This window comes from Oreochromis niloticus, linkage group LG8 (genome assembly GCF_001858045.2).
Source record: "Oreochromis niloticus isolate F11D_XX linkage group LG8, O_niloticus_UMD_NMBU, whole genome shotgun sequence".
Classification (NCBI taxonomy): domain Eukaryota; kingdom Metazoa; phylum Chordata; class Actinopteri; order Cichliformes; family Cichlidae; genus Oreochromis; species Oreochromis niloticus.
The window spans coordinates 5399004-5541085 of NC_031973.2; the positions used below are offsets into that span (position 1 = coordinate 5399004).

At 40.3% G+C, this 142082-nt stretch overlaps 8 protein-coding genes and 2 long non-coding RNA genes across 24 annotated transcripts; 5 read left to right on the forward strand and 5 right to left on the reverse strand.

The window, feature by feature from the left end:
* Positions 1-217: 217 nt before the first annotated feature.
* On the forward strand, positions 218-7186 carry cbx1b (chromobox homolog 1b (HP1 beta homolog Drosophila)). 4 transcript variants are annotated; one of them, XM_003448652.5, is made up of 6 exons: positions 218-366; positions 2373-2454; positions 2710-2866; positions 4987-5140; positions 6328-6422; positions 6521-7186. In XM_003448652.5, exons 2-6 carry the CDS (start codon positions 2400-2402, stop codon positions 6660-6662), a joined length of 603 nt encoding a protein of 200 aa, XP_003448700.1. In that variant the 5' UTR covers positions 218-366; positions 2373-2399; the 3' UTR covers positions 6663-7186. The 4 variants fall into 4 exon arrangements, with proteins under 4 accessions (XP_003448700.1, XP_025765615.1, XP_005453815.1 ...); XM_005453758.4 differs by having other exon boundaries at positions 258-483; XM_005453757.4 differs by having other exon boundaries at positions 259-494.
* A 1607-nt stretch (positions 7187-8793) lies between these two features.
* nfe2l1b (nfe2 like bZIP transcription factor 1b) lies at positions 8794-19578 on the reverse strand. 5 transcript variants are annotated; one of them, XM_003448654.5, is made up of 6 exons: positions 19424-19578; positions 17617-18446; positions 16334-16555; positions 13757-13846; positions 13166-13324; positions 8794-13028 (listed from the first exon to the last, which is right to left on the reverse strand). In XM_003448654.5, exons 2-6 carry the CDS (start codon positions 18172-18174, stop codon positions 11649-11651), a joined length of 2409 nt encoding a protein of 802 aa, XP_003448702.1. In that variant the 5' UTR covers positions 18175-18446; positions 19424-19578; the 3' UTR covers positions 8794-11648. The 5 variants fall into 5 exon arrangements, with proteins under 5 accessions (XP_003448702.1, XP_005453816.1, XP_005453818.1 ...); XM_005453759.4 differs by lacking the exon at positions 19424-19578 and adding an exon at positions 18958-19089; XM_005453761.1 differs by lacking the exon at positions 19424-19578 and adding an exon at positions 18809-18950.
* Positions 19579-19632: 54 nt separating this feature from the next.
* On the forward strand, positions 19633-30973 carry LOC102081066 (uncharacterized). Its single transcript, XR_266396.2, has 4 exons — positions 19633-19719; positions 23198-23284; positions 27316-27497; positions 29707-30973. It is a non-coding gene; the product is annotated as an uncharacterized LOC102081066 (long non-coding RNA).
* Positions 21645-32613, reverse strand: cdk5rap3 (CDK5 regulatory subunit associated protein 3). The gene is made up of 14 exons (XM_003448723.5): positions 32448-32613; positions 32110-32158; positions 31825-31956; positions 31136-31236; positions 30981-31029; positions 29013-29191; positions 28615-28751; positions 27685-27829; positions 27354-27461; positions 26130-26211; positions 25935-26023; positions 23240-23445; positions 22024-22195; positions 21645-21785 (listed from the first exon to the last, which is right to left on the reverse strand). Exons 1-14 carry the CDS (start codon positions 32451-32453, stop codon positions 21720-21722), a joined length of 1521 nt encoding a protein of 506 aa, XP_003448771.1. The 5' UTR covers positions 32454-32613; the 3' UTR covers positions 21645-21719.
* Positions 32614-34758: 2145 nt separating this feature from the next.
* Positions 34759-43627, forward strand: prr15lb (proline rich 15 like b). Its single transcript, XM_003448655.5, has 2 exons — positions 34759-35011; positions 41579-43627. The coding sequence occupies exon 2, from the start codon at positions 41606-41608 to the stop codon at positions 41936-41938; it is 333 nt and encodes a 110-aa protein (XP_003448703.1). The 5' UTR covers positions 34759-35011; positions 41579-41605; the 3' UTR covers positions 41939-43627.
* A 481-nt stretch (positions 43628-44108) lies between these two features.
* Positions 44109-48894, reverse strand: pnpo (pyridoxamine 5'-phosphate oxidase). The gene is made up of 7 exons (XM_003448724.5): positions 48577-48894; positions 47091-47215; positions 46911-47010; positions 45978-46031; positions 45757-45885; positions 45605-45675; positions 44109-45500 (listed from the first exon to the last, which is right to left on the reverse strand). Exons 1-7 carry the CDS (start codon positions 48748-48750, stop codon positions 45335-45337), a joined length of 819 nt encoding a protein of 272 aa, XP_003448772.1. The 5' UTR covers positions 48751-48894; the 3' UTR covers positions 44109-45334.
* Positions 48895-48977: 83 nt separating this feature from the next.
* On the forward strand, positions 48978-52583 carry mrpl10 (mitochondrial ribosomal protein L10). The gene is made up of 5 exons (XM_003448656.5): positions 48978-49286; positions 49493-49662; positions 50703-50867; positions 51372-51516; positions 52072-52583. Exons 1-5 carry the CDS (start codon positions 49247-49249, stop codon positions 52308-52310), a joined length of 759 nt encoding a protein of 252 aa, XP_003448704.1. The 5' UTR covers positions 48978-49246; the 3' UTR covers positions 52311-52583.
* Positions 52584-54980: 2397 nt separating this feature from the next.
* Positions 54981-72257, forward strand: osbpl7 (oxysterol binding protein-like 7). 8 transcript variants are annotated; one of them, XM_005453763.4, is made up of 22 exons: positions 54981-55366; positions 59770-59970; positions 60402-60545; positions 60637-60690; positions 61320-61586; positions 61683-61806; positions 62872-62990; positions 63082-63180; positions 63370-63393; positions 65170-65320; positions 65473-65579; positions 65690-65903; positions 66165-66311; positions 66410-66546; positions 67119-67256; positions 67997-68060; positions 68202-68280; positions 69020-69164; positions 69237-69387; positions 69606-69732; positions 71217-71339; positions 71749-72257. In XM_005453763.4, exons 2-22 carry the CDS (start codon positions 59839-59841, stop codon positions 71855-71857), a joined length of 2655 nt encoding a protein of 884 aa, XP_005453820.1. In that variant the 5' UTR covers positions 54981-55366; positions 59770-59838; the 3' UTR covers positions 71858-72257. The 8 variants fall into 8 exon arrangements, with proteins under 8 accessions (XP_005453820.1, XP_005453821.1, XP_005453823.1 ...); XM_005453764.4 differs by having other exon boundaries at positions 54981-55271; XM_005453766.4 differs by having other exon boundaries at positions 54983-55366; positions 63082-63171.
* LOC112847650 (uncharacterized) lies at positions 59849-80323 on the reverse strand. Its single transcript, XR_003221307.1, has 3 exons — positions 80247-80323; positions 63068-63162; positions 59849-59985 (listed from the first exon to the last, which is right to left on the reverse strand). It is a non-coding gene; the product is annotated as an uncharacterized LOC112847650 (long non-coding RNA).
* Positions 80324-83239: 2916 nt separating this feature from the next.
* tbx21 (T-box transcription factor 21) lies at positions 83240-105378 on the reverse strand. Its single transcript, XM_003448658.5, is given in 8 exon segments — positions 83240-88902; positions 88905-88949; positions 88952-88986; positions 89306-89367; positions 90000-90158; positions 90506-90627; positions 93251-93405; positions 104520-105378. Coding segments are annotated over 8 exon segments (1860 nt in total). The 5' UTR covers positions 105068-105378; the 3' UTR covers positions 83240-88168.
* Positions 105379-142082: the final 36704 nt, after the last annotated feature.

Below are 142082 nucleotides of genomic sequence, written 5' to 3' on the forward strand. Positions count from 1 at the left end.
GCCCAGGCCGCCCGCTGCCTCCCTGGGACCCCGGCAGTCCCGCTTGGTAGTCCTCCCCGCCTTGGTATTTATCCAGCTGTGCAGATTTATAAAGCACCTCGAGCATCTATAACCTGTGTTTATAACGCAGGGAGGTCCGCTTCGTTCATCTCCAACCCGCCGTTTGCGCGCATGCTGCTTCCGTAGATCTGTATATCGTCCGCACTGAGCGCGAGCGGCGCGTGCTGGCGCTGAGTGTTCCATCCGCGTGCTTCGCGGTCTGCGGAGGGGCTCCTCCTCGCGCTCCAGCGGGCGTTCCCCCCTCCTTCTTCTGCTCCCTTCATACCAGACGAAGGGGCGGAAACGACACATTTCGCCGTGGAGAAGGTAGCGGCTCTGTGTTTCGACAACAAACCGACACAAACGTTATTACCGTAAATCTGCGATAGCCGTAGCTGTTTCATTTCGGCTCGGGCGGAAGTTTTAAAACAAACCGATTACACTGTAAGTCATCGGTGAGTTCCATTTTTTCCCCCTCCTCCTTCCAAACGTGCTCTAACGCTGGATTGTGCATGAGGCTAACGTTAGCTAGCTGGAAGGTTTATTTTAAGTCAGTATTAAAAAGACACCTGCTCAGGAGACTAGCTCCGTATACTGTGCGGTTATTCGCTGTGTTTACATCCGCCAGGCATCCCTGAGCCGTTACATTAGTTGCTACCACGAATGCAATATGGAGGAATCGCCAGCTAGTTGCACACTGTGGGTCCCTGCAAGGCTTTTGTCGTGCGCTCTTTTCTTCTGCCTCTCGCTCTCTGCTAACGTTAAAAATAATCCCTTCTACACTCAGCACAGAGGAGTATTTTACATCCCGACGACGCCCCTTTTCCCCCAAAGTAGTCCGGTTTCTTTTTTAATTAGTCCCTCCACGCTGCTGCTCAGCCGCCGCCAGGTGTTGCAAATCTCACGTTGTTGATGCTGGCTGCTACATGCACGGCCATAGATGCCTCCCTGCTCTGTCTCCGCTTTATTATTAATCAACTAAATTATGAATAAAGCCAGAAATGTTGGAATCGACATACTGGGAGGATGCACACTCATTTTTTTGTTGAACCTAGAATAAAATGAATAACACATATGGTCAAATCTATTGTTCTTTAATAGCTGGGCAGCCTGTTCTCATGAAGCACACATGAAACAAATTCAATGGGATTATTTTAATCAATGGGAAATGAAAAATGTGGAACCAATAACAAAAACATCACAATTTTAGTACTCTGAATTCTTTGAGGCATGAGTAAGATCTGACAGATCAGCTTTGCAGAATGAACCGTTACTTTCTTAGTTTCCACCATAAATTTGATGTACCTCATCCCTGAGGTGAAAAACCTTTAACACTCTTTGCTCAGTGGCAGGTTGCACACGTTATCATTACCAAAACCTTTCATCATGGATTAAGAAGAAGTCCCAAATCTGAGCATACACCTGTGCAATTACTGTTGAGTCAATGACTGCCACCTCCTCTTGTTCTCCACCTGTCCTGCAACCCCCATACCATGAATGAGTGGGGATATTTGCTTGTTTTCTTCAGGCAAAGGTTCCAGCATCACCTTCTCGACCAGCCCAGATTCATCCCTGAACATCACTTTCATCCAATAATCCACCACCCATGATTGTTTTTTTTTTTATTAGCCCACTCTGAGCTTGTTTTATTTTCCTGTATGGAAATCCCATTTCAATCAGTCCCTCTCTTCCACTTCTGTCACAAACATTAAATACTTTTTCTCCTTTTTTTGCTTTTTGCTGTGCATTTCTATCATGAGTTTTCTGTTTGAATGATCCAAATTGTAGAGACAACTGAGAACAACCAATTTAGTCAGACTCCCTCTTTAAGCTTATTAGGGTCACACTTCACCATCAACAGCTTTTGCAGACTTTTGCATATGTACATTTATTATGGTTATGGTACTTGAGCTGGAAAAAAAAATGCAATTTATTAAGGTAATGAAGCCCAAATATCAGAGATTTGTTTATTTGCTGCAAAGTGAGAAAAGGGGGGAAAAAAAGCTGAATGAACATCCTCCAAGTGTGGTGATTCCATCATTTTTGCCGGGGCTTCTATATGCAATTGTCTTAGTTTGCACTCGGCAGAAGCACATGGAAATACCATTCTGTGAGCTTATATCATGTCATATAAGGTTATAAATCATGGGTAACATGAGGCAATGTAGATTAGACAATCACTTCTTTGACAGAAAAGCTCTTAAACCTTTAAAAAAATACCACAATCATAGGCTGATTGTAATAATCAGCATTGCCTCTCATGCTTCTCGTCATTGAATCCCATTCTCCAATGCTGTTTTTTTCCAACATGCAACAATCTTGGCGTTGACCAGGCACCTGCGGGTCCCCAGGTCTACCTGATGAGTATGAGCCTGACTACAGAACCCTCTAACGATGGTCCCACTGTTACAGAAGGTTTTAAACATCATTATTTCCTAACATAAATTTCTCTGTTTCGCTTGTCGTTGTGCGATTAAGGTGTGTGTCAAGAAATGAATTGTGTACGTGACTCGATAAGTGTTTGTGGTGCCATTTGAACTCGGCAGACACATGTCACAATCAAATGTCAGCGTCTTTAACTCTGCGTGCAGTAAGAGTTCTCAGTTTCAAGCCACTGAGGCATCTGGGGCCACAGATGTGTTCACATTTCCCCTGTTTGTAAACCGACAGAGAGCAAAATGACTTCGGCTGAGAAGAAGGACAAGAAGGCAGATGAAGTGGCCGAGGAAGAAGAAGAGGAGGAAGAATATGTGGTGGAAAAGGTTCTGAATCGACGGGTGGTGAAAGGCAGAGTAGAGTACCTTCTTAAGTGGAAAGGCTTCTCTGAGTAAGTGTTTAAAAAATTAATTCATGGGTCACTGGTTGGCTCATGTCAGCTCATTCACACTTTTATCTTCACCTGACATCCCAGATTTGCCTAACAAGCGCCCAGTGAAAGATGCACTTCTAAACATGAGCTATGCAAAAATTAAGGTTCCTCCTGTTGGTTTTCTGTAAAAGGTTTTTAATGTTTTTCTAGCATCATTAAAGGTTTCGAGTATCTGGTACTATGGCAGCTCGGTCTGCTGCTTTTCTGCTTGTTTTATTTTTTGCTTCATTTTTGCTCCAGCTGTGTCTGTGCTGCACTTAAACCTCAGGTGGGGCTCAAGAAGCTCCACCCACACACAGTGACAGGGAACCAGGTGAGGCAAAGATAATATTCAGATCTAACAGGTGTTTTTAATGGAGGTAGAGTCATATGTGCCTCAAAGTTTGAATGAATATATTTGTTTCAAAGATTCGTCTGTGGTGTGGGAACGTGAACTCTAAGGAGCCAGATGTTGACTTTGAAAACAGCTGCTATAAGAGTTAGATGTCATTACACGCAGCTTAAAATCAAATCATTCTGAGTCACCCTTCATTTTTTAAATATTTTTCTTCCAAGTCTTCAGCGGCAGTTCTCCAGGCTGCCTGAAGGTTTCCTCAAAGTTTTTCTTTGGACATTGGCTGCTTTTTCACTCATTTTCAGTCCAGTCCTTGTAGCTGACTGTTATCAGAGGAATGCTTGTTTTGTAAGATACTTAACACTCACCTTTGAATCATTTAAGCAAAAAAAACCAAACAAACAAAAAAAAAAGGCACCTAACTCAATGAATGAATCATTATATTTACACATAGCAGATGATTTAGCAAAGATCTTATAAACCAATTTTAAATTGTATGTTGATGCACTTTTTTATTAGAAGCCTGTCAAATCATTTGTTCCAATTTCTTTAGTTAAATCTAAAATAAAAAAAATAAATTAAAAAATAAAAAAAAGCCAAAGAAAACACAGTTTGATTCGCATTAGTGTTTTTGCACCAACAAAGAGATTTCCAAAGAACTATTAGCCAGAAAATTGGCATATCTGGGTGGGTCCTTAAAAAAAGTCTGATCTGATCGGTCGGCTGTTCTCTGATGCCTCCTATGAAATAGTCCCAGTCAAGAAACCATTCTTAAGGAAGGGAAGCAGGCTGACATACCAAAATACTCTAAAACTGGACTGAAAATCAGTGGTAACAGGTGTTGTGGAGTGATGAATCCAAAAATTGAAATTTTTGGTTCCAATTGATGTCAGTATGAACGGATAAGTCTCTACAGCCATCTGTAAAACACGGTGGAGGCTCAGTCATGGTGTAAGGCTGCATTTGAGTCACTGATGTTGGGAGTTTTGTCAAAATATCTGGAATCAATATCTGCCCCCCCAAAAAAACAATGATGCCAAAAACACAGAAAATACCTGGATTAAAAATGGACTGGCCTCCCCAGAGCCAGTGTGTAAGGGAAAGTTATTGTATAGCTTGCGGTCATCTCAACAGAGAAAGAAAGAAAAGGCAGCCAACATCCAAAGAAGAGCTTTGAACGTCCCTCAAGAAGCCAGAAAACTATTCCTGAAGACTACTTAAAGAAATTATAAGATTAAGTGAGTTCAGGCTGTGCGGGAAGAATATAGGAATCATACACATTCTGTTTCTGCCTTATAAACTATTTCCATATATGTCCATTCATGCTTCACTAAGTCACTGCAACCATTTTCATATCAAAATACAGATAACTAAGGGGGTGATATGGTACTGTATTTTATTAAGTTATTTAGTTACTGTTATTTTACCAGGAGGTCCCACTCAGCTCAAAATCTCTCAGGGGTACCACAGGAATGAAGGAAAAACATATCACTACTATTTATAGGCAGCTCAATGTTGTGATTCCACTAAACTTTTATACAGAGACAGGAAAAAGAAAGTATCTTTGCAAAAAGTGAGAAAAACCTCATGACTCAATGTGTTGATGTTACCTGACTCCAGTGATACTCAGCTGTACTCTGGAAGCAGTTTTCCCATGATGATAGTGGAGAATATTGTGACTGTAAACATCACAAGCAACTAAAATTAGGAGTTAAATCATATTTTTGTGTATTTAAATCTACAGTGAAGATAACACGTGGGAACCAGAAGAAAACCTGGACTGTCCAGATTTGATTGCAGAGTTCCTGCAGTCCCAGAAATCAGCACATGATGGAAAAAGGAAGGCAGCCGGAGAAGCAGAAGGAGACGACAGTAAATCAAAGAAGAAGAAAGATGATGTGAGTCCCAATTTTTCCATGAGTCTCATTTAATGCTAAGTTACCTGAAGAATACACTTCACTGTTAAGAAAAAATGAAAGGAATACTTAATCTGATATACCAAAAAAGTCAGGATGTTGTGTAAAATGTAAATAAAAACTCAATGCTGCCATAAAATTCAAAACAAGCTAATTGTTTTTTGTCTTTTGTGTTCTGTTGTCAATAAAATACAGGTTTGTGAGATTTGAAAATTAATGTGTTCCGTTTTTATTTACATTTTACACAACATACCAACTTTTTAGGAATTTGTTTCTAATTTCTTGAGAACAAAATGATACGAAAACAGTGTAAACTAAAATCACCAGTCCTTTGATGACTGGATTCGTTCCTGTATGCATTCCCAACGACATCTGGGTATTCTTCTTCACCTCCTCCTAGACCTGAATCATCAGTCTGTGGTGCTGTTTGGCCCCATCTGATGTACCAATAGTATCCCAGAGGTTCTCTGTTGGATTCAGGTCAGAACACGAGGGGCTTTCCGTAGCTTCAATGCCTTCAATGTTTAGGACCATGAGGCTGGGCAGGAAAAACCCAGGGCTCCCTGCACCAGCTTAAGGTCTGAAATCAGATGTGAGGATTTCATTCCGGTACCTTTAACCCAGAAGTCCCCCCCTATGATCATCACTGACCCACTTCTCAAGGCTCTCACGTCTATCACACATGCTCAGTGTGAACCTCTTCATTTTATCTGTGAAGAGAGCAGAGTGCCAGTTGTGGACCTGCCAGTTCTAATGTGTTTTACTTGTGAAAACCAGTCGAGCTGCAGAGTGCTGGGCTGTGAGTTAGGTCAGAGCCGTGTACATGAGTAACCAGCTGGAGGTTGTTTTGTAGGGCTCTGGCAGTGTTCCCCCTGTTCCTCCTCGACCAAAGGAGCAGATACCCGTCTTGCTGCTGGATTGACAACCTTCGTGTAGCGGCTCATCTGCTGGTATCTCCTCCACACTGATGAGAGACTGTGCTGGGAGACACAGCAAACCTATCAGAACCATTTGCTGTATTATCAGCAGACGACGCACACTCGGTAGAGAAGAGCTGTAGTTAGAACCCAGGACCTACCAGAAATGTCTTTGTCTCCGATTTGAGGGTTTTTCTGTGGGCATCCTGTATTAGGATGGATTTAAGTTTTATTTTGTTTCTTGATCCTCAGACAGAGAAGTTAAGGGGCTTTGCTCGAGGTCTGGATCCAGAAAGGATTATTGGGGCCACAGATTCCACAGGAGAACTCATGTTCCTCATGAAATGGTGTGTAAGCGCTGCCCCACACGTTGGGGAATTCAAATGTGCCATTAAATGCGTTTCTGTGGTAGGCTAAATGACTTTTTCCTTTGCCCTTTTTAAAGGAAAAATTCAGATGAGGCGGACCTTGTGCCGGCGAAAGAGGCCAACGTCAAGTGTCCGCAAGTGGTCATCTCTTTCTACGAAGAACGGCTCACCTGGCACTCGTACCCCTCCGAAGACGAGAAGAAGGATGAGAAAAACTAGCACAGGGCGAAGGGGCAGGGGGAGAAGAAATGTAGTTTTGAACTTCAGTGTACTTTCCATGAGGGAGGGGAGGGGAGGCGAAGAAGGGGGATGGGCCAGAGACAAGCAAGACATCCTGGACTCATTAGTCTTCTTGGCGTAGTATCACTCATTCGATTCTACTTTTATCCAGATCAAATCTCCGTGTAAATATCCTTCAGATTTGCTTGACAAAAACCAGCTCAAACAAAGCAGTGTTAATTTTCCCTTCACCAGGCTTTCGATGTCCTTTCCACATCTGGCTCATCTTGCTATGACATCGTATCAGTGAGGTGATGTTTTCATTTCTTTCGCGTGCCATTGTTTTTACTCTGTTCATCAGCGCTCTCCAGGGCCAAAACTGTGTTCATCTTAGGCGTTTCCTTAGCATCCGTATTGATGTACGGTTATGAACAACTTCTGTAATATTTTATTCTTTGGTAATCTTTGTAGTGTTTGTCACGTCTTGCTTGTCGCTTTTGGAGAATAAACCACTTTTTGTTACAGTGGTGTCGTGTCACTTTCAATTTTAAGATAATTATCATCTTCATATTCTGGTTAATTTATCAGACTGACTAAAAATGTGGTTGTAGTTCAAGGTAACATGTCTGTCTGTAGTTTAGATGCCTCAATTTTTCTGATTTTCTTTATCACATGCAGGTTAAAAGTCACTGTAGAGACAAAAAGTTGGATTTCATTTCAATAAATGCCATGATGTAATACTGAGACCATCAGAACAGAGCAGGAAGTCAAACAGTGTTTCTGCTGTCTGGATAGCCTGGTTACTCCAACATAAACTTGTCAGTGCGCCCCAGGGTGGCTGTGGCTACAATGTAGCTTGCCATCACCAGTGTGTGAATGTGTGTGTGAATGGGTGAATGACTAAATGTAGTGTAAAGCGCTTTGGGGTCCTTGGGGACTAAGTGCTATACAAATACAGGCCATTTACCATTTACCATAAACTATTGTTCGAGGTATAATAACTGACTTAAAGGGGACCGATTAGGGTTTTCCTTATTTTCTGGCATATATATTTGCATGACAAGCATAAAATTGCTGGTTTGATTTCAGCCGGAGACACAAATCCCCTTTGGGGTTGAATAAGGAAGGGCATCCGGTGTAAAACATGCTGTGGCGACCCCTTGTGACGAGGAAGCAGCTGAAAGTAAACATTGACCGACTTTTAAACAAGTGTGAGATCTCAAAGGTAAGCGTGTGCACGAAACTCAGCACCATTTCAGGCAGTTTAGTTTTATGATGTCAAAGAGTAAATATTTCTAATCTGATCATCTCAGGCACATTAGCAGTCCCACCCAGCTGCTGTTCGAACAGGGCACGTTAAGATACAAAACCAAACTTGTAATACAAGTACATGGAAATGTTGAGGTAATCTGTCAGCTCTACAGAAGCATAAAGAAAGAACAATTGCACAGTTATTTATAAGATCTTAGGCAAGGCAAAGTAGGTGATTTACATTCCTACCTCACCTATTGCTCTGGGTAGTACCCGAAAGAATGAGATTGCAGATACAAGGAGCCAAAATGAGTTTCGTCTGGAGGGTGTCTGGGCTCAGCATTACACATCAGGAGAGGGGCTCAGAGCAGAGCCAGTGCTCGACACTAAAGGAGCCAGCTGGAGTGGTTCGAGTATCTGACCATGCCTCTTGGATGCATCCCAGGTGAGGTGTTTCAGGCATGCCCTACAGGGAGGACACGCTGGTGAATGATATCTCTCAAGAACACCTCGGTATCTCCCCCCAGAAGAGCTGCAGGAGTTGCCTGAATTATTGATGTTTTGACATGCCACAAAACTTGTTTGCAAGCAGCTGCCAGTCAGTAAAAAAACAAGGTGGCTTAAAGGGAGGGGATGACCTGAGGGGCCGGTCAGTATTAGATAAATAGGGATTATTTTGAGCTGTGGATCAAGCAAAGTTACTCTAAAAGAAACCAAAAATAATAGAAAAAAAAGGAAGCTGGAAATAAACCTGAGCGGTCCACTTTAAGTGTAGAACTGCCCCCTTGTTATATTGTCAGGTTGTTCACGGTCAAGGTATCTAGTGCCTTCGCTGACTGGAAGCCTGAAACATGGACAACTAGAACACAAGAGTCACAGGTGAAAATAAAAACACTTTATTAATCAATAAAAACAATTCTTGATTGCCAGCAAATACCTCAAAACGGAGGGAACTACATCCAAACTCAAAGCAGAGGGTGTGACCGTTAATGGAGACGTTTTTAAACAGACTACATAAAATCATAACAAACACAAACATGAAAATATTTACAGAACAAGACAGACAAAAAAAGTGCACTAAGTAGTAGCAGTACTAAGTAGTTGGTGTTACACTGAAGTGAATGTTAACCAGAGGTTCATGCCTGAATATCACATTTAATGAGGACATTTCTCCGTTCAAAATTGTTTTTTTTGGACATCATCTTAATGTTGCGAGTTCTGTTCAGCCTCTTGGAAAAAGATCTAGCCTATCTCCTATCTCAGCTGGCACAACGGACCTATTTTATTTTATTTTTTTAAGAAGGTGATATAACACATGTACTGACAAACTTCATTCAAATAGACAAGTAATAGCACTTCTACTTTGAGAACATTTTTTTTTTAATCCCACCTCTCTTCGGTTCTCAAAACCCATAAAAGTGACAGAAACGTTAAATAAAGGCATTCAGATCAAAGTGGCCACGGCACGCGTTGTCATTTCACACATTCGAGTTGCTTTTGCGTTATCACTCGCATGGCTCGCTCTGTTATAAACACAAAAACTTGATTGAAGCCAACACTTTGGCCTTACAGCAGTTTATTAAAAAAAATCCTCAAGTGGTTTTTCGTACAGTCACAACGGCGTACCAGGGTCATTCAAAGTAAAACAAAATCTACAGGGCGAGGAGAATCAGGCAACTCGATTTAAACTGCAATTTTATAGAGAACCCTAAAAAATTTCCAAGAAAAAAAATTGGCAAATATGAGTAGAAACTGAATAGAAATTCGCAGGGTTTTTTTTGTTTTGTTTTTTAGTCAAGCAACCATATCTAACCAAAAAAAATTTGTTTTCTTGTTACAACTTTATGTTTTTGAATTGATCTTTTTTTTTTGTTACACAATTTCCTTTTTTCTTTGTGAATTTACGTATTCTTTTCTCATTCATTTGCAACTAGTTTTCTTTGAAATTTGCACTTTTTTTCTTGTAAATTGTCCGTTTTTTCTCATAAATGTGTCTTTTTTACAACAGACTTTTTAGTTATTTATTTTTTTTTAACTGTGAATTTACATTTAATTTTCTTGATAATTTTCCACCAATTTTCTGCAATTTGTAGTATTTTAATGTAAATTTCCATTTTTTTCCTCATGAATTTGCCCGTTTTGTTTTCCTAAAATATCTCTTTCGATTGTAAATTTTCTCCTAATTCTTTTTCTCTTAAATTTTTCAGGTCTTCTTTCCATAAATTTGCCAGATTGTTTCTTGTTTCTGGTTTCGAAATAATAAACAGGTTTTTTTCTCCTCAATTTGAGATTAAAGCAAAACAATTCTGAGAAAATAAACAAACAAATGAACAACAACAACAAAATCTCAATTTTTTTGTCTCAGGCCTTCACCCCAGCTTCGCCAAGCTTTTTAAATTGTTTTCTCCCTTGACTGGCCCTAATACACTGTTGTATTTAACATTTGGCGCGTATGTTACTTGAAAGGGAAGTTGCTACACCCCAGCGTCAACTGAGCCTGCCTTCTGTTAATGCTAAAAATGGGGCATCCAAGAAAACTGAATGACTCAAGACTGCCTGGAGTTGGTTTTAATAATGCACTACTCTCCGGAGCTCCTGGCCCATCACGGTTATCTTGAATTCTTCCTTCAATTACAGGCTCAGAATTTAGAATTCAACAAAAAGGGTGTAGGCGTCTATGTAAAGCTGATGTGGCTAGACCTATAACCTTGCTTATACTACAGATTATGAACAGTTAATAAGAGCCTTCCTAAACGCAGCTCCCGTATTTAAACCTGCAGCGAAGGAATAGCGACAGACACGGCAAAATGCATATAGCCAAGCCTTTTAAAGACAAATTACAGTGCTATGTATAATTTATAAGGAAGTCGATACATTTTGCAATGCAGCGTGCCTCCTCCCTAAATCTGCTCCTCTTCAAAGACTTCACTTCCAGGCCTCTTTCACCAGTGGCCAGCATGAGAACGCTCTCAGCCTCCCACTCTTCTCATCTCAACATCCACCTTCCACACATCAAACCCGATCTATTTATGGCCTTCTAAACTTAGATGCCACCTGACTCGAAAACTGGAACCTACAGAATTAGAGTGCAGTGTTGGAGCATTTAAGATGTATACAGATCACGTGATGTGCACCAAATACAACCTTTGGTTAGTATAGGTGTTAATTGGCATCCTAAAATAATGGACTTCCTTTTGGCCTTTGGTATCTAAACTCACAAGCATCGATGCATTTCTTTGCAACTTAAAAGCCTCAGTGACTATGAAAAATCACCAAAAGTCTCCAGGGTGGGATGTGATCTGATAGTCCTTTAAAACCTTCGGTGCATAGGTATTCCAAACATGGTGTTCTTGTACTCCCACCAGTCCCTTCTTTCACCCTGCGAAACTCCTCCATCCTCAGTGGTTTGGTGCAAAAGGATCAAGAGCAGCTAATTTTTTTTCTTCTTCCTAATAGCTCGTTTTATGTCCTTTTATATCCCTCTTCTCCTCGTCTAAATAATTAAATCTCAGTACTCAAACGAAGAGCTACTTCTGCGTCAAAGTTGTTTCCAGGAACAAAAATCGTAGGAACAGAATGAAACGGGAGAAACTAATGCAGGAAGAGTAGTCAACAATGCCATTTTTCTACTCACCACAATCTTCTTAAAGGAAATAAGGACATCTCTCTCGTGTCTGCAGAAATCTTTCTTACTGACTTAGCAAAGTTATAGAATAAACAGCAGTTTGTGCTCCCTCACTTCTTTTTGTCCTTCTGTTTTTTCTCTGGCTTTCGGTTCTGCTCAGCGGTCGTCACGCCGCGGGGCATGATGAGCACGCTGCCGTCGGCGCTGTACTGCAGCGAGTACTCGCTGGGAGGATAGGGCCGGCCCTCCTCGTCCCGCAGCTGAGTGAACACCTCTTGGTACAGGCTTTGCATCTTCTGCTTCATTTGCCGAATGGAGCGAATGAATTCCATCTTCTCCTTCAGCAGGCGGGCCTTGTCGCGCCTCAGATCTTGGACGCCCTGCTCCAGCTTTATGATGGTGTCCAGCTTGCGTTTGCGGCAGTTCTGGGCTGCCATCTTGTTCTTCCCGCGCCTGCGGATGTCACGGATGAGGGCCAGCTGGGCTTCGCTCAGGTGGTGCTTGGCTAGCAGCTCGTTGAACTCTTCCACAGGCAGGTTGATGATCTTGTCGTTGGAGAAGGGGATTTTCATGGCCCGGGCTCTGCGCTCGTCGCGGCTTGAGTGCTTGTCGAGCAGGTCCTGAGGAGGCTGAGGCTTTGAGTTCTGTTTGTCACGGACAGTCTTCTTCCCGACCGAAATGGGAAGCTCTGGGTGCTCGGAGAAGGCAGAGGAAAGCGGAAGGTTGTAGGTATGATTATGGCTGATGCTGTCAAGTTGAGGGAGAGTGTGGAACTGGGAGGGGTCCTGATAGCTCATACGGCAGAGCTTGCTATATTCAGGCTGGTAACCTCCAACAGCTCCTTCCTCCGTCTCTACAGTGGCCACCTCAGAGTCAGTGCTGTAGCCCACAGCTCCTTCCTCCGAGAAAGTGGCAGACGTTGAAGAGGAGGAAGCTGCAGACGAGCAGGAGGTTTCTGAGCTGCTTGGGGAGGCAGGGCTATGGCTGGAGTCCAGGGAAAGACCAGAATCTGAGTCAAGCTCATCCTCCAACTGGGAGGCCTGGGCCTGACTGAAGCCCTCCTCCATGGCAAGGTCCAACAGGCTGATTTCGTCAAGCATCGACTCCTCCAGCAGGGTGCTGAAAGGATCGGGGAGGACAGGGGTGGAAGTAACGTTGTTACTGGAACTGTTCACGTGTGGAGGGAGAAAGATCCCAGTTAGGTTGGTGGCTCCGAATGTGGAGTTGATGTTAGTGGAGTTGCTGGAGGAGGGTCTGAGTGTGACGGTTCTTGGGGCAATGCTTGCCGAGTCCAGCTGAGGGTTAAAAATCTGGGGGAAGTCTTGGCTGCAGCTGGGGAGGGAAGCCTGATGAAGGCTGACATCCTGGTTTATTGGCGTCGAGCGAGTAGACAGTTCAAAGTTTCCCGCAGTGTTTGACTCAGTTGTCCCACTTATGGCGCTTACGCTGCTTGAATTGGTGTGGAGAGAAGTGTTGTTCACTTCCATTGCCTTAAAAAAAGAGAAAAACGCATTATTTTAAAATCATGTTAAATAATTTCAGTATTTTGAATTTAATGTAGATCTTAAAGTGTCTGGTCTTACAAAACTTCACAAGCAATCATGAGGACAAAACAAAACCATCTTACTTGTAGCTCCATGATGGCCATGATGTCTTGCCACTGCTGCTCTAGGTCTAACTGTGGTTCTGCTGAGGGCAGCTGTAGCACCAGTGGGAGGCCCTGAGATGTAGAAGGAACTTCCTCATTGGAAATGGCAATTTCTGGGCTGACAACCGGGGCTGGAAACTGATTAAAAATATCACATAAACTTGATTTTACATTATATGTAGCTTATTGTGCCATTTTCTCCAACTTAAAATATGAGATTGTAGGTCTGATTTATCTTTCTGATCTATGCACTAAAGTAAGAACTGCTCAACTTTTGAGAAAGATGGAGTGCATCTTATCTCACCAGTCAAATCCAAAGCATCCTATTTGGGAAGCTCTAGCCTGCCTTGAATTGCTGCTTCCTCCACCCCAACTCCTCACACTTGTCAATATCATATTTCCTTTTCCTGATGGCTGGTCTGTTCTGTTCCCTAGTTAGTGGTTTCTGGTGCTGCTCTCACTGTCTTAGGCTTTCCGCACATGTATGTGGGAGGGAGGGGAAGGAGCGATACCACCAAAAAATAAAATATGTGGCCATGACAATTTCAACAGCAGATTTTTCTTTGTTACCTCAGTTTCTTCTCCAAAAGGGAATGTGGCCTCCAACAGCCTCAAGCATTCTTGTAGAGACAGTGAAGTCTGTGTGCCGAGACCTGGGAGCTGGTAACACCGAAAAAAAAAAGAAAGGTAATAATCTTAAAGTGTTTTCACAAGAGAAGCTCTTATATTTTATTTGTCCAGACAAAGTGGCTTTTTTTGTACACACATGAAGAAGTTCATATATATGAATTGGTATGGGGGATTGGTGCCTAAAATGGAATAACTATCCAGGGTATAAAGCAGGGCTTCCCTCACCAAAGACATTCCTAGTTGACAAGTAGTTGCCATTTTAGGCCAGCAGTTCTTAAACTGTGGGGCACACAACCAGGAAAAAAAAATATGGAGTAAAACTTAGTTAATTGAAGGTCGGCTTTTTACTGCATATTCAAAACTCTGGTGCTCACCAAAGTGGCTGCGGCCATCAGAGGAAAATCACCAGGACGATATAAAAAAATATCTGATAAAAATATTTTTAACCAGCTTTTTTTTACATCGGTTTTAACTGGGGCTTCTGAAATGCCGGAAAAAAAAAAGTTTGAGAACCACTGTTTTAGGTAATTTGTTAACTCTTTGTTACATCTTTTTAATTCACTTACATATATGCTTTTTGGGGGGGGGCATCAAAAAATGATTTTTTAAAATTAATTAATTAATTAATTGATTTTTTACTTCCAGGTAGGAGAAGAAAATCTAATCAACACTTACATTACACAGAAATACAGCAGCGAAGTTTAAAAGAAAAATATACATTTTACAAAAACACGTGCACCCAGCCGGGAGAGCTCCTAATCTAAGAGTGGTCCATTGTGGCTAACATTAGGCTACATGCACGTTTAAACTGTAAATCGGTGCTTGAGATTAACAACTGATTTACATGAGAGGTTTCCAGGCACATTCTTGAGGTCATCCTTTACCGTCTTTAAATGATATCACACTTTGGATTTATAGCCCAAAAACTATGCAAATGATTCTGTCAGTTTGTGAGCGAGTCACCATTTCCTGTAGAGTTTAAAGGTTTTATTTTTTTATGCAGCCAATCAACCAACTCAAACCCGATCATGTCTTCTAAGTCACTAACTTTGCTAATAGAAATCAAGACATTGCTTTCTTAATAGTGCACGACCAGTGCTTGTGATTGTTTCACATCACAAGCAAACTCCAGCAGATTCTGCTTGGAAGCAGACCGAGACCCTCCTTTTTAGAGGGCTCTTCGTCTTTGGGCTTTCACACCCTGCCCATACTAGCGCAAACAATTGAAGGCTGAAAGCATCAGTCGTTCTGTCAATGCAGCTCAGGGGTGTCCAACAAAAATGTCTCATTAAAAACCCCAATGTGGGGGTTTAAATTATTATTATTATTTTGTTGTTGTTGAAAAGACAGAAATTTGTGACTTTTCACTGTATTTTTCTCTTTAAGGAAACATCACCTCATTAAAGTCTGAACTGTTAACCTGAGGCAGAGGTCTGAGTAATCGTAATTTTTACAACCTTCTTACTAACAAAGAAATCACCCATAGCATACAATACTAAACCCCCCAAAAAGTACTGGATAAACAAAAACAAAAAAACAAAAAACCAACCCAACAGGTGGTTTTTTTTGGTTTTGTTTTACTATTACTTTCATTATATATCAGAGTGTGTGTGTGTGTGTGTGTGTGTGTGTTTGGGGGTGGGGGGGATTTCTGTGAATTAACAGAAAATTTCTGTTTTATTTTACAGGAGTCCAGGAAACGAGCTGTCAATACTTTTTCTGTAATTTTACCATGCTGCCAGTTTCCTTTGATTTACTGCAGCAGCATTTCTTTGTAATGTGGAAAAACAGACAGAGTCAGAAATGCACTTACTTTTCTAAATACATCTCGATCTGCTCATAATTGGTTTAAAAAAATCCCCAACCCCTTCTTTTAAGTCTAGCTGCTGAAATTTTAAGGCCTAAACAGACAAATTCCTGTAATCTCTCATTTGTTTCGTGGACTATTAATGCAGTTAGTTAATACTCTGTGTATTTGTCAAGTCAATCCACAGATAATGTATCTAATTAATATTTAACACATATTTCTTTTGTTTTTGATTTCGTTATGGGTTCATATAAACCCCGTGCTTGACATTATGTGTGTCTATGCACTTGTACTTTTATGATGGGTAACATGAGCTTGTGATTCTGAACTGCCTCTGGTTCGCTGGAAAATTCTCTTGGATGTGAAGCCTTAAAATAAATGCAACACAGTCATGTGCGTCTCTGTGAAATGAACTTCTACCTTAATCTAACTGCAACGGCTTGATGTGCTTTATATTACCAGCAAGTGTGACTCAACAACGAGATGATGCTATTACATACATGCTGAGCAATTTTGATTGTGAGCACAAATTTTTAAACTTGCTATATCTTGGTCAAATGCAGCAAACTAGGTGGAAAGTCTGAGCAGAGAAAATTATCTTTTTATCACCAGTGTACAGCTCCTATTTTTAAGTTTCCTTTTTATGTCTTAAAAGGCAGGCGTCCGACTAAAAACAACAGCATATAATGAAAGGCTTGGTGTTAACAAACCTGCTCAGGAATGCTCTCTCCAGTCTCTCCGTCCACTGGTGGAGCCCCTTGTAAGTTCACGCCATTTCTCCAGCTTTCTTGTTCCTCATTCCTGTCTTTGTTCTCCTGTGGGCTGGGCTTCTCCTCCTCGTTTTCCTTCTGACGGTTGCTGTAGTTAAAAACTTCTCTTCCTGCACCAAGATCAATGTCCTGTCGCCATAGGATGTCAATCAAGTCAATGTCCTGAAAAAACACAGAGCAACCATTGAAAAATGGCCCTGTATAGAGAGGAAAGGTACTTTAATAGCCACATACTGACTAGCAACATATTTGGAATGTGCATGGCTAAAAATATGACCTAATATATGATAAATTGTCACTTTTTATTAAACCTTTTATATAGGCCGTTTTCATTTGAGAGTGGATGTAACACAAATCAGATGATGTAACCGTGACATAAACACTTGGGCACGGTAGTTATCATGTGATCAGAAAGAAGTCTTGCTTTATTGCAATCCAATAATGACTGTGAACTCGATCTCCACAGTGTCAATATGGCCATTGTGTGTCTGGGATACTTCACATAATAGTTAATGTGAGAAATAACAACACATAATCAAAAAACGTAAAACAGACAAACCAAAAAATTGTATAGTTATCATGTCTTTCGTTCCATTTTAAGGTAAGGAAGTAAACTTCGGGGGGGGGGGGGGGGGGGGGGGGGTCGCCACGCATTTCAAAGTTGGAGAATGTTAAATGTGGCCAGAACCACAGCTGTATTAAATGTGACTCAACTGGTTGGACTAAAAATATCTCACACTGATAAAAGTCCTAGGGTGGAGGCTGTTTATTATTAGTCACCATAAAGCTATGTTTTTTGAAACAGAATTTACTTTTTTGTATTTATTTTTAGTGAAAACAGATACTAAATACTGGATTTATTAATAAATACATATATACAATGTTTTCAGGCAACAAAAAAGCATTTTTTTCCTCTCTTCTTTCTTCTTCTATAGTTTTTTTTTTTTACTTTGCTAGGTTAGACTACTCTTAAATCTGCTATTCACAACATAAACACACATTCACACCATATATATATGATTTCATATGGCCTATATGTATCATAGTTACTTTAATTATTTAAACTATTTTGCTATATGCTGTGTTTAATTTTTGGCTTCCGTAACAAACAAATTTTCTCATTTGCTGAGAAAATTGTATCTTTTAACATAACTCAAATCCATAAATTCTGCTAAATGGAGAGCGTCTACGTTCTGATTGATGCTCTCCCGGTGGAAACATACCTCTTTTGTGAGATCATCATTGCCATCCCTGTTGCCCTGCTCCTGGTTGCACTCGGGGGCCACAGCTCCCAGGCTGCTGTCCGCTGTGTTCAGACTGTATGTGGATTCAGGCGCTCCACTTCCTCCCCTCATGGCCGGGGTAGCGTCAGGGTTGTTAACGTCCTCTAGGCCGGCCCCATTGTCCAGGGTGATGCTGGGGCTGGACTGGCTGCTGGCGGACACCACAGTATCAGAGTCACGATGCACTAGCCAGGTGTTGAGCTCGGTACTGGGCACGAAGAGGCGATCCAGCTGGCGCACCTGGTTTAGCAGCCGTCTAGTGGTGAAGAAATGATCGAGGTCCACACTTTTTGGATGGATGCCATAGCCGTCCAGCGTGTTGCGCAGGTTGTGAAACTGTGTCTGGGTGTAGGCTGAGCTAGGCCCCAGGATGATCTCTCTCAGTGGGGGCAGCTGATTGTTTAGGTAGGTGTCAACGTCCACCCGCACCCCAAAGAGACTCAGAAGGATGGTGAACTGAATCAGGCCCTCTGTGAAGTACTTTTTCAGGTAAAGCATTTCTTTACAAAGGAACAAAAGGTGAAAGTAAAAAACAAAAACAAAAAGGGGGCCAACTTTCTTGGATCAATAGTTCTCCACTACCACTAAAAGACTGAGATAGATACATGAACATAAAAACCGGTTAAATACAGCAAAAGGGGGGAGGGTTGTCAACAGGATTATCTAAGTCAAAAAGCTGTACAGGATCCAAGATGAGGTTTTCACTTTTTTTAGAGAGTCCAGTTTAAAGTCAAAGCTCTGCTCTTCAAAAGAGTGTCATCTTCCCATTCCTGGCAAAAGTGAGAAATAAATATGTGTTAATGCTCATTTGCAATAAAGTTAAACATTACAATACATTCAGCCCTGAAGCACGCCAAGCCTTACCCACCTACCTACATTTGCATTAGGCACATGTTAATGAAAACAGGACTTGCGAGCCCATTGCAACCACTCCATCCTCTAAAGACTAAATAAGTGATGTCGGTTCGCAACGCGCAATGCCTCCTCATTGCCGGACATTCAGCAGGCAAGAAATGGTGAAGACAGAGCTCCAGGCATCACCCCACCCTTGACAGGACAACTACTTCGTGTGGGTGCTGCTGAAGGTGAATGAGGGAGTCCAGAAAGCTCGCTGGGCTGCTAGCATACGCACCAATGTTAGGTGGATGGCACGGTCCCTCCCTCCTTTCGTCCTTACGACGTTAGCTGTTAGCTGCCCTGTCTCTTAAAATCCGGCTATCGCTACTACGCATTACCTTATTACACAAGACAAAGTAGCTGTGATGTGTTTTATCCACTTACCCTTAAAAAATGACAGCTTTCTCTGTTTATATTTTAATTTTAGGACTGCCTACTTCCGCTGTAGCTAGCATCAACAATCTCCCTAGCAACAAGTGGTGAAAAGATGATTGACAGAAAGTACAGCCATTCACATGCTTTGGGCGCAGCGACGACACATGACTCCAGTAACTCCCGACCAACAAGAATAGGGCAAGGGCGGGGTTGACAGAAAATGCCCAACTACTATTGGAACTCAAAACGTACACTGTGCTAGCCTTATGAGCTAGTTTTCTGCTAACTACCTAAACAATTCAGTTAGTTTTAAAAGTAACGTAAACAAGATACACCACTATATTCATTGCCCTCCCATAAACATCACTTTTATTAATTTACGTGTCTGCTAACGTTAGCTTGCGCCGTAAGTCAATGCGGTTTCGCCGCACAGTATTAGTTATTTAATTTAAAACCTTTTGATTGTAATACTTACGCATGAAGATTTTGCAAGTGTGCCTTCATGCCTCAAAGTCAGCTTAGAACAGTAACAAGTCCTTTTTCATTAAAATTTCCACAGTGATGCCAGATACAGCACTCTCCAGCCTTTCCTCATTGAATGGCCCACCATGACTTGCAAAATTGCTAGCTGGCCCGGCTAGCCTAGCAGCGTCGCTTGACACCAAAACACGCTTTCACACAGAGCATGCGTAGAACATTCTAGTGGCAAGCTTTCATCAGCCGACTGAAATTTCCCCCGCTGGTAATCTTCCACAAGTGTACGACGGCAAAGTAAGGATGATAATAATAATGATGATGATGATAAAAAAAAAAAAAGGTAAAGGGTGAGGACGTGCATGTAAAATTTCGAAATAAAAAAAGTATGTTTTGTAATTTTTTTGATTTACGATAAATAAAAGTAAATATTACGGGAAAAACACGCAAAATTACGTGAAAAGGGGGGAAGTTAGTTTACTTAAAATTAAATTGGCATATGTAGCAAATCTTGGATTTCCTTTCTTTTTCCTTTTTTGAGTCAATTACCGGCAGCTTTACTTTTCAAGGTTCAAGCTGGGAAGTAATTCAGTGCATTCTACAATTGCAGGCCATTTTCTGGCCCAACCATGAATTTGAAAACAATATGCACAAAACATAAAAATAAAAATATTCACGTTTTTGTTTTCGTCTCTTGGAACTTTTAAACCATTTTAATTTTTTTGTTTTCTAATTGTCCATAGGAGGTTGTGTCTCACAACATATGTGCAACCCTGTTACTGAAACTTTTTTAGCCTGGAAACGAAGAACGAGTGGTAACACTGTGTCGTCATTCATATGCTTTGTATTTTTCCGACCCTTTCTTTAATTGGGACAGTCTAAAAAGTGCAGAATGGAAAAGCACATTACACGCATATTAAGTAATAACTTTACAGCCACAGTGTCTTTTTCTTAAAACACAGCGACCCTTCATTCTGCTGTCATATGGCATTGTTGGAAATATTGAGGGAATCACTTCGTTACAGTTGGCTACAGCACTTTTCAGCTAAACATTACCGCTTTTCAAGTGTACCATATTGTTTTTATGACTAATGACACTGACTAATTTTCATTTTCTGTTTTCCCCTCATATATTTATGAGGACTTTTGTTTAGGTAAAAATATTCATTCTTATTTAGCTAAGTTTTGACATAAATTTGACCTTTTTCTTAGTTAGTGTTTTCTTGTAAATTTACAACTTAAATATTGTAAATTCTTGATTTACAAGAATTTGTAAATCAAAAATGATGAGTTAGGGGTGATTTAATCACCTTCACCCAGTCTTTTAAATGTCAAATATTTAGTTTTTTTAATTATAGTGAGTCTTGAAAGCAATGACAATGCTTTTCAATGATAATAAAATAAAAATGTATTTATATTATAAAATATATTTAAAGAGGTTTGTAAGGTCCCTTTGCAGTCATAATAACATATAGAAGTCAAAGTATCACGTTCATATTATGGACGCACAGTCTAAAAAAACCAAAACACACACACACACGGAAAAACAAAATAAACCAGAAGGTTCTGGCAAACATCAACAACAAAGAAGATCTTGTTCTTCAGCCAGTGGTCATAAACAGTTTTCATCATATCAGACACGGCTTCAGTGAACAGTAGATGGCTCAGCTGAAGGTCCAGATGCATCTCTCAGGTCCCGTCTCAGGAGTTTGCTGGATTTATTCCTATTTCTTAACGGGAAAGAAATAGCTGTTTTTCAAAAATGTTTTCAAGTCTGTCGCTCTTTTTGCCCCCAACTTGTCCAGTTTCCTCAAATTTCTTAAGGTCACACTGCAAATCAGTGTTGTCTTTGGCATTTTTCAAGCATTCCTCTCAAAATGTTTAGGTACAAGGACTGGGAAAAAGCAGTCACTATCCAAAGAAAAACTTCAGAGGTCCACTTTAGAAAAATGACAAGAAAATCTGGTTCTTTGGAAACAAAATATAAAGAATTGAGGGGTGGCTCAAGACTTTTGGACTGTAATATATTTTGTTTTAATACACGGACATCAAAACTTGAAACCGGCTTACGATCCATTTTTATTCCCTGGTTTTAAACCAAGACTCAATCCTAACAATACACAAGTTATTTTTATCATGTTTTAGTATTTTCAACATTGTTCGTTTCTTTATCTCAACAGCAGTAATACAAAAACGTAAAGAACACAAAAACCCAACAAAAGTTTACATTAAATATCACTTTTTTAATTTCTGTTGTAGATCATGACAAAATATTTTCAGTGACTGTCTGAAGTTCACTAAATATTAACCCCCATCAGGTTCACAGGCCTGTTGTGGTATCGCTTTGAAATGTCTGCCTCGATCTGTGAAAACAAACATAACAATCATCAGTCACTTCTGAGGACATCGTCGGCATAACAGTTAGAATTTGTACCGTTTCCACGTCACATAGAATATGAAGACCTTTACGTGTCTGCTAATATTTAAACACAGATCTCACAATGACAGTTTTCAGTATTGCTTCCTGCAGCCTCCTCATTTGACATAGCTAGGAAATTATCCACTGTGCCAACAGAAACAAATACAAACATAATGCTGTACCAGCTTCTGGAGTTCCCGGGTGCATCCTGCCAGCAGGTCAACACGAGGCTCCAGCCTGGACTGCTCCTGCAGGGCTTCCTGCCTCTTCTCTGCCATTGTGGCTCCTTTCAGCACCAGAATGTCAGCCTGCTTCATTTTCTGTCTCAGCATCTCCGACACGCGCTCAACATACCTGAACACGCACATCACATTAAAAATAATGAAGGAAAGGTGCAACATTTCTGATGCACACAAAGGGGTTTTTCCACTTTATTTAAATACTGATGCACAAGACAGAAATTATTTATGTCATTTATACTGAATAAGTGGCCCTGTATTGTAGCGGTTAACTCATTTGCCTAACAAGCAAAAGAGCCCGTTTGAGCCCAGGAGTCACACAGGGGTTTGTGTCAGGGAGGGCATCTGGTGTAAAAATCTGCCAAATCAAATATGCAGAGCTACCCACTGTGAATAAGTGAGCAGCTCAAAGTAGCTTATATTATTTATACAGAATAAAATTTATTGTCAGTGTACTTTACATAAAAAAGGACCTGCTACAAGGCAATTAATTAAACATTCTGTACTTTAATTTCCCTTCTACAGAAGAGAGACGGAATAATAAAAGTCAACTGTTTCTTAAATCACAGCCAGTTATGGTAGAAATGAATCACAGAACTAATCACACTAACCACAGACATGAATGTCAAGGTAATATCAGGCTTGCAATTTTTTATCTGCAATGGGGTTTTTTCTGGGCCTGATTGGTGAAAGGGGATCTTTAAGAGTGCAGAAACTCCAGATTTTGTGGCACAAATTCTAACTTTCACTTTCTGAAATAAGCACAGGGATGGGGAACTCCAGGTTTCAAGTGCCGGTGTCCTGCAGGTTTTAGATGCGTCCTTGATCCAACACAGCTGATTTAAATGGTTAAATCACCTCCTCAACATGTCTTGAAGTTCTCATGAACTAATCATTTGATTCAGATGTGTTGACCCAGGGTGATATCTAAAACCTGCAGGACACCAGCCCTTGAAGCCTGGAGTTCCCCACCCTTGTTCTAAACTATAAACTTGTTGAGCTATTATAAACAAAAGTCACAATAAAGTGCTAAAAGACAAGTTTGAATGAGAGTTCTTCATCTTAAGTCTGTTATTCTTACAACAAGGTTATGTATTCACATTGTTTCCTGAAATAGAGCTCAGTGGTGATCATGCTGATATTCTGGCGACCATCATACCGTGGAGAGGCGTGAATCATGAACAGGTGCTGCATCCGGAGAGAGGTGAGCCTCCCCAGAAGGTCCTGCACCTCAGACAGCATTGCCTGGATGTGTTCGCAGGTTTGGCCTTGGATGACCGAGGGGGCCTGCTGGAACTGGCTCATAGCTACCACATCGCCCTCTTCTCTCATCTCACTCAGACGCTGAGTCAGGAACACCTCCAGCTGCACCAACAAATGTAGCCAGAGTCATGCGTTAGTGACAGAAAACCAAATCTGGCATTCAAGCACTTATATATAAATATCACAGTGAAAAAATGCAATTACACCTCAACAGTGGGAGTATTTCTTTAGGTGAAACATTGTTAAACTGAGATCCTAATCTTCTGTTATGTCTGAATGCATAAGACCATATCAGCTAAACATTTATCAGGACCAGATTTTTCTGTTTGATCCACATAAAATCACACCATCTGCCTTTATTGTCTCTTTCCTGAATTTCTGCAGTTCTCTCTGTGCAGAGGTCTTCCTTATCTCACTGGCAGCTGGTTCACCAGGCAGCAGACACACCTCTTTACTAGTACCAAACAGAGAAACCATGACCCAATTCCAGTCTGGGCTCTATACCTTTTCACTTCATCTGGAGTGTAAAGTGGCCACCTCTGCATTTCACTGTTGCTTTGCATTTATCTTCATTCAGTGGTACAACTAGAAACTGACCTCAATCTTGGAGTTCTTTTTTCACCATTTTAACTTCCTTCTTGCAGCTTTGTGGCCATGTCTTTTGAGCTTATCTAAAACTTTATAATGACATGTAGCCGCTGTGGTCACAGGAACATCAGGCTGCTTGGCAGTGGTCCTATAGCCTTCACCTTGATCACAGTCTGCAGCTATTTTATTCAGCTTTCTTGTTTTCTTTCTTCTTGGTTCACTCCGTCCTGACTGGACTACTTAACTGCCAACATATGTAAGTTTCTACAGTCTGAAATAACCTTCTTAAAGGCATTTGAATTACATACTCCAGCAATTTTCAGTTGCAGCTGTGTCTTTATTCTTACCCAGCCACTGCTATAGAGAAGAGACACACAAGGAGATTCTTCAAATCAGAAGTTATACTGTGAATGCTACATTATACTTTACTGCACTATTATTTGTGTTCAGTAGTATCTAATACATGTGAATTGGTGTGCTCTGCCTCCAGACCAAAATCAAATGAGGCAGGCTTCAGACACCCCCTGTACCCACTTAATTAAAAGTACAGATAGATGTGTGCTACTCTGATGGCCCTGGAAATAAAACTTTTTGATTTGAATTAAATAATAAGTATGGTGCACACAACTACATGGATTGACTGCTAAAAAACTGAGTCAACTCTTGAGTTTGGCTGTTGTTAATGCAAACCTTGGACATTTTACCTTTTGTTCCACAACATGAAACACATGTAAATAGCTCACTCGTTAATCTATTATGTGTACTAGAGAAGATGCTTACTGGCAAATAAGACTGCAGATGAATCGTCATCACAGCGAATGCAGGAGGTGATGGTGAAGTCATAAGACTATGGTGTACTTTATTTGTAGCCTAATGGCAGAAATACCTTTGGTGGCTACAGTCATCTTTCGGACAACAGGATTTTTCTTGCGTCGTCCCTACATTTACAGTCCCTCCTCTCACCCTCCACACTCCCTGCCTTTCCTTCTCTCTCGCTGCCTCCTAACATGCCTTCCCCCTTTACTCTTCCTTTGGCTTCGCCAACAGTAGCAAAGCTTTCACCAGCACTCTGACGAACATTCAGCACTGACGGTGGTCTTCGGTAACCCGGGCTCTGACTGATCCAGTATGGAAATCTCATTCTTCATGATCCACATGTTTGATTTGGCCAAGATTTTATGCCAGATTCTCTTTCTGAGACAACCCTTCCCATTTATCTGGGCTTGGGACCAGCATTACACGTACACTGGCTTGTGAACCCCCTCACAGCTAGGTTCTAACAAAACCTGTAGAAGACATAAGCTTTAACCTTCCAGGACCAGGGTGCTCCTAACTTTTTGGGTGGCCAAGAAAAAAACCCCAAAACATTTTTCTGGAACTTCTATCTGACACTAAGCAGTTCATTTAGACCTTTTTCCTTCTTTTAAATAGGTTTAATGGCTAAGTGAGACCCGAGCGACTAAACGGTATTTACAAATATTCATCATCAATAATTTTGTCCAGAACATTTTACAATCCTCACACAACCTCAAGTTAAAATGCAAATCTTCACCCTAAATGAACTCAACCTAAATAACTGTGCAACACTCCTTTTGTCCTTCAGATTTTAGTTTTTGATAATTGAAATAAATATAAACACTAGACCCCCCCCCATAACAACAAAGGACTAAAACCATACAAATAAAAGTCACAAAATGTCCTTAGTGTCAGTCTGTGGAATTGTTACCTTACACGTTTTTGTCTGAGAGTTAAAACAGATGCTGTTAAATCCTTTTCACTATCATTTGCAATGCAAACCTTCAGCAAACCTGGTGTGTTTGGAGTAAAACAAAAAGTTTTTAACAACACAGCCACACTGTAACTTTATAATGTCATAACTCTTCCTCTAAGCTGCTTAATGCTCCACTTGTGTGTTCTGCCTATAGCTTTATATCATTAGGCTATATACAAATATCTGTGGGTCTTGCAGAAGTAATTTGAGATCAAATGACTGTAGTCTTTACCTCCATCAACTCGTCAATGAACCGGCTGCGTGACTGAGGGTTTTCCAGTATAGTCAGAGCATCTTCACCCCTCGCCACTCCCTCAGGGCCTTCAAAATAAAATGAGTCTTTTTAACTAACGGACATTTCAGCAGCTGAGCATGTGACAGCTGCAAGCATAAAAAGGATTAGAAGGAAAAAAGAAAAGTTTCTCACAGTCTGTGCCCACATCTACAATTTCAATTTCAATGGGAGCTTCTGCGTTGTCACCCCAGTCGATACCGCCTGCCCCGGGGTCCTGATGAGGGAGATGGAGAGAGAATAGTTCAGCCTTTTACCTACCATTACTCAACTGACTACCTTCTCCCAAAAAGTAATCAACACTGTGGTTTATTACAGCTTTTTCTGCCTGGCATAACTGTACAGTACTTTTAGCAGTTTCCACCCAATATATTCTGTACTTCCACAATCATGTAACCATATACTTTTACTTTATCCAGTGGTTCTCAAACCTTTTCTGGCATACGCCCTTCAGAAGCTGAGCGATCGCATCAAACAGAACAAAATTTATTATCAAGCATTAACAATTATAATGAAAGAACAAAAAAAACAAACCAAATTTAATTTTACTTTATTAAAAGTATTAAAAAACGCCATACAAGGGTTTTTCAATATTTTATGGTGCAACATTTTTGACCATTTATCCATTAATTTGAGGTTATGCTTGACTCAATGGCCACTTCATACCCACACACACTGATGTCGCAACACAATACATCGCCACAACATTGTATACGTCACTCACTGCAGTCCCCTGAAAAGAATTGTTTCCCTGCAGGGAAAAATACACCTGGTAGTGCGTCATTCAAACCCAAACACAAAAAAAGTGTGTTTTATTTTCAATTTTTTTTCTCATTTTCTTGAACACCCCCCAACACACACACAAACGTCTCTACTGATTCTGTTCACTTGCAGGACACTGCACTGATAGACTGTGGAGATGCAATTTTCCACACCATCGGTTGTGCCAAAGAGCTGGAGTTGCATGCCAGCAGTAATGGCACAAATTATGTTGCAAATTGCTGCGCATAAGGGGGACAATAGTGAGCAAGCAACTAGTGGAACCTACACAATGAAAAAAAGTTGTCATTATTATTATTATTGTTGTTATTATTTTACCAGGCTTAATATTTACGATTTATCTTGTAGTTTTAGCCAGCTAATTTTGACCATTTGTATGTTAACTTGTGACCTATTTGGTGTTAATCAGCTTGCTAACATGTTTTCACACACACACTGAATTTCTGCTGCAAAATTCAGGCACTGCAGCTGGTTTAAGATGAGGATGTACCTTTAAAAAAAAAAAAAAAAATCACTATATTGCACTCTATCACTGTTTTAGAGGAAAGGATGCAACGCAGACGTGTTCAGACGCCCTACCTCAGAGTTCGGCTCCAGGCTGATTCCCCAGTCTATTCCATCCTCAACTGTGATGCCTGAACTCACACCCAGGGAATCTGATACTTTGCCAAAGTCACCCCAGTCGATCTAAAACAGATTTTAGAAGACGAAGCAGAAACTGCGGTAAGAAAGAACTCCTGCTGTGAGTGGACATTTGGAATCACTTTGAAACATGCAGGCATTTACTGATAATTTCAATTATGGGCCGGTTTACATAAGTGAACTGCATTAAGACAGAATAATTAATGCTTCTTACTAGTTTTAATTATATGAGCACAATGAACAAGAATATACATGCAGTAAAACTAACCGTGTCCTCTGTGACTGTATCAGGTGGCGATTCATCCACAACTGGCCTTTCAACAACTGTGGGGACTTTCCCCGTTCTCCGCTCATAAAATGTTGCGTTCCCTCTTTTTTGGGCAAACGTCAGCATAGGGAGGACTGGCTCAGACCTACAAATGACAACATGTGAGCTCATGTGACCCAGCACAAACATTATCTATGGTTTATGTAGTTAAACAGAACAGAAAGTGTTTCTTTCAAGTTTACTTTCATAGTTTTTTGTGAACTGCTCTGATGGATATACACCGATGTTTGAGCTGTATCTGCAAAAATATACATTTGAGAGAAACTGCGACAAAACAAAACATAATATTTTAAGGCTGGATGATAAATTGGATCTCAGTTTCAACTGAAAATAATTTAGCTTCCAATATTATGAAAACACAAAGCTTTTACACTGAAAGCTGCAGTTGCCCAGTCACAGATGCATTTATAAAGTCCTTTCAAGTATTTTTAGCCCAAGCACACATCAACACGTGGACTGGAGAAGCCGGGGAGTCAACCACTGAACCTCTGATTAGCAAAGGAGCTGCTTTAACTCATAAGTGAGCCTTTGACAACCTGGTCTATCTAGAACAAGTTAGGATCATGAAACCTAAAGGATCATTAACAGTTGCCTGCAGCCACCTTTGTCTTTTTAACTCAGATTGTCTCTCATCCCATTTGTTTTTGGCTCACTCTTCACAGAATGACCTACCTTTTATAACTCATTTATTCACTTGTTTTCAGTTTGAACGACATTTAAAGTTCAAGGAGATTCCCCTTGAAAGGTTAAACCGTTTGTTAAGTTTGTAACTAACCAATTTTAAATATTTAAGATTACAATATTGCCCAAAATAACAGTAATTATGTTTTTTCCCCATAACATGGCATCTCTACTGTATCCCGTACTCACCAGTCACAGACAAAGTTTGTAAAGGCAGCGTAAAGTTGGATTTGCTCTTCTAGCTTTGCAGCATCCTTCCCGACTTCGTCAAGAACCGCTGGTAAGTCCTTCACCAGAGCCTGAAGCTCTCGAGGAACATTTTCACCCTGTAAGAAGCAAATAAGTCAATCAAAGGCTCAGAAATCCTCACATAGCACACGATTGTTAAAGCCTATCCACCAGCTTCCTGTTAAGTTTAGATTTTAGTTTAAAAGCTTTGTTCTTACATTTATGGCCTTACGGGTTGAGGCCCCCGCCTAAGGTTACTGCTTTCTCTTCACATTTGCATTAATCAGTTAATAAAATGCATAACTCTGAGTGTTTGTGTCTGTGTATTCTCCTAGAGGTGTGCACGTTCTTGCACTTACTGTGATGCCATACTGTTTGCAGGCAGCGTAGTAGCGTTCCCTCAGGTCTGCGGCTGAGCTCTGGCACTCCACCTCCCGCCTGCTCAGCTCCTGCTGCATCTGCTGAGCTTTGGCCAGCTGCCTCCTCAGAGCCGGGCCTTCGTAGCTCACGTTGCGGCTCAGCAAGCTGGCCAACTCCACTGGGACGCACAAACACAGTTTTTTATCATTCAGCACATGCAATTATTTCGTTTCTTCAGCTGGATTTTGTGGTCGATATCCTAAGCTACACAAATGCAGCAAAAAAATTAACGCTTCATAACCTTCCTGCTTTAAAAGAGGGAGCCTACAGGTGTAAGTAAGTTAAATCTAAGACTTCAGGAACTTTAACATATCTTAGACAAAATGTAAGGGCTGGAAAAATACACCAAAAACCACAGACTGTATAACAAATATAGCATATCTTCAAGATCTGAAAAACTGAAGGAAATGCTTTAATGCTGCATTCTTTCCATCCAGCAGGGGGCGACTTCTCTACAGCTACCATTTACATACAATCTATGGTGAAAATACACTCTTTTAAAGTAAAGTTAAAAATAATCACCAAGAAAAATATAAGTACATGGTGCTGTTGAAGAATATTGTCCAAATATATAATTGTTTTTCTGAACACTATGTCATGGTGCTAAATCTGAAACACGTTCCATATTTCCAGGTACTAGCTCCAACCAGCACGAAGCCATTTATCGTTAAACTTGCATCTTTACATCTTGTACCCCGGAAGTTCTCAGTGTTCTGATGCTGGAGCAGAATCAAGGACATGACTGAAGCCCAAGTGGAACCAATACTAACATTTGGCAACATGAACCACCTTCCTCTGAGGAGATGTCAGTTTTAGCTGCTAATTTAAAGTTTTCTAACCATAGTGAAGTGACTTCTATACTCCTCTACATTAGCTGTATTTGATATGCACATGTTAGACTTTGTACATCCACAAGGCCCTACTTGGGAAATGTGATAATTAGAGGGCGTACATAGAGCTCTAAAATTTACTGTGACATGCAAACGTCACAAAGAAGTTCTCTTGGACTTGCTTTGTGCTGCTATATCAGCAATCTTTATATGGAAAGTTTTACATTTTAGTCCACAACACTGGATGATTAAACTGTTTTTCTGTTAAGGCAGCAGAGTTGTGAAATTTCTAACCACAGAACATCAGAAAACGTGGCTGAAAGAGTCGCAGTTCTGCAGACAGCAAGCTGTGTGAAAATGAACTTTGGTTAACATGGTTTAAATTTATTTGCACTAAAGAATGCTTTTATATTTACTGACTCGGTTCATCTGTCTAAAAACTACAGATGAAAATGAGCTTTCGGGTCTTGTTTATTGTCTCTGCAAAATAAACAAGCTAATTAAATAAATATAGACAATATGACATAAACTGAAAACAAACAGTCTCATAGGCACTTTGTGTAAACAAGTAGACTGGTCTGCTTTGCCTTCTCCACCAGTGTGTTGAAAGGCCAACATCCAATTAGGCCTAAACCAATTTCCTGCCTGGGCCCAAGTACAGGGGTCCTTATATTTAAGACATTCTTTTAGGCACAAGCTACAATAATTAGGTTAACCAGTATACATTATCTCATTACTAATTGGTTTTACGCATGTTAAACAGCATGAAAGTCTTAGCTGAACTACAAAGAATTAACACATATTTGTACACAGTCACATTTCATGACCTAAATGGGACAAAAATAGCAGCACTGAGAGATGGAAATTTGCACATTAACAAGACCAAAAACACTTAAAACTCATCCATACTGTCAGTAAATATGTATTAAAAATATTTTAAGATTTATTTTTAAAGGAGCCAGAGACACCCTGTATAAAATACAGAGCAAAAACACACGTAGCTGCGTTCACAGGTGTTTTTATACTATAAAGAAGACATTGTGATATGTCTTTCCCTTATTTTCCTAACACACTTACCCAAATAGACATTATCTGCTTCATAAAGAGACACAATCTCCTGCCAGTCCTGTGAAAACAAAACAACAAGGGAGAAGGTTTTACAGCAGAAATCCCAAATAAAAAAAATCCCCTTAACATGTGACACTGACAGGCCAGTGTATGAATCCTCTCACCTTCATCCTCTGTGACGAGTATCTGCCAAAGATGTTCTTGGAGGAAGCCTCAGTTCCCTTCAGGATCTCCACGATCCTCAAGCAGTGAAAGTAGTGAATGTCTGTCAGTGAAAACAAACAAAGCACAGATATGGATGAAGATTTAAAAGCAGTGCATATTAACAGCTGCTTAAAATACAATAAACACCAAAGCCATGCTCCTCTGCAACCCCTGCTGGTGTTGCAGTAGCAGTGCAAGAGTCTTTGGGAGTTGCCTGAGGTTAACTGCTAGTTGTCCACAAGTTGTGCAAAAGCATGCCTGAGGTTGGTTTGGGAGTGACAGCACTTATTGCTAAACCTTGTCATGCTCTCCTGAATGCCATTATTAGCTTAGATTGGACAGTATTTTAAAATAAAACCATTAAAAAAACTCCAGTGTTAGTCTCCACTTTGTTGCAGTCATTAGCAGGGTTGTAACACCACCTTAAAATAAGAATAATGATAACAAGAAAAAAACATTAATAAAGTTGTGAAGTGGGGTTTAAGCCTTCATTGATGATTATAAAGTAACCCTAAACCTATGTCTGGTTGGAAAGGAGAGTCCCTGAGAATAGTAGAAATGGTGCTAAATAGCCTGCTGGGTCCATAATAGATTCATCTCTCAGAGAAGTCGATGGCTGGGTGGGTGTATTGAGTTGTAGGGGACCTACATGAGCCGGAGAGGAGCGCCTTGATCTCCTCGTTCTCCGGCATGTCCTGGATGGCAGCATTGATCTTCTCCCTGATCACCTTCACTGCACTTTGCCATTTCAGGTTACAGTGCCTCCGATCCACCAGCCAGTCTGCAACCACACAGAGCGAGTTTACATCTGTAACATCTGTTTCAGCCAGCATGCTAGAGGACTACAGGGCTGTATTAGCTGCTAGTAGCCCAGCTACAGAGGAACACATAGAGAAACTAGTGCTTGCTTTAAATGTGCGTGTTTTTGTCTTACCTAAAAGTTTGCTGGTCTGTATGTCGATGGGAAGGTTCTGAATGTTCCGCTGCAGTGAGACAGTTAATACATTTTGTTATTTACACCTTTTACTTCCTCTTTACCTCTCTTATTTAACTTACGGAAAGGACAATATCACATTAAACCGTTAGGAAGACATTGTGAATAAATATCTTAAAAAATGTCATAGGACAGATTGTTTTCTCTGCTAACTTAAACTCAGTGTAAAGTGTTCATTTCTCTGTCACTTAAGTGGACTTTTGACTGTCAGATAGCTAGCGTTAGCTCGCAGGCTAGTTTTTAAAGCCAGCTCAGATAAAAACTAAGTTTAATCTCACCTCCATAATTTCCCTTTCTTTTTAAAAACGTTTCCGATAATTCAGAGCTTCATTATACGATTATATTCCGGTTTATATGCAGGATTATCATCACCATCCGGAGCTTTCCTGTTTATGACACGTTAGGAGAAGCAGAGCCAATAGGAAGAGGGGATGTTGGCATGTCGATGGCTGCATTTGGATTGGTGAATCGTCGTGGCCCCTGATTGGTGCAACTAATGAGACTGTCGCTAGAGGGCGATAGTGTCACTTTACTTAAGGTCAGTTATTCCCAAACTAAGAGTAGCCCATGGAAAATGTGGAAGAATACTTGGAAAATGTTAGCTATTTCTTGTTATGGGTCAGTCATTTGTTTTTAAAAAGGTCTGATGATATTTCTTGCACAGTTAAATAAACATAAATGTAGTTTCCCCTCAGAAAAGGAAATCTACATCTATCTATCTATCTAGACAGTTATTACCTGTAAGCCTGTTAAAATAAAAACATTTGACATAGTTGTGACAAATGTGCTCTAATTTCTTTAAACATGTATTTAAATGATTCTGGTTATGTGTCTACATCTCATTTATATCTCTCTTTATTTGTTTATTTCATGCTTTCCTATATACATATTTCTCTATTATCCAAGCACACTATTGTAAGTATGCTATTTCTTTGCACTTAATGCTTTGCATGTTTAAATTCATGTACAAAATTGAGGGGAAAAGAATCAGAACACTAATCCAAAGTTTTATATCCATAAATAGGAAATTTTGAATTCTAAACTTAATTTTATTGTTTAAAAAACTAAAAAAATGAAATTTGTTGAAATGAGATGATGAAATGATGAGAAATGGACTAGTGGAACAAGAAGCTCAGACGTGGACAAGGGATGAGAACACGGTGCTGTTGGAATGCTACTATGCAATTAACCCCAACAGAAAGGGTTACGTAGCTCAGTGTTCCAGCATGCGGAAGAAGCAACTGCTATCACAACTGGAGATTGATGAAGTACAACACAAATGCTACAGCAAGGGGGGGCCAGGATGTCAGGTCAAGGGGGAGATATCATCACCCCCACCCGAGATTGGGTACCAAGTACAACTGGTGTGTTGAAGGCATTGAGCGAGGCCTCAGTGGCTAGTAGATCTAAGACCACAGCAACCTTCCTGAACAGGGTTTAGTACCATTACAGTGGCAGACATCCAAGAAACGGTCTCCAGTATGAAGAGTTGGATAGCACCAGGCCCCAACATGATTCACTCCTACTAGCTGAAGACACTAACTGCACAAAGGAACCAACTGCAAATAAAAGAGGCACACCCAGCATGACTAACCGAAGACTGGGCCGTCCAGATCCCAGAGGATCCCCAGAAGGGACCAGCCCCATCCAACTATTGGCCAATAACCTGCCTCAGTACCACATGGAAGCTCTTGTCGGGCATTATAACGGCTAAGATCAACAGGCATGTGGCTCAATACATGAGCGGGGTACAGAAAGGAACTGGCAGAAACACCATAGGGGCAAAACATCATACTGGTAGACAGAGGAGAAAAATAACATTAATTAATTAATTAAATATCAATTAACCCTACATTTTATGTTCATCTGTTATATTTTATACATTTGATGAGACATCATTATTAATATTTATTTATTTATGTTTGATTTTGGCCATTCAGTGATTAATAACGAAACATTAAACTTTGTTATGTAAATTATTTAAAAAAACATTTATTTACTAAAAACTTTTTTAAAAAGTTAAATGTGTCATTACAGTTTTATTTTGTTCATTACGTCACATAATCTTAAATCTGAGCAAACAGAGACTGACACAGTGTATTCTTGTTATTGAAAAAAGGGATATGGGTGAAAAACAACAGCAATAATTCAACAATTTGGCTTCTTGTGAACTCCAGACTGGACAAACATGAAAACACAAGCGTTAAATCCCTGCAGCAACAGAGTCTCTGTAGTGGCCTAATTTCAGTTCATTTGAATGGTGACCAAACTTGCAAATTAAGCGTCTATTCACTGTCTGTGATTTTAAACAAGCCATGCAAAGCAGCTCGATTGCTCTCGTTCTCTCCCTCCAGCTTAAAGCCATCACAAAGACTTATGTAAGAGAAAATGCTCAGTGAAAGGTGACTTTATTCTGACTCCAAAGTCCACATTAAAACAATACTTGGATTTAAAGTGAGACTGATAACGGGGGTTTTATTTACAGTTTGGAAAGCCGCTCACCTCTCAGGTTCACATTAGCCCTGATGTCAGAGATCTTGATATGGGACTGAGCTGAAAATCACATGGCTGCAACATTTCCTCAGTCATGCACTCAGCTGGGCGGGCTCTAGGTGTGTGTGTATGTGTGTGTTTGAGGAGGGTGTGTGCTAAAGAGGAGTGCAGAGGGACAAGGTAAGAGGGAGAGGCAGAGGGAGAGAGATGCTGCACCTGTGCACGCTCACCTGAGGAGAGGAAAAAGAATCAACTGAAAAACAAAGAGCGGAGACAGAAAGTTTGTAAGCATGCCGAGACAGTGTCGCATGTGAGAGAGTCCCCTTTCAGCCAGCACACTGTGAACAAGGTAAGAGAACGAGCGCACCTGAAAGCCTCCGATGAACTGCACTGGAAACTAGACTTTTATCTGTGCAAGAAATACACATTTAACTCTAATTACAAAAATCAACATGCTACTTCCATCTTTTTCGCTGGTATTTCCACAGCTCAACAACCCTGATCAACATATTAGAACTGCAGTACTGTATTTGTATAGCCAAACAACAGCTAAAGTCAAATTTCCAAGTGAAAATGTCAAAAGTTTTTTGTTTCTAGCTCCTTAAGTTGGAGAATTGACTTTATTTTTTCACAGTATGTGGATGCAAACTGGATATTTTTTAGTTTTTCAGGGACAAAAACAATAAATATGGAGACATTAGCTTGGGTAACTTGAGGTGAGTGCTGTGTTTTAACAGTCAAATTATGGCTGAAGTAAAATCTCCTGGAAAAGAGGTCTGACATTCGATGATTTCAGCCTCTAAAAAGTGAGAACTTGGGATTTTTACTCATCTTATATTAAACAAATGCACAGTTTGAGAGCTTTTGATTTACAGAAGAAAACATTTGAAGAAATCAGCTTGAGATGGACAAAACTGTGACACATTTTGACCTTTGCCGCTGTTTTAAAGACAGTTAATTGAATAATTAAAAAGGGTAGAAGCCTGAAGGAGACACTAATGCATTGTCTGACATCAGAAAGTATTAGGAGGCCAACAGGGTTACTATGCATGCTAAATAACATAGTGCAGATATGTTTTAACATGATTTTATTTGTCATGTTTGAGCTGGTTAGAATAACACTAAGTCATAAAAGAGTTACAGTCACAAATTAACCTTTTTGGACTTTGCACCTGTGTGAAGTTTACAATTTAATCAGTCTGTGGATTTTTGTGACCTTTGAGAAGGCAGGAAGACCTCTGGAACAAATGACTAAAAGACATTTTTATTAATGGAAATAATCAGACGAGCTAAAAAACTTTGCTGCTAGGGGTCAACAGCAAGTCTGGTACAAGGAATGAAACCCGAGAATCTAGTGAACCTTCAGTTTAAGTTACAAAGGCAGCAAAGCCCTCGGTGCCCTTGGAGGCTCCTCTCTGTCTTTCTGCGTCTCAAACGTTATTCTTTTCAAAGACTTTGCAGGTTGTTAGTGATTTCCGATTGTGCGCCACAGTTCCTGCTGTGATCTCTGAGGCTTTGCTTGGGCGGCTCACCCACACATAACAGAATACATGGTAACTTATTAAAATGGAGGGCCTCCTTTGTGTCAACAGGAGTTTTTGTCTCAAAGGTCACATCTAAGTCAAACACAGCATTCTTTTGGAAATATGTGTGCATATTGACAAGCTCTCTTACTTAACATGGTGTGAAAGTGCCGAGAAGGTATTTTGTCTTGTAGAAACCGTTTTGATGGAGAGTCAACAAAATTATGCAAATGCTCTGTAAATGTTTGCTATGAAGAAACCTGTCCTTTTTGTGTAGGAATAAACAAACAGATGATGAAACAGAGAGAAAAAAAATGCTAAAATCTAAGGAATGTGACATAAAAGAAGCTGTGGAAACACAAGTAAACACTTTGAAGTGTTTCAGTCACTTGTAAAAGTTCTTCTTGGTGAGCAACTATTACCCTAGTGTCTGTGAAAACCACAAACCCAGGTTATTAAGCAAAGAGCAAGACCGGGTCCAGAGGAATAAATGTAAAAGGTGCCTGCATTGCTGTTTCCAAAACTTTAAATCAAAGAACCTTTGCACTCTTCGTTCGTGCCAGGTGCCAAACATCACATGGGTCAGATAAGAGTAGGATGAGTGTTTCTGCAAAGGGCATGGACTCTTTATTTGCATAGGTGCTACATGATAAAATAACCACACCAAAGGGCCTGGCTTCCTGTCAGCCCTCATAAAAGAGAGCGATATGGTTGTGTTTGTGAAAGTCATAAAATTTGGTTTATGAGCCACGCTTTTATCTAAACACTTTTTAAAGTTTCATCCAAAGCTTCAAGTTTAAATTTTAAATATTGCAGAGAGAGGTGGGGTTAATCTAAACTACTTAATACGCTCCCTGAACAAGATCATACAATTTATGTGTCTATCGCACGTTTATGTTTTCATTGAATCTATCTGGTCCCCGCTTTGGTAAAGTAACTCAACAAAATTCCTCTAAATTCTGGTAAAACTAAATTAAAAAGACCTCAGAGCTGGACTTACCATAATAGTCTCACTGATTGTGCTTACAGCTACAGTAAAAATGCTATTTTGTGGTTTTGAGGACATGATGCACTGTTGTAAACGTGAAACTTACAAAATTCAGTTTAAAATATGTAATTTCTGACTTTTTGTATTTTGGCAGTTCTACTTGGAAATAAACCATCAGAACAGTTGCAGGTTAGCTTTCTGTCGAGCTAAGGATCAATTTGAAAACTGTAAAGCCAAGCAAACACGCCCGGAGTTAAATGCAGTAAAAACAGCTTAAAAGAATTAGAGCTTGAATTACAGCCTTAGTTTGCAGAAACGTCAGAAAAAATCATAATAAAAATTAAAAACTGCTCTGAATATCAATCCCTATAAAATTTGAAAATGAAATGGCGAGCAGAAATGCCTCACCCATTTTAGTCACAGGTGTACCGGGAAGCCTCCATCATAGAATGCTCATGCGCTGCAGGTTGCAAGAAATGGAAACAGGCTGTGTTAGTAACTGAGAGGTTAACTAGTAAAGTTTTTTTTGTCACTGTATTAAGCATTAAGGGGACAATATATGCAGAATATGAAGAATATGAGAAAGTTACGGCTTGATTAATTATTCTGCTTTAATTATTCATGACACAGAATCGACAAGTTGCTGGAAATATTCCTCAGAGATTTTGGTTCATATTGACATGACAGCATCACACAGTTGCTGCACATTTGTTGGCTGCACATCCATGATGTGAATCTCCTGCACCATTGCATCTCAAAGATGCTCTAATAGATTAAGATCTGGTGCCTGGAGGCCTGGAGGAATTCAGTGAACTCATTGTGATGTTCAAGAAACAAGCTTTGTGACATGGTGCGTTATCATTTTCCAACAACCAGCAGCAATATTCAGGGAGGCTGTGGCGTTTTAAATAATGCTCAGTTGTTACCAAGAAGCCCAAAATATGCCAAGAAAATATTACCCACACTATTACACCTCCAGCAGCCCGAGCCACTGATAGACTAACTTTGCTGCAGAAATTAAGACTCATCGGGCCAGGCAATGATTTTCCAGTCTTCTGCTTTGCAGTTTTGGTGATCCCTTGTTAACTGTAGCCTCAGTTTCCTGTTCTTAGCTGACAGCAGCGGTACCCCGTGTGGTCTTCTGCTGCTGTATCCTAACTGCTTCAAGGTTTAACACGTTACATAATCAGAGATACTCTTCTGCATACTTTGGCTGTAGGAAGTGGCTAATTGAGTTTCTGTTTCCTTCCTATCAGCTCAAAGCAGTCTGGTCATCCTTTGCCCTCTGGCATCATAAGGAATTTTAATTATGTGGGAAAATCCCAGCTGATCAGCAGTTTCTGAGAAACTCAGATCAGCCCATCTGGCACCAGCAACCATTCCACGTTCAATGTCACTTGAATCACCTTTCCTTCCAATTCTGATTATGGTCATCGTAACCAAGTCTAAATGCTACCATGTGATTGGCTGATTAGATACCGAGGTTTAGGAGAAGCTGAGCAGGTGTACCTAATAAAGTGGCTGTAAGTGTATATTCTTTACAGACATAAGAATATATTAAAAGAAGGTGGAAGAAATAGAAAAATAAAGGAACAAAACATATTTTCTGTGAGTATTCAAGATGATTTATGTAAGGCATGATCCGACCCATGAACTTGTTTATGACCTCTTTGATACGATAAAAGAGTCAGCATGAAAGAGTCAACGATTGCTCCATAAGGAAGTTATTTGACCTGTTTGGTTACCAGGTGACCGAGGACCACAGAGACCTGGGTGTATTATTCTGTTATCGTTACCTGTGTATGTATCCATACACCTGAAATAATACAGATGATATCACTTGAAGAGAAAACCCAGAGGCTTTTGGTTATGTTGTGATTCTTAAGTGAACAACAGAAAGACACCCTTTGTCATTATGTAACACATTTCCAAACTCCTAGTTCAGCATTGGGACGACAGCTTGCTTCCCCAGTATTTGCTTTCCTGACTTTATATCAGATCACATGCGAGCGACAGAGGATCCTGTGCAGATAATCATTAATTTATCAGCTGAGAGCAGAGTGTCAGGTGTTGCTCTCCCATTAGGTTACACCTCGTAATCACGGAGATGTGCACTGGATGAAGTAAGCCAGCCGTAGTAACGTCTGCTTTCTACGAACCAGTCCTGCATAGAGCAGCAGAGTAAACAGTGCTGTTTGTCTTTTTGAACTGGTTCACCAACAATGAGAGAATGATATAACATTAAAGGCATGATGTTCAGTGCAGACTGAGATTAATTTGAATGCAAATCTGCAGCAGAAAATTTGTACAAGTGAAAAATTTGCATCTAATTTTTGACATTACATGTACGTATTTGGAGCAATAGTTATTGTAAGTTAGCAGAACTTAAAATATTAATGCATTTTCCATTTAAAAAAACCTGATGAATGAATTTCAGAATTTAAATCTTTTGATTACATGCTATATGTATAATTTAACTTCAGATCAATTAAAGTTCTTATTACAGAACTTCAGTCACGGTTTTACAGCTTTGTTATTCTCGCATGAATGTAAACAAATGACATCCTGAACAAATGAACTAAAACACAGAGGAACAAATATTAAACAATGAAGTGTGGCAGAGCATGTATAAATTTAACTAACGTCCATAAATTGCTGTTGCAAACCTCTGGGTTTTCCTACACTGGGCACTGTAATATCATTGCTTTAATCTTTATTAAACCCGGAAGCGAAACTGCTGAGATTAAAAGAGAATGCCCCGGGGCAATAGAGGTGGTTCTAATTTAGCATGTTTTTCAATAGCAGGAGAAACCAGAGCTACCTGGGGAAACCAACGCAGCAGCACAGACAACACGCAAAATTCACACAGAAGCAGCTGCTTGGGGGCCCCCACATCAGCACAGGGCCCCAAAATAATTTGATAAATATGCTAACTTACCGGTTTAATCATTCACTGTGGAGCGCTGAGCTTTTGCAAGTTATTTATTATTAACTTTCACTAACAATAACAACAATAACAGAAATGTCAAGGGGTGGTGAGCTCAGGGGATATTGTATGGAAACAGCAATTACAGTGTTAACCTGTTTTTACTCTCTAGACAGTTAGTTTCCATTTAATTTATATAACACTGTTTTTAAATTTGCATCGTTACATAAAAATAATATTTCGGTCTGTGGTAAATTCTTTGTGACTCTGCTGCCCTGTGACTGTGCACAGTTTAAAAAAAAATTAAAACAGTGAACTTTTAAAAAAAAAATCATCAGCTGTTGGTTTATTGTATTTCTTTCCAGCACAGAATAACTAAGCCATTATAATGGTTGTGTTAGATGAGTAATGCAGAAATTGTTAGGCAAGGGCAATATAGGTAATAGTGGCTTTGCTGACGTGGGTGGCTGGGGGCCTTTCATCAAATTCTGCTTAAGGCCTTGTAAAACTTTAGCACACCTGTGTGTACGGGGCTTTGCTATTTACCACATAAAATCACGTTTAAATAATTTTAATCAATTCAAAATGAAAAAAAAATTAAGTAAGTGGACCTGGGGTTTATTTTATACAAACTAGTGAACTACTTATTAAAGTATATTTTGAGTTATGATAATCTAATTCAATGGCTTTGTATTTTTATATTAAACTTGAATTTTATTAACATTAGCAAAAACAATTTGACAGAAAAAACATGGCTGATAATGGCGTCTCTCAGGGATCAACACCGGGCCCACTGTTAATGACTTTCAACGTGCATGTATTTAGTGTAATTTCCCACTCAGAAGCGTAATGTACATTTTTATGCTGATGATTCTGTCTTGTGTGCCACTAACAAACTTTCTCCTGCTTAGCTATTCATGACTGCAGACCTTTAAATTAAAACTGTTTCTAAGTGATACAGTAAAATTTCATAAATGCTTGGCTATGCAGTCGATTTGTAACACTGCAAAACTCTTATTTATATTGTTGACCAGGTATGAATAAATGTAAATGTTTGACTGGTTTCAAATCTTACTCTAGTCAAATGATAGTGATAAAGAGACTCGGTATATTTCAAAATTCTACCAAGTGTTGATATAGCTGTAAATACTGTAGTTTTTTGTGGCCTAGACCCTTTCCTGACTAAATTTAGATATGCATTTCTAGATGGAAATAAAAAACCAGACTGGGAATTAATCTTTACAAGCTTATATTTCTAAAAAACACAAGGTGTGTGATCTTGTGTATGAAACTGAAAATACAAAACAAAACACAGATTAGACTTTTTGTATAGATAAAGCCTGACTAACATGTCTGCATTAAAACTGACAGAATAAATACTGTTTTGAAGTGTACAAAGTAATGCTAAAACACTTTATTTACCTAGAATTCTTTGCTGTTGCTCACCACACGCTTATCTAAGATCTCTGAACTTTACAGGTCGATCCTCCAGTCTCTGTTGGTGCCATGGCTGACTCAAGCTGGTGGAGGCTGACCTTCTCACGCAAGAAGAAGTCTGAATCCAAGGTTCTGTATGAAATCCCAGCTGAGCATGGCAGTAACACTGGGAACAAAGACCACCCGAGTAGTAACGGCTCTCCAGAACTGGACAGCCAGTTGAATGCCAAACTGGAGAAAATCGTCGATAAATCTGCCACCAAAGGACGCCACGTCAAGGTCTCCAACTCTGGCCGCTACAAGGAGAAGAAGAGGGTCCGCGCCACGCTGGCTGAGAACCCGAATCTGTTTGCAGACAACAACCTCAGTCAAGAGAATCATAAAAAGAAGACTGAGAAATAGCACAGAAAATGCACATACTTGATCTGTAATGTGTCATATATCAGTGTCACATAAGAAGCTTCAAAGATGGCTTGAATGTATGCAAACACCACCATGTTGTACTACATGTGCTACTATTCACCAAACCCAGGTAAACACAAGAAAAAAAGACACTTAAATAAACAACGAGGTGTCAAAATTTAAACATCCACCCGGCAGAGGGGAACTAAACACAATCCTGGACACACTTTTCTCCAGATTTTCTGTCTTTTAACTTTTATATTTACTTCCTTGTGCTCACTCTGTTGTTTTATATTTTAAAAAATGACATGAAGGAAAATTTGGGGAATTCTCGCCTCATGATTCAAATGTAACATTGCTGTCATTTAAGTTGTTATTTTTTAATGTTGTAGGTGTAGTGTTATGTTTCAGGTTTTTATGTTTTGTCAAATGTCAAAGGGAATTTTTATTACATTTTTATGACCAAAGACTTGACGTCACTGATTACATCTGAAACATTATGGTGGATGCTTTAAAATATAAAAGCCCCCAAAAGTATCAAGTCATCATTGAAAAGACTTGAATTTCTCAGCTTTAAGAAACAAAATGTTAAAGTAAATTATATGTATTTATTTATATATCTATAAACACTTGTCAAGTAAAATATCCCCAAACAGGGAAGGGCAAACATCTTTCATCCATCCTTGTTTCCACATGTTCTTAAATGAAAATATATATTGTATATAAAAGATAAATGTAACCATTAACGATCATCATGTTGATCGTGTCATCCAAACATGCAAAAATGTAAACTTTTACTAGAGGCAACAATCAGTTTGACAACATATTTTGCAGCCACAAATATTAAAGGTTTACTCATGAGGAATACATATGCAAATTACAGCGCTCGTTGTCATGAATTCTAAGTTGACACTCTGAAAAACGCTCTCATGTTTCACATATAAAAACATCTAAATTCATGTTGGTTTCCTTGGATGTAGAAGTTGGATAAGAGGGTGGAGTTCTAAATTATCAGCCAGCCCTAGAAAGCCTGATTAGATAGGTGCAGTCATAAACCGTAGAGTTTCGATAATGTTCAGTATCGGTCAGTACAGCTGATCACACAGGAAGAAAAGTGTCAGAAATTCCTTTAAAATGCTCTAAAAGACACAAGCATGGTTTACATGTTTTGAAATGTACATGGCAAGCTACAGTTGCCTATATTAATGTCTGTCACTCCAGCCACAACCGTAATAATGCAAGCTTTAAGCCTTATTATGCTTTAAAAAAAAGTCAGTTCTTTAAAAGAAAATCATCCCCTCATAGTTGCTGTTAAGGGGGAAATTAGCTACAGGGAAAAAAATTCAAGTTGTAAATTCAGACTGACTCATTTCTGGAGCCAGGCTTTTAGAGGAACTGCAGGTTTTGGCTTCGTTTTTCGAGCCTGGAGGTTGCCCCAGGTGACCGCGGTACAGTTTATGGATACAATCATATCAGAAAACATGACTTGGGTATGCTAATTGTGCTTTTGTATGAATCAAATATCTGTTTATGTTATTGTGAATTAACTTCATGCTGTTTTGTTGGTTTTACTGTCCAAATAACTCCTGCAGCCATTGCATATGACACATCAACAAGAAATGCTGTTTGTAATTTTTTTCCTGAGATGCTTTTTTGTTTTTAATAAATAAAAAAGTTGTTAACATGTAAGATTTTTTTGTGTTTGTGCTGTAGTCTACAGCGAGGAGAGTTGTTAACACGCAGACGGTGGCCTGTTTAAGTGCGATGATCTTGGTGAGGTCGTTCTTTGGGGTTAGTGAGCCGTTTGGCCTGTTTTGTTGACATGGTGATAGTAAGCAGGGTGATATTTGACACCCTGTGGTCTGCTTCTGCATTTTATAGTAGAGCTGCCCTGCTGTTAGCTGAGAAAATGACAGATATCATCGAGTGATTCACAGAAATCCACAAGTCAACAGTTAATCCATGAGAATATTGCATGTTTCTAGTGATTCTGCGTGATCGTGTTTCGCTGAATCTTGGAGTTTGTGTTAGCTGTGCTACTGACATCTGCTGGTCAAATGCACACTCAGTCCTCAGTTACAAATTAAAACTTTATTAATAGCTATTTTCCCACACTTACTTCAAACTATATACCACAATTTCATCCTCAAACAATACAGGACACACAACAGTTGGCACAAATGACATCACGTGCTCTTTTAATCTCACTATTAAAAGGCAGTCACTGCAGAGACACTGCCATAGATTTAAGACTGATACAATCAATTTAAATTAAGTTAACCGCCAGCACAGGTCACATATTTTCCATTTGTAAGTGTAAAATCACATTTGTCACCAATTAGAAGAAAAATATACTTTAGTTGTTCAGTTAACAGACTTGTGATTTTTTCATGAATTGTTAACACGACTGAGACAGTGAACTCTGTCTAGGGACAACAATGAATTTGAAACATAGTTTCCAGTCACAAATATTAAAGGTTGTCTCATGAGGAACAAGCTCTCTTTGTCATAAATTCTAAGATGACACATTGAGCATGCTCTCATATTCCCTATATAAAAGCCTCTAAATTCAGTTTTATATTTATTGTTCAGGTTATGGCCAAAGATGGTGTTCTGAATGCATAATTAGCAAAAGCATCACACTTTTCTTCCATTAACAATGCATTTCATGACCACCAACAACTATGAAGTCAGTGCCGATAGATTTGTGGTAATGTCCATGAAAAAACCTCCAAACCTTTAGACAGCCTAAAAGTATTTGTTTTGGCAACAGTCGCATTGGATTGGATATGACGGTTTAGCTGTACCTAATGAAGTGGCCACCATGCATAATTTGGGGGGATTTGAATCTTTTCTCTCAAAGAAACCAAGAAACTTAACGCAATGAGCTAAACTCAAACAATTGTCTCAATTTTCCATATTTTCTTTAGAAAACTAGACCTGTAAAGAAATAATCACACCAATGGAGAAAAACTGCAGCTAAGTGTTGATGAGTAGAACAGATTGTGCTTTTTAAGAAATAAGAAACAGTCTTCATGTCCTAGAAGGTCAACGACTGCACTGTTAAACAACCACAGCCATACTGTTAATCATTATTTTGAGTGGGTAAAGTTTGCTCCACTTTTTCAGGCCAGTGTCCTTTTTCCATTACAAAGCACGGAAAACTCAAAAGTTGCACAGTCAGGTTGCGCCACGCTGCTCCACTTATCCACTTAGCACACATGGTTCACCTCAAAGACAGCACAGTGACATTTGGCTTGTTGATAAACCGCACACAAATGCACCTATTACTAATGCGAGGTTATTAATGTGAGGTAAAGATGGTGGTCTTTTTAAATCAGTGATAGTCGAGATGAAAAATGCCCTCTCCTTTATTTCACAGTCTGCCGATGCTCCTCATGGGGACAGTCGCTGGTACACCCAGCCTCCCTCTGCAGCGTGCTGAAACTCTCCCAGCTCAGACTCTCCGTCCTTCAGCTTGGTGAAGACGATGCGGTCGTGAAGTCTGTTTGTCTGTCCCTGCCAGAACTCGATTGAAACAGGCTTTATGATGTAGCCGCCCCTGTTGGAAAAGCACATCATGGGACAGTTAAAGGTAACGAACCGAAAAAGCTTTAAGAAGCCGTACCAACATGTTATTAACGTTAATTAAGAGCAAAGGTTTACCAGTAATCAGGCATAGGCACTTCTGTGTCCTTGTACTTCTCCTCCAGTTCTGCATTTTTCTGCCTCAGATACTGAAAGAAATTGTGATAACTGAGACTTTAACATTGTACGCATCACCTACAGCGTGCAGGTGGAGCAGTTTCAGCGCTTACATCTCTGTTAGGCACAATAGTGCTTTGTCGGCTCACGACAGCTCCGATCTGGCTGCTCTTTGGTCGGGAGTGGAAGTAATCGCAGGAGCTCTGGTAGGGGATCCGCTCCACGGTGCCTTCAATGCGAATCTGAAAATCAAAATTAAAATAAAAATACATTTACTATGAAAACAAAAAGTTTAAAGAAGAGAAAATGTAATTTAAAATTAAGGTTTCTGCACCTGTCTGTTCAGTGGTTCCCAGTAGAAGACCAGGCATGCATGCGGATTGCTCTCCTGTGGAGAAGAAAGTGATCAGAGGACCCGACAACACAGAAGAAGCCTTAAAGATTCATGGATAACGTGAAGGAGGACATGCAGAGGGTTGTTGTGACAGTGGCGGATGCTGGAGACAGGGTGAGATGGAGGCAGACTTTATTACAGACAAGGGGCGACAAGTGTCAGTATTTGAATTAAGACAAAAAGGAGACAATGCTATCAAAATTCATGCAAAACATTTGAAACCTGATAAATAAAAAATTCATGCGATATAATTTTGATTTAGAATAATGAAAACAAAATCTTCAGAAAGCAATCAGTACTTAGTCTGGTTTAAAAGCCAAAGAATAAAAATGCATTTTCAAATGTTTTTTAAACATGTCTAAAATCAGTGGATCACCTGCTTCCATCTCACCCTATAACTAGCATCTAACATGAACCTTCTGTGTGGTCTTGTTCTCTTCTTCCTGCCTGGCAGCTCCATAGTCATTATATTTTGTCCATTATATCCACTATCCCTCGTCTGTGCGCGCTAAAACCATCTCAGCCTTGGCTCATGAAGGCATCGAAAACCCTTTGAAACTCTAAAGCAAAGAAACAGCTTGATAAAGTGTTCTGTCTAAATTATGGGCAAAAATCCAAAGATAAAGAGTTCATTATCCCCAAAGTCATAGAAATGTATTTGCAAAGCTCAAGCCAGTGAATTGGTGCCATTTTTGTTTGTATGACTGATACAGATGTTGATTTGTAATTTTTTGTGCCTGCTAACTACTCGCTTAGGTGGTTTTGAATGAATGCATAATTCTTCCTTCTCCTGTTGTCTTTCTTAAGGGCAAAAGAAGCATAGCATGGACGTAGACGGTTGCTGACAGAGTCAGTGATAAAGATGCTTCTTACCAGCTCGCAGCCCTTTCTGCTCTCATAGTTGGTGAAGAAACGGAAACCTTCACTGCTGTAACCTTTCAGGAGGACCATGCGAGCGGATGGACGTCCGTCACTGAGTACACAACAGATACGATTAATTGTACAAAACTGTGAAAAGAAATCAGCGCCAGTTCAGGTGGCAGCGTTTCCTACTTGGTGGCAGTGGCGAGGCACATAGCATTGGGCTCTCCTATTTCAGGACACTTGGTGGCTTCATCGAACCAGTTTCCAAACTGCTTGATGGGGTCGAGAGACACGAGCTGACTCTCCTCAAAGCACTGGAAACAAAACAACCGATACAGATGTAAAAAACACAGGAAAACAGCCACTTTTACATAATGCGGGATTTAAATGATTCACTGATGCTTTTGGATTATAGTGAGTAGAGGCTGTAGGCAGTATAATTACGATTTAATTAATTATTCAATTGTGTTTATCACTTTTAAACATGCCAGAGAAATACGTCCTATTTAGAAGTCAAAGTTGAGGTTTTGAAACATCTGGGGAACACCTGCTTTCTCCAGCTGTATACAGCGTGACCAGACGCAAACTACATAACAATAAATTTGTGTGGAACAAAGTTGGACACTTTAGTCAAAGTTTTTGTATTTAGCAAGATAATTACACAGCCTTTTATCTGAATGCAACTTTCCAAACAATAAGAATAAAAGGAAGATAATTGCTTGATAGTATTCTTAAACCCATATTATTTCACAGGCTTGACCCACTTCTCGGTAGTTTTTCCTTCTCTTTTTGGTAGTTTCTATACATCATATCCTGCAGAAATCTGCAGAGCTCATGACTTTGTAGTGACCTCCCTTGCACTTTTCCCTGTTGAGCATGGCATAAGCAAAAAAAACCTGTTAACCGGCACTTTATCCGGGGAGATAAAAGCCAGATTTTATGGGTAATGGTTTTAAATACTAGAGCCAACCAATATGTGGGATATCATCTGAATACGTGGGATGAGGGACAAAGGATAAAATTGTATGGCACTATCTACAGCTAGGATGTCCCATTTTAATGGTGGTGACAGCACACCAGTCATCATTTTTTGTTGTTGTTGTGGTCATTTTTCATTTTTGCACAGGGGCGTGTGTTGCATTAAATAATATCAGTACATATGAATCTCACAAGAAACGTGCTTAAAAACAAAAACAAAGATAGCAGTGTCCCTCACAGCAATAACTTCCCTGTTTTGAACCTCCTGGGCCCTTTCTGTGTTAAGTCTCAATGATCTCAATGTGCCTGCGTGGCTTTTTATCCAGGTACTCCGGCTCCCAGCCCAAGCACATGCATGTGTAGGTTAACTGCTGAAAGCTAAAGATGATAACCAGATTTTTAAGCTGCTGAAATAATAGTTAATTACTGTATTCATTTAGCAATGTAGATGAGAAAGTAATCCACTGTAGTAAGATGCACTCCATACTGAAACATTTAGCGCAGTGGGATCTGGTCACAGACTGTATCCATGGCAGCCAGATTAGATTAAAGCTGTGCACACTCACTGTACTATTTGCACATCTAATTCAGGGTTCATATCATCGTGACCTTGCATTTGCACAGCACCGACAGAGTGGGTTCAGTTACATGACTCAATACATTGTATCCCAACGCAGGTAACTCAGTAGTTTCTCACCTCCAGATCTCCTCTGTACCTCTTTCTCATGTTACTCAGGTCCATGCTGGTTCCGCTGCAGTATTTCGAGGTAAAAACGCGCGGCAGCCCTACTATCCGAGTGGCACGACAGGGCAGATTTCCTCCAATAAAGCAAATATGCCTCAATACAATCGTACTGAGTATGCGCCTCATGCCTGTAAAACACACGCTGACGTAACGCTCCCTTACGTAAAATATTACGCAAAAATAATCCTGTAAGAAAAGCAGCGATTTTTACATCACATTATACTTTACTCATTTAGAAACGAGGCAATCTACGGTTTTATGTTCGTAAGAACTAAAAAAGCAAAAATAAATAAACAAAAAAATGAACGTAAGTAATGGTACGTCATTACGCTATGATGCGTTCACGTACAAGCACACTCGGAGTCTCTTCTTCGGCATTGCAGTAATTTGCTCATAATTTTAGCAAAATTATTTAGATAATACGTATATGGATACAGGTTATCAGTTTTTAAATGTTTTCCGACGTGCTTACCATAAAGCACAGCTTTATTTAGGTTATTTTTTTCTTTTGACACGTAAAGTTTGTTAAATATGAGGAAGGTATTCTTTTTGCCGACGTGTCAGTAAATGCAGCACGCATGCCGTCGTCACTTTCCTGACTCACGGCGGTTTCCTGTGAAAGATGGCGGCGACCTTGTGTTCAAAATTGCTGCCGAAACAGGGTAAAGTATTACACTTGTACCAATACTTGATTTTTTTAAAACATTGCGGTTCTGGTTAGTGATTCGCTGTCTAATTTTCAGCAACTAGCTACTGTTAGTAACGTTAGCGGGGACTCCGTTATTAGGCTCAGTTTGCCGATGTTAGCTCCGCAGCGCTCACTGACTGGTTGTACAGCAGACATTTACCTGACATTTGTGACTTTCAGGATGGGTTCCTCTCACACAGAGTGTCCGACACGGCTCCAAGGCTGTGACCCGCCACAGGAAGCCTCTGCACATCCAGAAACAGAAGCTGCTAGCTGTTACTCAATACATCCCCCCTGCACGGGAGTTTCCTCCAGGCGCTTACCCGTCCCACACCAAGCACGTCCAGGAGGTAACACACCAGCATGTTCAGCCTTTTACTGAAAGCCTGCACGATCGGAAAAAGTCTCACTTCATATAGGACTGCTCATCATTGTCTGCTTATTTCTTGGATTGGCTTAGGTTTACAAAACCTTTGAAATATGTTGCTTAAAAACAGGCATTTGGCATTGCATCCCAAACAACTTTACCAGACAGTCAGCAGCTGATGGAGCAGTTTAATAACTGTTGCAAAAGAATTGGGAATATGCAACAGTCTTTGTACACATGCTTAAGAACATGATAAATTTTATCTTCCACATCTGCATCTTATATTTACTTTGCAAGGTAATTGGGAAAGTTGGATTCATTTAAATATTTGCAATATTGTCATATTTATTTTTCACTTTGTCATTATGAAACCTTTAACTTGCACAGTTACCCTACCCTATCCCTAGCATTCTCCTCTGTCACATCAACCCTCTGCATGTCCTCCTTAATTGTCTCTGTGGTCTCCCTCTTTTCTTTTTGCCTGGCAGCTCCATCTTCACGATCCTTTGTTCAGTATATCCACTCTTGCACCTCTAAACGTGTCCAAACCTTCTTCTACCATCTTGTAAATCTTACCTTTTACTTGTACTGCTATGCTTCTGTCACCCCGACACATGTCGCCACCCTGCCTGCACTCTTGTGTACTGTCTGTTGCTTTGGATGTGTGTTTTAAAAAGTAGCATAACAACTGTGTATAAAACTCTGATAGATGTAAAGCTTATTCAAAACTTTAGCTACTGTTCCCACTTGCAAAGATGAGGTTATTTTAACCTGAAAGCTTCATCTTTTACAGTAAAATACGATATATTTTCTGCTGCTCAGTAGGTAAATGATAAAAACATTTTTTGGAACCAGAATTTTACACATTACAGAATTAATTGGGCTTTTATTTTGGTACTTCAATCAGATTTTGAAAGTATGTACTCATGTCCTTTTGTCCAAGTAGTAGTCTTTATTTTCCTGGTTTGGTCTGCAGGTCTTGTGCTTTACTGAGTGTCAATCTCTTCTGTCTTATTCCTTCAGGATAATGATTTGACTTTACTAATGAAGAGGGAGTTGAAGAAGTTGTTTGAGGATTGTAAAATGATCGCCGTGGTCCAGAACAGCAGCAGCAGTGCTGAAGACATGATGACTCTCAGGCACAGACTTTATAAACACAACATCACAGTCAAGTTCTTCCCCAACAAGGTAAGACTGATGTTGGTGATTCTGTGAGAGTATCAAATTTACCAGAACCACATCGTTTTCTTCCAAATTTCAAATGATGTTAACACTTTCTTCAGGTATCTCTTTCTCTCTCTCTCTCTCTCTCACACACACACACACACACACACACACACACACACACACACACACACACACACACACACACATTTACCTTCCATTTACATTTAACCTTCCACGTAACCTGATGTGCACCTTCTGAGAAGTGTAACCAATGTCAAGTCGACGCCCAGTGTAACGACTGAGTTTGCTCACTGTCTGATGGCACCCGGGACCATCCCTTATACTTTACAGAAACTATAACAGCAACTATAAATCATTTTCTGATGATAGATAAGACGATAAACTTTGAGTTGTTGTTTTCTGCAGCGTTTTAGCTCACAGTGTCCTTCATATAGAAGAACATTCTGCTGCACAATTTCACATCAAGGATCATTAATCTTCTAATTCACAGTTGTTTGTTTTCAGGTCGTGCGGTCGTTCCTGAGTGACTCCATTTACTGCAACATGGGTCCTCTGTTCGTCGGCCCAACGGTTATGTTTGTTAGCAAAGAGCCGAAGGTGAAAGAGATGCTGACGACTCTGAGGGGCAGCCCACAGATGACACTCCTGGGTACGTTTATCGTCCACGTGCGAGGAATAATTAGCATTGGATATTGTTATGATGCCCCGGGAACCATGAAATGAGTTCAGAAAAGTTGAGCTAAATTGTTTTTTAAATGAACTCGTCAATCTTCTGCTGGTGACAGTTTGGGGCTGGCATCTGTGGGTTGAGATTAAGTTCGACATCCTGCTTGCGTCTAACCTTCGAGCACAATCGATTTATAGATGAAGTTAGGGATCCAGTTAGATGGGATAAGCAGTTACTGCCTCTCATCTAGAAAATGCCAAGTGTACTGTGAGTGTCCGCAAGGATACTGTGGCCCAAATTCAGTCTGTCCTCTACAGACATTCGCTGTGTGTTTTTAAACCCTCCAACACTGAATCTGCACCAAATCAGGTTTATTAACCCAAGTTTGTGAACAGGTGTTAAAAACTGTTTGTAAAATTAAACAGATATTATTTTGCCAGCTGAAGCCTGTCTCAGTACAGCAGATTTCAGAACAGTCCAGAAATGGAAGGAATCCATTGCAAGTATCTGTAATGATCTCTGCTCTTCTTTCATCAGGAGCCTGCGTAGACAACACGCTGCTGAGTGCACAGGGCATCGTGAGCTACTCCAAACTGCCATCGATGACTGTCATCCAGGGCGAGGTGGTGAGCGGGCTCTCCATGCTGACTTCCCACACAGCTTACCTGCTGCAGCGCCACCCGGCCCACCTGTCACAGCTGCTCCAGCAGTATATCAAACAGCAGAGCTCGGATGGAAGCGCAGAGGCAGCTCCTAAAGCAGAGGAGGCCACGTAGAGCTACAGAGGACATTACTGGGACTGGTGACTTTCAGATCGAGAGCCATGGAGCAGCAAACGACTGTAAATGGACTGAATGCAGTCTTTGTTTTAATTTGGCATCAATCAGACTTTAAAGATTGAAACGAAAGTCTTGAGTGAAAGAGATAAATTGGTGACACAGTGAGCGTCCACCTTTCGGACACCTCAGCCTGGAGGTGTCTGGAGTTATTGGATAAGTAATGCTTCAAATGGCTTTATTTAAGTGTTTAATAAATGACATCAGCGCTTACTTTGGCTCATATTGTTTATACGAAGACTTTCTGTTACTGAGGGATTTTTTGCTAAAAAAAACAACAAAGAACAGTGCAAGACTGCATACTTCTGCCACGGCTAAAAGCACACTCCACACCATACATGATATTCTTCCTATTTCAGTGTGACAGGCATTTGTGATGATATGGTGGAAAATGTCCAGTTTAATGGGCAAAATCTTGGATCCAGATATATTTTTGGGTTATTCACCTCTGCTCACACTTTCATGCAAATCTGGGCAGAATTTTTTCACAGACAAACACTACCAATCGTATATTCCCATTGGTTGGGGTTATAATGCTTCTGTTTACATTTCAGGAGATTATGTTTAGTGCAGTGCCAGATGGAGTTGTGACCAAGTGGCATAATAAAAACAGCTCCAGCCAAAATAAACACAACTGGTCACAGATCCGATGAGTTAATCTGCAGATTACAGCATGCTAATCTGGGTCAAATACAGTGGGATGCAAAAGTTTGGGCAACCTTGTTAATAGTCATTATTTCCCTGTATAAATCGTTGGTTGTTACAATAAAAAATGTCAGTTAAATATATCATATGAGACACACACAGTGATGTTTGAGAAGTGAAATGAAGTTTATTGGATTTACAGAAAGTGTGCAATAATTATTTAAACAAAATCAGGCAGGTGCATAAATTTGGGCACCACAAAAAAAAGAAATGAAATCAATATTTAGTAGATCCGCCTTTTGCAGAAATAACAGCCTCTAAACGCTTCCTGTAGGTTCCAATGAGAGTCTGGATTGTGGTTGAAGGTATTTTGGACCATTCCACTTTACAAAACATCTCTAGTTCATTCAGGTTTGATGGCCTCCGAGCATGGACAGCTCTCTTTAACTCACACCACAGATTTTCAATAATATTCAGGTCTGGGGACTGAGATGGCCGTTCCAGAACGTTGTACTTGTTCCTCTGCATGAATCCCTTAGTGGATTTTGAGCAGCGTTTCGGGTCGTTGTCTTGTTGAAAGATCCAGCCCCGGCACAGCTTCAGCTTTGTCACTGATTCCTGGACATTGGTCTCCAGAATCTGCTGATACTGAGTGGAATCCATGTGTCCCTCAACTTTGACAAGATTCCCAGTCCCTGCACTGGCCACACAGCCCCACAGCATGGTGGGACCACCACCATAGGTAGCAGGTGTTTTTCTTGGAATGCTGTGTTCTTTTTCCTCCATGCATAACGCCCCTTGTTATGCCCAAATAACTCAATTTTAGTTTCATCAGTCCACAGCACCTTATTCCAGAATGAAGCTGGCTTGTCCAAATGTGCTTTAGCAAACCTCAAGCGGCTCTGTTTGTGCTGTGAGCGGAGAAAAGGCTTCATCACTCTCGCATACAGCATCTCCTTGTGTAAAGTGCGCCGAATGCTTGAACGATGCACAGTGACTCAATCTGCTGCAAGATGATGTTGTAGGTCTTTGGTGCTGGTCTGTGGGTTGACTCTGACTGTTCTCACCATTCGTCGCTTCTGTCTATCCAAGGTTTTTCTTGGTCTGCCACTTCGAGCCTTAACTTGAATTGAGCCTGTGGTCTTCCATTTTCTCAATATGTTCCTAACTGTGGAAACAGACAGCTTAAATCTGTGAGACAGCTTCCTGTATCCTTCCCCTAAACCATGATGGTGAACAATCTTTGTCTTCAAGTCATTTGAGAGTTGTTTTGAGACCCCCGTGTTGCTACTCTTCAGAAAAAATTAAAAGAGGAGGGAAACTTACAATTGACCCCCTTAAATACTCTTTCTCATTATTGGATTCACCTGTGTATGTAGGTCAGGGGTCATTGAGCTTACCAAGCCAATTTGAGATCCAATAATTAGTTCTAAAGGTTTTGGAATCAATAAAATGACAACAGTGCCCAAATTTATTCACCTGCCTGATTTTGTTTAGACAATTATTGCACACTTTCTGTAAATCCGATAAACTTCATTTCACTTCTCAAATATCACTGTGTGTGTCTCCTATATGATATATTTAACTGACATTTTTTATTGTAACAACCAACGATTTATACAGGGAAATAATGACTATTAACAAGGTTGCCCAAACTTTTGCATCCCACTGTATTCTATTATGGCTTGCATTTCTTACTCATTTTCACTTCAACAGTATGCACCTCTGCACAAGAGCAGGCAAACAGTAGTACAACAATGTTATTTAGAGTGCAGAGAGAAAGGAACTGTATTAAAAATTTTAAGGTTTCATTAACAAAACGACAGAAGCTGCAGAACTGAATCTACTAAAAATAAGATATAATGTTAAACAGTAATAGTAAGTTATGGTTTATTGTGAATTATTAAGGTCATCAATGTCCCCTAAAATACTGAATTAATAAGTTTGTCAATTTAATCTCTGCTTCAACCTAAAAATGAGTAAATCGAGTGTTCAGAGAGAGGAGGCTGCTTAGATTCACTCTCTACTACAGCCCTGCTAGACTCAGTGTAATTCCAGCTAATGCGGATAATGCGCAGGACACATTGCGCACGGTGCGCGCCGCCTGCGACGCACGGCCCTCCTTGGATTTGAGGGAACTGCTGTCACCCGCCGGCAGAGAGGGCACGGCGGGTGAGATTATGTGATTGTCTCTGGATAAAGCAAGCATCTGACTTCTTTTGTGTCAACGTTTGTCGCTATTTTTTCATCGAAATGGTGAGTTTTCACAGATTATTAAACGCCAAATGAGACTTTTGTCGGATTAATCAAACGCGGAAGGACAGACGATGAGAGTCGGAGGTGGATTTCAGGTGGGATTTTTAAAAAATTGCTTTTCCAAAATAGATTTCAAAATACCAAACAAGCAATGTGAAAGTTTGGGCTAAATCTTGATGGAAAACACCGAATATAACCACCAGTAATTCTGTGTAATTCAGCAGTTATGTGTGTTGTAATCTGGAGAGCGAATGCGTCATGGGAATATGTTAATGTATATATAATTAAAACAACCCTAGAAGCATTTGATTAAAATGAAAGTCACTTCTACTTGTCGTTGTGCTGAGGCACTAGTATAATAATCCAGATTAGACCCTATGCAGACTTCAGTAGTTTACAGGTGAAACAAAGGACTTGTTAACCAAGGATGTGAAGTGGTTGATCAGGACAAGAAATTACCTTTAAAACTGTTTCACTGCCCTTTGTAATGTTTTGTTTTTTAAAATAATTTCCTCTGAGTTTGGAGTCCAAAAAGCGCTCAGCATTTAGTCATTTTGATGTAAGTTGCACGTTTTTGTGTATACTAGCTTTTCTGAACACTATTGGTAAGAGTATTTTATTCCACAGAAGAGATTATAACAGTCATAATCTGTGCATCTTAACTCCACCCTCAGGCATGATGCATGAAGTCTCCACCTTGGCTGACTTGTTGTGTTGGCCACCATTCCCCCCCCCAGCTCATTACATCACTCATCCATCTGCTTTCACATTGTCTTATCTAGGTTTTCTGGGTCAAATGAGGTCAAACAGTAGTCCAGCAATTAACAATTCATCATCTTTGAGTTATTTAATGTTTTATTGCAGTTTGGAAGTTGAGTTAAATGAATTGGAGTGTAAGTGCTTTAAATGTATGCAACTATGATATTTACACTGTAAAGATAACTTCTAAACGTGGGAGATCATAAGAGACTTTTCATTTTTCTGTGTCTAGAACACGAAACCGAAATAAAATGTGAGTGGAAACCATAATAAAACTCAGTGCGGACTATTGTGCATGTCCCTTTCTGACTAAGCAAGCTCAGAAACCTGCAAATCCTTTCATCCTGTTTCCACCACATGCTTTCAGTACTGAGGTCAGTTACTCTCATCCTCTCTTGCCCTTACATAACAGCAAGGCAGGCTGCTTCTGGATAGATTTAGACAGAAATCATTTTGAATGCACTGACTTGGCATCCCAGTATTGTCAAAGTTACTAAAATGTATTGGAAAGATTTGTAAAGCATTTTGTTGCCCCTGAGAAAGCTTCTTTAAGTCAGTTGGGCCAAAAAATATAAACATGAAAGTTATATTCCCACATCTGTACAGTGATTCTGCAGAGTGACGCTGTGATGTCTGTGTTAAAATGCAAATGATAAAACATGAATATTCTCAGACTCACAAATTAAATGGAAATACACATAAAATACGGCAAATAGAAGAGTTTTCTTTGCAAAAAAAAAAAGTATTTCTTTTCTGCAGGTCTTTATGCAAACAATAGGGATTTGTTTGTTAAAAGAGATTTTAATCATTTTTTCTCTTTAAACTTTGCTTTTTTAAAAATATATGCATAAAACATTTTAAGTAGTAAACAATCAGTGGCATAAATTTATATTAAGTGTATAGAAGTTATTCTGTGGTAATCATGAATAATATTATTGTGTCAGTGCTCTCTGTCTTCAAATCGACTTACTCCGTGTCCAGGTTACTCTAAGTAGCTAAAAACATCTCTTGAAAAACCAATTAAGCAGAGGTAATCCTCTCCTTGTAGGCGGTATTGGCCATGGTGCCACACACTGCACAAGAGTGGATTACCAACAAGGCAAACTGCGTGGGGATCCCCCAGAAGCCACAGATTCACCCAGCTCCAGTAGTTTTAGCAGTTTAATTAGCTACATATGTGTTAAGTTGCTTAAAAAGCTAATTACCAATAATTAATTAAGCTAAATATCTGGCGATCCTCACTCCAACTGAGAGTTTTTCTAAAGATTCGTATTGCTAAAGTTGTGTTTCATCAAATGACTCCAAACTGATGCAGGATTGTTTGATGTGTGGTTTGTATTTAGATTAAGGGGGAGGGTCAGAGGGAGCCCTTAACAGAGCAATCCAGTCATAGTCCCATACAGTGGCTGTTAAACCAGACTGTGCATATAATTACATCTGCACAGGCTGATTAAAATGTCAGTTAAGATTTTGTTGGCCTATTAAATATCAGCGTATGAAAGCTTAGAAAGCCAACAGCCTCAAACCCAAAGTAATGAATAACTGTCACAGATGTCTAAGGATGTTCACACATTTAAGGATCTGGAACCGGGTACATCTGTTTTTTAATCAAACAAATTTTAAATTTAAAATGTTGCATCTGCTGCAAACTAAACTTGCTAAATTAGAAATCAGCATTCGCTCTTGTGTCTTTGTAAATAAAATAATAATTATATAGTATAATTTAAGACACATAATTTTGTTTTATTTATATTTTTACAACTAAGCCTGCCTTTTGTGAGACTTAAAAACTTTGATTTAAAAGACAAAATTAAAATCATTTTGCTAGAAGAACAACAATAAAAACATGTCAGGAATGAAGACCCGAATATAGACTCAACTGGGACTATATGGATATACACACAGACACACAGAGGGCGATCAAGGGAAGAGGAAACAGGTGGGGAACAAGGCACAGCTAACCTTATTAAGCTAAACATACAAAACGACCTAAAATTAAATACAAAGACAGAGGAGACTGGGAATTACAAAGTAAAACAGGAAGGAAGTAACTAGAAAACATCATCTAAAGCAGAGACAAGAACACACTAATAAATATCAGAACATGACTGAACTGAAAACAGAATGACAATTGTAACACAACTCAGTCAACATAGTCAGCAAAATTAAAGGTTTAGAATAACAACGAAAAGCCAACTTAAACAGAAAACTGAAAATAACCCAACGAAGCCCACAGACCATAACAAAACGGGTTTGGTGTTAAAACTGTTGATAATAAATTGTCCCCCCAAATCTGTGCACCTTAAAGCGTGATTTATTCATTATGATAAGATAAAACACAACATATTCTTAGATAAATCTTCCAACTTTGGCTTGCATATTTTATTGTTTGTTTTGGGTCAGTAAAATGCTCTAAATCAGTGTGCTTGACTCTAGGATCCAGAGTGATCTGGTTGGAGGATTCAGGTGTGCTGTGCTATATCCAGGTAGCATTTATTGTACCAGGCTTGAACCAAGAGCTCAGCTCTCACCTGTGTTAGGTAACTGGATTACTTAGATTCCTTCCTTGTCTCCTGCTCTGCTCAGTCTGTTAAAAACTTTCACTTGTTGCTCATGGAACTTTCTCACCTTTCACAGCTCTTCATAAAGGACTAAATTAAACTGACCTAATGCAAGATTTGGTGAAAATAAGACATCAAGGTAGAAATTTATCAATATATTTAAAGTTTTTGTTGTTTGTTCATGCAGGATCGTTTGTCAACTTATTGTTCACTTAGGTCCTGACTTTTTAAAGGCTCATAATTATGTTTATTTTTGTTATTCATAGTATTAGCGGGGATACAGGCAGGAAATGGGGAGGGGACAAAGGAAGGAATGATATGTGACACAATCAGTCAATTAGTTGATCAATTATATTTTTTAAACCACTGGAAGTTAAATATGTTTTAAGAACACAGTTTCAGCAAATGAGCTTCGTCAGCTGACTGTCTGCCTTACTTTTACTAAAATAGATTTTTGTTGCAGCTAAAATAAGTGTGCACTAACTCTTTGCTAAAGGGCTGGTGTTACCTTTTAAAGGCCAGTTTGGATCAGGGGGAAATAAATGGGAAACAGGCTTATTGTACATGAAAGTGTCTCCAAGCCCAGTGTTCACTGATTTGGTTTAAAGGTTTGGTGCTGTTTTTTATTTTTGATATTATAGGATAGTAGATTTTCTCTGGCAAGTGAAAATATAAATGTTTGAGGTCAAATCACTACTTAAGAAGTCTTGTGATGGTTATTTCAGTAATTTTTTTTATTAGACTTTGACTGCTGTGGATGTGTGATGTGCTTTCCAGTTTTATGTTTATGTGACTAAGAACAATGGGCCTGCATTGATTCATCAGATGTGGCATTCATTTTTAAGAGTAGTTATAAATTATTGAAAATAGCAGCAGTTCTGTAACCGGAGCAGAGGAATTGCAACAATGCAAAAATGTGATTATTTAAAATATTATTTAAATATTATATGGGTCTGATTTATTTATTTATTTATTTTTTACAGTAAGACAGGCAGGTTACAGCAGTACAATAATAGTTAATGCTGAAAAGTAAGTGCTAGTACTTTACTGCATTTAATGAGGATTTTTTCTGTTTTAAATTCTGCTTTATAACAGCAAAAAATGGAAATAATTATAAGGAAGTAGGCACTTGTACTCTCAGAATAACCATCATCTCCTTGGTCTTCCTTTGATTTCAGGGGGATTTTGGTAGATTGCAGCAGAACTCGCTCACAACAAGAAGGGGAGTCTGAGGTCAGCACTCTGAGATGGACCTGTCTGGATCTTCACTCAATCGCAGCCAATCGCTGGCAAGCGGCCTGGAGAAGACTTCCCACACCTGGAACAAGCCAGCCCACTCTCAGAGCAGCAGCACTCTGTCATCTCGCCACTCCAGACAGGTCAGGCACTTCGGTCTGTGAAAACATGAAAATAAATTAGATTCATCAACTCCACATTTCTTCTCGATCATCCCCATCCTCCCAGAAGTTTTGAGACTGCTGAAGTTATATATATGTTTAAAAAGTCACATAACTTGATGTGTCTAACAAACAATCAAAAAACAACAAAAAAAGAACAGTTTATATGATCAGATGTAGCAAAAAAAGCCACAAATCTTCAAATATATTTGGAATTTTTGCCTTAAAAAAGTATTATAACGGTTAATCGGTTATCAAAATAGTTGCAGATTGAATTTCTTCGATTTAAACTTTAGGATATTTCCATTCATTCATTTAGACTTTAATTTTTATTCATTTCTTTACACTGTAAGCAAGAAACGACAATTTTCCTGTTAAATCAGACACTAAATTTTTCTTCACATTTTCCACAGATTATCAAAGACTGGGAAGTAATTGACGACCTTCAGGTTGAAATGCAAGGAGCAGGTGACGATCCTCAAGACAGGACCGCCCCGGGAATCTGTGAAGGATATCTTCTCAAGAGGAGGAAATGGCCACTTAAAGGCTGGCACAAGGTGAGAAGTCGGTGCACTCATTCACATTGATGCCCAAATGTTGGGTCTCTTTAAAATCCGTCCGTTTCAAAAAAGATGATCTCTTTTTCAGCGGTACTTCGTCTTGGAAGGCGGGATCTTACGCTACTCCAAAAATCAACAGGATGTAAGTGAAATTTTACATCTGTCCACACAATGCAAGGATTGACCTTTCTGTTTTGACTTCTAACATCAATCAGACATTTTTCACCCTGAGAAACTGTTGCTAGCTGGGTGTTTTCTCTTTTTAAGACATTCTAAAGCCTAGAGATGGAGAGAAAACCCCAGTAGAGCAGCAGTTTCTGAAATACTCAGGCAACCCGTGTGACACCAACAACAATGTTCAGAGTTGCTTAAATCAGCTTTCTTCTCCATTCTGATGCTCAGTTTGAACTTCAGTAGATCACCTTGACCATGTCTGCATGCCTAAATGCATTCAGTTGCTGATGCTTTGATTAGATATCTTCATTAATAAGCAGTTAAACAGGTGTAACTAATGAAATAGTTGGTGAGGGTAGTTTCCTCTTATATTGGCATTTGGGAAATCAGTTAATCTCAACGCCGGCCGATGGCTGAACACAAATCCTATTGGCAAATCTTTATAGAGCACATCTTTGAAGATTAGCCTGCCTACCTCTTCTACAAGCCACTACAAACCACCTCTAACCCAATTCCTTCTTTAATGTGATGTCTGATTTATTCAGTGTCAGTAAATAATCTTAATAACAAGCTTTCATATCACTTTGTTTTTGACAGGTGGCCAGGGGACGAGTCCAGGGCTCGCTAGATGTTAGCCTCGCGGTAATATCGATAAACAAGAAATCAAATCGGATTGATTTGGATGCAGGGGACATTCTGTATCATATGAAGGCAAAGAGTCATGAACTCTTCTACATCTGGGTAACCAAGCTACAAGCTCACCGCCTGTACAAGAAGAATGAGGCGGCTCATGTTCACAGCAGCTTCCTCCACACTTTGTCCCTTCCCACTGCGGCTGAACAAGCTCAGAGAAATGGAGATTTGGTAATAATGGAGTAAGAAAGTGACGTTAGACTCAAAGCCGCAGTCGTTACAGGTTACCGAGAGTAACCAGGTGTGCTCTTGCCTCTATTTTACCAGAGTGCCACGGGGATGGCAGATTCAGCTGGAGCGTCAGGCGTGCTGCCGTCAGCTAACACAGCCGTGAACACAAAGGTCTCTGCCTGGCTGCAACAAAGCCACAATCCTGACACCTGTGTTCAAGGTATTTGTCTAATAGTCCAGCTGCAAAGACAAGACTGAATAGGTGATTCTAAAAGTGGCAGTTTGTTGAGTACAGTCTTCAAGTTTCAGCATTGACATCCTCTGTGCTTCAATTTGGTTTTCTCTTTTTGAGTGTCCATATAAAACACCCACAAATAGTATTTACAGAAAAGAAGACTTAAAGTATGTGACTTAAAAATGACCAATATGTCCCATATGACTATTATTAGATTATTTATTGCGTGTGCATTATTTCTAACTAACATTTGCTTTTGAGGTTGGTTGGAGTACAGGTATTTTTCCAACTGTTCCAATAAGACAAGTGTTATTTACTCAATTCATTGAATTATTGATTGATAAAATGGTGAAAGAAATCCAATACAATTATCCATAGTTTGGTCAGACCTATTAAAATCACATTCACGTCTCAATTATTACAAATGTTGAAAAGAAAAAGCTGGAACAGTAAAATTAATATTAATTAATAATCATCAATGATGATTTAATCAGCTGACCAGTTGTTTAAGCTTGCTTGTATATACTGTTGGATAGTTTGATTTAAATCAAAGTATATTGTAAACTTTATATGTCTTACATTTTGTATGGAAATTCTTCAGGGATGAAAAATAGCAAGTAACTATAACTGTGAGGTAAATGCAGTTGAGGAAAAAGTACATTAAAAGTACAATAAGTTTACTTAAATGTATTTTACTGTGTCCTGTTACTGTTTAGAGTTAAATTGGGGAACACATTTAAATAAATAAATATTTATAAATATTACAAATATATAAATAAATATTTATTTATTTATATTAAATTTTCTTTTTTGTTGTTGGTGAATTTTCTGGAATCATGTTAAAATGCTAACGCCATTTAATAGGTGATAGTCATCGACATAAAACTTGATAAACATCAAGTTGTTGTCTCAGTCCACCAGATTTAAAGAAAAAGGTGTTTTTCTTGCACTCACAGTGCAACAGCTATTTCTGTATATTAGGTTTGTGCCCAGCAGGACTCTTTTGTGATTAATTAGTTAAAAAAAATGATATTTGATATTTTCTGCCAGAGCTGAACCGTTGTCATCTGGACCTTTCTGAGCTAAACCGCTTAATCCAGAGGCTGCAGGCACTGGAGGTGGGGCAGGCCTTTACTAATGGAGACCTGCAGCGGATCATCAGCATACAGGTGCATATAGGCTGATCATTCAAACATGTTGTACATACTGCATTATGTCTCCAGCATAATCACATAAGAAAATAAACCTTTTTTGGTGCAGAATCTGTCACTGGAGAAACCGAAGAAGCCGAAATCAGGAAAGATCTGGGGTCATTCCCGCACACTGTCCAGAGTGGAGGCCCTGGGAATGGTAAGAATGGTCTGTAACCTTCACTTTCTTAAAAAGGACACGATCAACAAGATTGCTAAATGTTCATATTAATTAAATAGTAATTTGACATATAGTACATTTTGGTTTTTGAATTCATACATTGAGTCAGCATATTGGGTTTATGAAATCCCAATTCTCCAGTAACATTTTGGGACCTTTCTCTAATCTAATCCAAAGCCTATTCGTGGGATTACTAAATCGGTGAGTCACTATTAGTTCATGAGACAACTTCATTCTTAAAAATGCTTTAATGTTCTTCATTCACACTCTACAGCAGACTTCCTAAACATGAATTATAACTTCATGAATGATGAATGTTTTTTTCAGGGTAAAAAGGAAAACAGCACTGCCAGTGTAACCCATATTCTCTACTGTGTCGAGACTTCCTTAGTTATACATATGAGGACTAAGGTGCTGCTTGTGCACCTCTCGATTTTTGTAACCTGGCATACGATCGTGTTGGTTTTTGCTAACATTTTGATGATATAAAAGTACAGAAACTCAAAGATTCACAGATGATACAGGAGTTGTTGCAACACCAATTGTTCAGGAGAACACTGCAGTTACCTGTGCTGTAACAGTGAGCATAAATGGGTGTGACCGTGTGATGTCATCGCTGTTGCTCAAAGCGACCAATGCAGTGGGTAGCGGGAACCGATGTGTCACCTATGGTGTTCAAGTTGTGGCTGTATAAGCACAATGTATGAGTGGTTTCTTGTGTTAATCTTGACTGGAACATATTTCTTAGAGCCCTGGAGCTGGAGAAAGAGTCTCTCCACTCTAGGTGACAATATAATCAACCGTTTTGCACAAAAAAAGAGCATAACAATGGCATGACTCTAAGATGTATGAACAAACCTGTTTACAGCAAATCTGCTCTTCCTGTCTCCAGTAATGTCAGCTGTCTATTCTACAGCTTTGTAGGTTTTCTTCCTTACCAAACAACAGGAAGTGATCAAACTATAAAATGGCAAATTAATGCAATTTTAAGCAGCTTGTAAGACAGAAAACCTGCAGGACTATGGTAGTGGACGTCCACATTTAAGACATTAATATCTCTGATTAGACTGCTGTAATTTTATAGATTACACTCCTAGCCGTGTCTTTGTATTAGCCAGAAGCACAGGAGTATTTAATAACAATAATAAAAATAAAATAATAATAAATAAAAATGAACTAATTAACACCATGTGTAACACCCAAAAGCCCCAGCTTTTATTATAGTTTTTATAAATACATGTTAATGTAGACAAATAGGCTCAATAAAGAAACAAAAAGCAAGCTTTATTAACAATTCCAGAATAATGCAAAAACCTGATGTGGGAAATCCACACAATCACAGACAATCAGACAGGGAAAAGGATACAGAGGAAAAAATGACTATATATACACACTGTGGACCATTATGTAAGAAGACTTATGTAGGGAAATAAGATAAAGGTGTAAGAAATCAACAGCAGGTGAAGACAATGATGGCAGCGCAGACGAAAAACAGACGTCTTCTCATCCAACTCATCTAAGACAGCACACATTTCCCTAATATCAAACTATTCTTTCCACTCCGTTGTAGGTGCTTTTGTAGTCTCTGTTAACCCCTAACATTAGAGGTCTTCACAAGCCCAAAGACATGCAAATACAACGCTGGATGTTTTAAAAAGCCTTTCGGGGGATCTAAATATAACCACAGATGTCCCAAATAGACCCAAAGATCATTTGGATCCTCTCAGATGTTCTGTAAGCACAAACCTGATGAGCAGTAAAACAGGACTTCCACTTTCAGCAGTACTAGTAAGATTTGTGAAGATCTCTGTATGTCGGTGGTGCATTCCCATTCCCTGCATGGTATAAACACTGGGACTTCCCTTCATAGTGCTGGTTAAACCTGTGCTGGATAACACAACACAACAGTGACATCTACTCACTCAAAGACAAATAGCAAGGGAATCAACCACAGTCCTTCCTCTGTTCACTTCACAGCTGTCCTCCAGTCACCTGAGCAACTCGGCCCACCTCGGTGCATCAGTCCCGTGTATCCCCGACTACGTCTACTCTCAGCTCTCCCCTTCCACGGTCAATTCGCCCGAAGGGAAGAAAATCCAACAGGACATCTGCGCTATGTCTCAACGAGGTCAGAGAAACATGTCAACACAAATATGCCATCTACTGGTAGACAAACGTTAGTTTTAGCATATTTATCCTGGGAATCGCTTTATTGCAAAATATGTAAATGCCACAGATATCTTCCTGTTCAACAGAAACTGTTGTTTAATGCTCCTTTAGTGCTCAACTCTCTGAAGTCGGTGCATGAGACTCTGTCCCAGGAGAGGCAGAAGCTGCAGGCAGTCTGGGACACTAACAACATGCACCAGTCTAACACATTAGCTCAGGTTAGATTTCTCATCTGGACTCTCTGGCACACTTTATCCTGTGTTTGTTTTATTTATACTTGGTGGCTGATTTTCTTTGTTCATTCCTGTTTCTCTTCCTCCGGTGCCAGCCTGAGGCAGTGAGGCGTTCATCCCAAGGACCTCCTTCGGTGGCAGACTCGGCTGCAGAATATTTTGATGCCAGTGATGACATCCTGTGGGGCAGCTCCTCTGAGGTGTCTGATGAATCCGGACTTAGTGATGGAAGCACCACCAATTCTGAGCCAGAGGAAGGACACAGTGGGTACACCAGTATCAGTGACCAGAGTTTAAAGTGTATAAAAAGTCAGTGTTTTTTTTTTAATATGCTCAAAAAAAGCTTTAATGTACTTGAACTATTCAACAATACTATTCTACCTACTCTTCTTTCTGTATCTACTCTTTGATGTGAATATTATACTAACTGAAACACTTCACACTCTGTACAACCTCAAAACCACTGACACTGATGCAGACTCTTATTCTTGTTATTGCCTGAATAGAAACATCCAACCGTACTTTTATTCTTGATAATAATAATATTATTTTCTTTAACTAACCTTTTAGCATCAGCTACCCGGAAGTACCGTGCCAGCATTTCCAGGACTCCCAACAGTGTTGTTCCCAAGAGCACGGGACGTCGAACGAAACTGCCTGTTCACTGTCCTGACAATAGCCACGTGGGGCTCGTGGCCATCCTCTATAACAACATAGGTAAGAACCAGGAGTCCAGACTCGTACTTGAATTGATAAAACGCAAGAAAAGAGTCTTCGTGGCAGTTTTCAGAGCCCTCTGGTTTGTTTCTTCACAGGTAAAGACTTGGCTCGAGTGTCCATGCCAGCTGTTCTCAATGAGCCCATTAACCTGCTGCAGAGACTGTGTGAAGAGCTGGAGTACAGTGAGCTGCTGGATACTGCCAACAACACATCAGACCCCTACCAGAGGATGGTAAGTCTGTCCACACTTAAAACGAGTTAACATACCATAAGATATACGTCCAGCTCATTGTGTGTAGTAAAAGATTAATGGAAGTGCCTTAAAACTGCATTCTTTGTAATGGCCAGCAGGAGGCGGCTCTTCTGTTTGCAAAAAGACCTCTGCCTCCATATCGGCCTATAAAAAACAGCCCTCGGCTTTCTCACCCTGTGACCTAAGTTAAAACTCTCACTTTGCTATGAACTGGTATTTTCCACATAAACACAAGCTTTGTATATCACTTACTCTACTCATCAAATCGGACTTTCTGTCAGTTACCCAAAATGAAATTTTGACAGAATGGGGTGGATCCAGCATGCACTCCAGGTGCACATGTGCAGGTGGTTAGAACTTACAGGAATAAATTGGTGTAGCAGGGGCCTTTAAAGTGATCCAGAGATGCACAAGGAGATGACCTTAAAGGGGAAACATTTAACATTGCAAGAGAAAGAAAAATATAGCAGAGAAAGCAATAACTAAATAAAATTATTTTACATGGAGATAAACAAAGCGACCCTTTATGTTTTGTGTTTTATCTCGTTTAGGTTTACATTGCTGCCTTCGCTATCTCTGGCTACTCCACTGCGACGTTCAGGAACCGCTACAAGCCCGTTAACCCGATTCTGGGGGAGACCTACGAGTGTATCAGAGAGGACCGAGGTTTCCGCCTCATCAGTGAGCAGGTATCTGAATCAGGTGTATCATGGTTATCTTTACGCGCAGAAACCACTCAGTTACCTAGAATGAATATTTATACAGCTGAATAGATATAGAAAAGGTAAAGTAGGAAAAGATGAATTAAGCTGGATAATCTAATTAATTCTGTATTGTCAGAAGAGCTGCTATAATTTAGGTAATTTAGGCTGTTAGTAGAGCAAATTATTATTCTTTTTAATTTAGAGAAGTCCAGTGTGCCGGCTTAAATTTGGGTACCACCACATACCTCGACTTGCCTCAGGTCACACCAATTGGGAAACGCTCTCTTAGAGCATGAACGATACCATGTAGTGCATCAAATGAAAGGCTGATACTGACACTAGTGCTGGTGCGGTATTAGCTCTGCCTTGGTGCTTTTTTAAGAACCACATACTCAACAGACAGTGTTAATTAGCAATCTTAATCTGAATTAGAAATCTGGGTAATTTCAATGGTAAGAGGATCGGGGTAGAGTCTTTAGTCTGGGCTATCAATTTTCTAGTTTTTTGGATTAAATGCGGGGAACCAGCTCTAGATTGGTTGGTGGAATAGGATTTGGTTTTGTAGTGCATGCAGGTAAAATTGCTGCAGGTAAATCTGCTGGTTTAATGAGGAAGATGTATTAAACAATGTTTCCTGCTTTTTTTAACTTGGGAACTTTGTTTCTTTGTTGAGGATGAAATAGTGAAAGACATAATTTTGTGATGAAGTCTCTGTACTTCCCCAGGTCTGCCACCATCCTCCTATCTCTGCCTGCCATGCAGACTCAGAGAACTTCTCCTTCTGGCAAGGTGAACAATTCTTTTTATCAAACCAGCACACTCTCTTTATCTGTTGTAACTAGCTGTTTCTGTCTTCTGACTTAATTATGCTTTTAGAAAGGATGTGAGTATATTGTATAGTGTCACCAATACTTTCTTATATCTGAACAGACCAGCGATGGAAAAATAAATTCTGGGGGAAGTCGCTGGAGATCCTGCCAACAGGAATGGTAAACGTGACTCTGCCGAGGTAAACGGTCTGGCTTCATTTTCATTTTTCCTCTCTGGCTGACATATTATAAAAGAACCCAACCAGTGATTATTGATATTTGACAAATTTGTTGGTAGATTAAATGTTCAGCTAAAATGAGATGCAATGAGAAGCTCCTGGTATAAAATACAAAGGTGTGACTTAGACATCTGGATGTTACCCACTTCCAGTTTGGGCATAGCAGCTTTTTGTGAGGCTACCAGTGAGCTGACCATTTACATTAGAATATCTGCGTCGTTCCCACTGTGTCAGAAAGGTAGCTTTCCAACCAAAATTCCATTTTAGTGGCAACAATATAGCCAGAAAATTGAATGAGTAGAGTATTCAGTGAACAGCGGTTGTTTTGGCTTTGTAAAGAAAGTGATTTCAATACGCTGAGCTGGCACACCATCTGAGGTGCTACAGTAACCCCATGAATGTCTTAAAAGAAAAAGAATAAAACACTTGGTCATACCTTTGAATTGTTTCACCATTTATGAGCCTGGATACTGTGGACTCCTCTGCTGTGTCTAAACTCAGTGTCACTGCTGGAAACTGTGATTTTTTTTTTTTTTAAATTCAGATTTTCAAGTTCAAAACCTTAAAAAACCCAAATAAAAGTATGAATCCTCACTTTTGAAAAGCTGCAATCAGAATTATTTGCCATCTGTTTTTATTTAAAATTGACCATGTGTGTCAGTGATGACCAAATATTCTGCATATTCTGCGTTTTCCTCAGGTATGGTGACCACTATGAGTGGAACAAAGTAGTGACTTGCATCCATAACGTCTTCAGCCAGCAGCGATATCTGGAGCATTACGGAGAGGTCATCATCAAAAACCTCAAAAGTAACATCTGCACATGCAAGATTACTTTTGTCAAGGTGAGGGACCACTCGGCGCTTGTGTCTTACACTCTTTAGATGCGTGATTGACAAGTTTTTCTTCTGCCGCAGTCTCGTTATTGGGGTTCAGAAACGAATAAGAATGAGGTTCAGGGCGTGGTGTTGGACCAAAGTGGGAGTGCCATTCACCGGTTTGGAGGTCTGTGGCATGAAGGCATCTTCTGTGACACTCTGCCGACTCCGAAATGCATCTGGAAGCCAAGTGAGTCCTAAATAAATAAGACATGATTCCTTAAATGTTATCTGTTTAGTTTTGACCATCATTTCTTTTTAGCCTGAGTCACGTGTTGGTTGCAAAAACGTCTCTTTAGAAGTCTAAATGGAGGTTAAGTGAGATGATTAGCAAAATAGCTAATTAGGATAAAGCCAAGTGTCACGTTTGTGCCTCAGTTCACCTAAGAGGCTTCTATCACCCCACAGATCCACAGCCAAAGGATTACCTGCTGTACTATGGCTTCTCCAGCTTTGCCATGGAGTTGAATGAACTCCCTTCAGACTTGAAGCCTCTTCTGCCTCCTACAGATACACGCCTGCGCCCAGACCAAAGGTCAGAAATCTTTTCAATGCAAAAAATAAAAAGGGAAAACCAAAACAATACTAGATGGGATTGTAACACAGCTGTGGTCCATTACAGTGCTCTGGAATATTATCTATCTAGAAGTAGATAGATGCATGTACTGCCCACTTAATTAGGCATACCTGTTCAATGGCTCCTTAACAGAAATAAATATCTAAAAAGCTAATCACATGGGAGCAACTCTCGGTGCATTTAGGCATGCAGTTATAGTCAAGACGACCAGCTGAAGTTCAAACCCAGCATCAGAATGAGGAAGAAAGGTGATTTAAGCACTGGGTATTTAAGAACAACCCTGTGATACTGGGTTCAGAAACTGAGTCCTAGGCACAGAGAGTATTATACAGATTGTTACAACCAAGGTAGGCAGAAGTGCATCTCTGACATCATAACATGTTTAATCTTGAAGTAGATGGTCTACAGCCCAGGTGTCGAACTCCAGGCCTCGAGGGCCGGTGTCCTGCAGGTTTTAGATGTGTTCTTGATCCAACACAGCTGATTTAAATGGCTAAATTACCTCCTCAACATGTCTTGAAGTTCTCCAAAAGCCTGGTAATGAACTAATCATTTGATTCAGGTGTGTTGACCCAGGGTGATATCTAAAACCTGCAGGACACCGGCCCTCGAGGCCTGGAATTCGACACCCCTGGTCTACAGCAACAGAAAACTACACTGGGTGCCCCTCCTGTCAGCTAAGAACAGGAAACTGAGGCTACAGTTCACTCAGACTCCCCAGTATTGGACAACAGTAGATTGGGAAAAGTTTCCTGATCTGATGAGTCTCAATTTCTGCCGTAACATTTTGATGTTCAGGTTCAAGTTTGGCAGAACCGTATGGATCCATCCTGTCTTACATCAACAGTTCAAGCTGCTGGTGGTGTAATGATGTGGGGGATATTTTCCTGACACACTTAAGGCCTGCTGACCATCGTTTAAACACCACAGCCTAAACAAGTATTATTCCTGCCCATGTCCATCCCTTTATGACCAAACTGTACCCATCTTCTGATGGCTGCTTCCTGCTAAATAACACAACAGGTCACACCGCTCACAATAATTTAAAACTGGTTTCTTTAACATGACAGTGAGTTCAAATGGCCTCAAGTGGCTTTCACAGTCACCAGATCCCACTCCAACAGAGCATCTTTGGGATGTGGTTGAAGAGGAGATTCACATCAAGGATGTGTAGCTGTTGTCACATGACAAACAGAAAACACCCCTAGCACTTTAAAGTCCTTCTCTGCATTCAGGAGAAAGACAGCAATGGCTGTAAAGGCCATAATGGTTGTTTTCACAACTATGTAGGAGGAGCCAGGTAAGAATGGCTTCGTCTGTAAAAGTCAGCACTCCTCTGCAGTACTGTACAGACTATAGTGTTGCACAAGCTAAAATCATCTAGGAACACAGAGTAAACATATAGTGGATAATGATGTAAGCTTGATGTCACCTTCTTGCAGAATGCTGGAGGATGGAAGGGTGGATGAAGCTGACATAAAGAAGGACAAGATTGAAGAAATGCAGAGAGAGAGGAGAAAAGAGCTCGCCAAAAGGGGTGAAGAACACGTTCCACGTTTTTTCAAGTAAGTCAATTCCCTTTAAAATCCAGGTTCACTGATAATTTCCATTTATAATCATGATTTATGTTAATTGTAGTCTTCCAACCTTAATATTTGCTTATATCTTTGTGTCTGTATATTTGAAGTAATTGTACAGTTCAGGTCATTTGTGTACCACATTTAAAAACAACTGCTAGGGGGAAAAGCAAGCAGCTCCATAGACTGAAATTTGCTTTAGTACATGGATAAATCATTCAGTAAAAAATATTTACAGTCCATTCAGTTCTTGCAGCTTTATATGGCAACTTTGTAACTTCAGTAACATTATTTAAACATTTCAAATCATTTCTGCCATCAACAACATGCAAATACATGAACTGTAGAAATGCCGGTGTGAAAGTTATTATTCTTTATGGTTATTTTACGTCATCAGGAGATCCAAAGATTCCTCTGGACGGGACGTGTGGTTGACAAACGGGACTTACTGGAAACTTCGAGAGAATCCAGGGTTTGCTAACCTTGAAAACTTAACTCTGTGGTGATGAGATGAGACTGCAGAAATGAGTGGAGAAAACCACATGAAAGGACGAGATCAGTGGATATTCAGCCGTGGATATTCTGGACAGCACGTATGAACCACTCGGAGAGTGAAGATAGTGCTGCGGATCTGTTCTTGATTCTTCTGCACACCCGTGACTGGCTCATGGGAATCTTCAGATACCCAACAAACATTAATGGAAATAAAAAAAATCTTATTCGTTTAATTTTTTTTTAGATTACTTAAATCAACATGCTGTATATGTTTTTTTTGTGAATTTCTTTTTTCCCCGACAAACTCTAAACTCTTTAGGACTTAAAAATTGCTTTTCTCTGTGGAGTTTCTCTCAGGACCCTGCTTTGTAATAGTTTGATCTATTGCAATTATGTTTGAGAAAAAAACTGGAAAAAGAGGAAAAAAAAATCACAATAGGGATCATAACTTTAAAGCAGCTATAATCAACATCAAAGGACAGTAATAAACCTACACAGTGGTGGAGACGAAAAATAGAGCAAAAATAGTGTAAAGAATATATACATATATAGTTCTACAAACTGGAGAAACCATGACTTTAAATATAAAAAATAGTGTCCTTAACTGCTATGTGTGCAAATGTTCTATATTGAGTATAGAATTTGATTCCACTGGTTCAAAACTTTTGAACTTCTAAGCAGACCTTTAATTCAGACGTTTTCAAACACATCGGTGGCAGGGACCACCTACAAGGTGCATTACTATCCATTACTATCTAAACCTAACACAGGTTTAGATGGTAATGGACAAAAACAGCTGGTTCTATTGATCCCCATCTGTGTACAGTTTTCAATAATACTCCACAATTTTATGGATAATAGAAAAATACTGTGTGTATCCTTTGGCACACCCAGACTCCACTGGAGAACCACCGTGACTGTGAAACCTCAGTTTATATGTTACAACAGACTCTTTATCCAGGCAAATCTAACTTCAGGCTACACCAGAGGTGGGGAACTCCAGGCCTCAAGGGCCAGGTCCTGCGGGTTTTAGATCTCACCGTGGGTCAACACACCTGAATCAAATGATTAGTTCATTACCAGGCCTCTGGAGAACTTGGCTGTTTCTCAATTCTCAAGTACGCGAGTACGTACTCGCGTTCTCGGTGAGTACGTACTCGCCGAGAACGCACGGGAGTACGTACCCGCCGAGAACGCGAGCACGGACTCGCGATATGTACAATTGGAACACCTGCGTACGTGATGATGTCACAGGTCCGGAGTTTTTACTGCCGTCCCCTCTTAATTTAACTGTGAGTAACATGTTATGAAGCTTAACTTTAATCACAGCCAAACCGGTTTACTCAGGAACAAATAAAACACTGAAATAAACCAAACATTAACATTTAGAAGTGATCTAAGTGACTGATATATCATTTTTAACCTCAGTAGTGAAACCTCTATTAATAAAAATAGTGTACATGTACATACGTGTACATACCTTAATAAAAACAAGCAGGTGAGATGTTAGAACGCTTTTATTTCTATTTTAGTGGACACTCAATACTATAGACAGCTGCTGGGGTTTCTTTAACCTGAGTAGTGAGAAGACCGCGAGCGGGGGTGGGGGTTGAAAACGATGTGCCGGGAGTCCGCTGTTGAGTTTTGGACGAAATGCATTCTGGGATATTTAGCTGTACCAAGTCCACACCGATGCATGCTCGATAAAACGGGCGGAGCGAGAACACATCCGGGACTTTTTCGCGTTCTCGGCTTGATGCGTACTTCGAATTGGAACAGTACTTGGTCTCCGACTGATGACGTATCACGAGTACACGAGAACGCAAGTACGCACAAGTACGCATATTGAGAAACGCCCCTTCAAGACATGTTGGGGAGGTAATTTAGCCATTTAAATCAGCTGTGTTGGATCAAGGACACATCTAAAACCTGCAGGACACCGGCCCTCGAGGCCTGGAGTTGCCCACCCTGGGCTACACTATACATCATATATTTAACTGTCCAAAAAATGAAGTACTCCAACTTGATATCTGTTGCTTCCTTTTTATGAGAACTTTTGTCTATCGTGGCTCAGGACATTCTGGCATAAGAGATTCTTGATTGAGAATTTCAATTCCTTTTGCCTAACTAAAGTCAAAGACAGAATTTGTCTGCTTTAGTTAAGTTATCATTGAAATTTATTAACATTTTTTAATGTGTTTTTGACCTGTAATCTAAAGAAGAGTTACAAATGTTCAGTAATCACATATTTAAAAGAGGAGATAATATATTATCCTTTGTTTATATGTCATTAATAGCAAAATGAGCATCCAGCTGGTTGGAAATCTGCACATACCGTATTTATACATTACATTAAACTGGTGATATCATGACTGTGTTTTTACTGGAACTGCATTTATTATGAGATGCCCTTTCTTTTAAATGACCACTGGAGGTTTCTGGACATAAAAGGGGAAATAGACTTGAGATTGTTTATAATTAAGCAAGGCTTTTACTGCACTTCTCTTGCAGCAGGGGAAGCAGCTTAAAAGATGGAAGAAAAAGGTTGAGGAGGATAATGTAAAGAGCTGTGCAGCAGGCAGGGAGGCAGAGGTGTGATGGCTAAGTGTGAAAGGAAACCAGCCAGTGGGTGAAAGGGCAGGCAGGATGTGCCAGAAGAGGAGCTGGTGGAGTTGGCAGGGGTGGCTGGCCAAGATCAAACTGGTCTGAAGACAAGAACTATTTCAGCTTAAGTGGAAAACACTGGGAACAAAACTAAAGTGAGAGAGAACTATGGCAAAGCTAGAACAATCTGGCAGAGAATGACTAAAGAATCAGATGAGATGTTTGGTGATGAGTGGAAGAGCTGTGGGTACACTCACTGATTAGAGAGAAGGTGGGAGAGAAACAAATAACACGCCTATTCATCAGGTTGTGACATCGGTCCTGCTTGTGACCTAGAAATCTATCTCAAAGGATATCTCAGCTTCTTAAATTTATCCAGAGGGGAAGAAAGAGAGGCAGCTTGCCTATGATTGAGGATGCACAGTTGTATCATCCCTGAAGTGTTTTTAGCAGTAATAGCTCAGTCACAAGAGTAAAAACAGGACGGCAACCTCCTTGTGACTAGATAAAATTGGTGATTGCCCTGAATCTTTTTGCATTTTGTGATTGATTGTTGCAACCAACTGGTTGCCCAGAGGCTGAGCATGCAACAACCATGCCTCAACCTGGTGGTGAGTCCTTAGGATCACAAGGTGACTCCACAGGTCGCCTATTGGGAGGCATCTTCTTTCTAAACTACTGCGGTCCAACTTGGCCTGATTACAGTCACTTACAAACGGAAGGTTTTCAAGTAATTGCTATCTAATTTATAAAAGCACAGATTACCAAACATGTTGCTGTCAGTCAAGAGGGTTTCCTTATGGATGAGTGCAACTGGCATCTATTTGCAGCTGGGGACTCAACTTGTATACTGGTTATATCCCTATATGAAAGCAAGGTTGCCAAGTGCCTGTGTTATTTTGCTCTTAAATTGCCGTCCTGCAGCAACCATGTCACTATTTGTGGAGATATTTCTGAATTTCAGTATATAAGCATTTAATGTGAATTTCTGTTCAATGAAAATCAGTTAATTAACATATTATTACAAATGTATTGCATCTAAGTCCTGACTTACAACATTCAATCCCAAAAAGTATAGCAGATTTATAGACGCTTGACTCCATCTTTTTGACTGTAGGTGGTTCTGGACCTGGTCCCCATCATCAAAGCAACTTTTTAAAAAAGTTCACGTCAAACAGTTGCAATAATTTTGGTTGCGCCGTGTTCTCCAACGACTGTTTTCCATAATGTGACTATAACATAACACTTGAAAGATGTGTGACACACAGCTGGAATATTTCCTTCTCCTCCTCACTTCCGCTGCCCCCCCAAAAAGGATATTATGAATCTAAAAGAAAACATGCTGCAGTACGAGAAACTATTTCTCTCACCTTAAAACCAAGTGTTTACTATTAACCAGGTGTCTGAAGGGGTGTGAAAAAAATATTGTTTTTCATTTGTGCCTTTGGTTTCCTGTGATAAATGATTCAGCTTCCTTTTTTGAACCACTCGTGTTGAATGGAGAAAGCTGCAACCTACAATCAGCATGTTCTGCACATCTCATTAATCAAATTAAATGTGCACCTGTATGTCTCCTTATAGCTGCCCTCTTTTTGAGACACTTACTGTACTTCTTTAGCTATCTGAAAAACTGTCCATCCAAACCACTTCAAACTTGGCACTTGTACAGCTGGGGCCATAGTACGTTCAGCATTACACACTGCACAAACATCCATTCTCTTCCGCTTATCTTTCTCAGGGTAGCAGGGGGCGGCTGGAGTCTATCCCAGCTATCATAAGACAAGAGGCGGGGTATACCCTGGACAGGTCACCAGATTGTAGCATATCTTTTGACTGTGGGAGGAAGCCAAAATACCCATGCAAACAGAGGGAGAACATGCAGTAAAGCCCTGGCCAGAAGGTGGAGTCAAACTCAGGACCTTATCTTTATCAGGGTGGCTGTAGCTCAGGAGGTAGAGCAGGTCACCTACTGATCGGAAGGTTAGTGGTTCGATCCCTGCCTCCTCCAGTCTGCATGTAAAGTACCCTTGGGCAAGATACTAACCCCTTCATTTTTTTTTTTCCCACTAGTTTTGCATTTGGCTAGGGGCAGTGTCACTACTGGTATAATGAGGTGATACCCTGCCCCTGCAGAGGTTGCACAGGTAGTCCAACATCAATATGTGCCATTGCCAGAAGGTTTCCTGAAGGAAATTTCAGGAGATAAGCAGTTACTCTACGAGGGCTGGACAGGGCCGTAGAAAACCCTTAACCCATCAGAAGGACCAGTATCTGCTCCTTTGTGCAAGGAGGAACAGGATGAGCACTACCATAGCTACAAAGCAGGACACCAACGTGAATGTTTCTGACCAAACAATCAGAAACAGACTTCATGAGGGTGGCCTGAGGACTTAACGTCCTCTAGTGGGTGGGCCCTGTGCTCACTTCCCGGCACTGTTGCCAGACTGGCTTTTTCCATAGAATACCAGAACTGGCAGGTCCACCACTGGCGCCCTGTGCTTTTCACAGATGAGAGCAAGTTCATCCTGAGCACACGTGACAGACCTCAAAGGGTCTGGAGAAGCAACATTCCTGATGCATGACAATGCCCAGCCTCATATGGCGAGTAGGCAGTTCCTGGAGGATTAAGGAATTGATAACACTGACTGGACCCCACTCGCCTGACCTAAATCAACAGAGCACCTCTGGGACATTGTGTTTTGGTCCACTCGACACTGCCAGGTTGTACCTCAGTCTCTTCAGGAGCTCAGTGATGCCCTGGTCCAGATCTGGGAGGATATCCCCAGGACTAGGGATGGGAATTGATAAGAATTTTGCATATTTAAAAAAAGAAGAGACACTAATTAAATAGCTGTGCCTGTTCAAAACATGGCTGTGGAGGACATGCAAACTCTAGGTTGCAGCTTTCTCAACATGAGTGAGTGACTAACATCATTTGTCACAGGAAACCAAAGAGAAAAAATAAAATATTTTTCACACCCCTTCAGACACCTGTTTAATGAACCTCTTGTTCAGGTTAGAGTTAGAATGAGGTTCAGGGTAAGGTATTGGTTTGACACTTACACTTAATTTATAGCATAGTGTGCAATCCCTGGCAACGCGGAAAACGTCAGTGTTGAGTTCTTTACACATGAAAGTTATTGCAGACCTTTTATAGTTGTTAAAGTATGCATCTCTGCAACGTGTAATTAGACTTCTGGGAAGGTGGATGTTAGACTATGGCCTAGATTTAACATAGTACTATAACTCAGACTTTAGTTGTTGTGCTTAAACTGACATTTAAGCATTATGACTACTAACATTAAGAATTTAAGTACATTGATATCTGTGAATGTCCTCTCAGAGATAGGGAGAGAGGTACACATGCATACAGATGCAGGCATGTATGTTTGGCTATCTCTGACATAGACGATGGTCTCTAGTAATAGAGAACAGCTATTACGAGAGAGTCCTTGTAATAGCTTTTAGGGCCCACTAATCCAAAGGATCCCAAGCTAATACTGTACTTCCTGGAAGGACAGGTTTTGAGGTAGCAAAGAAGAAACGTTTCAAAAAAAGGCAACTTTAGGGAGATACTAATGTAATGTACAGATTGTGCAGATTTGATTTGATTAAAAAAATGTGTAAATTGTAGGTTGCAGCCTTCACCATTCAAAAATGAGTGGTTCATAGGAGAAAGCTGCATCATTGGTCACAGGAAACCATAGAAACAAATAAAAAAACTATTTTTCACACCCCTTCAGACACCTGGTTAATGGTAAGGAGTTGGTTTTAAGGTGAGAGAACTAGTTTCAGGTCAGGGTATGGTTTTGTCAATTTATAGCGATGCATACAATCTTTCCCATAGTGGGTGACTTCAGTGTTTGCATTTATACTTGCAGTAGATCTGCGTTGCTCTGTCATCACAAGTGAAGTTATCACAGACCTGTGAAAGTGAGCTGATCATGTTGGTCACATTACTTTCACTGACATACAGAGAAAAGGCCTTAACTGACACGCAGTTCATAGGCATATTATCAGAACTATGACAAGGAGAAAGCAACATATGTCTACACTGGCAGAATACTAGCTATTCCATTAACTTATGACCAAGCTAGATGGACTTAGGCCCAATTACATTATGTGATAAAGTTATTATCCTTGTGCTAATCAATTTACTGTGGTTACACTGCATATTGATACCAAATCTGCTTTTCACAGGTCAGGACTGCATCTCTGTGACATGTAGTTATAATTCTGGGAAGGTGGATGTCATAGTATGGTGCAGATTTAACATCTAAATCAGGCATTAGTTGTGATTCTTAAACCAAAAGGTAACATGGCTGGGGATGCATTTATATCCTCTTAAATATAGTCAAACATGTCGATGTATCCCTCTAACGGAGATAAACTTTCAAGACCTGCTCATCTAAAGTTCCTGAATGTTATCATGCTGTATATCTATACTGATGTGGACATGGTAATGTGTTAGAAAGGAGAGGAAGTGACATCATTTGATAGAAATGGCAATTATCCCATTACCTAGTAGCAGTCAGGGTGCCATGGCCCAATCTGTAGAGATCTGTGCATCCCTCCATGGATATACCTCCCCAGACCATCACTTACCCACAACCAAACCACGATATGACGGGTAGCTTAACATTACCACAGTTTCTCTAGTCTCTTTCATGTTTGTCACATGTACTCAAGATGAACCAGCTCTCATCTGTTAAAAGGGTGCCAGTGGTGGACCCGCCAATTCTGGTATTCTATGGCAAATGCCAATCAGGCTCCACAGTGTGGGCTGTGAGCACACAATCCGCTAGTGAACGTTAAAGAGGGCATGAAATGTGACACATTAAAAGGCTAATGTACACCAGTGATTCCTGCTCTCAAATTCTGACATAGATCTAACTCTGTCTGTGAAGCTGGATTTAAGAAATAAGTGCTTAAAGTTAGCGCTAAACATGTTTATAAAATTTCTATCTTCTGTCAGTATGGAACGTGACGTCATGTGGGTCGTTGGCTGCGCCTAAAAGACTTAGTTTATGTTAGCTAACTAAGGAGAAAAAAATCAATAACTCAGAGGAAAATAACAACAAGTAAACTAAAAATCAGTTTAAGGGAATCTCTTTTGTGCTGTCCCTGGCTGCAACAATGAGTTATGATAAGAAACCCAGGATATACTGTAGACTTTCACTGTATGCAGTAAGTGGCTGTTTGCTGTTTGGCTAGCTGCACTCCTACTCCAGCTGTTAATGTTCGGGTTTGTAAAGCACTAAATAAGAACAGTTTGGAGTAGAGCCTGTTTGAGTGACCATACTGACAAGCTGGAGTCCGACACGCCAGCTTTTCCTCGCCAGGCAGGTGTTTTGTCAAATCATCATAGGAGCAGTAACCGTATCTCTATCCTTAACCATTAATGAGAAAAAGAAAAATGTGGTTATCCTAAAATAAACATCATCTCTATGATGAGCTGAGGACTCCTATACACGTGGTGGAATTTTTCGACAATGCGCATGCGTGCGCATGCGAATTAAAGCAATGCATGGCCCTGACATGTATGCAGAAATGTCAACACAGCAGGTATACCAAGCAGTGCAATCAGCGAGCAAAGCAGATGTCGCCAAAATGCGATCAGTGCTATTTTACGCAATAAAATATTTGCGCTTTTCCAAAAACAACCAAACAGTTTACAACATGCGTATCACACCAAAAACATAGCAGTTTCTTGCCGAAGACGATTGGAAACCCTAACATCCATTAGCATTTCTGCAAAGGGAAAACAATCTCCATGTTACAGTTTACTTCACTTACATTTGGGCTTTGCTTCTCCTCACTTCTAATATGAAGTAATCCGGTCAGTGAGATGATGTGAGAAAAAAACACAAAAGGTCCCCAAAATTGTGAAAAGTCTTCCTCGGAGCCTCCGCCCCCCTCTCTCTCCTTCTCACACATCGACCTACTTTCCCTGCATGGGGTCTGATGGGATTCCCGATCGTGCTTCGGTAAGAAACTTAATTATATTTCTGGTGTGATGTGCATATAGGGGGATGTTATGTTGTGAACTGTGTGGATGTGCTTGAGTAGAGAAAGATTATTTTATTGCATGAAATAGCGCTGATCCTCTGCCAGAGGAGGAAAAATCCGTCTCTGTGGGTCCGTGAACCACCTGTCACCTGGCTCAAAGGCTCTACACACTCTTCTTACTTATAAAGTGCTTTACAACACAGAACATTTCGTCTAACAGCCGGATTTTCCCGTATAAGTGCAGCTAGCCAAACAGCGAACAGCCACTTACTGCTGGACAGTATATCCTGGGTTTTAACATAAAACTCATTGTTGCAGCACAAAAGTGATCCCCTTAAACTGATTTTTCGTTTTAGTGTCTTTATTTTCCTCTGAGTTATCGATTCTGTCACTAGTTAGCTAACATAAACATAAGTTCTTTTTCCTCCAACTTTATTTCAAGAGGAACAATAACAACAAATATAATACATGGAAGAGACAATGTACAATTGTACTGCAAAATGATCATAAACTAATGTAAATCTATTAGCCGCAACCAACCACATGATGTCACAGAAGATAGCGCTAAACATGTTTTTTTTATTTAAAACTTTAACTTTAAGCACTTATTTTTTTAAATCTAGCTTCACAGACAGAGTTACATGTATGTCATCTTTTGAGAGCAGGGCTCAGTGGTGTAAATGAGCCTTTCACCATCATTGTTTGGTCAGAGACATTCACACCAGTGGCCTGCTGGAGGTCATTTTCCAGGACTTTCCTCACATGCTAAGTCTTGACAAATTTACGAATCCTTCCAATCAAAACTTGTGGCCACACATAACTCATGAACACTCACACAAGAGTGAGACCATTCTGTCCTTGAATTCCCACTGAAGAGAGCTGACCCCACCTCGCACACCTGTTTCCTTTTCAAGATTCATCTGCCAATCACACAGCAGGGGGCAGCAAACTGCCAGGTGGCGCTGGCACACTTAATTTTTTTGAACAGTGTATTTTGCTTCCTGTGAGCCAGGAAAGTGATGTTGAACTCTCCGGACTTTTTGAAGGTAATTTTCAGTCCCTCCTTTTACCTGATTATTTTCAGAGAAATGTTTTTTTTTTTTTTTGTAAAAAAATGCGTTTAGCCGCTGAACACTGACCTTTAAACCGCTCAAGCATAAAAAAGGCTCTTAACAGAAGGAGTGAATCAGTGTCAAAACAAACAACTTTGCAAAGAACCAATTTTAAATAGCATCTTAAAGAACTTTCTTCTTTTGGATCCTAGCAGCCTGTCACAAAAACACATCATTTGTTCTGATTTCTTTCGTGACTCTATAGAAAATGTTAAAGATAACACAGTTTGACAGGCATAAAGTAGTATTTTTGGCAATGGCAACAGGTCTGATGGAGTGATAAATCCACATTTGAAATTATTGGATTAAATAGTTCAGTATGTACCGAAGAGGTCAGCAGAGCGGTACAACAGTGATTGTCTACAGCCATCTGTAAAACACGGTTGAGGCTCTGTCATAGTTTGGGGCTGCATTTCAGCCAGCAGTGTTGGTGATCTTGTTGGTGATCGATGAAATAGTGAATGCAGAAAAGCACCATCAGATTTTGATTCACCTTGCAATATCATCTGGAAAGCATCTGACTGACAATAGACAGAAAAACAGTCATTTTCCCTGTTTTTCTGTCTGACTGTACCGTCTACAGTACTGTACTTGTTTGCTTATCTCAGAAACTGTCCACTTAATCTACTTCATACCTGGATGGTGTTCTGCTGAGGGATCGAGTAAGCGCAGCACTGACTCTGAGATCATTTGGATGAGCACGTCTTACATTTTACCTGAAAGTTGTTCTCTGTTAGAGGGACCGATATTTGCTTCACTGTGTGTGGGGAGAGGGGCACACATACACAAAGGCATGCATCTTTGTTATCTTTGAGAGGACAGCCTATGACATTAAAGCACTCACAAATATCTTTCCCCTCAATTTATTATATGCTGAATCTGCAACAGACTCCACCTTCCCAGAAACGTAAATCCAGAAACAAAGACCTTATTAGCCTGTGACTGTAACTTTCGCTTGTGACGGCAGAGCAATGAATACACACCAAGGTGGCCTTTAAGGTGTCGCGGATAAATACAACAAAATAAAATGATACGACCAAGACAAAAACTGTGGTCTTTTGTGGTTTATTCTGTTTATTAGCAGCGTCCTCCTGAAATGCGCCAACAACATTGAGAGTAACATCCCCCTCTCTGCCCCTTAATGCTCTCCAGTCGCTATGGTAACGCTTAAATATTTCTTTCAAAATAAGACACACAACTACTACACGGGAAAAGAACCAGGGAAAAACCCCCTGAAAACCATTAAATTCACACCCGAGCATCAACTCTCGCAGCCCGGTACCAAACGACTCACGGACCAGTATGGGTCCGTGGCCCGGGGGTTGGGGACCACTGCCCTAACCAAACACTAATGCTACCTCTAACACTGACACCAAGGTCATTAAACAAACAGTTGGAGGGGTGTGAAAGAGATCTTTTTATTTATTGTCTTTGGTTTCCTGTGATAAATAATGTTAGCCGCTCACTTATGTTTTTTGAACGCGGCAACCTAAAGTCTGCATCTTCTGCACAGCCAAATTTAATTAACATCTCTTCTTTTGTGAAGTACATAATTCATTATTGTTCTGCATTTAAGGGAAGTTTGTAAATGATAGCGACCACTATGTTACACTGTCCCCAAAAAGATGCTGCATCAGTTGAATAAAAGGACAACATCAACACGGCAGAGACTGTTCATGTTCATGTTCATAAGCTTTAATTTTAATCAATTAAAAAACATTTACAATAAACCTATTCGACATTTAATAAATAAGAATTTCCATTTCCCTAGCAGAAATCTTTCTTCTTATTTCTTCCTGTATTGCAGTTCAAAAGCTCTTAAATAAAGGAGGATCGGTTCAGTGCACAGGGGTCACACCCAAAAATTTACATGCTTGTTGCTTGAGTTGTCTGAGCTCCATCCTTCACGCCATTGCATTACAGTAAAATTTCTGGAAATACTGTTCCCAAACATCACGAGAAATGTGCTTTCAGGGTGAACACGGACTGAGGGGAAACGGAGGTATGAGTGGTCCAACACCAGAGGTCAGGGTGAAGCTGGTTGTAATATCTGCAGTATCCAGCAGGGGTCTTTCCTGAGCCATCTGAAAGCATTTCTTTGCTGTTTGATGTGAGATCATACGCTCATGTGGTGCAGCACCATTCAGAGCTCCATAACTCAAGCTGTCAACATAAAACTCTTCTCTCGTTGTTTTCGCCACAACATCCTTAAATCTAAACTAATTTTTGTTCTATTAATTGCACTTAAAATATGAACTGGCGATTGTACAGCTTTGTTAATGTGAGAGGCACCCTTTTTCTGACAGATGTCAACAAAAACATTAAATACTACATCTTTTGGAAATGCTACACAAGCTACTTTTTCTTCAGTTCATACGATTCAGTTTTTAGCTCTTCGTAACCACTGAGTTTGGTTTTGTAAATGTCCTGGTGAAGGGACGATTTGTTCTTGAACGTTATGTATTTATTATTGTTTATGAGATCCGGTGGATCCAAAAAAATTCAGAGGTCAAAGGCAGGATTTATACAGCAACAGGCCCTTTCAAAGTCACATTAGGAACAGCAAAGGAAGGAATGGTGCTCCCAGGGACATTAATCACCTTAAAAAATACCATTTTTTACATCCCCACTTATACAGCGACATGTCTGCTGAGAAAGAAAGCCCATATGAAGTCAGGAGGCCAACTCATCTAACTAATAATGATGAAGATTTTACATTTCATTATCAACTAATTCAACTGTTTCTGCAGACATTTATGTCCCAATACAGTCCACAAGGAAAGCACATTTTGCTGTAAGTTTGCCAAACATGCATATATATATATATAATCTATATGCATGTTTCAAAGTCTCTTGCAGTGCAATTTCTTTTTTGCTTCAGTTAAACATGATTTACACAAAACACAGCCTCAGCATCGGCCTCATTTGATGATTTTATAGTCAAGCTTGGCTTGTGTGAAAGAATTGGCCTGGATTTTGGGAAATATAAAACTTAATTAGGTGCTGATTAGGGTTAACCAGCTTCTGCATGTAGCTGGCCTGGTGCTGTCTGAAGGTGAAGAAAATCTGACTAGTAGCTCCTCCAAGCACACTTTTCTATGTTCTTTAAACTTTACAATAACTGAATACAATTAATTTATTAAAATAAATAAGTTTTTAATTTAGTAGATGAAGCTTAAACATTGTAGCACACATACCTACATTAGTGCAGTGCGTGTGTTTTAGATTTGAACTTTTAGCTAAATGTAACAAAACTGTGCCACTAAGAGCCTTAGTGCCACTCTCTTTGAATAAAAACTAAAAACTATTCAAATAGTCCACAAGGAAAGGATGTTTTGCTGTAGCTTTCTTGTTCAGTTTAACAAACTTTCTTGAATGAAATAAATTTTATGTTCAATAAAACTACATGCATTTTAGAGAGGCTACAGTTAATGGCGCTCTGCTCTGCTCTGTCTGTTTTTTCATCAAATTGCACATTTTGTTTATGAGGTGAGGAAATTGTAGAAAAAGCCAGAGTCAAGTCTCAATTTTCATCAGACATGTAGGAAGTTACGATCTGTTGGTCTCACGATGGTAAACTGAGGACTTCATTTTAGGCATTTAAAGTCTTTTCAAATTCAGTCACACATATATAAGGAGACTCAACTTCATCTCTCGCTCTGTAAAGACGCGTTTGACACCGCGTGCCTGCCTGTCGCCCCTAGTGTTGTCTGAGGCCATTAGCACACCTAGTGAGGAATGAGGAGCAGACCTCTGATCAGCGCCGACTGGTGCCTCACTCTTCATTTCTGTCACCAGGGTGGGAGCCGGGCCTCTGTCAGCCGGCGTCACCACATGATAGGCCCAAAGACTAGGGGGGAAATTCAGAGTGTCTGTCTGGTCACTTTGTGCTTCCTGTTTATTGTGGTCTGAAGGTGACAGCACCTTGTCTCTTTAAGTACAGGTGCGTGTGGTCATCCTCTATGACCCACTTTAGGGGTCTACTCCAATTTATGGCAGTAGATTGAGGAAAACTTGGAGAACTACAGTAAGAATCCCCAGTCTTACTACTGAGGCGACAATACAAATTCTCATTTATAATTTTGGAGCACACTAAATGTCTGCTGTGTGGTTTAAGCGCTCACGTTTCCCCTCACCCAATCTTGTTCCATCAATATCAGTGCTGTTATTGATTGTGGGCTGTAGCCATGTGTGGATAGGAGCATTTTGAAGTCAGCTGAATGTAGCAGGGTGCTCGGCTTTTGCCGTATATATTTTTTAATCCAAGCAAAGTAGGGTGCAGCTGGGTTTGTGTAAATCTGCTGCTGAAAAGTTTAGCCATGCTGAAATCATTCATCAGTGCTTCTAAATTGCCCAAAAGCTAAAACAAAAAATGTGATGTTGATGGAACTGATTAAAATGGAGGGATTTTCCAAACGCTATGACAAACCACTGCAGCTACGAAACTGCTGCTGTAAACAAACTCATACCAAATAATTTGCTACAAACTTCCCTTAATGCAAACATGGTGCCACTTTTCATTCATATTATCTATAAAAACAGCAATAATGTTCTGGATTGTGACGCTATGATTGCAGCGAGGGACTTTTCTGACTGATGCAACGTCAACACACTGTGAGGTAAGGACTAGCTTCACGCTTAAAAGCTCTTGGTATGCTTCTTCAGAACAGTCAGATCGCCTTGGAAACTCCCTCCTCCTACAGGCCCATCACACATCAGATCGAAGGAGTGCTGTGTCCAGCAATTTCAGTAACTTTCAAAACCAAATCTGATGTTCAGATTCATCACTTCACATAAAAAATGCCCATTTGTATGGAAGTGAAACTTAAAGAATCTTAACAAATGTATTACTTTGAAAGCCTACATTTGCGCACCAATATCTTTATTTCTATATTTAAACAAATACCAAAACTTGGAGCTATTAAATTAACCCAGATCCTCAAGATTATGACACTGTTATATGGAAAACATGGCAATTTGTTTAGTTAAACATAAAGAGTTTAATGCTTATGTACCTTTGAGGGTTTTCCAATATGCAACATAAGCCATAATGGAGTTTCTGGTATCATTTAAACCAAAAACCTTGATGGCACTGTGTTGATTGGTTTCAGGGGAATAATTTGAACTGATTGGAAATACCCTGCAATATGTGTTCCCATGAGCATGCTACAGACAAAATATGGCCCCACTTATTAGAATATTGCTTCACAGTGCATTGAGAGGTCAGAATCTTGCTTTAAGACCAAGATGCACACTGCAAACTCAATAGAAATCACAAGCACCATCCCAAATGAACTCATGTGAAAAATCCAGCCAGAGTCAATACAACACTTTGTAAACCATGCAGATCTCTGCTGCTACATCCTGCGAAACCCACAAAACAGTGTTCGCATCAGCAGGAATTCCTCAAATTGGAGAATTTTGTTAACTAGCAGTCAGTGTACAGTGAGAGAACAAACAGGACAGAATCCATCTCCATCTTAGTTGAGGAATCCATCGACTAGGAAATGAACTGTGGGTAGTGCAGATGCATGAGATGTGACTGACAGATTCAAAAGCACAAACTCTAACTTTTATAATACCACCCCCCCCCCCCCCAAAAAAAAAAAAAAAAAATTCAGCTTACTAATGTTTGACAAAGTGAACCGCATCCTGGTGGGTTGACCAGTTTTGATTAAAACTGAAATCAGTTACTGAAATCGATGAAGGTGGTTCTGTATTACCTGCATCTGGGTTTGGACATAGAGTGACATACAGGGTTACAGTAAAGTACAAAGAGGTGTCACAATAAATTTAATAACTTTTAACATTAAATATTACTCAAACAGCTTTGCTTTCAAACCAGTAAAATACGTTGGATTGCCTGCAGTCGTGTGGACCTGCGATTTCTGCTGTGGTTGGAAAAATCTCGGCAGATGTAGAGGAACACACAGAAAATGTTGGCCTAATCTGTATAAGGAAGGTTCCCCTTCTAGAACACAAACCTGCTGTCACTCCATGACCTAGAGCACTTCACCGTGGCCACTAGGTGGTGTTGCACTAATTAGATAGAGGACACTGTGTGAAAAGCCATAATTTCTGCTCAGAATCGTCATGGGAAATGGACGTGAACATATTGCAAAGATGTGTGAATGGTTGAAGGTGAGAACTGACGTAGATGAGACCAAAGGAGACATGGTGAGAGTGTTTGATGCAGAAAGAACAGACAATTGCTGCAGGCGTCTGTCAGCAAGCAGATATGCAGATCTTTTTTTTTTTTGTTTCTTGGTTTTTTTTACAAATCTCCAGATGTTTCAAAGGCCTAAGCCACAGGTCTTTATGTCTGTTTGGTGTTTATGTCACTTTAGGCCAGCGTTCCAGTCACTTCCACTCTGTTCGACGCCAACCTTGACACTAACTTTGAAAGTTCCTGTAGTCGTCTGACAGTTCGAGGGGCTGGTCACTGTCCTTCTCTACGTTCTGCCGTTTGTCTGTAGCAAAACCAGAGACTGTTCCAGCCCTGCATCATTATCCTGGACAGACAGTAAATGTGTCAATAAGGGCAGTGTGGGAAGGTGTTGGGAGACACTGTGGCAACCATGATAATGTGCGAGGTCTTCAGTGGGTGTAATAACCATAATAGTCTGCATCGCTGTTGCTGTCTTTTTCACAGACCTCTCCACTGCGCGGGGGTGGGGAGTTTTCAGTGCTGGACGTATAGGGCGACACCCTCCTCTTCTTGTTTTCACCCACACCTCCCTCAAATAGGCCAGAGTCGCCCGAGTCCGCTGATTTCACGGAAGGTGGTTCGAGCCAAGGCTCCTCTTGCACTACGCCCACAGTGTCTTTGGGTTTCTCCTGCAGCAAGGGCGGCTGAAAAGAGTCCAGGAGTGGAGGAGGGTGCAGCCTGGGGTTCCCAGGTGATGTAGAAGATGAGGAGGAGGAAGAGGAGGATGATATGGGTCTAAACCACCCAAGAGTGGGGCCGGATTTAGTTGGGTGACCGAGGTACTGTGGGGTGGGCCGGCTGGCGCTCCAACCTGCTGAGGTGGCTCCCGATACAGACACGCTTGTAGACGCAAAAGGATGATCTGAATAGTAGCTGAGAGCATGGTGAGCAGATGTCTGCAAGGGGAAGGGCTTGTAGAAACCATTTCCAGAGAAGTCCCCCTCATAGGAGGAAGTGAAGTCAAGCCGATTTGGGGCCACGCCTTGCTGAGGTGACAGGTACCAGCGGCTGTGGGGACCAGGGCTTGCGGATGGGTCTTTGTGCTGCTGGCCCATACCAATGTGCTCGCGGCCATAGAAGCGGCTCTGGGGCAGGGGGCTCATGTACTGTTCAGAGAGGTAGCTTTGGGGTAGCAGCTCCCTGGCAGCAGCTGCTGGCCGTCTGTAGGGGAGGGGTGAGGCGATCAGAGTCGGGAGGAGCGTACAGCCTAGGCAGGAGGGAGGAGGAGGAGGGGAAGAGAAGCGAGTGTGAGAAGAAGAGGAAAAAAAGAAGGTGTTATTTCCTGCCCAAACCTCAAACAACTATCAAACATCTTACAGCCCCTCACACCCTTTCACTGCAGCATGCTCAGCAGCAGCAAGTAATTGCATCTTTTCCAATATTAAAAGGCTGACACGATCACTCAGGACATTCAAGTGCCAGCAGTGACCCAGTCTCATTATTAACGCTGAGAAAACACAGGGTTCACACTGAGAACAGAAGAGGATTTGCTTTTTGTAAATACAGGCATTTTTGAAATTACTTACGTGTCATAATTGTCACGGAAACCTTTAGCGAACGGGTTATGGTCTATTTTCAGCTGAGTGATCTGTGTAGGGAATAAGAGGAGGGCAATGAGAGAACGTAGGCAAAGGAAAAAAGAGAAGGAGTGAGCAACCACATAGAAGAAACAAGAGCGCAGAAAGAGAGGTCACCGACTAATAATTAATGAGGCTACCGTGCAGTTTTCTCTTATTGGAAAGATTTCATTTTAAAAACCGCAGAGGGGAGGAACACAAATGTAAAACTGGGAGAGTGTATCTTGCATGGAGTAACTCTTCCACAGTTTATTTGAACAGCTGTGAAAAATACACCGTACACAAGAGAGATGTGAGCTACGGTGCTCAGGTCAGCCGAGGTGAGGCGACTCTTAGCTTGAAGGCTGCAGAAATGTAAGTTGGTGTGTATGCATTTTTGATACATGCATGCATAAATCAGTAAAACATGTCGCTGACATGAATCATTGATCTCTCAACATCATTAAAGCTGTGCAATCGAAGTTATAAGAGGTGTTTTTGTGGGCCGGTTGTGGAAAGTTGTTGCCAAATACAAAACAATAAATATGCAAACATGGTAGAATAGAATGTCAGTGGTCTGCAACACAGGCTGCGGTTCACACCTTAAAACATATTTTTAAAGCATACAAATCTCATCTTCATCTTTGTGTCTGAGGTGACTTACATCTGCATTTTGATAAGCAGTAACAGCGATGAACTGAGTCTCCGGGAAGATGAACGTCTGAGCTTTAGAAGAGAGGAAGGGGTCCTCCGTGCCATCCTCCTTCACCTGCACAATGTGAAGTCGAGGCTGGTATTTATGGAGGGACTGGAGAACTATCATCTGGAAACAGGGAGATGTAATATTATGGTCATTTGGCTGTTAAAGATTAAGAGCAGGAAACAAAGATACCTTTATTTTACCGATAAGCGAGAAAAATAAAGGCAGGAAATGAGCAGGCAGAAATTGCGTGTTTGCAGATGGTTTCCATCGTGACACTCATAATGTGGTTAATGTTTTCATATATCAAGAATACGAAAGGAGAGGAAATGATTAGAGTAGTGTAAAACATAAGCAGAAGGTGACAGTTACTGCATTCATCGATATGTTTCAGCCACTCACTGACCATGCGAGCATATTCACAGACAGATTTGTAGACAGAAAGCAAATAAGAGGCAAAAGCACGGTACCTGTGCCACATTGTTGGTGCTTCCCTTGTTGTTGGTGAGCTTGAGCTTGCTAAACGACACCTCTTGTCTCATCCAGTGAGCTCCTGTGTTGGGAGAGTCGGGGTGCATGTACATCCTGTTCCCTGCAACCACCAAAGCACATCACGAGCCACGCATGTAGTTATGAATCAGGGCTGCACGCTTAATTACGTTTTATTTATTTATTTTCACAGTTTTGTCTTCAAACTATCACAGAAACGAGAACAGGAATATCGTGCTGCAGCGAGTTTTGCTTTGATTCTCACTTTTTCTCTTCTGCACCATTTCCTTTACAGCTGTGTTTTATTCAGCTGTTATTTTTTTTTTTTTAAAGCTCTCAGTAACGAACAGACTAACTGTAATTAGGATTCTTCCAATAACTGAGCAGCTTTTCCATGAATCCTCCACCTGTTAACCCAGACGGTCAATGCGCTGAGACCGGGCAGTTTCAAAATGCAACCTGCCACTAACACTATGACTAAAACAGGTGCAGCATGACACGCTTCATTTCTGTAGCGTCGAATTTGGTAAATTTTGAAATGAGAATTTTTAGGACCATTTCAGTAATATCAGTGTTTTCTGAGTCATTTTTAAAATGCTGCTATTCACTTTCTGTTTTGCTGATTAGGCAGAGGGAAACAACATTTTGCTGGAGCCCCTCAGGTGTAAATTTACAAAAAATAACTCTGACTTAAGGACTTAAAATATTCTCTGATCTAAAGTCAATTTTATAGAGATTTACATGAATTCAAGTTGAATTTAATGCGATTAAAAATGATATTTTCTGCGAATCATCAGCAAGCACTACATAATATTTATGGCACAAAAGTTAATGGACATTAATAATAAGTTACTGTCTGTAGGCCACTTCAGTTTAATACAAGGGAAGATGAAAAACTTCTTAAAACGTCACTTTTCCATCCGGTATTTCCCCTGAAAACTGGGATGGCTTTGTTTTCCTTCCTTTAATATTTTAATATATTCCTTGAGCAGCCAAGATTTCTCACAACATTACCACAATGACCTGCTAACCTTATTTTTGCACACCACATAAGGGTAATATTAAATCTAATTGAGTGAAGTTGTTTCACCACAAATTCCACAACTGTAGCACATCAGCAGTCACCTTTCCACAACACCTGGCATATGTGTGACAGCACCTTGCAGTTTCTCTCATTTATATATTTGTGGTTTGTCTATCATCAATCACACATAAAATGAAATCTCGGTTAACTTGCTATTGTTATGCTTAGTTTTTTCTTTTTTTTTCTGAAGTGTGAACAGGAGGAAATACTGAATGAAAGGTTGTGGAGAGAACAGGGCGTAGAAATGTAAATGTAACGTGTTAAATAATTATTTCTATGCTTGACGTTGAAGACGTCTTTACAAGAAAAGAGGAGAGAAGTGGCTGAAATGAACTCTGATGTATAACGAGATACTTGGGGAGAAGCACGATGGGAGGTACATCTGGTGAGTAATTCAGACACTCTTGGATGCCACGGAAGATCAAAGCGGGACCCAGAGAGCTTTGATAGGTGCTGGAGAAACTCTGAGTGCAATTGTTAGTCATATTCAAAGTTATCAAATTACTGGACATGTTTTTAGTGGGTTTAAAGAGGGGTTAAAGATGGCATAATATTCCTAAAGATTTCATTGTTGTACTTTGTAGATGGAGCCTGACTAAACAAAAAACTCCAAATTTCCAAAGTACAAATTTTCCACGTCTTAAAAATGTTTGACTGTATTTTTCTGGTAAGTAAATACGTTTTTAGGATTCGTCTCGGCTCAACACGTTGGAGATTTTAAGTTTAAACTGAGTGAAACAAATATGCATTCCTGTTTAAGTCAGTTGTTATAGCTCCTTAAACCAAGGAACATCAGGCAATCTTTGAAAAACTGCAAAACATGTTGTGAAGCTGCTGACTGAAAACCTCTCAGACCAAGTGTGCATCTTAATGCACGTTTTGGTTTCCCTACTGTATGCATCTAGGTTTGCTACAATACTGCTAAATAAACCACTTCCTCAGGCTCTTCCAGGCAGCACACTGAGTGAAGTCTCCTGCTTGACTGACCCAAGTTTATTTTCGATGGCGGGTTTAAATCATAAACTTCGCATTAGAATCTGGTGCAGGAAGCCCAAGGAAGATTGTGGGTTTGAGCTATTTACCGGCTACTGGTGGTAAATGCACGATGTGAAGAAAATAACTATTTTCAATGAGTAGTAGACACTTTTTTTTCACAGGTGGAAGAGCTGTCCTTACGTATTAGGAGTACTAGTAAAACTCATGAATCCAAAATTCAGCGCGTTTCATGATATTACATATATTTATGTATGTATCAGTGCAAATGCTAATCCAACTACGTTCCTTTGATATAATGCAACAGTTTATTTTAAGGCTTTAATGTAACTAAAGTGGAGTTAATATAAAGCATTTTAAAATAAATCAGTCACTAAAGTACAATTACTTTGGTGGTGTCAGCCATTTCTTTTATATCCTTTGGCATTTTTACATCTGTTATATATAAAAGTTATAATCTTAGTTGCTTATCTTTTTATCAGTGTGTTCAAAGTCTTTTTCAATAGACACTGCAGCACTCTTTTTTTCTTTTTTTTTTAGTATTTGTGAATGTAAATGTCATTGTTTGATCAGCGTACCAAATCTTGGTTTCTAACAGTCATAAAGGCAGCCCCAGGGTTTTACATTCTGCGCTATAGTTTCAATGTACCTGGCATGTTTCCTTCTGCTTTCCCACACTGGACCCACTTGCCGCCCTGGTATCTCCAGTGGTGCTGATCAGCTAGAACCACGTCCACATAGACGTTATAATGGGCAGTAGGATCCAGGACACTGATATTGAAGCTCAGAAAGGGGAACATCCTCCTGGAGAAACATAAGAGAAATGTATTTGTTAAAAACAAACAAACCCAAAAACGTTGTTTATACCTTTGTTCATATACTGTAGCTTCGTATTTTGTGGAAACAGTAGAGGGTTATGGATCAACTACGCCCACGTCCAAGGTGCACAGAGAAGAAGATAAAATCTCGAGAGGTTATGACTTTTTTTCTTATCACAATTATTCTGATGAAAGTTACAAAATGCATCAAAGTGCTGACAGATCTCAATGTTAAAAGTGAAAATGTCTATCCAGCAAAGATATCTGTCTTCAAAGTTAACAGAAAACAGCCATGTCAGGCTGCTGCCCCTGACTTTTTAAATTATGTGCATGTGAGTAGGGACTGAAACCCATATTACACTTGATCAATATTAGCCCTTCACATGGTTAGTGTGTTGAAAAAACAGGAGAACAGTTTTTATTCCGTATGAAAGGTTTATGTTATATTTCCAAATATTAAAACTTGGACTCCAGTAACTTGGATCACTTTTCAAAATCAGCTTTATTGGTGCAGACCATTAGTTCACCCTCTGTTTAAAAGAAGCCACTTTAGCTCCTCTTGCTTTAAGTCAGCTTTCTTCTCACAAACAGGAGATTTGAACAGCAGGTGGACATGCAGAGCTGAGAGTGGATAATAGACCCTGATGCCTGTTGATTACACGTATATACACTGACATCATTGCATGAAACTTTGTGTAACAGAAAACAGTACAAAATAAGTTCAGTTGTCAGAAACAACTGATATTTCTCTCTTTTGAGTCACGTAGCCTCTAAAAATCATGCATTCCATTAAAATAATCTGTTGTTGAAAACTGAACTATTGTGAATTTTCTTTAAGGTTAACAGTGCATGTCCGTAAGTCGTTGAGAAGATTCATGTTTGGCCTTTCAAACTGTAATCCTCGGTTTCTTAACCAGCTAAAGGAGTCATGAGAGGTGGAGAGGACGGCTGACACTTTAGCTCAATATTTAATGCTGCTTTTAATAAAAGATGCCCCAGAAGATGCTCTTGATTGCTGGGGCTTTACATGTTCAACTCGTTCTGATCACTTCAGTGAGACGAGGTAACTGGGAGGTCAGGTTGTCCCCTGGCTGCGCGACCCGGGAACGGAGAGGGAGAAGCTGGGTTAAATGGAATTAAAGACACACACACAAACATATAAAAAATGGACTCCGAATACACAAAACTAGAAACACACAACGGCAGATAAACCCTGCTGACATTCACGTGTGCGCCAAACATCCGGAGTGTATGTCGACACGAAACACTTACTGTAGTGATTCAGAGTTGCTAACCCTACTGAGTTGTAGTTCACACTTTACATGATAGTGCAACATGTAACACACAAATGTTAGTCATTCTCTGGGGGAAATCCACTTAAGGGAAATTAGTTGGACAATCATGTCCCTTAATATTCATTTTCCCAAATGACTGATGGGTGAGAAAAGGTTTGATGGAGATTTAATCGACAAGGCTTTTATTAAACAGATTTTTTTCCCACCTAGCTTCATATTATTTCCTGGTTAAGTTAGACATCAACACGGCTTGGTGAGCTTTAGGAAAAGACCCCTTTCACAGCCGCGTTGGAGCCCTGTCGTCTGCTTTGTGGCTTGTAATAACAGTTTACTTGATGAGGTGCTAAAGGTAGACTATAGATAGCAAAGATGTGCTGCTTGCAATGTTTTTGTGAGCAAATGTTATTAAGCAGAAAACTTATTTCCTTGAGATTTAACTGAGAATGCCCTTTAATATTATGAGACTGAAGAAATGCTCAAACTAAATGGTGATATTAGCTGTATGCTGCAAGCATCTGAAATGAGTCATGTTGGTGTTTCTGAAATGCCATCTAGCAAATGACTGACTGACATCATATTAGCATGAGATTCAGAAGAGGTGGCATGAAAACTTTAAAGAAGCCTGGAGTTTGACTCTCGTCTCTATTTACTAATTACTTTTAAGGATTTTGTTAGGTTACCTAACCAAATAAAATGATTTGGTTAGGTTTAGGAAAAGCTTGTGGTTTGTGTTAAACATTAACATGAAAATAAAGGTGTGAATACAGTTCGTAAAAACCGAATCTTTTTTAGAGGAAGACAGTCTAGCGATATGTAAATTTTAGGAAAGATGGCATTAACATATTGCAGACCTCCGTAGGATGTGGCCACTCGTGACCTTGAGCTTCTCTATAAAACCAAATCATTACTGAGAAATTTCAGACTGAACCACAGAGTCCTTCAAGAGACTGAAATTGCCGCTTCTGGCGGTATAATGACTAAACATTTGCCTCACCACTCACCTGCCCCTAAAGATCACTACGTACCAAAAATGATCTCATTTGTTTTATCATTACAGAAACTCAGTGTTTTAAAGGAAGACTTGAGCTTTTCCTGATAATGCCACCAAATCTGACACGTTCATTCATTTCTGTCTCTTTCGTGCCATAGCATGCTTTTAAACACCCCTGCGATGAACTGTGGGTCCATATGAGGTCACCAGAGTGTAGTTGGTGTAAATAAAGGCATCGTGCTTGACATCTGGCCCAGCTAAAAGCTCCTCAGGCTATGGAGCATTTGTAATGACTGACATTCAGCTCCCGCTGCCCACCCCTGCCACTTTGATTTGTTCGGTATTAAAAGTGCACAAATGTTTTTAAACCTACAAATGTAAATAGAGTAAAAACATGCCTTTGTCTATTTTTCTTCAAAAAATAGATTTGCCTAAAAATAAGCTGAAAGTGTGTAAAAGTATAGATGGTTATAATGAGTTCTATGAAAAGCGTGTCGTAGTCACTTTAAGAGGGCAAAGTGCGCACAAAAACAGAAAAAATAGCTCTTCGAGAAACACCCTTTACTTTCTTGTCTAAAACATTTTGATGTGGGTGGAAAAGATAGATAAGGTCTCATGTCTATTTGATCACCGCACACTGCGCACACTGCGCACACACGCATGTTAGAAATGAAAGTTAGACTTATAGCCTAAATATAATTCAGTCAGTTAAAGTATATGCCGAGAACATGATGCTACATGTTGGCAGCGTCGTTTGGGTTTGGCTACAAAACCTGTTATCTCTTCTCGATCGAAACTGACCTCATCTAAAATCAGCGTGTCCCCCCCCCGAAGCAGCCAGGTCATTTAGGGGTGCAAAAACAAGTCAGGTGTGTAACGAGACAATGAGTTAGAGGCTACTGTTAGCGACGCCCCGAGGGCCCGTCCGTGCTGATGAGGATTTCATGTGTGTAGCCTGAATCTGCGTACATCAAAGCGTTTGTACGGGAAATTAAGAGATACATAAAGTTACTTTTACATTTGTCACATGGTATTACGATGGGGCACTTTACTCTGTGTTTAAACTGTATAATATACAAAATGAGCAACAGTGCCAGGAATAACTGTAAATAACTAAAGGTTGTGATACTGTGGTTCACTAAGCATAACTGACAGCTGAGCATAATCGTTAAGAGTGAATCGATTATTCAGCCAGTTTTGAATAATCGATTCACTCTTAATGATTATGCTCAGCTGTCAGTTATGCTTAGTGAACCGCTGTATAAGAGTCATTTATCCCAACTAGTGACTTACTGTTCTAACCAGTAATTCAATGCTGTTTGGAAATAGCCCAATCTATTAATAAAAAATAGACAGATCTATCTATTTACACGGTGCATATATTACGTTTAAAATAAGAGCAAGTGTGTGAGGCCAAAAAGAACCATATTATTGTGGTTAAAAAAAGTGAGGAGGGGCAACTTACTTTCTGCACACTTTTATTAATAACTTTATCGAGCTTTATTTTAAGTGTTTATCATTTTAATCTGTTTTTCCATACCGTTACTGAACATTTTAGCTGTTAGCCATATTCTTATCTAGCAGTATCAACTATTTGTTAAATTTCTTCTTACAATGAATGAAATTACTTTAATTAAACTGTAATTTCTACAGTTTCTTTTCCGATTAGTGTGGTTCAGCTTTCCAATTACCCCCCTGGCAATTGCAGAAGCACCCCCTGGGGTACTCGAGCTCCCGGTTTGAGGTTCACTGGTTTATGGGAATGCTCTGCAGAGAGAAAGCACAGATGACGTGATGTTTCGCATTATGCATTTATTGCTCATTAGACCTCTCAAAAGGCTGAGCTGCAACATACAGCCACTGGCTGTGAGCGCAGCTGCAGCTCCAAATCAGCTTTGGCAGTGGTCAGTGTGCAAACTGGTACACCAGCTCCTCTGGTTATCTTTCTGACTGTAAGGCTACAAACTTGCAACTGAGCAGCCACAGCTGAGGGTATGCAGCCTGCCTGTGGCCACAGCCAACGGCAGTGTGTGTATCATAATACAGCTCAGCATTTCTTTATGAATCAGAGGAAACGCAAAAGTTATTTTCGGGTAGTGCAAAAGAAGTCTTGAATAAATTCCTAATGTGACCCTTAGGGTGCTCTGTACTGCTCACATATGTACCCATACAGTTTAAAAACAACGCTGAAGGGTTAAAATTACTACAAAAATCATGCTAATTTGCATTTGCATTGATGTGTAGACTAAAGGTACTTTACTTTAAATTTGGATATATAAATGCAAACTTTATGTCTAGTTTTCAAAAACACATCTCTATTAATTATAAAAAGAACGGCAAAAACTGGACTTTTCCTTAATTCATGTGAAGAAAAAGTTCAGATGATCAAATGTTTTCCGGTTTGTCTCCTTGACTGCTGGCTCTTTAAGACGGCAGCACACACACTCGCACACACACGCCCTCCTTGCTCACTAGTAAGACAAAACCCTACGCTGAACCGTCCCAGTTGGGGTTTTCTGGCTACATGGCGAGTCCAGTTTAACAATCAATCATAGTTCTCGGTGAAACACAATCGTGGCAGCAGCTCTTTAGTGGCTCGCAAAGAACAGGTGAAAGGGCTCTTCTTCCGCAGCAGTATTTAATACAAGTGAAAACAGAAACTTGGCTGTTGAGCTCATGAATGGATTGATCCACCTACACTGAGTGAGAGTAATCTAGAAAGAAGTAGAATTGTTATAATTTTTTTGCCCCATTCATATTATCAGTTTACTTATAGTAGAGCCTTTTATAGGAAATCAGAACTTGAGAAGGGGAGAAACCAAAGAAAACACAACACAGAGGGGTATTTGCATGTGTGGGAGGCTCTTTGTGTTCAAAGTTCACTCAGAGACGCTGAAAAGCACTACATACATACATGATAGTGTGCAGTTATTTTCAGTGTGGTGGCGTTGTGGTAATTAAGGGCACGGTAGCTGTCATGTCTAGAGTGTCACACAAACATGATTTTACTTTTACATGGCAGATACAGTCACAAGGAAAGCACCTCTGTCTGTTGCAGTTTGGAAAATGATGATACACAGACACATGAAGTCGCTTTAACACAATAGGAAATCACAATTTCAGTTACCCAGCTACCAGACACAGACTAACTAATAAACCTGCCAGTGTGCCACTGAATTATAGAAACTTGGCAGTAACGGCAAATTTCTGAGCACGCCATGTTCGAACATGAAGAGTCATAACTGTAGTCGATTTTAAGGCAAAATACCATAGAAGAAGATGAGTGTGGTGAACCAGCCACTAATATAGAGACAGTGACATTTAAAAAAAAAAAAAATCAAAATAAACTGTGTGGATGTTGGAGAGCGAGGAATGGGAGGGGGTTGTATTTGGGCAGACAGAGGACGCAGGAGGGGAAACCGTGGGGGGAAACGGAGGTTGGAGAAAGGGAAAAGGAAAGAGCAGAGGGTGGAGTGAAGAGAGGGAAGGAGGGAGAGGAGAGGAGGGGTGCGGTGGGGAAGGGTGGGGGTTTTGTCCTGGGGATGCGAGGCAGAAGCTTGAGCGGAGAAGAGAAACTGGGTATTCACCAGGGAGAAGACTTTTCCACACGAGCGCACCCGCTGATTCATCTGGACAGGAGTTCAGGTCCAGTTTTTGTCACCGCGCGTACGCTTGATCATCTGTGACGAAAACATGCCAGTCTACAGCTGCTGCCGGACACAAGGACTCTTTAGCACATGGACACCTTTGTTTGTGTATTGACTTATGGCAGAGGAATTCAGCCACTATAAGTGCTGAAATGTCCATTTTGGGGGGTAGTAGTCAGGGGTAGTCACCCGATACCGTGGATTTCATGCCTTAGACCTCATAAAGGATAATGCTGCTGTTAATCTGGATTTTTATCATAAACAAAGCCTGTCTGCTTTCCAACACGTCCAGCTTCTTATCTATGAAACACGACACAAGGCCATTAGTTTCTACAGTTAGGAATTAGGAACAAATTTCAGGAGCACATTAATTCCCATTTGTTGGGGTTGGTGTACTGGTGTGTGCTTGTTTATGCTTGTATGCTTGTTTAGTTGAGGGCCTCGCTAATGTGTCTTTAGGTAGGTTTTGGATAAGAATCAAACAGTCTGGTAAAGATCCTATCAGCCACAACATTATAACCACACAGTGTACAGAGAAGATAAATGTAGCCACGTCTGAGCACATCCAGCTTTATCATCTTTAAAAGACCTCGGTATAATCGAACTGAGTAGGCCCCTGCTGGCCATTACGAGAAATGAAGGTTTACCGTGTTTTGGCATTAGCTTAATTTCTCAGATCCGGAATGTATAATTAAAAACACATGTTGGAGATCAGCCAACGCTCCTGGTTCGGTGATGTCTTCTTCGTGCCATTCCTGAGGAGTTTTTGGATTATCCTGCAGAGGGAGGCTGCAGCCATCAGGGAGCGTCTGCGATAACGTTTAGGTGTGTGGTATGTGTCATTATGCCAAGTAGCAAAGTAGCATCGCGGTGAATAGTGATACTGACTTCACCTATCAGCGGTTGTAATGTTGTGGCTGATCAATGTAAATATTAGTATTTATCAGTATACAGACCATTTATAACAGTGGAATCAAATCATTGTAAACGATGAATTTGTCAGCAAAAGAAAGCAAATACGGAAGTAGATACAGTTTATATTTCTTTATCTAATTAGTCCCACAACCACTCAGCAGCTTATCTTTATGTTCAATTAGTAACAGTAATTTTTTTAATCAAACATTTTGGGAACCAAATATAGAGCTATAAAGTTGAAAAAAAAATATGTTGAGTGTGTCGTGTCAGTAATAAGCCTAAGGCTCCAAATGCGGTGGACATTACTCACTTTGAAGAGGAGCTTAATTACATGGTATGAGGAAGTACTTGTATAGCTGTCTAAAATATTGGCACTAGATGTTTCTGCGAAAAGCTACATAGGCACACATAAACAGCTGAACAGGAAGTGACAGGTCATACTGTCAAAACCTTGAAATAGTCCCACTTCTGCTTTCAGAGAGAGAGAGAGAGAAAGAATGCGAGCAAAACGAATACATACGACTTCCAAACATTCACCAAAAAGGCAGCTCGCGATGCAATTTTTAAATACGTTTTTCTGATATGTTAATTTCACCATTAACTTCTTTAAATTTCTAGAGCAAGCTGCCCTTCTAAAGACACCCACTCTTATTTCCTTGGTGATGTGAAGTGATAATTTCCACAACATGAGAAGCCTACTTTGGAAATAAAGCTGGTTATTACCTAAATCATTTGATGAATTCATAGGAATACAGCATTTTCACCAATGTGCTGCAGTATATAAGAAGAATAAAAACCACATTTCATTTTCATTGCACGTTAATAAACATCTTGTACTGAGAAAAGCACCAGAACGGTTTAATAAGAACAGATACAGGAACCTAAAACTCATCATATGCGGTGATTACCGTTTCTGAGCGCTCATTCTACTCAAAACACAGCAGCACCGTCAATTCTTGGGAACAAAATAAATCAAAGGATTGTTTCCTCTCGAAAAACTACAGGATGTCAGACTGATACAGTTTACAGTTTGCAGTCAGTGGAGCAGAGAGGGCAGATGAGCATGATTCCTCCGAGTCTGAACTTTAGTTTTACATTATTTCCCTAAAAGGTGTTTTTACGCTGACAACTTAGTCAGTACTTTCTCCTTCCTAGAACACACACTGCATGGCCGAGCAAGACTTTCTTTGTAAGTTATGTGCTGTAATTAAAGCGAATTATTTCCTCTTTGAAAACTACCAGAGGATCGTTCAATTACAGGCACATTTCGAGGTGATTTCCTACAAATTCATACGCGGCCTAACCCTTTTAACAAAAAATGAAGATGCTTTCTACTGCAGTTTCCCAAAAAGTCCCCATGAATGCATGTACTTCTTGGAAACAGCTGCAGGGAAAAGTTTGCCTTCTTGACTCATATCTGCACCAAGAGTACCACAGGTGTAGGATCCCTGGTCAAACAAATGAATAAGGAAGAAAGCTTCACTTTCTCTTTTCAAATTTAGTCATTTGATTTCTTTGAAATCACAAAATATCCCCTTTTCCCCATTTTCTACCACAATTTGTTCGACCCCTTGGATCATCGCGGTAACACGGTTGCACTGACACAAACTTCGTCTTAGCCGAGGACAGCCTGTGCCATGGTATCAGCTAGTGAGGTGAATCTGAATTTAGCTCATGAGAAGTGCAGATGAATTCGCCCCCACCCTTCGCTACAGGCCGAGAAAATGTGTCTAGATTTCAAAGCCCAGGTGTGCTACATGAGCTTCTGAGAGATCTGTCAGGCTGTACACCCACCGTCTAGTGGAGGCTGAAGAAAGCAGAAAAAAAGAGAACCTAGTCTTTTACTTCCTGAACATCAAAGGTGCCTCACCTCCTCAGTGTGGCCATCTAAAGCTTCAGTAATGTTTGACCCTTCACTTCATTTCTCTAGAGTTTCTTTCACCCTTTCGCCTACTGATACCGAGGTTTTGATTAACATTGCAGACCCCCGGACTCCTCTCTTAAAATCACACCAAAATTATTGTGGAAGCCTGAACCCAAGATGAAAATTTTAAGAAGGATATTGCCTCTGATATTGAAAGTTTTTTTTTCTTTTTTAGTGTTTCTCTGCTCACCTTCTCCAAAATCTTGTAGGATTTTTTCTTTTTTTTGTTACGAAAAAGTGTGAGTGTCAGAAACAGGGGTAAAGATAAAAGACAGAGAACATTTTCATCGTCAGGATTTCACATTTTCACAATATGAGGTTTGTGGTTTGTGCACAACAAGAAAATTTGCTTTTTGTCACATGTGGAAGGATAACACCTCCGCGCTCACCGACCCTATTATTATTGCGGGTAGTCTTTGACTTTTTCTTTGCTCTGAGGGATGCTGAAATTAGCTGGAGCAAAATAAAAGTGTACTGCATGCATTTTAATTACGTGACCTGATATATGATGCTACTTACCACAGTGAGTTTGTCTACAGAGGAAACTGCCAGGAATTGCTACGTCAAATAATAGAAGACGCACGCACACACACACACACACACACACACACACACACATACACACACACACACTTGGATAAAAACGCAATAAAATACTACATTTTTAAAACTAAAGTCCCCAAATCATTGGCTAATTCTGCAAAACCTGTGCACACCATAAAATGAATTACAAGGCATTGAAGGGAATTTCTAAAACGATCCATTTGTGAAGCATGCGAACAGTTAAATGTGCAATTTGTGATCAGGTTTAGCAGATAAAAGGCAAGAAAGTATATCAAAAGTCTATCTAAAAGGAGCATTTCCTACCCCCAAACCCGTAAGTGTACTGCACTCAGAATAACTTTCAGTAGTAAACCAGAAGGCAGAGAAGCCATGCAGGTCAAAGGGGAATATTTTGCAAGAACATAAGCTGCACCTACCAAACTGAAATTCATCTGTTTCAAAAAACCACAAAACGCCACATGCAACAACAACAACAACACACACACAACCTTAGATATATAGATTAAAATGGCTTGAGTAAACTCTGTGAATTTTTACTCAAGCCATTTTAATACAAAAATTTAGAGTTTCAGCAGACAGACCGAGGGAAGCCACTGGAAATATCAGTGTCATATTATGTGACAGCGCAGTTGTTTTCCGTGCACAGATCCGAGCCATGAGAAACCTATGGCCTGAAACCTTGTGTCAAACACGAGTGTCGCATATTAGTGAATTAATCCTCATCGACGTGACTGCATCTTAATGCTCGGTGACCTATCAAGAGGGGCCCGGCAGCGCAGTCTCTTCCCCTCTCAGGCCAGGAGCTGTGTGCACTGCAGAGAGCTGCCTCTGCGAGGCTTTTAGCCCACATGTTTTTTTAATCACAATTTCGATATCGTCATTTTTTTTTAAAGCTTCCCACTTAGAGTATCGCTATGAGGGTTGTTTTTGATTCTTGTTTTAGATGTCTTCCTCGCTGTCTGCACGAACAAGAATTTGATTTGCCCCCAAATTGATTTTTGTAACGTCGATTAATGCCACTGACGGATAGTTAAAAAGATGACGTAACATTAAAAAAAAAAAAAAAAGATTACCCCTTTCTGATGTTTCGAAAAACCAAAATTTCCTGTTTGGCAGCTGAATGGGTGCTGATATAAAGTGAAGGCACCCAAGAGACTTTATAGGTCAAAGAACAGCTCAGCCTGCAGCTGACTTTGCAGTTTGTTTGGCTCTTCATCGACTTTTTAATTCGGTTGTAACTCCTTGCGTAGTAACATACATTTCAGATGCCTTTCAGTAAAATTACATAGTGGCCTTCTGTGCGTACCCTAATAAATTTCAAATTTAAAACTCAATTCTTTAGAAACTGTCGTACTTTCACATCCTTTAAGTAGGCTACAGCTCGGATGTGGCAAATTTTGCGCAAAACTTTGCACCTTCTGATCATTATCCCAGAAAAACTCCCAACAAGCACGTCACCTGAGCAGAGACGTGGCGGTGATGCCTGCACAGTCCTGCAGAGCTGGAAGACGACCGCCATTCAACTCTCGGAAACAGAAAAATAAAACTGGTTTTAGACGTGAGTTGAAGTGCGCTCTTGTGGCGTAGCGGAGGCTGCTCATGGTAAAGATAAGACAGGTGAGTGAGTAAATTAGAAAGTGTAAAAACCAAAGGGCAGCGGTGTGAAATTCACGCTTTCTGTGACCCCCTCTTTGCTCCATTAAATGTGTTAATCGACAGCGGAGGAAACGATGTGTAGTTTTTCTGTTTGTCTGTGAGACTCACCTCCCCTGCTTGGTGATTATCATCTCGGTTTGGAACTTGTGGAACTTGGCCCACAGCGGATAGTTATTGAGCAGAGCCTGAGTCTTCCCGCACACCTGTAGCCCAGGTAAAGGGTAGAGAGGCTGCCGCTGGAACCCGTGCTGAAAGCTCGCTGGGTAATTCTCCGGAGAAGGGGAGTACACGTCTTTACCGCCCGTGGGAAAGCCGTCTCCTGCCGTCGGGATGTAAGCCTGCCCGGCTCCGCTTCTCGGCGGAGAGCGCACGCCGCCGTACGGGCAGCTGCTGAGGGTCTGTGCGTAAAACCTGCCGGGCTGCGCTCCGTATCCTCCTACCGCCTGGTCCGAGTGGTAGGGCAGCGGCAGCGCGTCCTGCCCGCTCTGAACAGAGTCCGAGTAGTAAAACCTCGCGTCCTGAATCCCCATTTTGAACTCGGCTAGATCCTTGCCGCCGCGGTGGAAGTGACTGCTGATGTCGGCGTTCTTTCCGAAAGTTTGCGTTTCAGTCCCATTCAACATGCTGAGGTAGAGGTTGCCACCTATGCCGCCCATTTGCAGCCCCGCTCCCAGGCTGTGTCAAATGTCATAAGTTTGCGCTCCGATTGATTAAAAACATGTACGATAATAATCATAAAAACCAAGACCAAAAAACAACTCAGCCTAAGTCACTTGCCCTCACCTACGACTCAAAACGCACCGACATGAATTTTTAACTCGGTGTCTCCGCCGCTCAGAGGTTCAGATATAAAAACATCCCTCACGCCTCATTAGTCTGTTCATCGATAAACTTTTATTATTGCCAGAGTTGGTGTTTGTCTTTTTTGACGTGTGGAGTCGCTAGCAGTAACTCAAACACATGCTCGCTTTTCTAACCTATGATATATACATTTTGTAGGTGGTCATATTTTGGAGGTGTGTCAGAGGCAGGGGAGGGCGCGATAGGCTCCAGATATGAAAGAGAACATCCCCTCAGCAGAGACACGAGATTACACCCACACAGACACACACACACACACACACACACACACGCACGCAGAGACCTTTGGGGAAAAAGAGGAGTAGAGTGTAGTCTTCTGCTTTAAAATTAAAATATGGACACAGTAGAAATGTTTTAAAAGTGACAGCAAATAAAAATTAATGTTATAATTTCAATTTTAATTGTCACTGATGCTATTTTGCGCCTTTTGGTTCATTTGCGCACATTAACACCTGCTGTCATGATTTTGTTTAAGAGAAAATAGGTAATAATAATTTAATGAAGTTAGTGAGAGGTGGAATTCAATTAAAGGCCTGCAGAGGTTTTTAATAATTAGAGTAATAACACTGATAATTTTGACAAAGCAACATTCATTCGCAGACGTTAAGTTCCACACGTTAAATTCGCATTTAATTTAGCGATAAAATAAACAATGGCGCAGTCGGTTCATATAAGACGAATTTATTAATTTTATGTATTTCTACTTTTTAATAAGACTGAATAAAACTACTTAAAATATACTTTTATCTCCTACCAGCTCGACACATCGTGCTTCTTTCTTTCTAACGTTAAAGTTTATTCGTTAACGAGTGTGATTTATTGTAATTTAGCTGAAACATATATTTATAAAAACAAGTCTATTAAAGTATTACTCACTCTGTGTCACAGGGTTTCAGGGTTTTTTTTTTTTTTGTCACCATAAACTAGTTCACATTTTGAATCATCAACACGATTTTATTTTCATTTTCAGTCTCAATCACGAAACACGTCAAAATGTAAAAGTTTATTTTTTTATTTTATTATTTTTTAAATACAAAAAAAGAATAAACAACAAGAGTGACTGTTTTAGCAGCTTCAGAGAGCTCACTGTGTTATAGAAATTATTTAAAAATAAAGCTCAGTGAAATTAATCATATTTTATAGGAAATTGATTATATTTTTACATTTTTAAAAATAATATTTTGGGTTATTTTTTTATGTTAAATATATTCGTAATCTTTTACTTTTTAAAAAATATTTCCAGTACATAAAAATACATTATACCCATTATTTGAGCAATAATTTTAAAAATAATACAGTAAAAAAAACCAACCTGTGTCTATATTCAGAACATAAATAAAAATCTATGTGTTTAAGTCAAGTGACAACAAAGAGAGACTCTTAAAAGACAGGCGAAGAAAACTGAGGCTAAAAATTATTGAAATTTACCTTTAACTTGAACCATTCCCCCTCCAAGCACAGGCTTGTTTAAGGCCCTGATAATGGCATGTTTAAATGGGTCTTAGTGCTGGACTGACACTACATTTTCACTACTCAGTATGGGTATTATATAATATTGTTATGACTTGGTTTTTTAACATGTGCGCCCTGTGGCGGCAGAACACCTCAGACAGCATCAGGTACAGTTTCAGTCCCAATATGCAAAATTAACTTTCACATATGTTTCCTGAAACTGTCAAAGCGTCACAGTTTGTAACCAATCACACATCATTTGCTTCCAAAGCTGGATGAAACAGGAAGCTGGCTGTCACACAGCAGCAGGCTCTTCTACTTAATAAGACCTCTTAGTGTTTGTGTGTCACTGGTCAGCGAGCCCGGCCTACACGGGGGATCTGCTTTATAAACACAGATGAAAGAGATAACCCTGGGGTATTAACAGCTACATGTGTGTGACCATACACATGCACTCACATTAATAGATGAAACCCCCCTCCAGTGCAGGTATGACACAGTTATCCCCATCGACGCTGTCACTACTCTAATCCCACTTCCTGCGTCTCTCCTAGCAAGGTGAGCTCACAAGGGCGCACGCTGAAGTCATCAGTGTTGACACGGGTGGTGAGAGGGCCACAGTGTGAGCGACACCCCTCCCCACACACACACACACACCTCCACTTCCACCCACCTCGCTCACCCCTGGAGTCACCACTTCCTCTTCTATCCTCTCCTTGCTTCCGGTTAGAGCCTCAGGCCATCACCTTGTGTGGCACAAATCAGCTTTCATTTTCTGTTAAGAGCAGGTCAGGTGGCCCTCATGTGCTCATGTGCACAGGAGCATAACTTGGAATATATTGCGAGCAGGATAAAGTGTTTGTAATCCTGGTGGAGCGCGTACGATATCAGCCTTTTCCGCCGGATTCTAAACTTTCCGCTGATGCCTGAACGTAATGTACAGCCAGTGGGTTAAAGTGGGTGAGAAGGAGTTATAAATAGTGAATTATAACCGCGCTCGTACTCAGAGCTATGTGGTAACTGGAAACTGATGTAAAATCTTGATGGCTTCAAAAGAATGCAGTAAAAGCAAGTGTGGTTAACTTGTCCATGGCTTCTGTGGGTTGACAAATTTAGAGGTGATAGACGGGCACATCATCGGATGTCTTCATGTCTTCATTAAAGGAAGGTGATGATTGTGAGATAGCTGGAATTACAGCATGAAATAATTTGCTGTGCTTTGAAATATGACTGAAATATGAAAGTGAGATGTTTGATTTGGCCTGTAATTAATGACCCAGTGGCTTACATTCAAGGCCCCAGTATTATCCACAAAATCTCGCCAATGTCCAAGACATTTCTGTCTGAATTTTTCTACCAATTAGGTTTTTCTAAACCTAATCAAACCCTGGATTATGTCCCCAAGAACGGCTTTAAAGAAACAAAATAAAAAGTCACACTTGGGGGCATTGATATGTAAATATAGGTATTTTTTTTAAATTTACAGTGTTATATAACCGTGCATGGTTTGGTTAGATTTAGGCAGACAAAAACTTAATCAGGAAGGCAATGTGGTTTGGCTTTAAAATCGCATGAATGACAATGTGAAAAACAATATGACACCGTGAAAGGTGTTGCTTGTAAATGAGCCTAAACAGACTTTTCAGCTCCATTATGGCACTCCATAATGAGTTTCGGGTCCTTGTTAAGCTTTGCTTGTCAGGTTCACCCTCACCGCTCATTGTGCTGTTTTCAACCACAGCATCTAGTTGTTTTGGTGAAAAAGGTGTAGAAAACTCTCTATACCATAAATGCTCTTCGCTGAACATCAGAAAAACATTGTGAGAACAGTAGTGCACTTATCATGTAAACAGATGTGTTATTGCCCCAAGAGAAACCAAAAATGACAGCGCATATCTGATAAATCAAGCCTAAAATGAATCACGAAGCTCCAAAATGATAACGACATGTTTTCCGTAGCCACTTAAAAGATGATGACATATCAGTGTTGGGTTGCTTCTGCTCCTCCATGTGGCCGTTACAGAACTTACAGTCAGAGAACCTTCAGAACCACTTCATTAAGATTAGAAATAAGAAACCAGAACAGTGATCTTCCAAGACAAAGTTCAACATTTTGTTGACCCATCCATCCACCCCCATCACTTTCCTACACAGAGTTTGCCATTCTGTAAGAGCAGAATGACCAACAGGTGTTCATACCAAACCTAAAGGAACGAATTATTTCATTCCCAGTGTTTCCTAAAATTACAAATTGTCAATTTTAAGCCCAAAACAGGCAATATTTAGGCCAGCTATCAAGACTGCTATCAATTTGTGCCCCATGTGGAAGCAGTGTTCACTTTCTACTCATGGTTTTCTGTTATTACTTTGCTTTACAGTCGGGCCTAAACCACACTTTCAGAAAGATAGAAGTAACTTTAAGGTGTACAGACCAGCCTTTAACGGAGTGCCTTAAACTTGCATTCTTCCTAATGACCAGCAGTGGATGACTACACTGTTTGCAAAAAAATCTCATAGGAGTCTGTGGGAAAATGACCCTACTGCTGTCTTCATTAAATACCACATTAAACATTATGCTAATGGTGTCATGGCCTTAATTACTTGTTTCTAATCTTATTTAATACAGCATAATGTTCAATTTGTATGTTGTGATTCAGTTGAGTTTAAAATAGACAGTAAAATAATGTATGCTGTAAGCTGTGGTTGCTTGGCTGCACTCCTCGCTCGGCACATCTGTCTTCAAAATAACAAGATGGCAATGGAAATACTCCTCAGCTCAAGTCTTTTTAATAAGACTTCACTAACCAGTGAGTAGCTAGATCAATATTTCAAATATGACATATGAAAAGGTTTTACAGGTAGTTCAACGAGGTAATTACTCAGAGAGCCGCAAGAGGTCATCTACTTTAACCATGCTAAAAATATCAATGGCTATTGTAGTTCTCATGAGTTCGGGATGGGATTAACATGCAAACATATGGATGACTCTTTCTCCCTTTGCATGTGTTCAAATGAGACTTAATTTATCTTAATCGTACTGAAACCCTTAAAGCACGTATAACATTTTCGAGCTGACACCACAGATATAGTTTACAGTTTGCTCCCGCTGAATCTGCACTGGAAAGGCCCACCCTCCCCCCACCTGAAACCCAAGGAGGCTTCATGTTGCTCTAACTCATGACCAAAATGTTCACTATGTCAAACTCCTATGCTTGTCATTAACATCCACTTCCTACAGTATTTGAGCCACATCTGTCCAAAACTGAACCTTCATTAGAGCTTTGAAATAATATTGACTGTAGAATGACTGTCATTTATTTTTATTCCTTTATTGTTCTAAGTCAGCTTCGTTTTGGGTGCTTAACCCCCTCGGCCATAAATATCTGGTCTTGACATTGTGCCGATGTGGGTGGGCAAGGCATGCCTGACACAGAGTTCACAAATCAAACCCACTGTAGAGGCTGAGCCGAGGCATTCATTTCATTTGAACTCCATTTTCAAGCAGTTTCAAGCATCTCGAGTAAGAGATTATTGTTTACCTGAGATAAATATTTACTTGACATGAATTTGTTGTCATTTAGAACATTCATGAGCAAATGAATGTTCCAGTGTTGTAGTTTAGTTTTTTGTGATGATTTAGAACCATCAGTGCTTCTCATTCAGGTTTCCTTTGAGTTCTCAGCAGTGTGCCAGAAAACATATTGTACCATTTAAATATTCTGAAGAGGTAAAACTGAGGATCACGCAAAGGTATTTTGATTAATAGAAAATCAGCATAGAAATGTGTTTGGAAAATATTATTGGTCAATAGCACAGATGGCAAATAAAAGATGGACATGACCACTGATCATGCCGAAAAGTTGTGACTGGGGCAACAGAGGATCGGAAAAGTAAGTAACATTAAAAAGAAACAGCTGTAGGTACATTTGCAAATAATCAAGTTATTCAGAAATGGGTCAGTGAGATTACTGGGTATAAAAAGAGCATCTTAGAGAGGCAGTATTTGTCAGAAGAATTTGAACATATTAACATCTACAGTCCATATAAACAAATATCAAACTATTCAGAGAATCTGTAGAAATTTCTGTGTAGAGGGTTTAAGGCCAAAAATCGATGTTGGATGCTCATAATCATTGTGCCCTCAGAGCACACTATGGAAATCAGAGCATGGGCTCATGAACACTTCCAGAAATTATTTTCTATGGATGCAGTCTGTCATTCTATCCACAAATGCAGGTTTCCAGAGTGAAAAGAAGAAGCCATATGTGAACATTGCTGTTTTCTCAACACCAAAGCTCCTTTAAAATGCACTGGGGCAAAGCGGGAAACTATACTGTGGTCAGATAAACCGAAATCTTTTTGGAAAACATGGACATCCAATGCACTAAAGAGGAGAGGGACTATTTAGCTTGTTATCAGCACTCAATTCAAAAGCATGTCTGATGATATGCGGGTGCATTAGTGCCTATGGAATTGCCAGCTTGCACATGTGGAACGGCTGAGTGGCATTGCAGGCTGAGTGCAACATATGCTCCCATCTAGGCAATGTCTTTTTCGGGGAGGACCTTGCATATTTCAGCAAGACAAACTGTACAATAGATTTCCAATAGCATAGCTTCACAGAAGAGTCCCGGTGCTGAACTGACCTGCCTGCAGTCCAGATCTTTCACCAACCGAAAACATTTGGTCTTCAGCAGCTATGTCAGACAAGAATGGCACTACTTATTGGTTTATGAGATTTGCAATTTATTGCATTTGACACTTTTCTGGAACTGGAGTTGCACTTTCCTGGTACACATTAATAAGAGTTATTGCATATGTTATAGAGGCTGTACTATGATAGGCAGCTCTTTTCCTACACGGCGCTGACAAGTTTATTAAGTTTGTAATAAAAATGAATATTGTGACGAAGCTTGGCTTTAGTTTTGGCGAGCCTGTGCTGGGAGCAGGTGTTTGGGAGCTGTGAGAAGCACGAGTGAGGACATCCCTCATAATCACCGTGCAAACGTTTCTCATTAGATCGACTTAGCTGGAGCTCAGACCCTCCATAGCAGCTTCTAAAAAACGCCTTCCTGTCTGAAGCACCATGGCAGTGGTTCATAATTAACGCAACATATGTTTATTCAAATCTCTGAACAGGGTGTGAAAGAGGGCTTCAGGAGGCACCACCCACAGAGGCTGTGAAAACAGAGGGTGGTGGAATTAAGTGAGGAAAGAGAGAATGGAGAGATCTTGTGAGCTCAAGACAGAAGTGAGACAGAAAAGATAGCACTTAGTGCTCAGCGGAATTCGCACCCGATAGCTCATGAACTCTTGGTGAAGTGCAAATGTATTCCTCAGCAACCCAGAAACAAACAAGCTGCCACTTCCTTAGTCTATAATTAGCTGGTAATCAATGCTGGGTGGTTTTCTGTCCTGTCAGACGTCCCCAGCCATCGTGGGGCAACATTAGACCTGCAGCTGTACTCTCAGGTCTCAGATGATGATCCAACATAAAGAGCATTAAGCCGTGTTTTCGGAAAGTGTTCCTAGCATATTTGGGCTACCTGACAAAACATGGAAACAGGATGTTCAATTTATAATTTTAATGCAAGTTCAAGGGTAAGCAGTGACCTTTCCGAGGGTGATTTGAAAAAAAGAAAACTCTAAGGGGGACAAAGAGAAAAATCAAATATGTCTTTGAAATGATGTCATGTCCCCAGGGGAGTTCAAAAACAGCTCTATTGGCACAAGCTGTGTTGTGACACTTACCACTTTCTCTTACCAGAGCTTGTTTGGGATGGGAGAGTGTTGCGGTGGGAGAGTAATGGGATGGTTATCACTCTGTAGTTGACCTCTGAACTCTCTCTAACCCCTATAAAGTCAGAGAAAGTAAACCTAAGATGACAAGTTGTCAACTTCTCAGTCCTGGCTTTATATTCCACCGCTGAAATTAAATTATTTAAAGCTATCATAGTTTTCAAGATCAACACACGGTTGATTTTACTGTGAGCTCCGAAGGGTTGTATTTAAAATTTACAGACAAATGTATATTTGCAGGACCTTTGCTTTTATGGTGCTGCTTTGCTTTAACAGTGTTTTTGACAACCATCATATTGTTTCCATGACTTCATATGAGTTTTGTATACAGTGCTGGTAAACAGTAACCAAGTAACCCAAACTTAATGACATACTGTAGCTGTCATGAGTTTCTGGAGAATCCAAGTATATGATTCTCCAACTTTGATGATTTCATGTATCGACCTGGTGCAAAGATGGGTTGGCCATAAGATCAAGCTTGATTATACAGGAGTGTGAGAAGCTAAACCTCTATATCAAGAAAGATTAACAGAATATAGAAAGGGCACACTTTTAGGTGACTCAAATATAAAGTTTTTACAAAAATGCATTTTTGATACTCTAACATATTATTTAAACATTAGAAGATCCTTTTGGGCCACACCATGGGCCTTCATTTCCCTACGATTTTAGGAAACTTACTTATCCAAACCCCACTGCTTGCTTAAAGGAATCCTTTAAATTATATAAGATAAGGAGAAATGGTAATGTGTCCAAGGTGACACACTGAATTAGCTATTAGAGCCAAAACTGAGGTGTCGCTCAAATACATCACATACTTCAAAAACTACATTTTACAAAGACTCTTTGTTTTTTAATTTGAGACATTAAGCAAGTATTTAATTATTTAGAGCTAAATACAACCAACTACAGGAAGAAAAGAGGTCTGTTCTGTTCGTATACGTACTGCAGTACTGTTGTTATCTGGCTAAATTATCTGCCCTGAAAATACCAGCCACACATCACACTGCTTGTGTTGGTTTCATTGTAAGCACAGCGATAGATCTGACAGCGTGATGAGCCACAACTAAAATAAACTATGACTGATGGCCAGTGCTGCTTTCAAGCCCAGCCTCCGCTTCACTAGCTGGTGCCCTGTATATGCCCGCTCGTGCTGGGCTGTGCATCTGGGGCCTGCAGTTCCACGGGAGGTCCTGCACATGAACACACAACACTGGCAGCTTTATGTTACTCAGACAGACAGCACAGCGCGCAGCTATGACAAAACAGGGCAGCTGTGCATTTCCCCCACATTCCTCTGGCCTACTCCATGAACACAGATCAACCCCAGGGCGCCCCTCAACCACCTCCCCTTACGGACGCCATACCTCCCAACTTGCGCTCTTCACCAAGACCCTTCACATACGGAGACAGTCTTCCTATCTCTTCCACTGTTTACTTGCTGTGCTCTGGGACTACATTCAGAAATCATCATACTTCTCAGCGCAGGGCTGATCCTGCTATGCCAAATACTACAGTCAGGGTCAGCTGGCCTTAGGTCAGCTACACGGCTGCAGCTATTTGGGACTTAATTCCAGGCAAAGCATTGAGTTTAGAGCAGATTAACCATAAAGACCTTTATGAAATCTAGTTGCTGCCTCTCAGCGTTTTAAATTTCATCTCCAGACATTTTCTATGCATTACTGAAATTGTGAATGAGTTGTGGTTCTGTGGTTGTGTCTCTAGTGGCGGGGGTCCCTACAGTATATTCCTGGCACATTGCCAAGTTCTGAAACTTATATTTATGAGTAATATCAAGATTATGGAAGTGAAACTGCTGTTTCTAATACTCAATCTTATTTAGAACCCAAGCAAACAGAAGCTACTGGATAAAGCAGTTTTTACTAAGGGTTGTATATGATATTTTAGAATGAAGGATTAAAGGGTACAGTTAACGTTCCTAAAACTGAGAAAAAAGCAGCGCTTCAATGGGGACAGACTGTGCAAAGCCGACAAACAGCATCTATTAGCCCTTTGAAAACTTGCTGATTAAGATATTTTATCTTACTTTAGCATAAAGAATGGAAACAGTACAATCCAGGTCACAAAAGTATAATGTGCTATTACACTAGTTAGCATTAGCCTGTTAGCAGGTTGTTAATCTTTAGATTTTGTAAAATTTTGGCACAGCCATATTAGCAAGCCCCCATTTCCAGCCTTTACCATGGAAAATGGATGAAGACATAAAATAAGGCATAAAAGATGGATGTACCCACATTGTTAGAAAACTGAGGCCTACGAGGAGAGTCTAATATCTCTTAAAGTCAAGCCTGCTCTCAGGGTATCACTTACTGCCATACTGCCAAATCCAAGGCGTTCTTTGGCACTGGGTACGAATCCTTTTTTCAGCAGGCCGTGTTATTGTTGTGAGGAGGCAACAACTACTACATCTACTAAACCAACTCATTCTGATTCCGTAAATCTAATTAGCAAGTTTAAATGAAAATAAAATTTGTGAGGAAAAAAATAAAAACTTTCTCCTTTCTCTATTCCTCCAGTGTTCTAATGTTGAGTTTGTAGCTATCTTTAAAAGATATCTACAAATCAAAATCCAATATTGACATGGCCGGTCCATTGATGCACTTAAACCCAACGTCATCATGCGGGTCTGTGCAACACCTGCAGCATCCACATTTTTGGGGGTGATAACTGGTTCAAGGGGTCTGTAGGTGCTGTGTCCAAAACAAATATGTGGCTCATTTTCCTCTACACCTCATTTTATTAATTAATTTTAGAATAGTGTTGATCAGTGTAAATTTGTGAAGACTTTCTACAATATGTGAATAAATAATAAAAGATAATAAAATAATGTAATAAAATTAAGAAAACCGTTTTGTGGTCAGGTGAGTTGAAATTTGAAATTCTTTTTGGAAAACATGGACAGTGCATCCTGTGGACTAGATGAGAGGGACTATCCGACTTCTTTGCAGCACTGAATTCAAAAGCCTGGATGTTTGATGGTATGGGGGCCCATCAGTTCCTACAGAATTAGCTGCTTGCACATCTAGAAAGCCACCATCAAAGTTTAAAGGTATATACATGTTTTAGAGCAACATATAACCCATCCAGGTAAAATCTTTTTTATTTTTTATTTTTTTTTGCCCAGGTCAGTTTCAAAAAAAGCTAGAAAACAGGGATAAGACACGCAGGGCAAAGATTAGCCTCTTTAATAGCCTTAGCCTGAGCTAGTTTTCCTTTTCAGAGAAGTCCTCCCATATTTTGAAACCACATACTTCATATATTACAACAGCATAGGTTCATAATAAAGGAGTGTGGTTCTCACTGCAGTCCAGAAATTTAACTAGCTGAAAACATTTTGCACATTATGAAATAAAAAAGACAACAAAGACACCGGACTGTTGAGCAGATAACCTTCCTCCCAGAAGTCCAGCAACTGCTCCCGGTTCCCAGACATTTATGGATTGTTGTAAAACATACAGGGAATGCCACACAGTCATATGAGCACATAGTTGTGTCCCAACTTTTTTAACACATGTCGCTGCCATCCAATTCAAAAAGAGCAAATTTTATTCTGAAAATGGTACTTTTTCTTATTCCACACATTTGATATATTTTCTTTTTTTCTATTGTCAATAAAATAGGATTTTATGAGATTTAATATTCATTGCATTCTGTTTTTATTGACATTTCATATGGTGTCTCAATCTTATTAGAGTTGGAGTTTATTGGAGTAATTTTGTTGTGTCACCAGTAAAAATGCACAAAGAGAACTAACATATTTTGCATTTAACTAAACAAAAAAAATGTAATTCATGCTGAAAACTTGTGTCTAGGTTTTTGGGTTTTTATTTATAAGACTGTTGTTTTTTTCTGATGTTTGGCTCACATATACAGGGCATGGAAAAAACCCTATGTCTTCCTTCAATGACAAGCTTAGCTGTTTCTGTCTATCCAGAGCAGCAACTGTACATCAGCTGCCTTTCTGGATAGGCTCTCCTTTTAATGCCTAATTATGAGGCCATAAATCCTCCTGAACAAGGTGTCAGGTGCTGCCAATTCAGCCAAGGATTTCCACTGGCTTGAGACACGTCTCCTCACAGAGGCACAGTGTGTTCATTTAATAATTGTTCAGCTCTCATAAAGGGTCGGGGCATGCAGACGGCCAGCATGGTTTCTGTTGTGTCTCAGTGCCTGCCCAGCTTTCTTAATCCCACACTGACACTTGAGGGATGGCTTCATTATCCTTGACGTTACTGTAACTTGAGAGGAATTTAGCGGATGTCCGTGAATACCACAGCAGAAATACGAGATGAAATCTGGCAGTGGAATATTTGTGAATTTAACATGCTTCTTTCTGTTGAGTTTGCCTCGTATCAAGCATAACCAACTGCCTTTCTCCCACAGCCTGCGAGTTGAAACACTTGAGCCATCCTCACACTGACACTGACCCACTTAGCCAGCTTCCCTTGCTTTAATCCTTCTTCTCACTGTCTACCTGGCACTTCTTGGTTCTTGTATTTGGTTGCGGCAGTGATGAAGCACTGGAAAATAGTGCTTTGCTGCTGCCGAAACAGAGAAAAGATCACATAAAAATGCACCCACGGTTTTAAAGTTTTAAAGAAAATGAAAAAAATCATTTATATGTCATGCACTTCAAAGAAAGACAAAAACACTAAGTTGATTGCATGCTGATGTGCTAGTGGGCCATGTCATAGCCCAGTATAAAAACTCTGGACTGGAAGGTGATAAAGCTAATGTCCACTTAAAACTTTTCATGCCTCTCCCACTCTAACTCAGGCTTTGAAAAACACTTCATAAGAAAGTGCAGCAGAAAATTACTTTTGAAGGAAATTTGATCTGAATGGTGTATTAAAATAATCCTGCCCCCTTACTCCCCAACATCCTGCAATCTTGATGCTGGCGGCCTTGATATTACAATCATTGTAATGAAGCCGCTATTGATTGAATGATTGGCAGCTTGAGACATGTGTAATGAATGACCTGAGCTGCAGATTTAATACACAAACACAGTGATGGACACGGTGTTCCGGGGGATGTGAAGCCTTGGAAAGTGCAGCAGAATTAAAGCACAAGTGGCTGAAGTCTGAAGTGTGTATATGTGTGTGTGGGAGGACGCTGGAGTGTGGTAGCCCCTGTTTGTTTCACTTGCTCCTGGGTGAGTGCTGGCATTTGTTTGCAATGTGTGTAATGTGAATGTGTGTATTTGTGTCTATAGCTTGATTGGCAGGAGGCAGAGGGGCTCTGCTAGGGGTGGTCAAACACAACAAGTGCAAGGGGAGGAGGTGGGGGTGCGCGCTTGCATCGAGGTGGTGCATGCATGTGTGTATTGGGATTCAGATGAGACACGTTTGAGCCGGACACGCTGGCTTTAAGCGGCGTTTCAACTGACAACAGCTTGCCAACCAGAGGTCTTGCCTGCCACCGCCACCACCTAAGCCCTCTGATTCATCTGGCCCTATCAGTCTGCTGCTATCTGTATCAATCATTAAAAATCATTTATTTTTAGTGGGATGTGGCCTCTCGCCCTCCTCCCTGCCCTCTTGCCCCCTGCGGGCCCTCTCTGCCTCGGAGCCCCTCACTAATGAGTGTCAATCTGGAGGGCTGTGGCACTTTTACTGCAGACACCTCCCCTGACAAACGCAGGGCTTCAGTCAACATGAATCATGCGAATGGACACCAGCTAAAGCGACAGCCATGCCAACCACCGACAAACCCCACGCTCATTTCCTCCCTGGCCTTTTAAAAGTTTGATTATGAATAAGAGAACTTCTTTTTGTTTTTCCTTTTGATGCTTTTTTCCTGCTTGAAGTAACTTTTAAAAGATTAAATGTGTCTGAAATCAAACCCCACTGACTGACCCACTGACAAAGTGCAATATTTTTAATCATTAAATTCTTGCACAAAACAGTGTAAACACGTGTATGCTACTTTCTACCAATTCAGTAGTTAAATGTGTTATTTAGAGAGATGTGAAAGTCACCTATTAGAAATGACTAGAAGTCTGAAATGTCATTATACTGTTTGCTGGAATTTTTAAGCAAAATGCAAATGCTAACATACCCACAGTGCCCACGCTGCACAACGTTGTATCCTAAATCTATGCAAAGGAACTGGGACAAAGTTCATCTGAGGGAGTCATGGTCTTGTGGTTTTCTGTGACTTTTAAGATAAGATATTTGAATTAGTATTTCTGTTTGACTATTTTTCTAGCTTTCTATTTTGAAGTTTTGATTTCTCTGAGGTGTTGTCCCACTTACATTCTTTTAGTATTGTGGCACGGTGCAGTAAAAAAAAAAAGGTATTTGCCCTCTTCCTGATTTTTCTCTTGTTTTTGCATATTGGTCACACTTACATTAACATTAGACAAAGATAACCTGAGTAAATAAAAAGTGCAGTTTTTAAATGATAATGTCATTAATTAAGGGAAAATAAACTTTTTCAACCCTACTTGGACGTATTTGAAAAATTAACTGCCCCCTCCAAACTTAATAACTTATTGTGCCACCCATGGCAAAACTGCAGTCAAGTCAGATCTGGGTGCTGGTGTGTTTCAGATCATTGTCCTGCTGCATAACCAAAGTGAGCTTCAGGGCACAAACTGATAGTCGGAAATTTGCCTTCTGGATTTTCCAGTGGAGAGCAGAATTCAAGGTTCCGTAAATTCGTCCAGGTCCTGAAGCAGCAAAGCAGCCTCAGACCATCACACTACCACCACCATGTTTGACTGTTGATGCTCTTTTCATGAAATTCTGATTTAGTTTGACGCCAGATGTGATGGGATGCAAAGCTTCCAACAAGCTAATTTTTTTCCCTTACCAAACTGAATCATGATTTAAAAACTGCATTTTGCATTTACTTGGGTCATCTTTGTCTAATATTAAAATCTGCTCAATGATCTGAAACGTGTGTGTTTCAGATCATCACAAATATGCAAAAAAACCCTGTTTTCACTGTATGTTGTGAGTCTTAATTTGATTTTCAGTCTTCGATTCCTGATTTTACTTCATGCTTATTCTAGTGATGTGTTTTCAGTGTTGCATTCTGCTCACGTGTTGATTTATAGTTTTAGTTCCCTCATTAATTGCCTGTTTATTCCTGCATCTGTCTCTTTTATCTTGTCTAGTGTTACATTCGTATCTTTTTACTTCCTATTTTACTTTGAAGGTTGGTTTCCTTTCACACCTTGTATTCATTTGACTTTCTCCTGAGTGTCCTGATTGTCTTGATCTGTCTGTTATCACTTTCACATGTCTTGTCTTGTTGTTTCTGATTCACAGTCAGACCTCAGTATATAAAAGGCCTGTTTCCCTCTTTTGTGCTTTTCAGATTGTCTGTTATACTCCATGTTTGGGTCTCCCTGTGTTCAGAATTTTCTGTTTCATTTTCATTTATTAATGTTTCACTGTTTGCATTTGCCTTGACAAACCAATCTGCTGGTGTCCTCCCTTTGGATCCTACCTCTCTACAACCCAGCCAGCCATGCACTGACTCTGGTTACTGGACTGGTTTGGGACAAATTCTTGGTGTCAATCAATCCAATAGTTCAGGAGTGGGAAAGTAATTTTCCCCAAGAGGCCAAATGAGCAGCTGGGATTGGTCCTGACGGCCGCACCAACAAACAGAGATAAAAATTAATATTGAACAGAACTGAAGTCAAGCTTATTGGGCCTCAGTAACTGCCCACCCCTGCAACAGATACTCAGACTAGAAAACTTTGACCTCCTGGTGGTGCTTTTAAAGAATTAGTAGCTCATCAGTGTCATTAAGATTCATCTCATGGATGACATACATATTTGTTCTGGATTTCATACAAATCCATGCAATATTTACTGAGACACTTTAGTACCTAAATAAAAGGAACTACCGATGCTCTCACTGGAATCACAGCGGTATGCTACAGTAACATACAGAGTTTATTGTTCTTTCTTTTTATAGACTATGATGTGTGCTTTTACATTAGAGATCAGAAAAAACAGGTTAACAGCTGTGGAAGATATTGGCTGACGTACAGTAGGCCATCCACATCTTTAGATATGTACTGTTGCCATTTGTATTGATAGTATTGATATGGGTAATTAGCATATGGGGGTCAACGTCTGGTCACTGTTCAGACCACAGTCACTCCCTTCCCCCATACTCAGCTCTTATGTGTGACATCGCTATTTAAAAACTCCTTTTCTGCGTAATGTTGTCATGTTGCTTTGAACACTCTTTGTCATGGCTGCATACGTATGTATATCTCTCTGTGGTTCTTTTGTATAAAGAAGTATGTCTGTGTTTTATTTATGTACACCTTCCTACGTGTCTATTCTGCATGTTCCTTTGATTCTTGGGACACTGGCGTATTCTAGTAACCAGGCGGACGTCACAGATCTATTCTAGACGTCCAGCGCAACAGCCGGCCAGCAACAGCAGCAGCAGCAGGGGGAAGGAATGCCGTCTGTCCGGAGTCCTGGGCACAGTGAAGGCTGATCCTGGGGAGGAAGCGGAGATGGCGGCTCTCCTGTTTCATGGGTTGTAGAAAAGAGAGTGAGAGAGAGAGATAGATAGATGGGGGGGGGGGAAGGGAAAGGACAGTGAGGGAAGGAGAGTGGCGCTCATGGTGCTGGTTGGGCGGGGGGCTGAAGGCATTTGGTTTGGTGCCAGTCGAGCCAGCTCTCTGGCATGCTGCATTCCAGGAGATCAACACCACGGTGTTTCCTTTCACCCACATCCACCACCCTGGAGCTCACCACAATCTCTGCACCAATTTTTTGTAATAACAAGACAATCAAACCAATAATGTGTTGTCATTTGTGCAAACAAAAGAATTAACGTGTGTAATAATGAACTAATATTTAGTCAAACCTCATCAAATAAGACACACAGGCCCAGAATCCGACATTAAAAACAAGAGTTAGGATATTAAAGTACGGTGTCCTGATATAAATGAGGAACAGAAATGATCAATTATACACTCAGGTGTTCTGATAAAACCAAATCAATTTGCCATTATGAAGATATTCTACCGTTAACCCTTATATTTGACTTATGGCAACGTTTTTATGTACTCTGACTTTATCTTGGGATAAGCTAGAAGAAGACTCCTGTGAACTCTAAAATACTTATAAATATAGTTAATAAGTATAGTTTCCTCAAAGGGAGCTGCTACCTCTGTGAACCCTCCTCAATCATTAAGTAGCTTTTCTGTTATGCTTGTTAGAAATGCTGGCTGCTCCTTATGGTGCTGGCTTTTAGTAGGGTGATGAGACAGAGGATGATAGTTTGATATCAATACATCAACAGATGATTTTCACTCATCCAAACCCATGTCATGGAAAGATGTTAATCTTACAATGACATAACTAATGTCACTGACATTAGTGTTGGAAGGACTTTGGAAGGACTTGGAAATTGTTCAAAACTTCCAATTTCTTTCCTAATTTACTAGTTGGCACATCTTGTGGATCTCACGGCTGATATGAAAGGAGTCCATGGTCAGTCTCTGTCGCACGCCAGCCCACCCACACTCCTCTGTCTCCCTCTCCTTAATGGATAGTCTCCAGTCATGCTAACAGTGCTAGAAGCTGCACAACAGTGCTTAGGGCTAAATGCAAATGTCAGCATGCTTAGGATGACAACATGCTAACATTCTTGTGTTTAGTAGGTATAATGTTAATCATGTTTACAATTTTAGTGTAGCGTGTTAACACGATAATTAGCACAGTTTTTAAAGGACACTTGAGACTGTGGGGAATGCCTTTAGACTTTCAGGTATTTTATTATAAACCAAATCTGTACATATGTGTGTGGAGTCCTTACACATGAAACCTCTTACTTATGGTTCACTTTTCAGACCCTAACACTTCTTGACCCTTTAAGGTCTAAATGTGCCCCATTAAAAATAAATTAGAATTCAGATACCTTGTGATTGACAAGGCGTTACTGTACGAGCATGCATATAATTTCTCAGGCTTGACCAAAACGTTTAAAACATTTTAGTCGGATAACATCTGGAAAGTCTAGAAAAGTCTTTGGATTTTATTTTATCCCATTTGATCATGTGGCATGCTCCACAATTATATGGATGCACTTTTCTAACCCAGCTTGTTAGTGTTTAGGACAAATTAGGCCAGAAAAAGGGCGACGACACAATGACCACATCCATCTTTACATGGTATGGAGTTCATACAGGATTATCTTCCCTAAATAAATAAAACGGAGTAGCTGTAACATTTTGTGAAGTCTGTAAAATAAAACATCAACCTGCTGTTGATGTTAGCTTGAAGTTGGAGTTTCCTGTTCTGCTGCTGTTGGGACCAGGGAAATCTTGGCTGGACAGATTTCAGCCAAGTATTTGCTGTCATTATTTGTTGCCCGTATGCTCAGCTTGAGTTAATGCTCAGGTTATAGTCAGTGTTTGTGAGTTAAAATGTTAGAAAGAAATGAGTTAAGCTGCTGCAATGTACAACTTTAATAGCAGCTAAACATCACCTTTCTCTTGTTGTAGATTGTTAATAGCATTATGCTGTTTTGGTAGTAGTCAATAGGTTCTTCACAAAGCACCTTGGACAGATCTTGTTTTGCTTAAATATATTTATGATCTGGTTGAGGGTACATAGTATTTTTAGTTATGATAACACTGAGATGTAAACATGTTTGGGATCTGTTTTTCTTAACGTGACTGGCTCAAATGACGCAAGCTGTTGCCTGAACAGTACTGTATGTAACATGCTGGAAATGCCACCAATGATGTTGGCATCAAAACTTCAGTTTTAGACAAGGTTTTTATTCATGTGGAACACTGATGCCCGCTAATGACTCAGATGGCTTGATCTGAAGTGACATTTTGAAGTGACATTTTAAACTTCAGGGAACATTATGCTCCATGCGCCTGCCTGGTGTTACACCTTTGCCTTCCACCATCACTGCCTGCAAGCGCCCTTGAGCAGTGCACTGAATCCCAGCCTGCTGTGGATTTTATCATGGCTGTTTCTAAGGAAATGTGTGTCCTCAGCTGGACTCTGTTGATTCAAATGTGGTACTTCATAGTTAACACTGTTGGGTTTATATTAAACAGTAAATATAATATAGGTTTACGTCATATCTGAAGAAAATCATGCACTGTAAACCGCAACCAACAGATGAGATGTTGACCTTTGAGGAGTTCTTAAGTTCTCAGATTTATAAAAAAAAAAATGCAGTGCACTTCAGTAGAGTGAACAGTTTCCACTCTATGTTTCTAATCTGGTTTCTAACCACATGATGCTCACATGAACATGCTGGGTGTGAAAACCATCACATCCCCTCAGTCATTTGCCCCTTTTTATTTATGTCAATGTGAAATGCATTTTACTGTTGATATAAACAGCAAGGCAGTAGATGGAGCAAAATGCATAGTGTTATACTTGCATATATTTGCACTTACCTGTCAGATTTAATTAACTTAACAGAAGAATATCAGCTCATCTTTTTGGTGACTCAAAACTGTTGAATAGATTGGTGTTAAGGCATTCATATTCCCAGCAGTGGGATGGGTTGCAGTGGTTAGCAAGAAGCCTCTGGGTTCAAAGCTGAGTGGGTCTTTTCTGTGAGAAGTTTGGATTTTCTCATGTCTTAGCAGGTTTCTTCTGGGTGCTCTGGTTTCCTACCACAGTCCAAAGTCATTCATGTTAGGTTAAGTGGTATTCTATAATGGTTGTAGGTGTGAACTGCTGCCCGTTTTTATACGTTAGCACTGTAATGGTGACCTGTCCAGGGTGAACCCTGCCTCTGTGCAACCATAGCTGCATAAGAGCTTAAGAGGATGGACGGATGGGAAACAGACACCCTCTCAAATTGACTGGGGTTGAAATTTTCCCTTTTTAATAAAGCTTATAGTTGGAGCCGGATCAGGTGACCCTGAATCCTCTATTAGTTACTGTACTGCAGTAGGCCTAAGCTGTTGGGGGCATCATTCTTTGTTCCCCTCTTTTCACTTTCTCTGTGTTTTTACACCACTTTGCATTTAATTATTAGTTATTATTAATTTCTTGCTCTCTTCCACAGTGTGTCTTTTGTTCTATCTTCCTCCAATCACCCCCAACCGGTCATGGCAGTTGGATGCAATTCCCTACGCCTGGTTCTGCTGGATTGTTGTGCTGTTAAAAAGGAGTTTTTCCTTCCCACTGTTGCCAAGTGCTTGCTCATAGGGGTCATCTGGTTGTTGGGGTTTTCTTTGTGTTATTCAAAGGTCTCTACCTTCCAATATTAAGCACCTTGAGGTGACTCTTGTTGTAATTTGGCGATATATGAATAAACCTGAACTGAATTCTCCTGGCACCTCTTTTAGACTGACATTGGGGATTTTAAGTAAGTAGCAGTAGTGGCTATTTCATGGCTAACTATTGGGGTAAATTATTTTAGTGGATGTTATTTCTTCACCTGATAATATATTTTTTTCATCACTTTGGTTTTTATAACCAAATACTTTCAAAATTCAAATAGCTCGGTGGTTCAGGCATACAGGTGAAACCAGGAGGAGACCTTGAAACAGACCCTGTAGTAGTGTAGTCATTATATCTCTCATCCGGCTTGGGTACGTTGAGCATGTTCCCTGAAAAAAAGTTGTTCTCGACCACTGGGTCAACCGTCAGCAGAATTGTTTTAGTACTAATGAAATTTTAAAGACCAGAGGAGTTTGGAGCAATCCAGGCACCAGTCAAAATACTGTAGAATTTTAACAAATGAAGGCTTCAAAGCTGAACAGTAATTTATAATATGAATAATTTGTCCAGGTGCAGGTCAGGCTGTGGTAGCCGGGACCAGCATCAAATCAGGTCAAGAGTAGAAGTTATCACTTAAATTAAGCTCATTTTCAAGTCCAGATTCTTATTTTTCAGTACATACACACAGACATCATTATGTTTACCATAAGCATCCATTACTGGAACATTATAACATTTGCTGATTTATTGTAGGGTGCAAGTCATTTTTTTCCCCCATTGCACCACTACAATGGATTTTATGGTTTCCCACCTCCAGATCCCACTTTAGCCAATAGCAGTTTTTCATGTTGGAGAGTTTTTGTATAAACTTTCCCTTTTATTTCAGTTTCTTTTATAAGTTTCAGCGCTCAGGTCTTATTCACAGTCTCATGGAACCGTTGTATCTTTAGTGCATATGTGTGAACCGCCCGTTGGTCTTGTTTTTTTAAAACTACTGAGTAAAAAAAAGCAAAATATTAAGAAAGTTAGCACAACTTATAAAAGTAATATAAGAATACAAGTGAACACATGTGCTTTATTTCTTTCTAATGATCATTCTGCCTGCGTGTGTGTGTGTGTGAGAGAGAGAGAAACTGTGCTTTTCTGTATATAAGAAGGTGGTTTTGTGTGGCTGTGGGTATTTTTATGAACTCATGTGTGTGTATTCATATGTGCACATGTGCATCTTTATGAACTGGTGGGTGTGTGAGGACGTGCACACTTCTGTGAGTGCAGCTTGGTGGACAATCTGTCAGCTCAGGTTAACCTGATGCTGAGTGGCCACACCTCGGGGGTGTGCAGGCCTGCGAGGCAGGCTCTCTCTCATCAGCAGCATTAGGCCGCCGTGTGTGATGGCTGCTGACCCCCGGCGGAGCATTGGCCGTGATGGTTGGCCGGTGTTGGGCACCAATGATGCCAGGTTCTGGGCTCACTTCCTGCCAGGAGCAGCCCTCACTCTCCTGCTGTCAAATAGTAAGTGGCGATGGGAAAGATGGCACTTTGGGTAATATTTGCTGGGCCTCATCAAGGACACCTTGTTATAATGGATTAGAGGGGGGAGTGGGAAATAGTTTGCAGAACACTTTGAGGGAGAATGAAAAGATAATTAAGGCTTATTTCATTTTCGGCCCTAACTTTTGTAGGTTTGGGGATTTTTGGATTTTTTAAAAAGTAGCTTAGCTTATAAAAACTTATGCAGAAGCAGAACTAAAATTATGACCCATTATGGTTTATCATAAACATCATTAAAACATCAACTTCCTTCAACTTTGTTCAAATGTCTTTTTTTGTAGCTGTGATTAAATATCTAAATAAAGTACTTTTAGATAATCTTACTAAACGGCATCACCAGAGATTTCTTTAAAAAAGCAACAAATAATGCTTTAAGGTGACTTTACACGCATATCATTCTCTAGCAGCACTGAAGGTTTGCTAGATCGAGCTCAGAGCTATAACCTGTGAATGGAGACATTTGGCTCCTTGTTGTGTGATGGTCAACAACGGCAGCAGGTGCACCATAGGGAAGAACAACAGGGAAGCAGGGCCACCATCAGGAAATGACCCCTGCCACAGAAACAACAATGAAAAATCCAGGGTTTTGGAGCTTTGAAAATATGAAGTGACAAAGGGTGCCCTTTGTGTGGGAATTGACGTGGCACAAGGCTGACACTGTGCAGCCTCTAGGGGTTGATCTTCCAGTCAGGATCAAATGCCAAAACTAGGTCAGGGGGAAGAGAGAAAAAGAGACAGGGTGGGGGGATTGGTAATATCGATTTAAAAAAAACAAAAACGTGCCACATTATTTAAGTTTTCAACAACTTAAACAAAAGACATTGCAGAGTGTATCAAGTTCATCTTTATCACCCACTCATCTACCACTGTCAAGCATTTCTACTGTACCAAAAGAAAACATGCCCATTTCATCAGACAGACAACATCAGTAGTCAGTAGACAATCACAGACTTGTGGTTTCATTGTCAGTGCAGGTTTGGTCCTAACTGCTGAAGACACCTGTGGTTGCTACCGCAGGATCTCCACAATCTCGCAAACAGAGGGCAACTGATAATGACACGAGCAACAAATGAACTTTAAAGAGTTGCATAATTCAGATGCTTTGCAGGAAGGTATCCAGTAGCCGTAATGAGCAGCATCTGTCACTACTAGTGCTGAATATCTCCCTTCAGTGCTATTTTGGGACCCTATTAATATGGAACAAAATTGGCATCAGATATTTGGGATGGACCTTACTTACTTACTCTTAAATTAGATGATTGCTGTTCCTGGAGTGGCCACTTGAGGCTGGCTCCAAAACACAGATGGTATCAAAGATGGGGCAGCTTCCAAGTCTAAAAAGTGAATCTAGTGCAGCACGTGCACCCTTTTTAGTGGCCACCAGCGGATATAGTCTTGTTTGCACAAAGACTTCTTGTTCTATTGAAGTGTAGAGGAAAACGGCCCTTGACCTCTGTAAATGGTTTCCTGGCAGTCTCATTTCCTGGTTTTAAAACAGGAATCAGTGGGTGATGTCAAGATTGTTGTGGCCATCTTCTTTATGGTCCATCCTGTGGACTGATCCCTGTGGACCCCCATATTAAAATATTGAATTTAGGGACAGAAATGACAATGTTTGACTGCCTGGAAAAACATTTTGATCCCAGATTGTGGAAGGAGGCCAGGCAGACACAGGGAGAATATGCAGCAAGGCTGCAGCTGCCTGGTAGGTGCAAACCAGGAAGTGTATGCCACCTTTATAACATGAAAATTAAAATCTGCTGTGTTTCCACTTTGCAATAATATCACTTACAGTGCCTTGTGGAATATAATTTATCCAACTGACTTGTTGCACCGGTGTTGATAAATGCTTGTGAAATCAGACTGCATGGCTAGGTGCTTGATTTTATAGACTTTTAGAAATGGGACCGAAAACTCCAGAATTAAAAAAATTAAGAGACTGTGTGTCCCAGTCCTTTCTCCATACATTTGATGTTTTTCCTGGTGCTGATTTAATGTACTCATTAGAAGGTGGAGCAAAAACCAAAAACCTCTCCAATCTGCAAAATACTAGAAAGATCAATTTAAAAAATTTATTTATAGTTATTTTTATTACATTTTTGTCAGCAAACAATAGACATCTTGTATTTAGCCAGTAATCTTTATCAAATTAATTGATATCACAGCAACATAAACCATATTTTCAAACATTTCCACCTTCAAACATGGGTTATAGTCCATATTAAAAAGTCATGGTAACAAGGCAAGAAGACGGCCTCTTTTTTCCTTCCTCTGCATTTCTGCCTACCAGCCATCACTTGCCTGCAAATTTCTCATTCTGGAATGAGGGGATTTAGCATTGTGAGATGAACAACAGCAGTATTAACAACAACTGGCCCGATATTCCCCTCCAGAGGAACGGGGGTCTGGCTGGTCCAAGCGCACCAGCGACCGACCCTCCCTCTGGCCCTTGTTTGTCACAAGCTGACCCTTCCGTTTAATTAATTAAAATTAGCATCTGTCCCCTTGGCATTGACTTGTTACGTCAGATAGAATCAGCTTTTGTACCAGCGGGGCCCCAGGGATGTTGGCCCTAACGAGGTCCAAGATCCTAATTAGACGATGCAAAAGAGGAGGCGAGTGGAGATGGGGGGGGGGGTAAGAGGGAGCTGGACAAGGAGGGCTGGGGAGGGAGGGTCTGAGCAGGGGGGCAGAGAGAGTCCTGCTGGGCTGAGCTGGCCCAAAGGGAAATGAGGTATTTATACACCCGGAACCTACACATGATGGAGCGAGGGAGGCGGAGGAGATGAGCAGCCCTGATTCTTTCGCTGTCTGTTGTATATCCTCTCTCTTTCTTTGTTTACCTTCCTCTGTCTTTGTCCGGTATGTCTCAGTATTTGTCTCTTTCTGCCTCCCACTCACTTGTTCTCACCCCCGTAGTCACAGTAAAACAAGAAATATAGGAACAGACAAGAATCTGCAATCACAGATTCGACAACAAGTCCATCAATTTCTTGCAAGCCCTCTGATTTGCAAAAGAACATTTTTCAAGCAAATATTTATAAGCAGATTTTAGAGTTTCACGAGAGCTGCTATGAAGGGAATTAAGATTAAAATGTGAACAAAGGTGTGCAACTTTTGAAACATGAAATAACACAATTTTTACTTTAAAATGAAGCTGTGGAGTGTGAAATCGTTTTTGTTCTGAGCTGTAAGCTTATTTATTTCTGGGCACTTTAACACAGGAGTCTATGGGGACTGTCTCAGTTTAGAAACCAGTCTCGAGTGATCATTAGAGGAACTGCAGTGTTGCCGATTCCTTTTGCAGCCGTGCTGCTGAATTTCAGTGAATTTTACCATTTGTCCAGTAATTATCTCTTACCTCAATCATTAGCTTAAATTTTAAAGAAGGATAAATTTAACCAAAGTCTGAACAAAGCAAATGCCTGAAAGAGGATATAAATGTGGCCAGACATATATATATATATACAGTATATGTATGTATGTATGTATGTATATATATGTATTTAAAAATAAACTAACTTTAAGAACTTCCTTGTCATACGGATACATTCGAAAGACACAGATGCGTGACCTGCTGTCTGTGGCTGTTGCTCGTTGCTTGGATTGCTGCCAGCCCCTGTTGTCTAAAACCACAGCCGTGTATCTCAGTCTCACTGCACTGTCTTAAGCGTCAGGGGCTGGTGGCTCAGCCTGTGTTTTTAAGCTCGTGTCATATCCTGATCCTCTCACTGTCCGGGGGTCGGTGGAGACAGATGCTGGTGCTCGGTGCTGACGAGGGACCAGCCAACATGTCAGACAGGATGTGGGCAGCAACTTGTCCCAGATAGACGTGTGTCAGTAAAATAGTGGGTGACATGGGAGGATGCCCATGTGGTGGGTGATGTTAAAGCTTCCTGAAAGTGTAAGAAGGGGAGGGTGCGAGATGGACAGAAAGTGAGACTGAGAATATATCAGCTTTAATCCACAGCAGTGCTGCAAGCCTGCATAAGATACACATATATATATACATATATATATACATACATACATACATACATACATACATATACACATACATACATATATATATATACACATACATATATGTATGTATATATATGTATGTATGTGTATATATATATGTATGTATGTATGTATGTGTGTGTATATATATATATACACACACATTTATAGATTCATACATATCACCATGATGATTCGCTATCTCTTATCAAACTATCCATCTTTGCTTTTCTTCTCTCTTTATTCTTCCTTTTCCTCTTCTGTGGTTTGGTTTTATGCACAAACCATGACTCTACTTCAGCATAAAAAAAGAAAATTGCACCACAGTCCAAACTATAAATGCACACGATCACCCCTCCAGCAGCTTGATTAGTGTAAGGTTAAACAGACGCTTAAATTCTACCCTAATCTTCAGTGTTCACATACTTAGCTCTTATGTCTTTGATTTGAACAATGCAATAATTTATGAAATATTTTTAATGATTGAATTTGGTGCACCAGTTTCAGTTCTGCTTACGTGTGTACATGTGTATGTCTTTGAGGATCTGTTATATTGTATCTGTATGTGGCTGGGTGGGGTCTCTTCACCCAGTTTTGCAACTAAGAGGAATGGGACCACATGCACCTATTTTAACTGTGTCAAATTGAGGTTGTGTCTCCAAATTATGTCCCTATCACACACGTTAAAACACGGCACACACAGCCCATCCCCTGTTTCATCTCCAGCATCACATTTATGATTTTATTCTTAGTTACTTTCTTATTGTTTGAATTCCTGCTAAGATGGGAACTTGAAAATCTTAATAAATAGTATGCTTCTTTGAAAACAGGCTGATGTCAAAGGAGGATAAAGCAACTCAACCAGATGACGAAAAAATAGGAGACTCTAGGGAGGTGTTGACTGCTGGCTGTTGCTTAATGTGTGTCTGTGTGTGCGCCTGTCCAGCGTAGCTATGAGGAACTCCTTCAGCCAGTCTCCCTGTTTGTCAGCTGGCAACCATTCTCAATATAAGCTCTCTAATTGCTCAGAAAATTACAGCTAACAGTGATTCCACTTGACACGGGCTGACATTACGGTGACACCGCAACGCCTCGTGCGCCCTAGCCCTCCCTTCCCTTCACCATCATCCCCCTCCTCCCTTCCTCTATCCTCCCTGCCCAGCACTCTCCACTCGATGCTGTGCCAGCCCCCATTGACCGGAGCTGTGCCCTCTGTGACCGCTGAGTGCCCCCTGCTTGTTGAAGCTGTCCAAAGCATACAAAGTTCAGTGTGATTTGGTAACGCTTTCTGCCACCTCTCATATGTCATCCCAACCATGATATAGTCCTCTGTATATCATATGAGACCTATGCTATGGATGCTTGTGCTTAAAGTCTGCTCAAGTGTAAATACGGCTCTTTGACGTCTCTTGAATGCAACTTTTTAAAAAGTGGGATCTTAAGACCTTGCACAACAGATAAAGTTTTCCCTTTTTCTTTATTTAATGTTGAATATTAATTTTAAACGATAGATTTTTTTAACCTTTCATGCTAACCGCATGTAAGCATATATGAATCTGAGTAAATGCCATGTGGATGGATGTGTTCATATATCTTGGCCCCTGCAGGCCGAGATGTGTCACCTCTTTGTCCTGTCACTGTTAATGTGAGCATGGCCAGCCAGGCGTGGAGCTGCTAGAGATCAGCAGGCGAACCCCTTTGCTACACCCTTCCCCATCCGCCACCCTGCCTTCAGCACCACGATTAAATATCCTTTACTGTCCAGGCATCGCCTCGGGCACTTGGAACTTTTTATTTAATTTCGGGTCAGAACCTGTCCGTCTCTGGTGCTCGGGGTACGATGCATCACAGCGCCAAAAGATGCCCTTTGGGCGCCGTCGTGGTGGCAGAGAGGATCAGCAGTGATAGCTGTGTACGGTAGGCACCTCGCAGGTGTCACACTCGTGGCTGAAAGTCGTAATTTCGCAACAGCAGTCTGTCGCTATAACCTGCAGCATTACCTCTTACAGTAGCACATATATGGTGGGTATAGATTGGTGGTTGCAACATGCAGGTAGAATATGCTTCATTTGTCACGCTGTATAAAAAGCCCTTCCATTAATATGGCCTTTTTGGTTGCATGACTGTGTGCAAAGCACCACGTACACAGTAAACACATGGCTTTGTGGCTGAGACTGTGTGAGTGTGAAAATGTAAAAAAGCTTTAGCAGATGCAGAGCTCAGATTTAACCTTGATAAGATCATATAGATTGAGCCTGTGCCGTAAATAAGGCGATCATGTGTGTCATCAATATTAGTATTGGTAAATGGGTGTAGCGACTGGGTTGGGCCTCTTACCAGCTGGAGTCATCCCATCTCGTGACACTTAAATCTGAAAAAGCTGAACCTGCAGCAGCTCGTCACTGATATGAATCTGAGTTAATCAGAGTTTGCTAACAAGTAAAATTTCTCATGAGATTAACTGAACTATCAGTGTTGAGATTTTTTTATAGTCAGATAAGGCTCTCAGTGTTTCTTTTTATCTTCCACAAATATATTCCCAACTAGTGACAAACACAAACCGACATCCCTTATTTAAGTTGGATTATTCCAAATTCAACATGTAAAATTAAAGAATATTCAATATCTTTTGGTGAAAATTATTTACAGACTCATTTCCTCTTACTGTAAGTTTTCTACTTAACCACAAAAACATTGTGGGTGGATCCCCACACGCACTTGCATGCTGATATACTTGTGGTCTGCTTTGCTCAGACTTAGTCAGTGGAAGCCTCATGACTCAAAGCTCCACTAACTAAGACAGAGACGACCACTCATTATCGGGTCCACATCCAGGCAGCAGAGCCGAGCTGCAGCCCTCTTTGTCATCCTCTGTGTCATGAATACAGAATGGAAATGATTAGCGTGCGAGTCATTAATAGGGTAGTGGCCCTGTCTTTCCAATTTGGCAGTTTTTGTTTCTGTTTCTCCAAATGTGCTGTTTTTCCACCATCCTACGACAAACCTCACAGCTAATTGTTCAGTTTAGAATAGCTTCATCCATTAAAAAAATATTTCTAATGCATATGAGCAAAGAAATATGCATTGACTCTTTTTAATAGTGGTTAAATAATCTGATAATCATATTTTTCGTCATTCATTTGTCTGAATCACTCTACAAGTCACATATGTATGCGGGGTTATCAGTCTGGAAACAACTCTTATTTGTTTTAGAATGAGAAAGCTGTCTGTAAATTAGATTAGAATGGTTTTGTTAGTACTGTGTGGTGTTCATATCATTATCAACCAAATTAGGGCCAGCCATGCTAGGCACGCAATCACAATCCATCTCCCTCCATCTCTTTGCTTTCCTATCTCATTCTCACCCTTCCTTTAGAGTATTTCAAATGAAAGGCTCTAAATTTCCTCCTAACCTCCTACTGCAGTACACTGGTTAAATTTAATTTCCCTTATTGTCCCCCGTTTAAGACAGTTTATTTGTAGGTCAGAAGAAAATGACTCATCACAATAAAAATACACTTAGTAAGAGCACACTTGGAAACCCTGAACTAAAATGAACGTTTCACAGTTTTGACTTAAACAAGATACATGCATAACATGTTTGTTGGCCTACGATGAGATCAGATCAGAAGGGGAAGATTATGTCAACTGAATGGTGCATTTAAACTTTTAAATTTAGATTTCCCAACTTGTCACTATACCACTGACTACCATTCATGCACGCACTCATGAGCAAGAATACCAAATCAACTATTTGGGGTTATTTTTGCTTAAACTGGATAAAAACACCTATCTTCAGTTCTTCACCCATCGTCATGGCTCCGGGTATTGAAAAAGAATGAGAATGAGATATAAATTTCCTCTGAAAGGTTTCTGGAAACTCCCCTAACCTTAACCCGCCCTTAAAGTTGAGGAGCTCGGGGATTTGGGAGAGATTCAGAGTAGAGCCACTACTCTTCCACATTGAAAAGAGCCATTTGATGTGGTTTGGAAACGTCCTTCCAGGAGGAAGAGGACCTGGGGCAGACCCAGGACACACTGAAGAAACTACATCTCTCAAATGGTTTGGGAACTCCTAGAAGGGTTGTAGAAAGTGGCTGGAGAGAGGTAACTAAGGGCTTCTCTGCTTAGATTACTCCCTCTGTGACCTGATGAATGGATGATATAAAAAAATAATCAAATCTATCCATCCAGCCATCCATCTGAATACCTTTCAACCTTCTAAGCAACACACAGATGGTGATGACATATAGTAAAAGAGGATCATGATGCAGTTTGGTAGCAGTGTTGATGAAACTGCAATGAAATGGAACCAGTACTGTACTTGGAGTCTTTGTCTGTTGTGGCCTCTGGAACTTCATGCTAGTTCAGAAACATGACCCGTACAATACCTGGTCTACTCTGAGAATCTCCACCACTATTTAGGTCAACACAAAAAAATGAAGGAGGCCTCAATTACTGGCTTTAGTAATTATTTAGTAAGTTGATTTGTCAAGGAGGTAAAGGATGGGTAAATCTGCCAAATTAAATGACAAAAATCATCAAACTTCCCACCTCACAACCCGATGGCCAATATATACTCACCTAATCCTGTCTAGTCCCAGGACCCTCTCCATTGGGTCAACAATATCAGCTATCTGGTGAAAGCTACTGGGGAAAACAGATGTTTCCCACTCTTGTTGTACATTTTAGCCTTAATTTTCTCCAGTGGCTTATAGTGTAAGTGAGGCTTATAGGCAATCAGCCAACATTTACTTCATTATGACCGGTGAAAGCAAAAACACGCCTATTGCCTCTTTAATCTTATCCACTGGTAACACGCATGAAGTGTAGACTATGAGCATGATATTCTCGCATGTGTGATCTCATATGAGGCCTCCACTGAACCAAACACAGTTTTTCTTCTTAATTAAAAAATAGACCACTTGAGCTGTCCCCTGACTCTAAAAGTTTGTTGTTTATGTTCCACCCAGAGGACCCTTGGCTCTGGCTGTTGGGCGGTCCTGTCACTCATTCAGCCGCAGTGATGGAGGTGTGGTGGAAGAGGAGGTGGTGGCGGTGGTTGCTGGGGATGTGTGATGTGTTGTGACAGCGGGAGCCAGGGCTGGCGGGCGGTCACCATGCGGCACCATATTGCCAGGCTCCCCGGGGATGAGGGATCAGCATGCCAGCCTTGCCAAGAAGTGCTAATAGGCGCAACACGTCTTGCTTTCACACATTAAGCCAAGCGAAGGGTGACAGATCAGAGCTGTGATACTGCCGCCTGAAAAGAAAAAAAAGGGGCCACGCCACCCGTTTGCCATGCAGTGCAGGCTAATGATGAAAACTCCCCGAGTCGAGCAATATGCCCACCAATCACTCGGTTGATATGTTTGCAGACAGACATACCTCCATCTTGCATGGAGACCAGTGCAGCCTCACTCTTCACCAGTGATGCTCAACTCCATATTGTAACTGACAATAAAGCTACAAGTGTTGAAATGGGATCAACACTTTTCGAAGAAGACATCTACGTTCTCACCCAAAGCAGTCGAGGTCAAGTGGGCTGCTCCGGGCTACAACACCTTTGTCACATTTGTTACCAGAACCCACAGCTTGAATGTACTCTGCTGAGCTGAACGTTTCAGTGTGGAAAGGAAATGAGAGCTACTGTGCACCAACTCTTTTTGCTTCCACCTTAGGGACCATATGGTTGATTTGGCAGATTCTCAAGCACCTGCCTCCATTTGTTTGCCTCAAAGATTACTTGGAATGTTGAAATAGCAGAGAAAGTCTTGTTGCTTCAGTCGGAGTAGCTTTCATTTCTTTGGGTTTCATTAAACAATCATTAAAGGCTTTACAGCATGGAAAAAAAGACATATAAATAGCATATCCAGAATATACTGTGGTGCTTTACTCTGCTAGTTAAGCTTCTGTTTTTGGAAACTTGGCACATTTAGCTAACAGTGTAGGCAAAAAGAATAAAATAAACTGGAACAAAATGGAATAGCCTACACAGTGTATTATATTAAATGTGTACAATACCTTAATTTAGCTCAGTTTCATGCTTTTAATACACTACATAGCAAAAAGTGTGTGGATGATAGGGGTTCCTTTTGGTTCCTTTGGGTTTGGGGCAATTTTTAGTCCTCTTAGATTCAATTAGCAGAAACCTGAATGCTTTTCAACATAGTAGCAGTTGACCTTTCAACATAATGATGCCCCATGTACAGCAAGTGGTTCTGCTGATGTTAAAAGAACTTGACTGATCTGCACCGAGTCCTGACCTTAACTCCCACTAACACCTTTGGGGTGAACTGAGACAAACATGACCCCGGCACAGACCGGGTCAGTGATAAGCCTCACTAATGAAGATATGCCAAAGATGAGTCTGGAAGACGATGCTTATATCCACTGTTCTTATTTAGATTATTTCTTTTCTGCTAAAGCTGTTTCAACACATGACCTGTGGATAATGTTGGAATACTGTCCCGAGTTGTCAATTTTCACATGTAGCACCTAGCAGGAGATGGCGGTGCTTCGGACTAGGTGAGGGTGCTGCCTGTGGAGGTTGTGCAGGATGTAGAACATATGTGATGCCCTCTGAACTGGGGTGAATTTACAGGGTATTAAGCTGTGCTTTTCATGTATGGGCAGACATTACACAGGCTTTGTACTAGTGATATGGAAGATTAAAAACTGTTTAATGCCCAGTCCACCTGATTAGCACATCTGCGTTCTCACACAGCTTCTTTGAGTAATGTCCGGAAAGATTCATGGCAGCAGTCCATGCAGAAAAACAACACTTAAAAACGGATGCAGTGTAATTATCCTTTTTATCTCTAAGAATCCTACAATGTGGTCTTTTGACTGCATAAAAATGGATGTCCTGATGGGGCTTATTGTGTGACTTGATATTGTGAAAAGGGGAAAGGTCTGCACACATTGAGCTCCAAGTAATAATTCAATTCTTAAATCATTTACACAAAAGAGATTTTTTGATTTGTAGGATCTTCCTCAGGCATTTGTCAAAAGAAATTTTTCCTGGATGTGCACACACTTCCTCTTTTTTCTGAAGTCATGGGGCGTAGTAGTAGTAGACTCACACATATGGGTTTTTCCTGTTTTTTACATTAAGAGAAAAAGAAGATGGAAACATTTTTCAAACATTATAATAAGTTCCTTTTTACCCCTTTCCTTTCTTTTTTCTTGGAGTGATCTGAGTGATGCAGTGTGCTTTTAAAAGGCTATTTTTTTCTGCGTTAGTGGGACAAAGATGAACTTAGCTGTATTATGTACCAGGTACCTGTGAAGATACCCTGATGAAGAGCTGCCTGTTCTTGATCAAATATTAAAGCAGAAGGTGGTGCTGAGAGTAAAAGCTAGTACTGTGTGGGATACATTCATTCTGATACTGACCACAAATATCCTCTAACATCCATTGCTTATAATGTGTCATTGATAAGAACATGCATTTATATATGCACCATATTAAGATACTGATACTCAGTGTATCACACAGCAGGGTAGAGGAAGTCCACAGCTTAACGGGCCAGTGTGAATGCAAAATTATAAAAATAACGTGAATAATTTATGGAGACCGTGGCTCACCTCTTTGTCACCCCAAAGGTTTGTAGCAGCACCAATCTGTGCTCCAAGATAGGTCACATGACTGGTGAAAGTCTTATCCTCAACAGAATTTCTGTATGTGTACTATATAATGTTTACCTGCAAATGCAACATGAACAAGCAATGTTTTATTAATGCTTATTATAGTACATTGTATAACCAGTGGCATGCAGACAAGCCTGCTGAAATTTAACAAGGTTGTTTTTTTGTTTTGGGATCATTTTGTATTACAGAGATCCTTCGAGGTGGGAAACTGACAATTTGGAAATGAAAAAAGAAAGTACAGGATAAGTCATGCTCCTTAGTTGTGTTCTTAAAGCCTGGGATTTCATTGAACCCTTGTGCATGACAAGGAAAGAAAACGCTGTACTTTCCATTCATCCACAGTTCATGTCATATTGTGATATAAGTGCACAAAGGAGACCAAGGGAGCAAGACTTTTGTTGCAGCCTTTATGTCAGAATAAATCCAAACACTGTCTTCTGAAAAACTCAATTTGTGCAATTGAATACAAACATGCTCACAGTGCTCACAAAGGGAATAGCATTTGGCTTTTTCTTTAATTTACACCCTCAATGTCTCGAAGGCCAGTGTAGGACAGTTAGTGAAAAAGACTCTCCTCCTCTTTATCTCTTTAGCACCATTCATTAAACCTACCTACTGGGGATAACATATTTCACTCTCCCCTCTTCTATCTTTCTCTTTGTTATTCCACCATAACACCTTGACAAATAAACTTGACTGGCAATGTGTTTGACTTGTCTGTGAACTCCGCCATTCATCCATCCATCCATGCTTCCCTCTTCCCTCCCCCCATTGACGCCTAGAGTCCCTGGAGCCATGCTATGCTTGCTGAAGCGCTGTGTTGTGAGCGAGTGCGCTGCCTGCCATCAATATGGGTGAGTTACAGAGGTCAGCGGTTCAAATGCAGTTCACTGCTTCACGCCGGCACTAGCTGTGCCTCTACCCGTGCATATTATGCATGCTGGAGTGTTGGACTGTGTAAGCATGTGTGATGGGATGCATATATGTGTGCATGGATGTCAGGCTGTGTGGATGTGTCCTCGTCCCTGCATTAATATTCTATATGTATGTTTGCGTGTCATTGGACCGTATGGATGTCTTGGCTCGTGTGTTTACTCACTCGGCCACAGCACGGAGGGTTTCGATCTTTGTCCTGGGCTCCCTGCCAGCCGGTATAATGAACATGTTGCCACTGGGGGCATGTGGGACACAAGCGCATGATTGCCTCTTGAATAGCAGGTGGTAAATCTGTGTCTGATCAGCTGTATCACTGAATACATCTCAGTCACTGAGAGGCAAATGCCACAAAGATCTATGGAGTGGTAGCAGTCATACTGCATTTGCTCAGAGAGTCTTTCTAAGGTTTGCTCATATTCAAAATCCAAATTGTGGAACCAGATCCCAGTTTGGATTCAGCAGACAGATATTCTCTCCACTGTTACAATCAGACTGCAAACTTTCCTTTTTGATATTGCATATAGTTAAGGTTGGATCAGGTGACCCTGAATCCTTCCTTAGTTACGCTACAGTAGGTCTAGGCTGCTGCAGGCTTCCCATGATGCACTGAGTGCACACTTTTTTTCATTCACTATGTGTTTATACACCACTCTGCATTTTAATCATTAGTTTCCAAAAAGTTGATTCTGTTCATCTGGATGTAACGATTTCAGTGTGAGAAACATTTCATCAGGTTTCGTTATAAACAGTACATTTGCATAATGAGGTTCTCTCTTGCTCTCTTCCACAGCATGTCTTTTGTCCCGTCTTCCTGCCCGGACCCCATTCAGTCGTGGCAAATGCTAGTCCCTGCTGAGCCTGTTTCTGGTGGACTGTTCTTCCTGTTAAAAGTGAGGTTTTCCTTCCCACTGTTGCCAAGTGCCAGGTGTTGTCTGATTGTTGGGGTTTTCTCTGCATTATTGTATTATCTTACCTTACTTTACAATACAAAGTGCCCTGCAGTGACTGATGTTGTTACATGGTTGCTATATTAATAAAGCTGAATTCAGCTGATTGTAAGAAAAAGCCTTTTACACACAATGACAGATCAGAAACAGTACGAGTAATCCCTGTAAGTCCAAACCTCAGGATTCAGAGTCCTCTACATGGTCAGTATCACAAAGGTTTTCTTATCTGATCACAGGCACACAACTGTGAATGCTGAAGCCCCGCCCACCTGCTGTTAAAACCCTCTCTTTGGGAGGGGAAGCCAATCAGAAGAAAGTTAGCCTAAAGAGAGAAACAACTATTAGAAAGCTGAGGGCACCAAGTCCGAGTTTAATATACTTTGAGCTATAAATAACAAAAAGATGTCCTACTAGAGTACAAGAATAATAACAGAGAGAGGAAATTGAGCGTAAAGCCCACTTTAAGGTTAAAACTGTTACCAAAAAACAGTACGCTACATACTATAAATCATGAAACAGCTACGAAACAGCTGTGTAGAACCAATTGGCTCATACAGCAATACATTTTCTCTCTTATCAGTTCTTCTCCTTCAGCCTTCCTGTAAACACCTACTTTTTTGTTTTTACAGTCACCTTCATGTACTTTCTTGCTGATTGATTTTTTCAGTTCTTAGCCAAAACCAAAACTGTGATTTTATGTGCCTCGTGAATACTTCCTGTTAACAAGGAAACAGTGACTCCTGCACTGCTGAACTGACTGTGTCAATCAAAATGCTCTTTGAGGATCAGAGAGTTACAAACCAAAACCCAGCGCTGCGATATAGGTCAGTTTTGGGGCCCACCCTTCCTGTGTATTATAAAAAATATAAATAAAAGAAGGTCAGTTGCACAATAAATATCCACATAAAATAATAATAATTGAAAGAAGTTGAGACTGCTTGTGGAAAGTGAACTGTCTACTGTTGATTAAAGACATTTGGGACAGTGGGGACTACTTTTGCATTGGATAGTGTGGACATATTTGTAACATGACAACTGTTTCAAAGATATTCTGGATTATGGACAAAGTCAAAAACAAACCAAATAAGGACATTTTAGAACTATGAAGACATGTTCATGTGGACATTGTTGCTAAAAGATTTTCTTCTTGACACTTGTGGATAATTTTACATTTTAAATCAAGAGTATATTTAATTTAGACATGATCTGATTAAAATTAAAATCCAGAAAGTGTAACCATAAATGTTTCTTAAGTTAACAGAAGATGGGACAAAACTCACAAACTACCTTTTTGCATTTTGCTAAATCTTTCCTAGCAGTGTCTCTGTGTCTCTAGTCACCCACTGCTCTTCAAGACAGTAAACTGAGTTTGTTGCTGCTTTTCTTTTCAGACAACCTGTGAATGTTTCCCCGTGCTTTGGTGGAAAGTCAGGTAGGACAAAGCTCTGTGGTTCGTGTGGTTTATGTGGCCATCTAGTGGACTTGTAACACACTTCCCATATGGATACAAATGCACGGGATTTTCCTTGCTTGGAAAGTTACTGTCAAGTCACTTTCAATGAGTCAAAACTCTTAATGTGAAATGAAAAGTTTTCACTTTCTGTGCAAAACCCCAAATGCTGAAATTCACACAATACACAGTGTTTGAACATGAACACAGATGTGTAGCATTGCTGGTCTGGCTGAACTCACTGTGGATTTACTGTAAAAGTACAATGTTTACAAGAATTTGGCCTCTTTGGGCTTGTACCAAATATGCAAAAATAGTAGGTGAGGGAAACTGGAAACCTCAGTGACTGTCAGCGTCTTCGACTCCTACACAACTCGAGCGCTTTCTAATGCAAGTGTTAAACACTAGCCAGCACCTGAAAACAAATGCCCGGTGTTCAGAGTGCTTTCAGGTTTTTATCTGAGACTGTTGTGTGATGTCGGAAAACCTGTGCACCTGTAATACTGCATCATTATGTCAACATTTTCTGGTGTGTTGCTGCTATTAAAAAGTATGCAAAAGCCCGCTGTGCAGACACAAAACTTTAGTGTTTTGTGTTTTCCAGACCTGATATTTTTAGCACTTCTCTTGATTGTACGGTTTAGAATCCATATCATTGCATTTAAAGGTGACCTATCATTCTTTTCCTGAGTCTGAAGGTGAGGCTGCAGAGTTGTACTTTTTTCAGACACTTTTTCTTCTTTTGAATCTGTGTGATGTCAGAGAGAATGGATACCCCTCACGCCATCATCATAATTTAGCTGACCACAGA

Bases quoted from the DNA above. Each gene is read 5' to 3' on its own strand.
- cbx1b (XM_003448652.5), top strand. From the start codon at position 2,400: ATGAGTATGAGCCTGACTACAGAACCCTCTAACGATGGTCCCACTGTT. The intron at 2,455-2,709 runs GTTTTAAACATC...GTAAACCGACAG, and splicing joins TGGTCCCACTGTTACAGAAG to AGAGCAAAATGACTTCGGCT. The intron at 5,141-6,327 runs GTGAGTCCCAAT...CTTGATCCTCAG, and splicing joins CAAAGAAGAAGAAAGATGAT to ACAGAGAAGTTAAGGGGCTT.
- nfe2l1b (XM_003448654.5), bottom strand. From the start codon at position 18,174: ATGCTTTACCTGAAAAAGTACTTCACAGAGGGCCTGATTCAGTTCACC. The intron at 16,556-17,616 runs GTATGTTTCCAC...GTGTTTTTTCAG, and splicing joins ATGATGATCTCACAAAAGAG to GACATTGACTTGATTGACAT. The intron at 13,325-13,756 runs GTAACAAAGAAA...ATTTTTAATCAG, and splicing joins CTTTTGGAGAAGAAACTGAG to TTTCCAGCCCCGGTTGTCAG.
- cdk5rap3 (XM_003448723.5), bottom strand. The intron at 27,462-27,684 runs GTTAGTTTTACT...AATCTGTTTTAG, and splicing joins ATACAGTCACAGAGGACACG to ATCGACTGGGGTGACTTTGG. The intron at 22,196-23,239 runs GTATGATGGTCG...GTGCGTGTTCAG, and splicing joins ATGATTCACGCCTCTCCACG to GTATGTTGAGCGCGTGTCGG.
- prr15lb (XM_003448655.5), top strand. From the start codon at position 41,606: ATGGCTGACTCAAGCTGGTGGAGGCTGACCTTCTCACGCAAGAAGAAG.
- pnpo (XM_003448724.5), bottom strand. From the start codon at position 48,750: ATGAGGCGCATACTCAGTACGATTGTATTGAGGCATATTTGCTTTATT. The intron at 47,216-48,576 runs GTGAGAAACTAC...TTTTGTTTCCAG, and splicing joins GGTACAGAGGAGATCTGGAG to TGCTTTGAGGAGAGTCAGCT. The intron at 46,032-46,910 runs GTAAGAAGCATC...TCTTCTCCACAG, and splicing joins GCAGAAAGGGCTGCGAGCTG to GAGAGCAATCCGCATGCATG.
- mrpl10 (XM_003448656.5), top strand. From the start codon at position 49,247: ATGGCGGCGACCTTGTGTTCAAAATTGCTGCCGAAACAGG. The intron at 49,663-50,702 runs GTAACACACCAG...TTATTCCTTCAG, and splicing joins ACACCAAGCACGTCCAGGAG to GATAATGATTTGACTTTACT. The intron at 50,868-51,371 runs GTAAGACTGATG...GTTTGTTTTCAG, and splicing joins TCAAGTTCTTCCCCAACAAG to GTCGTGCGGTCGTTCCTGAG.
- osbpl7 (XM_005453763.4), top strand. From the start codon at position 59,839: ATGGACCTGTCTGGATCTTCACTCAATCGCAGCCAATCGCTGGCAAGC. The intron at 61,587-61,682 runs GTAATAATGGAG...CTATTTTACCAG, and splicing joins CTCAGAGAAATGGAGATTTG to AGTGCCACGGGGATGGCAGA. The intron at 69,165-69,236 runs GTGAGGGACCAC...CTTCTGCCGCAG, and splicing joins GCAAGATTACTTTTGTCAAG to TCTCGTTATTGGGGTTCAGA.